This window comes from Rhinatrema bivittatum, chromosome 4 (genome assembly GCF_901001135.1).
Source record: "Rhinatrema bivittatum chromosome 4, aRhiBiv1.1, whole genome shotgun sequence".
NCBI classification, from domain to species: domain Eukaryota; kingdom Metazoa; phylum Chordata; class Amphibia; order Gymnophiona; family Rhinatrematidae; genus Rhinatrema; species Rhinatrema bivittatum.
In genome coordinates this window covers 407,009,955-407,133,769 of record NC_042618.1, presented here as the reverse complement: position 1 = coordinate 407,133,769, position 123,815 = coordinate 407,009,955, and the positions used below count along the sequence as shown (strand labels likewise).

Below are 123,815 nucleotides of genomic sequence, written 5' to 3'. Positions count from 1 at the left end.
CTAGTCCAATTTTAAATTATCTTCCCCATCTTTTCCTTAGTGTATCAATGTTATCCTTTTGGGCATTTTCACTTTGAATGCATATACAGCGTTGCTCTCTGCTTCAACGGCAGGGGGAAATGTGGAAAACAGGATTTACATTCAGACTATCCAATAAGGCATTGATCTGTGCAGTCTGGGTAAACAAGCATCGGGGTAACTTGCTTGATGCGGCGATTACTACCCTTAACAATTAAGCCTTATGCTCACCTTTAATGCAACTCCAACATTACTCTCTGCATCAATGACGGGATGGCAGGAAATTTGAATCAAGCAGTTACCAACAAGGGCCCTGAACTTGGTGGTTGGTGAAACAGATAAGTATGGGAAAATAAGTGTGGGAGCTTGCTGGGCAGACTGGATGGGTCAATTGGTCTTTTTCTGCCGTCATTTCTATGTTTCAGTAGCAGAAGATAAGCATCAGAAGATGTCTGATTTTTTAAAACATAAAATTATTTTTATTTGCCAAATCTGCCCAATACCTTTTTTCTGGAAATATTTCCCAAGTCCAGAGTTTGGGCAAATCAATCTCATAGTACTGCAAATGGCATTAAATGTGAATTAAAGGCAAGGGAAGGGGGTGAGTTTATATCTTTGAGGTGAACCAGGGACAGACCGTAAATAAATACAGTGAATCTACACACTTTGAATTGAGCACTACTCTACATTAGGCACTGAAAAGGCAACAAGTATTGGTTAATAAATAGCACTTCTTGTCAACTTTTGGAGTGCCTGGTCCTATCCTCGTTCACTCTACTCCCTCTATGCCTTTGTGAGCCTTGACTTTTATTGGACTGGGTGTACCTACTTTCTCAAATTATTTTCTCCTGGCTTTGTTTTGATGAATGGACTGATTTCTTGCTCTGGCTTGCTTCCCTTTCAGGAGCATACCAGGCTCATTCTTTTTGGACATGAGGAAGGGACTGTTAAGTCCCACAAACTAGTCAAGACATTTATTAAGTTAGTCCAATAATAAAGTATTACCTTTTATATGTATTTCTTTGTTTGTAATCTTTATTTCTGTGCATTCAAGTGGACTAACACATTGAACATCTTTTATAACATAAGAACATAACAAATGTCATGCTCGATCAGTCAAAGTTCCATTAAGACCAGCATCCTATCTCTGACAGTCACAAGTACTCAGCAGATCCCCAATAGTTGATATATTTCTTATGCACATAGTAGAAAGATCAAGACTATTGTTAGCTCCCAATGATATTCGAACAGTAGTACGGATGACTGATTACTGGTCTAGACTACTGCAACTCAGCTTTTTTGGGTCTTCCAATCTCTACATTGTAGGCATTGCCCATAACCCAAAATACTCAAAGAAACAACTCGTCTACATATGCCTTCGCAAAGATCTCTTCACTTATTTGGCTCTAATACTGTTGCGGTCCGCTCCGCGACCCTAACGTCCCGGCCCTCACCTCAAAGTTCCAGCTGGGCCACTCGATGCTCGAACCAGCTCCATGAACGTCTCCGCGGGGGAGACGCCATTACCCTGGGCTCCTTAGGTGCGCGCGCGCGCAGTCACCATGCAGATATAGCCCATTTCCTGCCAGAGCGCGCTCCACCCCCGTTCCTGACGTCAGACGCCCACAGTCCTACTTAAACTCCCCGCGGACCCCGCTACGATGCCTTGCAACCGGTTCCCTTGCGGTGCCCTGTTGCTCAGAGCCCTGGCGTGTGACTCCCTTGCACGCCGTTCCTGCCTGCCTGCCTGCTTGGTCTACTTCGTGACTTGCTCGCACTACTAACCTTTGGTTCTTGCCTGCTTTAGTACCTGTTCAGGTTCCTGCCTGGTTTCGCTCTGCCTGTCTTCAGCCTGCTACAGGTCCTGCCTGGTCCCGCTCTGCCTGTCTTTAGCCTGCTACAGGTCCTGCCTGGTTCCGCTCTGCCTGCCTACAGCTTACTGCAGTCCTTGCCTGGTTTCTCGCCGCCTGACTTCGGCCCGCCGCAGCTCCTGCCAGGTCTCCTTCATCTGCTTCAACACCAGTCTACTCAAGAACCGGACCAGAGATCGCCTAAGTCCCAGCGGCCGGGTCCCCACGGGCTCCTCCCGGGGGGACGCCGGCTTCTAGGGTGAACCTCCTGAGTCCCAAGTGGCTGGACTCCCAAGGGCTTCTCCCGGGGGAGTACCAGCTTTCGGGTGAAGTCTACTGTCTGCATCAGCCTGGTCTGCCTACCGGCCTGCTGCCCTGAGACCATAGTCCAACTACCCCAGGTCTCCCGCAGGCCGGCCTAAGGGTCCACTGTCTAGCTAGTCCCCCAACAAATACAGTATAAATCCATCACTCATTATAATGAATTCTAGCAAGAGCTGGGGCCATTTGCCCGGCCCTGGCAGTGTTTCGACAAGAACTGTCTACTTCAGGGACGAGGAGAGTTGTGTAGAGTCATGGTTTCTTCTAAATGCCGTTCAAATCAGCATGTGACACTAATTCTACAATCTTTAAATTAGCTCCCCACTGTTTGGTGGATTAAGTTCAAAATTCTGCTTTTAATCTTCAAGGTATTAAACTGTATAGTCCCTCTCTGCACTGGTGCTGCCTTGAAGGTTTATGTTTCTACCCATTTACTAAAATTACAAGACAGAAATTTATTAGAAGCACCATTGGTCAAACATGCACAAAAGAACATGTTTGCTGTTGCAGGACCATTGTTCTGGAATTCTTCACCTAAGGACATTTAATCTGAAGAATGAATAAAATATTTCAGGAAAAAAGTTAAAGGTTTCCTATTTAACAGGCCTTTAGAGGTTGAGTTGCTCACTTGATTGTTAGTGCAGTCGTGATTGGCAGTATTTTTTGTTTTGTAGTCTTTTAATGTGTCTTTTAGCAATAGTGTCTTATTTTGGTTTTAATTGCATACGTGTTTTTATTCCCCACCTAGGAATTATTGATAAGTGGGTTAAAAATATTATCTGATCATGAGAGTTCCTGATGTATATGTCTGTTACATGAGAATTACCGAAATTCAAGCAACTTTGTGAAAATATACAATTTTTGCATTCTTATATATCTGTGTGAATATTGTAATATAGTTCTTATTGCAACATGTTTATAGTGGTAAAACAAGTACCACTTCCCCCTGAAGAAGTCAACAGCAGCGAAACAATCATGCCCTTGGGGTAAGAAGAACTATTGGGGTTCTTGGTTTAAAACAAGATACACACCCTTGTTAATTTGTCACACAATTTGAACTTTGTGCAAAAATACTTCTACAAGCCATGCAAGCTAAATTTGCCAAGCTTGTGAAGCTTGGCGGATAATGAGTGGAGTGCTTACAAGCAATAAGCTATGCGGTGACATCATCAACACATGAACACAGCCAGAAAAACTCAGTAAACTTTCATTTGTCTTCAGTATTCTGAGATATTCAAGACACTTTTTAAACTTTAAAAAAAAAAATTACATTACTATGATATGTAAGGAAATTGTATTTTTACATAGGTAGTTGAAGAAAACGTTTTGGTTCTTATTCTTAAACAACTAAATAAGAGCTAATAAATATTGTATGCAATTGGATATATATTTAAAAATATTGTGTTGTTCCTTTGTATATATTATCTGATATATCTTTATCTCTCTCTCTATACACATATATATATATAGATAGATAGATAAAGAGGAAAGTTGTCCTGCACCAACATCGCCATTATGCAAATGAGCATACTGTCTCACTGTACTCTCTGTCCACTGAAAGTGCTGTGAAAAAGAGAGAGACCTGTGGCAAAGAGGCCCCCACACCCCATCAGTAGAGGAGAGAAAGAAACTCCCATGGCTGCCCAAGAGAGAACCACCCAAGTATGGGGAGGGAAGAGGAGGAAGGGGAAAGAAGACTGTAGGAAAGTGGAGGGGAAAAAAGGGAAAGGGAAGGTGAGATAAGCCAGAAGGGAAGCATAGAGGGAGGGCAATGACTCTTACAATGTATTCGGTCACTTCACTCTGCCCCTTCAACATCTGGTCTGCAACTGGAGTGCTTGATCTCATGGTATTGCCCCATCCAGGTTTAGATACTAGTAAATATATAAATAACATGTAACCAAACTACTTTATCCAGGAGCTCACCAGCATCTTCCAGCCTGCAAGCTTCAATATCCTTAGGCTTGGTAACAAAGTAAAGAATGCTACAGCAGCACTTTAGGCTAAACACTACTGAAGCTGGCTATATTGAAGTGCTCCACAGTGGGTATGTAGTATTAATTTCTAAAATAAAATATAATGATTTACTTCTGTAATTGTTTGACTTGTGGCACCTGAACAATGCTGGAGACCCTCTGACACTTCAGCAGAACAATATCAGGAGGGGTGTGGCCAAGATGGCGGCGGTGTAGCAGCTCCAATCAGACGCTCTCCGTTTTCCAACAATTTCTTTGCTGGAGAATATCCGAATATGCCCCCGAAAAGGAAAGGTCGGGTTCGCGTGTATCCTGCAGCGCCATCCCTTCCACCCGGACAGCGAACGATAGCGGAGCTAACTGCGAACTATTCAAGATTGGAGGGGACACGCTCCGCGGAGGTAACCACGGGAGGAGTCGTGGTTGACCCTGGAGAAACCACCTTGAGCCCTCCAGACCCCAGGACACCTCCAGTGCCGGTCCCCAGAGACTCCTCGAGCCCGGTGAGTGCTATATTAGCCCCCAACGGGGGACTGGGTACAGCAGCAGGAACCACCGCGGGGAGCGGGAGAGAAAATGCAGGCCTGGAGGAGAGAGGAGAAGGGACGGCAGGGCTGCAGGCGGCAAGCTTGAATTTTGACCCTGTTTCCACTATGAATGCCTTTAATGGCGAAGATTTCTTTAAGTTTGAGCCCGAAGCAGGGAATGCTTTATTCCCTAAACCGAAGGTTGTATCCATGGACGCTCTCTGGGAGCTGATAACCAAAATGGGGATGGCACTATATAAAGTTGCTCAACAGCAAACAAATGTGACTCAGAAAATTGGAGGTTTTACTCATGAATATAATGCAAAATATTTAGAACACCAACAAAAGATTTTGAGGTTGGAAGAGCAAGTAAAGAAGTCCCAGGATATGCAAGCAGCTATGCTGAAAGATCGTATCGCCATTAATAGGAAATTGGAACAGCTTGAAAATAAATCAAGGAATTTAAACCTTAGATTTATAAATTTCCCAAAGGTTATGGGCGAACAACCGAGAGTAACTTTGAGGAAATACATGGTGGAAATTTTGAAGATTGCACCTGAAAATATTCCAGCTTTGAATAAGGTGTATTTCATGCCTCATGTAAGGCCTAGAGGAGAAGAAGCTGCTCCAGAGCTTGATCTTGCTAACTTAACAACTTTTCTAGAGACTTCAATGCCGGAAGTAATAGAGAGATCTACTCTCTTGGTTTCTTTTATCTATTCACAAGACCTCAGTCTAGTAATGAGGAATTATTTCTTAAATATGAGAGCAGAATTCATGGGTAAAGCAGTGCAGGTTTTCCCAGATTTGGCACAGGTTACCCAGGAGAGAAGGCGGGGGTTTCTGTCAATGAGACAGGACGCCCGGTTGTTGGGGGCAAGCTTTGTACTCAGGTATCCCTGTCGTTGTATATTAAAGCTAGACAATGTTACTTACGTTTTCTTTGTACCTGAACAAATGAAAGAATTAATAGAGAATAGGAAAAGATTACTTCCTAACCCCCCAGCCCAGGATGCTTCAGATGTGGAGTCATAGAAAAGGTAGAATAGTTGTTATTAACCGTTAAAGCTTTTCTTAAGTAAGAGGTTTTTCTTAAGAATTCTCCTCATTTATTTCTGGCTGTAACACCCTCTGCTTATATTTGGGGTCAAATTTATTTGAAAATGTTATTCTTCTTATTGTAACTGTAAAAGTTGTAAAATGGAAATAGATTGTTTCTCATGTTTCTGTACAAAGTGATAATCCTTTGTAAAATTTGTTTAAATTAATAAAAATAAAATAAAAAAAGAACAATATCAGAAAGTGCTCCCTTATAAAGGGACTCTTCAATATTGTCTAATATTTATGTATTTCAACTTCCAGATCACAGGATTACCGTATATAATCTTCTCCCATTAACAAAGACACCCACCATATTAGATCCACAATTCCAAAACAAAACCAACCAATGCAAAATAAACAACCAGGTTGATGATACAGTTCTAAATACTGAACATAAAATATACTAGCATTCAACAAAAAAGTCAACATTGAATTCATTGCTTTCAAATGCCATGAAGCCAAATTTCAGCATCTATGCCAGGATTCTTTAGAGAACAAACCCAGCAACAAACTTCAATAGGTTGGTGAGGAAGTTGCAGTTAATCCAGAATAATGCAGCATGGCTGGTATGTGAGAAGACCAGGAGAGATAGGGTTTCATTTCTGTTAGCTTTGTTGCACTGGCTTCCATCGGTTGAGAGGGCAAAATTCAAGTTGATTATATTAATTTTCTGTTGTCTTCGTTTAAATGGCCCTCAGTATTTGTCATCTAAGCTGTCATGGCAACTTCTAGGCAGCCTATTTATGTTTCACAGACTGCACAGTTAAAGGAGTCACATGGTGTTTAGATTTAGAACTAGTACAGGTCTAAAACGTTCTTTCACTGCTATTGCTCCTCAGATATGAAATGATTTGCCTGTGATGATAAAAAATTAATGTAATTATTTGAAATTTCAAAAACTGCTTAAGTTACATTTGTTCCCTCATTTTGAGTAGTGAATGGGTGCAGATAGAATTGGAAGAGGTGAGAGTGAGGCTGACCATTCATTGGCAGGATTGAGGGGGGCTGAGTGTAGCAGGCTTTATTAATATTTTTATTTCTTTATTTGTTTATCTATTTGTTTGTCTAGTTTATTTGTTCATTTTATTTGTTTTTATTTTATTTTTATTTATTAGATTATATTTGTGTTTGTTTGTTATGGTAATTATAGTTTTATGAGATTTTAATTATGTATGTACTTGATTTATTTAACAATTTATAGTCCACCTATCTATAATTCTTTTATTGTGGAATAAGTGATGTAGTATATGTTTTATAAATAAAAAAAACCTTTTTATTCCTTATCATTCATGCCAGACCACTTGAAACAAGTGGGTTATGTCCCCCCTGCCAGCAGATGAGATAGAGAAAAAAAGCTCAAAGCTGACTTCACTCCCATAATAGAGGTCTGGTGCTGCCTTCAACTCTTCAGTATTTCTCTTCCTGAAGAAGGTGCAGATGTGTGGACTGATGCTGCAGCTACATGTAGACTGTTCCCAGAAAGACTTTTTAGGGCCAGGTTCTCAGTGGAGCATAGACCGCTCTCTGGAAGGCTTTAGACCCAGGTTCCCAGTGGAGCGAAGGTCGAGTCTTGGGGGCGCTCTGGGTGATGGTCCTGGTGGAACTCATTTGGGGGTCTGAGTTTCCTTACCCATGGGCCAAGCACTGGCTGGTCCGGGGTGACTTTGTTCTTTTGGTGGGTCCAACAGCAGGAGCAATTGACAGCGCACTTCGCCTGTAGTCTGGAAAAGCAACAGGGAGGCAGTAGTTTAAAAAAAAAAAAAGGTTTGAAGCAGAACCTTTTCCCTGGACTGCCTCCCAATCGCCAATGGTGCTGTGCCTCATTTGGACTTGATCAGAGGATCTGAGATGACCGGTCTCCCCTCTCTCTACCTCTGCTGCCTATATGCTAGATGGGGCAGCACTGGTCTCGGCCTCCCCGCTCTGGAAGTGAGGGGACTCTATCCTGCTTGACCTCCAATGGAACAATTCCATTCCATCTTTGAAGAGCAAGGTCGAGCAGCCTTGATAGCCTCTGATCTGCTTCATCTTTGTCAGGGTTCCCACACCTTAGGCGAGTACACTGTGGAGCTTAGAACCTGGCCTCTAAACTTAACTGGTGGGATGATAGTGTGGTTGCCATCTTTCTAGAAGGCCTCTTGGGGAAGATTAAAGATGAGCTTACCGCCCGGAGCTTTCCTTCTCACTGGAGACTCTCATTTCCCTAACTGTCAAGATAGACCCATCTGACATAGAGAAGTGTCATCTTGGCACCACACTTCCAACGCCTACTCTTGCCTGCCACTGCCGCACCCTTGGCCTCTCCAGCAATTGGGCCATTACTGCCTGGTCCCTGAAGAGAGGCTCCGTCACAGGTAACAGGGTCTCTGCCTGTACTATGTGGCCTGGGGTTATCTCCTGGCTTACTGTCCCAAGAGGCCGGGAAACTTAAATGCCTAGGATCACTTGTACAGATGACCCTTGATCTTACTGTCTCTGCTCCCCAACTCCTACTGCCGGTTATACTAGAACTGGGCTGGACTCGTTTCTCCACCAAAGCCTTCATGGATTCCGGGTCTGGGGGGAACATCATTTTGCAGGACCTGGTCCACCAGCTACAAATACCCACCATCCAGACGTCTCTGCTGCTCATTATATCCTTGGTTTATGGGGATTCACTCCTGGGACAAGTTACCCAGACCACTGTGCCTCTGACATTACACATGGGCCTCTTACACAGGGAGAAAATCAGCTTCTATGTCATTCCCAGAGTCTGCATAGCTCCTGTTCTCTACTGAGTTATTTCAGCAGGTGACCTCACATGCATATTGGAGCTCCTCTCTCCTGCCTTCTCTAATAGCTGAATGATAGAGGTGTTCATTTGTGGACCCTTGGACTGAGGCAGGATTGGCGCAACCCACAGGGAGAAGCTCTGCAGGTTCCCACTGTCAGCAGGTGGACCCAGATGAAGCAGAGACCCAGCTATGGCTTTGCCCTATACCAGCCTTGTTCCCCTCAGGTTTTCTTGGCTTTCTGGTGGTAGTTTTCTCAACCAAACAATTGGGTTTTTTCCCCATAGTTCATACAATACCTGGGATGAAAGTTGAACCACAAGCAAAGGGACGGTTTCTCTCGGGCTGTTTTGGCGGAGGACAGTTCCTATCATGATAAGGGGAATGGAACAACTCCCATATGAGGAAAGACTAAAGAGGTTAGGACTTTTCAGCTTGGAGAAGAGACGACTGAGGGGGGATATGATAGAGGTGTTTAAAATCATGAGAGGTCTAGAACGGGTAGATGTGAATCGGTTATTTACTCTTTCGGATAGTAGAAAGACTAGGGGGCACTCCATGAAGTTAGCATGGGGCACATTTAAAACTAATCGGAGAAAGTTCTTTTTTACTCAATGCACAATTAGACTCTGGAATTTGTTGCCGGAGGATGTGGTTAGTGCAGTTAATATAGCTGTGTTTAAAAAAGGATTGGATAAGTTCTTGGAGGAGAAGTCCATTACCTGCTATTAAGTTCACTTAGAGAATAGCCACTGCCATTAGCAATGGTTACATGGAATAGACTTAGTTTTTGGGTACTTGCCAGGTTCTTATGGCCTGGATTGGCCACTGTTGGAAACAGGATGCTGGGCTTGATGGACCCTTGGTCTGACCCAGTATGGCATTTTCTTATGTTCTTATGTTCTTAGGGTAAAGACATCTATCTCATTTTCAAGGTCTTGATTGATAGAACTAGACAGGACCCTGTCACTCTCTCTCTCTTCCTTCTATTTTCTTTATGAAGTTGGGTACCTCCCTGCTGAATTCCATGGCATACTCCGCTAAGATTTGGGGGGATCCCTTATTTCTAGGTGCTCATAGGCCCTGCTCTCCAAGAGTTTCCTGCTACTTCTGATTGTTGGAGGTGGGATCTCCTCAGTATGAGACACCTGGTTTCAGCCTTAAGGAGGCCAAGATGGTAAGGAATCTGTATCCCTTTCCAGGGAAGAGAAAAATATGGTATTAGATCACTTAGGGGTGTTTTCTTCATCTTTTAAGACCACAATAAGTGGATGGAAACACAATATTCAGGGTTTCCCATGATAGAAAGATTCAGTCTTTGCTTAAACAATCTTTTTTTTTTTCTATAGTCTCTTTCCCAAGGTAGCTATTTGAAAATATTTTGTGACTCAAGTCCTCCTGTATTGGGTCCAGCATCTGTCTGAAGCAACCAATGTGACCTTTCCTGCAAGTAACAGTATGCTGAGGAGAGAGGTTGTGAACCTGTAGCTCATGGATGAGGTCCAGTCTGGTGAATCTTACACAGTGGAGGTAAGTGATGCTAGGAGCTTCTTTGGTCAGATCTTCTCTGTGGTCTGTCCCAGGCTAGTTCAAGATAGGGCTGCAGTATTTATAACTGTGCTTCTCTGGAGCTTCTCCACAGAGTGATGGTCACTGCAATCTCAAACTTTTCAACAGTTTTACCTTCTGCAAGAGATTATCTGTCCTTTGGACTAGTCCTGGAAGTTTAGGGACCAAAATTCAGAGGCCAGCTAAGGGTTCTTATCAGAAGCCTCTTCAGCCCCTCAATATCAGTCTTGGTCAGGGGCCATTTCAGAGGTTACAAGCAATCTGCTCAATCAAATGTGTCCCTTCCTCAGGGAGGTATTCCAAGACAGAGAGTTCAGCTGCCATGTACTTGGCATACTACCTCACAGTAACTCTTCTGCTCTAGATGGTCGGATACCACTCAGGGGGATTTCCTTGTCACCCTCAGTGTAGGTTTTGGGGGTTATGGTATTAGGTTGGTTTGATCAGCCACATGTTTTGGAGGCTCTGTTTCTCCCTTGAAAATAGGTCAGGGGCATTGCATTATTTATTTTAGGTCTCCCAGAAAGGACTGTGATTTCTCCTGTTCTTTGAGTCCCCATGTAAAATTTCAGAACTCTTCTTAGGCAGTTCCCCACATGGAATCACAGGGGCATTCCTCCTTATCTCATTTAGGGATTACTACCAGATATTTCTCACATGCATCATCCTGGATCTATTACCCTTGTGCTAACCAAGATCCTGGGTACCTATTGGTCAAGGCATACTAAAGGCCTTCCTATGCAGGGAAGGACTCTGGTTCCTCCTTTTGTCAAACATCCGACCACTTAGGCTGAGACAGAACAGAAAAGCCATTCAGCTGCAGGTGTAGAGCCCCTAGGCTGACTGATGATTATCCTGAACAGCAATTAGTTCTTCCTAGTCTCTGGCATAGAGAGAAGCCATCTCATATCCAAAGAAGTAAGTGGTCTTATGGCCTTTCTTACTTGTATAAAACTGAAAACCAATACATTCAGAGATTGAAAAGTCATGCTTTAAATTGACCCATTTTTTTAATCAAGTGAAATTTTTTAAAGCTTGTTCAACAGCAGACATTACTTTTACATCTCACACATCTATTTCATATACCTATTTAAATCTTCCCCCCCCCAAAAAAAAAAAACAAAAAAAAAAACCTTTAAACAACATCTAAAATCAGGCTCGGTACAACCGGGTGTGCATACTGTGCATTTGCATGGGGCGGCACACCCAGGAGGCGGGGCCGCCGGCAGAGCCTAACCCGCCAGTGGCCATAGAAGGAAAGATGCTGCAGGCCGCCAGTGCTCAATCTGCCGGCGGCTGAAAATGAGAACCCGTCTTCTGTTTCTGTGCACACGTACCTGTGCACCGCTTCCGCTCCCTCCTCCCCCCCAAGTAGGAAGTTCAGTAGGCCATGGTGGAGCTCATGCCACCATAGCCTGATAACAACAGGAGGCCCGCGGGGCCATGGTGGAGCTCATCCCACCACGGCCCGATGACATTAGGAGGCCATGTGTGTGTGTGAGTGATAGCCTGTATGTGTCTGAGAGCCTGTGTGCGTATATATGTGTGGGTCTGTGTGAGAGCCTATGTCTGTGTGTCTATGTGAGAGCTATGTGTGGGTGTGTGTCTGTGTGAGAGCCTGTGTGCTTGTGTGTTTATGTATGTTTGTGTGCCTGTGAGAGCCCATGTATCATATAAAGGCTCTCACAGGTGCACGCACACACACACACATCAACCTAATAAATGAAGCTTGACCGACGTGCCGCAAATGCGCAATAGAGAGCAGCTCTACTGCGCGTGCGGGAGAGCACGTCGGTCAGAGGGGAGCCCAGCGGACGGCTGTCTTGGAAGCGGCGAGGAGGAGCAGCGGCGGCAGCACAGAAGGTCTCCGGGGGGGTGGGGGGGTCTCTCTCTCGCGCACGCAGGGAGAAGCAGCGACGGTGGCACAGATACAGAAATGGGAGGTCGCCAGGAGTCTCTCTCTCGCGCGCGCGCCTCATCACCGAGCCTGGTGGAGCGGCGCGCGTGCGAGAGAGAGATCCCCGGAGACCTCCCATTTCTGTGTCTGTGCCGCCGCCGCTGCTTCTCCCCGCGCGCGAGAGAGAGAGACCCCCCGGAGACCTCCAATGGAGGAGCAGCGGCGGCGGTTAAGTGTCAAGCGGGCCAGAGAGAAGAAGAGGGAGTGGAGGAGGGCTGAGGGAGAGGGACAGGGTTGTGGAGGAAGTGGGAGGGGAAGGAAGAGGATGTAAGTGGGGAGGGTAAAGTTGTGGAATACAGAAAAAGGGAGTGGAGGAGGGCTGAGGGAGAGGGAATGGGTTGTGGAGGAGGTGGGAGGGATAGGGAAGATGAGAAGGGATGGAAGGAAGAGGATGTAAGTGGGAAGGGTAAAGTGGAGTAGAGAAAAAGAGGGAGTGGAGGAGGGCTGAGGGAGAGGGAAGGGGTTGTGGAGGAGGTGGGAGGGAAAGGAAGAGGATGTGAGTAAATGGGGAGGGTAAAGTGAAGTACAGAAAAAGGGAGTGGAGGAGGGCTGAGGGAGAGGGAAGGGGTTGAGATGGGAGGGGAAGGAAAGGGAAGATGAGAAGGGATGGAAGGAAGAGGATGTGAGTAAGTGGGAAGGGTAAGTGGAGTAGAGAAAAAGAGGGCGTGGAGGAGGGCTGAGGGAGAGGGGAGAAGGGGAAGGAAAGGGAAGGTGAGTGGGGAAGGAAAAGGGAAGAGGATATGACTGAACAAGTGGGAAGGGTAAGAAGTTCTAAAGAAGAGAAAAAAGAGTGGAGGAGGGCTGGGAGAGGGAAGGGGTTGTGGAGGAGGTGGGAGGGGATGGAAGGAAAAGGGAAGTTGTGGAGAACAGAGCGGCTCTAACCGTGCCGGTCTGAACGATGGAATCTCGCCCGTTTTAACGGGCTTAACGGCTAGTATATATATATATAATGTATCTGTCAGGAAGAGGGTGCCTGTGTATGTCAGAGATAGAGAATGTATGAGAGGGAGAGGGTACCTGTGTATATTAGAGAGAGGAAATATATGAGAGAATGAATGTGTTATTGTGTATGTGTGTGTGAGAGAGAAGATAACATTTGTGCAGCCCTACCTCTCCAAATCCACAACAATCTCAGGGTGATTGGAAATCAGAAAATCACAGGTATGGAGAGTAAAAGATTTTTTAATCCTTATTAGTTTTAATTATTGGGTGTAATTTGATGATTCTGCTCTTCTGAAATATTTAATTTTTGGGGGACAGAATATTTTTTAATTATTGGATTTTTTATTCATCAGATGTTTTGAAATATTTTATTGGTGTTTGGCAAATTTTGAGCATAAGAACATAAGAAGTTGCCATACTGAATCAGACCAAGGGACCATCAAGCCCAGCATCCTGTTTCCAACAGAGGCCAATCCAGGTTACAAGTACCTGGCAAGTACCCAAACATTAAGTAGATCCCATGTTACTAATGCCAATTATAGCAGTGGCTATTCCCTAAGTCAGCTGGATAAATAACAGTTAATAGACTTCTCCTCCAAGAACTTATCCAAATCTATTTTAAACCCAGCTATACTACCTGCCCTAACCACATCCTCTAGCAACAAATTCCAGAGCTTAAGTTGAGTGAAAAATAATTTTCTCCAATTAGTTTTAAATGTGCTACTTGCTAATTTCATGGAGTGCCCCTTAGTCCTTCTATTATTAGAAAGAGTAAATAACCAATTCACATTTACCCATTCTAGACATCTTATGATTTTTTAGACCTCTATCATATCCCCCTTAGCCATCTCTTCTCCAGGCTGTAGCCCTAACCTCTTCAGCCTTTCCTCATAGGAGAGCAATTCCATCCCCTTTATTATTTTGGTTGCCCTTCTCTGTACCTTCTCCAGTGCAACTATATATTTTTTGAGATGCGAAGACTAGAATTGTACACAGTACTCAAGGTGTGGTCTCACCATGGAGTGATAGAGAGGCATTAAGACATTTTACGTTTTATTCACCATTCCCTTCCTAATATTTCCTAACATTCTGTTTGCTTTTTGAACTGCCACAGCACACTGAGCCAACAATTTCAATGTATTATCCACTATGATGCCTAGATCTTTTTCTTGGGTGGTAGCTCCTAATATAACAAGATAAGAAAATGCCATACTGGGTCAGACCAAGGGTCCATCAAGCCCAGCATCCTGTTTCCAACAGTGGCCAATCCAGACTATAAGAACCTGGCAAGTACCCAAAAACTAAGTCTATTCCATGTAACCATTGCTAATGGCAGTGGCTATTCTCTAAGTGAACTTAATAGCAGGTAATGGACTTCTCCTCCAAGAACTTATCCAATCTTTTTTTAAACACAGCTATACACAGCTATACTAACTGCACTAACCACATCCTCTGGCAACAAATTCCAGAGTTTAATTGTGCGTTGAGTAAAAAAGAACTTTCTCCGATTAGTTTTAAATGTGCCCCATGCTAACTTGATGGAGTGCCCCCTAGTCTTTCTACTATCTGAAAGAGTAAATAACCGATTCACATCTACCTCATGAACTGCCCTAACCTCTTTAGCCTTTCCTCACAGGGGAGCAGTTCCATCCCCTTTATCATTTTGGTCTCCCTTCTCTGTACCTTCTCCATCGCAGCTATATCTTTCTTGAGATGTGGCGACCAGAATTGTACACAGTACTCAAGGTGCGGTCTCACCATGGAGCGATGCAGAGGCATTATGACATCCTCTATTTTATTCACCATTCCCTTCCTAATAATTCCTAACATTCTGTTTGCTTTTATGACTGCCACAGCACACTGAGCCAAAGCTTTCAAAGTATTATCCACTATGACGCCTAGATCTTTTTCTTGAGTGGTAGTGCCTAATATGGAACCTAACATCATGTAACTACAGCATGGGTTATTTTTCCTATATGTAGCATCCTGCACTTATCCACATTAAATTTCATCTGCTATTTGGATGCCCAATTTTCCAGTCTCACAAGGTCCTCCTGCAATTTATCACAATCTGCTTGTGATTTAACTACTCTGAATAATTTTGTGTCATCTGCAAATTTGATTATCTCACTCGTCGTATTTCTTTCCAGATCATTTATAAATATATTGAAAAGCATGGGTCCTAGTACAGCTCCCTGAGGCACTCCACTGCCCACTCCCCTCCACTGAGATAATTGTCCATTTAATCCTACTCTCTGTTTCCTGTCTTTTAACCAGTTTTTAATCCACAAAGGACATCGCCACCAATCCCAAGACTTTTTACTTTTCTTAGAAGCCTCTCATGAGGGACTTTGTCAAACGCCTTCTGAAAATCCAAGTATACTACATCTACCGGTTCACCTTTATCCACATGTTTATTAACTCCTTCAAAAAAGTGAAGCAGATTTGTGAGGCAAGACTTGCCTTGGGTAAAGCCATGCTGACTTTTAGGGAGTCAAGAACACAGGTCATCTGCTGTGAAATGGTCTACTCAACTTGGAAACAGAGTTTAGTTTTGAAGGAAGCTGGCCTCTCAGGCCTCATAGAGCATCTCTTTCTATCTTGTTGTTCAAGTCAGTTACTTTGGTAATTACAACAGAAAAGTAATCTCTGAGCCCAATATCCCCTTTCTAAGGATAGTGTTTCACTTCTGTTGGATCAGGTTTTCTCACTTATGAAGGCCAACTTTGAGATAGGTGATAATTTTTTTCTTGGATAGGTCTTTGATGTGCCTATTAAAGTACAGTAGTGCATTGATTTCAGGAGGAATCAAGTTTAGAAAACTAGCAGCGAGTATGTTGTTTCCCACTCTGAAGATAGTTGGCCTAATTATGACCTTGGTGAAGTGATTATTTTAATTCCTGGGTTAATAACCATGGAGTGGTTTCTTGGCTGCATCAGGTTTTGGTTCTGGTGGTGATTTGGAAACCAAAACAATTGACTTCAGTTGTCTTAGCTTTGACATAGGATACTGAAGAGTTGAAGGCAGCATCAGACCCTTATAGGGGAAGTGAAATCAGCTTCGAGCTTTTTTTCTCTGTCTCCATCTGCTGTCAGGAAGCGGCATAACCCACTTGTTTAGACTGGTCTAGCAGGATTAAAGGAAAGAAAATGAACAGGTAAGCTTAAATTTCATCTTCTTGATTGACTTATGTTTGCAGTTTGGGTTCGGCATCCCTTCTTCCAGAATACTGGAGTGTTAACTTTTTGCTCTTATTTTATCTGGGACACAGTATAAGGCTATTTAGGGCTATCATAATCTCACTGTGAAGCCTTTTTTAACTCTTTGCATGTTCTCATGATCCACTACTGTTTGAAAGCTCAAGTTATTCTTTATTTAATTTTTATATCAAAATCCCATTCTAAATGGGTCATCCACTGTGGTTTACAGTTTATAACAATAGTCTTGCTAAACAATTTGAGTTACATGGAAGGTGCTAGGAGAAAAAGAAAGGCAGTTTATGGCCAGTGATTGGGGAAGGCTGTAGAGAGACCTCCTGGTGTATCATCAGTGTTTACAGATAGGTTTTGGAATGCTGACAGAAACCTGGGATTAGTAGCAATATGTTCAAACATTGTAGACATTCCTGTCCAGTCTCTTGCCCAAATAATGTTTTTCTTTTGTCATCATATGCTAGTTTTCTGGCCAAGCTTCCAGTTGTATTATAGCACTTGTGTATCCTGTGAAGAGAAAAAAAAAAAGTAAATGTGCAATGTAGGAGGGTGAAAAAAACCCAACAACTTAAGATGCACATATTGTAGAACAAAATGACGCCAAGCACAACATTTGGCCATCTTTACTGTTACCATTCAACAAAGTCAACAAGAAACTGATCAACAAAACACTAACAGAATCCAATGACTGTCAAATTAAATTGGTTAAAGAGAAACCAGAAACTACAAATCACAAACAGAAGCTTTTAATTAAGAGGCTGTTTTCTCTCACACATTCAGTTCGCTGACAAAGCAAACTGTAGTACAAGAAAGGCTAATTTTAGGCGCATTTCAAAACAAAGGAAATATGCCTAGTCATTGTGTCTGACTGTACACAAGTGATTTGTTTATTTATATATATATATATATATATATATATTTTTTTTTTTTTTTTGCATTTCAATTATAAATCAAGTACATCATGCAGAGCAGAAAAAGCACAGTGGTAACAATTACATCCATCCCATAAATCATGAAGTAAGGAAATATTACAAACACTGGCTACTAAAGAGATATGCAAAAAGGAGAAGAAACCTAGGGACAAAGGTATAGTAAGAAAATAAAAGAAAAAGAAAACTTTTCACTGGAGAGCTTAATACCCTATTCAGTAATGAACTGCAGGACATATCATAGGGCTTCTTATCAGGAAGAAACTAACACACTAATCCAGCTTATTATCCAAGAAAACCTCACTTGAGAGGGCTCAAAGAATATGCACTTAGTACCAGAGCAGAACAAAATACATTTGCAAGGAAATTTAATAGTAAGTCATGCCTCAAGTTACTGCTTCTTGGCGTATAGCCAGAATTTTTTTCCTTCTTCTCTGTTTCTCATGACTCGGAGCTGGAAAAATCCATATCTTCGCACCCATAAACAAAACCTGACAATTCTGAAAGTGCAATCTCAATATAATATTCCGATCCAGAGGAAAAATAAATATTACAAGAAGGGTAATTCTATTCATTTAATCCTCCTTGGATTTTTCAAGGAAATTGGCCAAATCCAGGCTGTCAGCTAAAAGATTCACCATAGCATCTTCCACTTGTCCTACCCTCAACTTATCCTACACACTTTTTAAAAAATGATAAGAAAATTTTACTCAACAAAAGAACACTTCTATTAGAAATTTTCAAAACTTCTTTCAAATATTCAATAAACAATTCTCAAGGGGAAAGAAGAGATTTAGGAAAATTCATCAATTAACCATGTCATTCATCAAGCTGTGTTATGCCATTATGGCCTGTTAAATGGGGTCTGTCTCGCGATAAAGTGGTACTAATGCACGATGCTTATCGCAACCTGCATTAGTATTAAAATATGATAATGAGTATGCAAAATGAAGAAAATCATACAAATAAAGGACTCCTACCGCATGGGGCGATAAAATATCACATACTAATGCCAGATTTAACGTGGGAAATACTGTAACAAAACCTTTTTTATTTGCAGCAGAGGTGCAAAAAGTTTTTATCGCACCATAGCGGCCGTTATCGCGGAATAGCGGTAATTATCGCTTGCGATAAAATGAGGCCTTCTCTCTGACACACCTACATAGCCCTGGTGAACCAATAAAAACACCTTTTGTTACCTTCCCTGTCTTCCTAAAGCCAGAATATTAGGTGGAAGTGTACTAGTAGTGGGACACTGGATGCTTCAGGCTGCTCAACAACAAAAACAACAACAACAACAGGGAAGGGAGGTTCAAATGCCTGCTAGAGAAGTACCCGCACCAGAGCCAGAGCTGCAAGCCACACTGGTGGAGTGCGATGGCCCACGTCAGGGCTTGCCATGCAGGAGGGTAGGCAGATGCTACAGAAAGCGCATTGCTCATCCCCACACCATATTGCTGGGGATGCCGGAAGAACACATGGTTAAGAGGTATCGCCTGAGCTCTCAGGCTGTCGTGGAATTACATCAAGAACTCTGAGGGGAGCTGGATCCAGTCACAGAAAGGTCCCTCGCTATACCAGACCTTACCAAATTATTGTATTTTATGGCATCTGCTCATTCCAAACAACGGTTGGGGTCCTTGGGGGAATGACCTAAACATCATTTTCCAGCCGTCTAGGCCAGGTGCTAAGAGCTGTACACAGCCGCGTTCATTATTACATAGCTTTCCCTTGTGAAAGACTAGGACGTGCTGGACTTGAAGAGAGGTTTTTATGTCATAGCGAACTTTCCACATGTTCTGGGAGCTATTGACTGCACTCACATAGCCATCATCCCACCCCGTCACAGGGAGGAGATCTACCGCAACAGGAAGCTCTTCCACTCCATCAATGTGCACGTGGTCTGTGATGCTCGACTGCAATTCCTTAGTGTGGTTGCCAGGTTCCTTGGAGCTGCACAGATTTCTTTATACTTAGTGTTGCAGTCCTGCCCGCGAGGAGCACGGGCAGGCTCCTTACCTCATGCGGCCAGTCGGGCCAATGGCACTACCTCCTCCGCGGCAGGCGTGCCGCCGTCACCAGACTCCCCCCCCCCCCCGGCTGCCTCCGGTCCTGCGTGGCCGGGTCGGGCCGCCGGGAGCTCGCCCATGCGGCTGGGATCTCTGCTGCCGGCCCTGCTCTCCCCGACTCTGCTGAGGCCGTCCCGGCGGCTGTCCCCATGATGCCGGGGTCTTCAGCCGGCAGGGAGGCCATCCCTGAGGTGCCTGCTGCTGCTCGGGTCCTTGCCCGGCAGGGAGGTCGTCCCTGTCGGTGCCTGCAGCTCACTGTTCTTCCTGCTACCGGCCTTCTCTCTCTGCCTGACTTCTTTGCGGCTGGAAGCCGCTTCTACGACCTGCCTTGTTTCCTTCAGGTCTTCCACGTGGCAGGGACACCACCAACGACCCTGCTCTCTCTTCCAGCTCCCTATGGCGCGGGCGAGCGCCTCTCTCCTATTTTTCCAGGGCCAGCCAGGTGTGGCCCCCTGCTGACCCCTCCCTGGGCGTTGTCCACTTCAGCCCTACAAAAGGGCTCAGCGTCCATTCCAGCTTTGCCTTCGCAAGGAGTTAGATGCTCCTGGGATCCCGCTGTCCTTCGCTCCAGGAGTCGTCCTTGTTCCAGCTCTTCTTCAAGGTCCTGTGTTTCCTGTTCTTCGTTGGAGCTCCTCGTCTTGTCCTGATGTCCATGTTCCAGTCCAGATGCCTGCCTGCTGTTACTGATGTCTGTGATCCAGCCCTGAGGTCTGTCTCCTGATCCTGTACTCTATGTTCCAGTCCAGATGTTTGTTCTCTGTACCTGATGTCCGTGATCCAGTCCAGATGTTTCTCCTGATCTTGATGTCCGTGATCCTGTCCAGTTGTCCAGAACCCCTGGTTCCTCATGCCACTCTTCCTGGCGTGCCATGTCGTGGTCCGTGACTAGCCCGTGCCAAAGACTCTGCCAGACCCTGTACCGTCAGCGTGGTCCGCGACCAGCCACTGGCGGCTGAGTAGGGCACGCCTCAGTGCAGGCCTCTACAGCTTCTGAGACATGTTACTACTATTACTATTATCTTCGGTATATAAAAGCTTTTAAATAAAAAAAATAAATAAATAAAATAAATAAATAAATGTTCTTTTTCATTGCTCCACATCTCGTCTAGAGGCTCTTCGAGTCCTGCATGGTCTGTGACCAGCCCCACGGGTGGACTGTGTAGGGCACGCTGCGTCGCAGTCACAACCCAGTACTTGCCTGAGTCTTCTGAATGCCTTGTATCTCGTTCCTGAGTCTCGTCTGTGCATCCAAGTACCTCGTTCCTGAGTCTCATCTGTGCATCCAAGTACCTTGTTCCTGAGTCTTTGAATCTCCATGTTCCAGTCTTTGCTGCCCTGGCCTCCATCCGGCCTGCCACTTCTTGCCGTACCCTGCAGCAGGTCCGAAAGTGCTTGGAACGGTCGGAGGACTATACATAAGACCATCATTGCGTTGTTGGTCTTCTGAAGCGTGCAGGTCCGGAGGAGGGTTGGTATCTCCAGTCATCTGTCTTCAGTTCAGCCTCGCTCCTGTCCAGCCCATGCTTTGGAATGCCTCGCCTGTCGCAGCACCTCTTCGGAGTTCCTCTGGGGTCGAGCCGTGGTCCAAGAACACACATCTGGTAAGCGGTCCGCTCTCCTGGCACTCTGTAACACTTAGGCAATCTGGACTGTTTGAACAATTTGAAGATGGCTCCTATGGTGATGGTTGGCTAATAGGTAAGAGCAGTGTTTCTTTCTATCATCCCTCTCCAGCTTTCAGGTGAATTTTAAAAGCCTGGCACACACAAAAACTGGGAGATGCCCAGCCGACGCAAACCGTGCAGATTTTAAAAGGAGCCTGAGTATGCTCGTATCTCCCGGGACGTACACGAATAAGAAGTTGCAAAAACAAAAAGGGGCAGGGTGTGGGGGTGGTCTGGGCAGGACATGGGTTTTCCAGGACTTTAACATGAAATATGCGTGCTCGGGTCCCCTGCCGTGTATCTTTACTACTGCTCTGGATGGCGTTTAAGTAAGAATATTAATTCTAGGCTAGTCAGCGAGGTTTTAAGCATTGGTGCTAACAGGGTAAAAGGGAGGCTGTTTAACTAAGGGGGTTAGGGAGTCCTATCCCTTACCTGGGTGAAATGGGAACAAACTGGGGAAACTGGTATTTGCATCGGCGCACGTGTCTCCTAAAATCCCTCCATGCACATGCCATTCCATTCGTGTAGGTCTGCCAAAACAGAGTCCATAGCATGGCATAGATAGCATCTTCTTGCTAGCCTTGGCTACATCATTTGACCATGTCCTAGCCCTCATATGTTGGCAAGATAGTTGCATATGTATGATGGAAGTTCAGCAGGGCTAGGACATGTAGTTCAGTTGCTTAAAGACAAAGCCTGAAGCTAGAAGATGACAGCTACACTCATCAATCATTGACTCGGTTTCTGAGGCAGTGCTGACATCTGAGTGCACACATAGCAGGCCTTCACTTATAGCCTTTGGAAGCATATGTCCAATATCGGGGCAATCCCAAATTTCTCACAGGTCATTACAAGCTTACATATTTCATAGGAATTGCTTACAACCATGAACAGCTGGACCTGCTACACTGATATAAGTAAACCATCAACTCTCATGTACAAATGGTGTGGGCCTTGGCCTTTGCTCTGTCATTTTGGTAATGTTAGCTGTACAGAGGGCTATTGAAGGATGCTGGTCTGACTAATGAAAGGTTGAATTGGGACTAGGATCGTGTCATGTCTTCACATGGTGTAAATAGGAACCTCTGAAATGCATAGGCCGTAGTTTTTTTTGTGATAACACAAACAGAATACACATGTGACATAATAAAAGGTTAACCTCATTGAAGTAAAGGCAAAGCTATGTTAGGAGCTAAAAGCCTACCCTGACATGTCACAGGTAGCCATAGGGAAATTTTGAGATATCAGGGACCAGCAAGGACTTTTGCCTGTCCAGCTCTGGGCTATTCATATTGTCCTGCTTTATGTAGGTCAATGGAAAATCTGTAGAGTAGCTTGCTCTGATTGCTAGTATCAATTGCAGTCCTTATCCTATATGTGGTCACCCTTAAAATAAATAGACTGAGGACTCCAGGGGAGACATGCTATCATAATTGTCATCTTCCAAGCAGAGACAACCTCTCAGGTGTATACAGGTTTCAGATCCTTGCTTTTCCACCTGGCTGCTATGCAGGAGTTGGAAAAGGTCATGTTCTGACAAAACTTGTGGCCAACATTGCAAAGTTGCAATCCTATTGGATGTGTCTCCTGTGGTGATAGTGTTTTTTTTAATGTTGTGGATACCTAGACCAAGGCAGGGGTGCTGATAGTCTCAACATCAACAGCTCTATGTAAAGCATTAAGGCAAGAGAAAGTGTTGTCAGTTGATGATCTCATGAGCCTACAACAAGACTCTTGCTGAAGACTGCCACAGTGAAAACAACATAGCCAACCTGCTCCCAGAGGTATCTTGTGAAAGGTATGTTGTTCTCTGCACTTTCATTGATGATTTGTTGAACTACATGCATCTTCTTGCACCAGAGGCCTGGAGGTGGCTATGCCTGGAAGCATATATGCTTCATGCAGATGTCAGTCAGGCTGCCTGCTATAGCCAATCTTCTATGAATAGTAATGACTCTGACTATCTCATTAGCAGGTAGGGACAAGCTTGGCACAGACATCATTAGTGTTTGATGGTAAACAGACCAGGAACAGCAATTTAGTACCTCTGTAGGTTACCAAAGTGCTGGAGAGAGTCTGTAAACAATTTCCGTGTGTGTGTGTGTGTGTGTGTGTGTGTGATGTGCTATGTAAGCCTCTGTCTACATCTGTGTCTGGGGTTGTAGGCCTCATAGTTTTCTTCCTTACCACACCAATGCATACACTAGAGCATGCACAGTGTGTGCACCCAATTAGCACATACTTGCTTTAGCCACAAGCAATCCTGTGCATCCACTCTTTAGGATGGAAGGTACAGTGCTGTGTAGGCAGTTAGAAAATAGCCTCACACATTGTAACCTAACATTCTACTTTGGCCTGACCCTGTTTAATCATTCAGCCGAAAGAGGGGTTGATAACATTGGCAGCATAAGAGCTCAGATATCCAGCGTCATTTTGCCGGATGAGTATGAAATTATATTTATTTTGGGCAATGTATATTAGGTTTTTAAATTTTGTTTTAATTTTTTGAAGAATGTTTTTGATTATTTATGTATTGTCTTTTAAAGAATTCTGTAAACCAGCTTGAAGTTATTTATGAAAGTTTCGGTATATAAAAGGATCAAATAAAAATAAATAAAATAAAAATGAAATAGTGTTATCCGGCTGTAGTTGCCCCTATGTGGCCACATCTTGACAACTCCCACAACATAGCTTGGGCACTGTGCCATATGGGCAGAGACCAACACACTTATGATGCAAAGTGGCAGCTGAATGTGTAATGTAGTGGTCAGGAAGGTTATCAGTGGCCTTACAACTGTGCTTCCTAAGTAAACCATATCTTGCTCCCAGATTTTCAGTCTCTCATAAAATGAATGTGTGTGCATCCACCGCTGCTCACTGGGTTACAGTGTGAAATGTAATGGCCTCATGAGCATAGAGTTCACAGGTTAGGGCTCTAAGAACTTATATTACAGTCCTTTTTGATTTTATAGGGATGTTTGCTGCATCAGCAGTTAAGGATTGGATCACAATATTGAGGGTAGAAGACCTGCTCCACCTGTGTCTTGGGTTAACAGCACCTCTCTGTACCAGCCTGTATGTGTGGTACTATGTTCTAGTCACTCTTCGTGTCTGCCTGTGGGCTTTGTGGCTTTCTATGGTTTATGAGGGTCTGGTTGTTGGGTGTGTTTGTCTCTCAGTTACTGTCAGAGTGAGGGTCTCACTGTAAGTATGTCTGGGTGTCTGTCTCACTCTCGGGCAATCAGGATATGGGGGGGGGGGGGGGGGGGGGGGAGAATATGTTCCCTGAGAGACTACTTGCAGCCTGTAGGCCCATGTGTATGTGTCAGTGGCATCTTGTATACAAAATTAAAATATAGCCAAAGGGTCCTTTCCACCAATGTGAAGCGACTGTGAAGGAGTGGAGGAGTAGCCTAGTGGTTAGAGCAGCGGGCTATGACCCATGGAAAGCAGCGTTCAAATCCCGCTGTTACTCCTTGTGACTCTCCGTTGCCTCAGGAACAAAATTAGATTGTAAGCCCTGTAGGGACAGGCAAATACCTACAGTAGTACCTGAATGTAATCTGCTTTGATGTACACTCTGAAGTGCCGAAAAGTGGAATATAAAACATCTAAATAAATAAAGCCATTTAGCTGCATTATCATTAGCTGGCATGTATTAATGATAAGCACAAAAACATACACACATATGTTCATGAAGCATTTTGAGAATGAAGACACATACTGCCTGTAAGGGCCCATTTTGATGATTCAGAAGGTACCCAAAGGAATCTATTAGCATATATGCATTTCTGTACACACTGACACCACATACCCTGAGTGGCAGAGAGCTAGACAGGAAGACAGCTAGTCAGGAAGGTCTCGGGCGGCTAGCTCATCTTGGAGACGGGGAGACAGCCCCTCCAGGAATATTCCGTGCAAGCTGTCAGCCCCCCAAGCCAATTCGGTGGCCAAGGTCTGGAACTCCATGGCGTATTCCTCCAGGGCCCGGTTTCCCTGTCTTAGCTGGAGTAGCTCGGAGGCTGCAGTAGAGGCACGAGATGGTTCATCGAAGACTCTCCGGAAGGATTTGATGAACTGCACCAGGTTGTTCAGTCGGAAATCTTGACGTTCCCAGAGGGCCGAAGCCCAGGCCAGGGGTCTCCCATCCAAAAGGGAGATGATGTAAGTCGTCTTGACCCGATTGAAAGGGAACTGCGCTGGCAGTAAATCGAAGTGAATGTAACATTGGATGAGGAAACCCCGACATGCTTTTGGGTCTCCTGAATACCGGGATGGAGCCGGCAACTGTACTGGAGCGGAGGGTCCGGTGCTGGCCTGGGAAGTAGATGCCGCGGTACTGGTGAGAGAAGTCCCTTCTACGCGATCAGCTAGCCGCTGCACCGTCGACATCAGAGAGTCGAGACAAATTTGTTGCTGCTGGAGCTTCTGGGCTATACCCGGGATAGCCTTCAGACCGGCAAGGTCCGCCGGGTCCATGGCCTTGCAATCTGTTAAGCTTCGTGGACCCTTGGGCCGATCAGGCCAGGAGATGGAACGCTGTGAACGATCACAACAGGCGTCCTGACCGGGAGGCGGCCAGACGGACTGCGGGACCAAGGACTCAGCGGCGAGACGGAGAGAGGTAGATGCTGGGCCCAGAACTAGGAGAACTAGGAGAACTAGGAGACCTTCACCCTGGAAGCCGGTACCCCCCCGAGAGGAGCTCGTAGGGGTCCGACCGCTGGGACTTTTGGAGTCTTCGCCCTGGAAGCCGAAGCCCCCCCAGGAGGAGCCCGTAGGGGCCCGGCTGCTGGGACTTAGGAGATCTTCGGGGCCGCAGAGCGATGAACCAAGGAACAGCGAAGATCTGAAGCGGATCCAGAAGCCAAGCCGAGTCGAAGAGCAGAAGGCCGCAGGAGAAGCCAAAGCCGAGGATGCAGACGGAAGCGTAGGTCAGGATACAAGCCGGGTCGAAGCCAAAGGTCAGATGAGACGCCGAAGCCAAGGGAGCAGACGGAAGCGTAGGTCAGGATACAAGCCGGGTCGAAGCCAAAGGACAAACGGAGCAGGAACAGCAGGATGCAGCAACTAGAGACAGGAAAAACCTGAGAACCTCGTTGCAAGGCAGGGATGAGCAGCAACTGCAGGGCTTAAGTAGCCCTGCAGCGTCTGACGTCATTGGGGGCAGTTCCAGGCTTTCCCGCGCTGGCCCCTTTAAGAAGAGAGCCCAGACGCGTGCGCGCGCGTCTAAGGGGCGGGGCCAGCCGCAGCGGAACGCCGTCTGCTCCTGCGGAGCAGGAGCGCGGCGTCTGAGGCCCGTGCAGGGCTGAGCGAGGTGGGGACGGGTCTGGGCCGCGCCGCGGGTAAGTGCCGACCCCGGGGCCGACCCGGGGTCGCAACACTGCCTGATAAGGCCAAAAAAAGACTTTACAATGGCTCAAGACAAAGGACTGGAATTCCTGTCTGCAACTTATTGGGTCCATCCTGGCACATTTGCTTGTGCTTCAGCCTGCCAAGTTCTTGGATCATTCCTGTCTCCCTGTCTGTCTCAAACTTGTTAAGAACAGTTTGTAACCTGTCAATTCTAGACTGCATGGATGTTGGGTAGATGTAGTGTATTTGGATTTTCAGAAGGCATTTGACAAAGTCCCTCATGAGAGGCTTCTACGAAAACTAAAAAGTCATGGGATAGGAGGCGATGTCCTTTCGTGGATTACAAGCTGATTAAAAGACAGGAAACAGAGAGCAGGATTAAATGGTCAATTTTTCTCAGTGGAAAAGGGTAAACAGTGGAGTGCCTCAGGAATCTGTACTTGGACTTGTGCTTTTCAATATATATATAAATGATCTGGAAAGGAATACGATGAGTGAGGTTATCAAATTTGATACAAAATTATTCAGAGTAGTTAAATCACAAGCGGATTGTGATACATTACAGGAGGACCTTGCAAGACTGGAAGATTGGGCATCCAAATGGCAGATGAAATTTAATGTGGACAAGTGCAAGGTGTTGCATATAGGGAAAAATAACCCTTGCTGTAGTTACACGATGTTAGGTTCCATATTAGGAGCTACCACCCAGGAAAAAGATTTAGGCATCATAGTGGATAATACTTTAAAATCGTCGGCTCAGTGTGCTGCAGCAGTCAAAAAAGCAAATAGAATGTTAGGAATTATTAGGAAGGGAATGGTTAATAGAACGGAAAATGTCATAATGCCTCTGTATCGCTCCATGGTGAGACCGCACCTTGAATACTGTGTACAATTCTGGTCGCCGCATCTCAAGAAAGATATAGTTGCGATGGAGAAGGTACAGAGAAGGGCAACCAAAATGATAAAGGGGATGTAACAGCTCCCCTATGAGGAAAGGCTGAAGAGGTTAGGGCTGTTCAGCTTGGAGAGGAGACGGCTGAGGGGGGATATGATAAGATAAGATAAGATCATGAGAGGTCTTGAATGAGTAGATGTGACTCGGTTATTTACACTTTCGAATAGTGGAAGGACTAGGGGGCATTCCATGAAGTTAGCAAGTAACACATTTAAGACTAATCGGAGAAAATTCTTTTTCACTCAACGCACAATAAAGCTCTGGAATTTGTTGCCAGAGGAGGTGGTTAGTGCAGTTAGTGTAGCTGGGTTCAAAAAAGGTTTGGATAAGTTTTTGGAGGAGAAGTCCATTAATGGCTATTAATCAATTATACTTAGGGAATAGCCACTGCTATTAATTGCATCAGTAGCATGGGTTCTTCTTAGTGTTTGGGTAATTGCCAGGTTCTTGTGGCCTGGTTTTGGCCTCTGTTGGAAACAGGATGCTGGGCTTGATGGACCCTTGGTCTGACCCAGCATGGCAATTTCTTATGTTCTTATGTTCTTAAGCTGTGGATGTAATGACCTTGGATCAGACACACCCGGACCACTTCAGAAAGAGGTAAGCTGCTCTGACATCTTCACATTCCTGTCCACCATATGTAAGACCAGGCTGGTTACTCTCTTTTATGTTCGGTATTTAGATTACAGTACACCCATAATGTGCAAGCTGAGATCAAGTTGACACAGGGTGTTTAATGATTTTCCTTTGCTAGCAAGTTAAAATGTCTAATGTAACAAACGTTATGCAGCTAGTCTCCAATGATTTTTATTTTAATATCTAAGCAGTTTCAGATAATCTGTAGACTTATCTTCATTACAGTACACACATTTTCAGGTTTGTGCGCTTTTAACTACCAATGCATTAGCATATTACTAGTTAACTGAATCAGAAGTTAACTCCCTTTTTAGCAAAGAAAACATGCACTGAAGTTTAGCACACTTTCACATTTTTTACTCAAGTCTTATTATATCAGGGCCTAAGTGGTCTGGTCTTATGTAATTTACTCCACAGCAGCAGAGGGGCTTCAGGAAGGATGACACTGCCCCATAGAACTGGGTGTGGCAACAGAGTTTCAGGTAAGGTCAATAGGGTGGCATTACATTTACAAATCATTTCTTGTATGCATGGTTAAAGACAAAATGTAATGTAATCATCCATCAATGGTGGATTTAGCCGTGCAAAATTATTCTAATGCCAAATTAATGCATTCTACTGAAATTCATCGTAAGGAAATTGGTGGAAATGTTCAACTCTACTGTCATTATGCTACAGGGAATGGGTTGCATCTGCTTCACCTTATGCCTATCTAGGCTCAGGGGACAAGACCATCTGGCTGTAGCCCATTTCCCTTATGGTTCTATTAAAGCATTTATCTAGAAAAACAACCTGATCTTCAGCAAAACATTTTCATGAACAATGCAGCTGTAGGAGGAGGTTGAGTCTTCCAGAGCCATCTTTAGTGCTGCCCTTTAGCTGCACACTCAGTATTGCTGTAAGAGCAGGGTGGGGCTCTCCCTTCTTACAGAATGTGTGGGCACACCTCAGAGTTAGAATTCTCTCTAGCCAGTGCATTTTGGCTCATACATCATAGCATGTTTTTTCTGTGGGTGTCAAGGCAGGTGGCATTTCTTATCAACAGAGTTGCAGTTTATAGATTATGGCTCTCGTTCTTACTATTAGTATTTCATGAATATTAAAAGCACATCCAATATTTGCAGTTTTAAGCATTGTGACCATTTTCTTTCATTGCAGCCTGGTTGGTTTTGCTGAGCTATGAGGCAGAAATTAATCAATAAAAACTGCATTTACATTTCTCTTTCATAAAATGTGAAATGATGCTGTACAGTAGTATACCTTTTTTTTTTTGCATTTCATTGGAGAAATTACTTAGCTGATAATTTAATTTTCCTTAGTGTAAACAGATGGATCCAGGACCAGTGGGTTATGCTCCCCTGCCAGGAGATGGAGGAAGCTGACGTCACAGTATCTATACTCCTGCAGTGACCCCAGCCTGCCAGTATTCTCTTCAAAAGCAACTGGGGACAGACTAGCAAAACACTTGATGAAAAACAGGCTACCATAACTGAACTCAACCAACAATAAAAACTGAACTCAAGTAAGAACATAGGTACCCCAAGCTAGGGACTGGATGAACACTTACCAGAAATCCCTCGGGATCTGTATCTCCACAGGAGGACAATTGATTAGGGATGTGAATCGTTTTAGGACGATTAAAATTATCGTCCGATAATTTTAATATCGTCTTAAACCGTTATGGAACACAATACAATACAGATTCTAACGATTTATCGTTATAAATCGTTAGAATCGTGAGCCGGCACACTAAAACCCCCTAAAACCCACCCCCGACCCTTTAAATTAAATCCCCCACCCTCCCGAACCCCCCCCAAATAACTTAAATAACCTGCGGGTCCAGCGGCGGTCCGGAACGGCAGCGGTCCGGAACGGGCTCCTGCTCCTGCATCTTGTCGTCTTCGGCCGGCGCCATTTTCCAAAATGGCGCCGAAAAATGGCGGCGGCCATAGACGAAAAAGATTGGACGGCAGGAGGTCCTTCCGGACCCCCGCTGGACTTTTGGCAAGTCTCGTGGGGGTCAGGAGGCCCCCCACAAGCTGGCCAAAAGTTCCTGGACGTCCAGCGGGGGTCAGGGAGCGATTTCCCGCCGCGAATCGTTTTCGTACGGAAAATGGCGCCGGCAGGAGATCGACTGCAGGAGGTCGTTCAGCGAGGGTTCCGGCGCCTCGCTGAACAACCTCCTGCAGTCGATCTCCTGCCGGCGCCATTTTCCGTACGGAAAATGGCGCCGGCCATACGCGTATGGCCGGCGCCATTTTCCGTACGAAAACGATTCGCGGCGGGAAATCGCTCCCTGACCCCCGCTGGACCTCCAGGAACTTTTGGCCAGCTTGTGGGGGGCCTCCTGACCCCCACGAGACTTGCCAAAAGTCCAGCGGGGGTCCGGAAGGACCTCCTGCCGTCCAATCTTTTTCGTCTATGGCCGCCGCCATTTTTCGGCGCCATTTTGGAAAATGGCGCCGGCCGAAGACGACAAGATGCAGGAGCAGGAGCCCGTTCCGGACCGCTGCCGTTCCGGACCGCCGCTGGACCCGCAGGTTATTTAAGTTATTTGGGGGTGGGGGATTTAATTTAAAGGGTCGGGGGTGGGTTTTAGGGGGTTTTAATGTGCCGGTTTTTCGATTTTTCGATTTTTCGATTTTTTAACGATTTTTCACGATTTTTCACGATATTTTACCCCCCCAAACGGCAACAATACGATTCCCTCCCCCTCCCAGCCGAAATCGATCGTTAAGACGATCGAGGACACGATTCACATCCCTACAATTGATACAATCAATTGGCAGTCAAGAGTGGGAAGCTGAGTTTAGCTGTCTATACTAAGGAAAATGAAATTATCAAGTAAGTAATTTCTCCATTTCCTAATGTGTGGTCAGATGGACTCAGGACCAGTGGGATGTACCAAAGCTACTCCTGAACAGGGTGAGAGGTTGCCCGCGGTTCAATCAACACCACACATGCAAAGACTATGTCCTCCCAGGCCTGCACATCCAGACGATAAAACCTGGAAAAGGTGTGTAAGGAGGACCATGTCACAGCTCGGCAAATGCCAAAGAAGACAACAAACTAAACTCCGCCTATGACACTGCCTGAGCTCTAGTGGAATGGGCCCTGAGTAGGCAATGACTTCTCACCATCCACATATGTGGCCATGACCACCTCTTTAGTCCAGCGAGCTATCGTAGCCCGCAAAGCTGGTTCACCCTGCTTCCTTCCACCATGAAGGACAAACAGACAATTCGCCTTTTGGAAAGGTTCAGAAACCTCCAGATACCGCACAACAAGTCTCTTGCCATCCAAAGAACACAGAGGTGATTCACCTCCGCATCCCTGACCTTATTTATTTATTTATCGAGTTTTAAATTCCGTCGTTCGGTTTCGCCATCACAACGGTTTACAAAGGATGGCAAGGAAATGGACTGATTCAAATGAAACTTTGAAACCACCTTAGGCAAAAAGGATGGAACAATATGCAACTGCAACACCCTTGCAGTCACCTGAAGGAATGGCTCCCGGCAGACAAGGCCTGCAACTCAGAAATGCGACACTCAGAATATATAGCCACCAGGAACACAGTGTTCAGGTTCAATAACTGCAAGGAAAGGCTGCGTAGTGGTTGAAACGTAGGGCCTGCTATAAAATGCAGCACCAGGTTAAAATTCCACAAAGGAATCGGTAACTGCTAGGGAGGACGAAGATGCTTCACTCCCTTCAAGAAACAGGCCACATCAGGATGGGATGATAAGGAGACACCATTTACAATGCCTCTGAAACAGGTAAGAGCCACAACCTGAACCTCCAAGGAATTAAGGGCCAACCTTTATTCAACTCATCCTGCAAAAAATCCAGAATAAGCGGGATCTTAACCGAATGAGGCCTCAAACACTCTCCAAACCTGTACATACGCTAGAGAAGTGGAGAACTTCCGAGTGCGGACCAAGGTAGCAATCACTGCAGAAGAATATCTACACTTGAACAGGCGAGCCCTCTCAAGAGCCAAACCATAAGACAGAACAGAGCCAGATCCTTGTGAAGAACTGGCCCCTGCTGCAACAGATCCATGAGCAGTGGAAGATGAAGGGGTCCTCCACCAGGAGTCTCTGTAAATCCTCATACCATGGACGCCAGGGCCAATCTGGAGCCACCAGGAGTACTAGCCCCCTGTGGAATTCAATTCTGTGAATGACCCTGCCCAGTAAGGGCCACGGAGGAAAGGCATAAAGCAACTCGTCTTCCCGCCAGACCTGTATGAGAGCATCGATGCCCCGGAACAACAGATCTCTCCTGCAACTGAAGAATTGAGGAACCTTCGCATTACGAGAAGTTGCTAGCAGGTCCAGGAATGGAAGGCCCCAGCGATCCACTATCAGCTGAAACACCTCGGTGGACAACACCCATTCTCCGTGGTCCAGACTCCCCCTGCTCATATTTTGCCTTTTCCTGAGACGTGAGAGGCCAAGATCATCTGAAGATGTTCTTCCGCCCATTCCATAAGTTGGTCTACTTCCTGTAACACGTGCTGGCTCTTGGTTCCTCCTTGCCGATTGATGTAGGCCACTGTTGTGTTGTTGTCCGACATCACATGGACTACTTGACTCAGTAGTCTGTGGCTGAACTGCAAGCATGCCAACCTGTCCGCCTGAGCTTCCAGGCGATTGATATTCCAGAGAGCCTCTTTGACTTTCCAATTCCCCTAGGCCAGCAGTTCCTGACAGTGAGCTCCCCAACTCTGGAGATTCACATCGGTTGTTGAGCACCAATCAGTTTGGGGAGGACAAGGAAATTCCCTGTCTCAGATGATCCTCCTGCAACCACCACTGGAGGCGAGAGCAGATTTCCATTGGCAAGTGGAGCTGAACCGAATAGTCCTGGGACTGCAGGTTCCAACAAGACAGCAATGAGCGCTGAAGAGGACGCATATGCACCCTCACCCACGGCACCACTTCCAGGGTTGCTGCCATCAAACCAAGCACCTGTAAATAGTTCCACACCATCGGACCGATCGTGCTCACCAACTGACGCACCTGAGACATCAACTTTTGGATCTGTGCATCCAATAGAAAAACCTTGCTCAGCCTCATGTCGAAATGAACTCCCAGATACTCCATTGACTGAGAAGGCCGAAGACTGCTCTTGGCCAGGTTTACCACCCAAGCAAGCTGCAACAAGGAATTCACCTTGTTGGACACTAGATTGCTCTCTGCCAAAGACTTGACCCAAATCAGCCAATCGTCCAAGTACCAGGATTCTATCTTTTCTCAATGCTGCTGCTACGACCACCATAACCTTGGAAAATGTTCTGGAGGTGTTGGCCAGACCAAAGGGCAGCACCCGAAACTGATAATAGCGACTCAGCACAGCAAAGTGTAGAAAATGTTGGTGTTCCAAATGGACCAGAATATGAAGGCAAGCCTATGACAGAACCAGGGAGATCAGAAAGTCTCCCAATTATACGGCCATTATCACAGATCGTAAGGTTTCCATGTGAAAATTAGACACCCACATTCCAGCACATAGCCTTCCCCTATCACTTCCAAGACCCATTGATCCGATGGGATCTTGACCCACCTCTGATACAAGAGAGATAGGCATCCTCCTATCTCCTCCATCTGAAGGTGGATTTGCAAACCTTCATTGAGAAACTTGGGATGGTCCACTGCCCAAGCCGGCTACTCTCTTGGACTGTCTGCGACAAAAGGATTTAGACCCACCAAATGGCCAATTCCTCTGAAAGATCGGGTTTCTGTAGAGATGAAAACGCTTGGAACCTTTGAGACAACCCCTCAAAGAAAAGGGGCACTGCAATTGCTTCTTATCCTCTGGTAACCAAGGAACTGGAGATTCGCCCCACTTACTGACCAGCTTTTCCAACCTGCTTCCAAACAAAAGTGAGCCTTTAAAGGGCATTTTTGTAAGATTAGCCTTGGAGGCTGCATCAGCTGACCAATTCTGCAACAATAGCTGACGCCTGGCCACCACTACTGAAGTCACTCCTCTGGCTGAGGAACGGACCAAATCAAATCCCAGGTCTGCCAAAAAGGTGGCAGCAGGTTCCATAACTGCTCTGGAATTCACCCTGGAATCATCTACCTCCTGAGAGAGAAGCAGACAAGAATGCGCCACAAGAGTACAAAAGGAAGCAATCTGCAAGGTCATTGCCACTGTGTCAAAGGTCTGCTTAAGGATAGATTCAATCTGCCTCTCATGTACATCCTTCAAGGCTGCTCCTCCTTCCATGAGTATAGCATCCACTTAGATACGGTGCAGACAAGCGCATCTACCTTGGGAAAATGCAAACACTCTCTCACAGCTGGATCCAGAATGTATAGGCCTTCCAATGCCTGAACCCCTTTGAAATTTGCCTCCTGCGAATCTCATTCAAGATTAATCAATTCTTGAATGGCATCCATAACAGGAAAAAAGCAAGAGGCTTTATGCAAGTAGACCAAAATGGGATTCTTTCTCGGCTCAGACATAGAATCCGCCCTAGGCACTCCCAGCATCTTCATTGTCTGGGAAATCAGAGCCAGTAGTTCATCTCTATGAAAGAACCGTAACATAGTTTGGTATGGTTCCAAACCAGGAGGAATTTCACCATCTTCCAAAGAATAAGGATCTGCCTCATCATCCGTGCCATCCGGGTCCCCACCAGGAACACCTATGGCAAACCGAGGTGCGCCACGGTGCTTAACTGTAGGGATAGAAGAGGGAGGGGCCATTGGCTGAGGGTCTGACCTGACCAGAGTTGGTAAAGTGGAGGACTGCACCTGAATAAAGGCTTGTAAACCTTGAAAAAACTCCACCCAAGAAAAAGCAGCTGGATCCAGACCAAGCCCAGAAGGTACTGGAGCGGGCCTATCTGAACTAACATCTCTTGTGGAGGAGCCAGTCAAGACAGTACAAGATCTGGCGCACTTCCAGCCAAAACCATAACCAGACCATCATCAGAATGAGAGGATCTAGGCTTGGGAAAATCCGAGGAAGACAACTTTCCCTGAGCATCTGAACAGTGCTGACACATCTTGGAAGACAGATCAGGCTGAGAAACCCTAATATGACAGGCAACACTAAGACAGGCATGTAGGCTTCTTGTTTACCAGTACCATGAGCGGCAGTAACTGTTTATTCAAACAGTTCGCACTTAAAAATGTTGCACGCACAAAGTATTGATGCCTCAGCAATACACGCGACAAGGTGCACTCACTACCAGTCCGCCCCGCTAGAGTTTATTACCATGCTCAAAAAAAGTTATGCACATGAAAGTCACACTTAATGCAATGCGCACACCAACCTCCCGAAGAGGGCAGTAAAGCACTCACAAGACCGCGTGAATACACCACTGCGACCTACCACACAGTGCGCAGGAGAAAAGCCTATCGTGGGGCATAGCCCACCAGGGCCACTCAACCTGCCAGACTGCTCAGTTCCCTTAACCCCAATGGGAGCAGAAACCGAAGGAGCATGGAGACCGAAGGCCTAAAAAACCCCGTAACTGTCTCTGTAGGTAAAACTTCTTTTTTTTTTTTTTTTTTAAACTTACTGGAGCTCAGCGCTTACCAGCTGAACACAGAGATGGTCTCCGGCTGCAGGGGGAGAGGGCACCTGCTGTCACCCGCTGCCTTTCAGATGTAAAAGCAGCCAAGGTCATGCTGGGAACCGGCTATGGGACCAAGGCAAACCTCTGAGGGACCATGGAAATCCCCTCAAATTCTCACCTGGGGGAGGGACCTTTAGGTATCACCATAGGAGAGCGGGGCTTTCGTTTCTCAATATAAAATTCTCCTTTCGGGGGCTTCTGGTTATGGCGCCAAGCTGAACGGAGGCTGGGAGCGTGAGCTCCAGGACTCCCCTCCTATACATTGCTGTTTAATGCCCTAAATAACTTCAGATATGCTCCTTCTGCACATGAATCACATTGTTAAGAGCTTGGCCTCGTTTGCTGCATTTTGTGAGGAGCGGTGGCCAGGCTATGAGCAGCAGGAGTGTTTGCAGCGGGAGAGAGAGGAGAGCAGGCTATTTGAAAATGGCTGCAGCGACTAAGGGCACTAAAACTTTGGCAGCAATTTCGGCAGAGGTCCTATTGCAGATCTCTGATAGTGTCTCTGCAGCAGTGGACGAACGTCTGATCAAAATTCAAACCTCTATAGATGATATAAAGGGAAGCCTGGAAGGGCCGTCAAAGCAGATTGATATAGCGGAGTAGCGCATTTCCGACCAGCTGGTGGATGCTGAGTGCTATATTGTGAACTTGAAAGCACAGAATATGGTGTTGATAGACCGGCTGGAAGATCAGGAAAAAAGTAACTGGCGAAATAATGTCAAAATCATTGGTCTCCCAGAGTCAATGTGGGAGGAGGAACTTTATGACTTTCTGGGGAAATGGTTTCCTGATCGAGTGGGCCTGTTGTTTGAGGGAGAACTTCTCTGCAGTGAGCGGATTCACTGTATTGGCCCACCATGTGCATCGGAAAGTAAGCTTCTGCCGGTTATGGCGCGCATCCTCAACTGGTCTTATAAGGTTGGATTGTTACGAGCAGCACGCCAGCACCCTACTCTTGAATTTATGAGACACAGAATCTTGTTCTTCAACGATTTTTCTGTCCATGTTGCTGCGCAGAGAAAGGAGATGTCGCCGGCCTGTTCGTAGTTGCACCGGAAAGGAGTCCGTTCTGCCTTACTGTTCCCTGCTAAATTGAGTGTCCACCATGATACTAAAGTTCTGTTTTTTAATACTAAGTAAGAGGCTGCTGCATACTCTGCCTTCTGGGACAGAGGACTAATCGTCATATCTGACAAGCAATGTTTTCGTCTTGGTTATGGCTGCAGCTTTCCTGACAGGGTTCTTGCTTTTCTGCAACCTATAAAGTTTTGTTTTCTGACATTTTGACACAATATGGTCCACATGGAGTGGAGGCGATGGACTCGGCTACACTTTTCTTTATATGCTTGCTGCGGTAGCCTAGACAGCTTGCAAAGTGCTCAACTGCGAGTGCAGTCCTGCTGATGTCTCTCTACTAAGCCCTCTATGGTTAACTTGCTTGTCTGTACCCGTGATTTTTTTTTTCTGGGTCTACCATTATTATCTAATTTCTGGTTTGGTTTCTTACAATTTATGCAACTTTGGGACCTTCACATTTCTATTGGGTCTTATACTTCTGTATTTTTAGAGGGAGGGGGGGGGGGGGAATCCATGAGACGCCCCTTGGTGATAGTATAGTTTTTCGCAGCGGGACGCTGAGTCTCTTGGCGCATCAGGAGAGGTTGTGGTGGCCTGGTGTGTTTTGAGTGAATGGTTGGTTTGCTTGTGGAGGAGGGATAAGTGTGACATGGGGGAATGGTTTTTCTTTCCGCGTAGTGTGGGGATTAGTCACTGGAGACTTTTGGAAACTTGGTTGATCTGGAGGCTTAGGCTGGGAAGCTTTGAGGTCATTATGTTCTATTTGCTTGACCCCATGAGGGTCGTGTACAGTCTATCCTCTTTTCTGCTCTGACATGAATGTAGCAGGGATTCACTCTTCGATTAAACACAAAAAGTTATTGTCTGTGTTTCAAAGATTACACTCCCAGGTAGTGTTTTTGCAAGAGACCCATTTGTCAGATTTAGAACACAAGAAACTAAAATGTGAATGGGTGGGGCAATGTGTTTACTCTTCTTTTACTACCAGGAAGAGAGGTGTAGCAATACTCTTTCATAAACATTTACCTTTTCAGATTGAGCGTCAGTTACAAGACACGGAAGGGCGTTTTGTTATTGTAGCAGGCATGCTTCACCTTCAGAAAATTGTTTTTTTGTAATCTTTATACACCTAACACTTACTCTCATGTATTTTTTACTATGTTAGTGGCTACCTCCTTAATTTTCCTGATTATAAATTAGTAGTAGGGGGCGATTTCAATGTTGTGGCAGACAGCACAATTGATTGTCAACCTGCAAAGGCTGCTGATAAGAAAGCAGAAGGTCTGGGGTGAATTTTCTTTGGAAGGAGTTGGGGTTACTTGATATTTGGTGTGTCCTACATCCAGGGGAGCAGGATTTCACTTTCTATTCTAATCCACATAAATCCTACTCTTGCTTGGATTACTTGCTATTTTCTGATAGCCATGTTCCCGGGGTGAGAGATGCTACTATAGACACTATTTCTATTTCTGATCATTCGATGGTGTCTGTGGGAGTGGAGCTCAGGTGTTTCCATGTCCTTCTTTCTCTTGGCGGATGAGTCCTGAGCTCTACTTGGACAAAGGATTTCATGACTACCTTAAGAAGTGTTGGGAGGATTATCTGCTCTTTAACAATGCATCTGATATTGCTTTGGGAAGCTGGCAAAGCGGTCCTGCGGGGCCATATAATTGCGTATGTGACAAAAACTAAGTGAAAGTGTAATGCGGAGATTTTTGCTTTAACTAAAGCATTGAAAACCGTGCAATCTCAGCATATGGCTGAAATGTCTCCCTCTTCTAAATTCACTGGCTTTGCATCATTTACTCGGGCGGCTTTGCATCATTTACTGCAACAGAGGGCTTCCAAGTCCCTATGATTTTTTCAATACGTTTGGTAATAAACCTAGCAAACTACTTGCAAATCTTGTGAGGGTAAGGGGCCAGAAATCATGCATTGAAGGGATTCGGGATAGTTCAGGTGTTCCCTGGCATTCCCTTTCTGACATTACAGTGCTCTTTATAGTGCTAAAAGCATGAATATGGAGATTTGTGACTTTTTTTTTTTCGTGACTTTCCATGGCCTTCTGTCTCACTGAAGACACCGTCAAGACTCAGTGCCCCAATTTGAGATGGTGAAATTTTTTCCAAGAAGCTCGGGAAGGCATCTAGGATGGATGGCCTGGGCACAGAATTTTATAAAATTCTAAGATTACTGGTACTTCCTGTGTTATCACAGTTTTATAATGCTCTTATAGAGACAGGTTCCCTTTCCTCTGATATGAACCAGTCGGTAATAGTTGTGTTGCCTAAAAAGAGTAAGGATCCCCTGGCGGTGGGCTCCTACCACCCTATTTCTTTGATGAATGTTAATATGAAAATCTTGGCAGCTGTTCTGGCTAATAGATTATACAGTATCCTTCCCCCTCGGCTCTATTGTTTATCTTGGCGATAGAACCCTTGGCATCTAAATTGAAGCAGCAGACAGGGTTTCAGGGTATACTTATTGGCAAACTTCTACTTAAAATTGCTATGTTTGCCGATGATATCTTACTGTTTGTAGACTGCCCCAGGCAGAGTGTACTCTTCATGATACGTATTTTTTTCACAATTTAATCAGATAGCGGGTCTCAAAATAAATTTCTTTAAGTCCAAGGCTTTGGTGCTGGGCCTGAAGCTGGAAGAAACTTGGGTGGGTCTGATTCCTCTTGCTTGCACGTCGCCTAAAATTAAATACCTGGGAATGTGGATTCCTAGGGATTTAGGCTTATTGTATGAGTTGAACATTACTGATACTATTACCCAGCCACAGTCTCAGTTGCGGGCTTGACAGTTTCTCCCTCTATCTTTGTTTGGCAGATGTGCGCTTCTAAAAATGGTACTTATCCCTAAGATTTTATACAAACTACATATCTTTAGCTGACGTTATCCTTTCCTTTTATTTTCTCTCTTCGCCCAGTTCAATCATCCTTGTTATTTGTAACTGATTTTTTCCGCACTACAGTTCCAGTTTGAAGTTTATTATGCACCCCTGTTCAACTGTAAACCAGCATGATGTGATTGTATCATGAATGCCAGTGTATATAAAAAACCTAAATAAAATAAAAAAAATATGCTTCCTTGCTGTCTTACTGCACGGGACCTTCATAAGTTACGCTCTACTTTTCTCACTTTTATTTAGAATGGTAAGGGCGCGTAGATAAGTCTTGCTAAACTTGAATGTTCGGAGGCAGGAGGCGTGGCCTTTCCCGACCCGAGACTCTATAATGCAGCGTATCAATTGCGATTTGCGGGTGAATGGATTACTGGTAAATACATGTTTTGTGAAGATGGCTTACTTGACAACATAGTCACCCCCTGGTCCCCTTTATATTTAGTACAAGCCCTGCCAGGAGACCTTCGATGCCAGCCTTTTTCTAAGATTCTGCTCTATCCTTATACAGCCGACTCTGGCCGAGTTTCGCTCTTTGCACAGAGCTGCCTCAGGGGCAATTAATGAAACCAGGACTTGGGATTGTCAATGTAGAAAGTAGCACATAAGTTGTCAGCATGGATGAGTTCATGCAAAAACAATTGATTTTTCTTATCCACATAGCAGAGCTACAAAATAGCAACTGTAATGTCAAACACATTCGATGTGTGTAAGAGCCAAACTGACGAGCAATGTCACAAATTGTCAAGCCTGCTGGGTAAATTGGGTTTTTTGCCTGGTAGGGAATATGCTGCTATTTTTAATGGTTGGCTAAGTTAGACATTAGGCTTATTTTGCACTTATATGACTCTAGTGCACCTGTTATTCTCTCCTTTTGCTGAGTTGGGTCAGTCTTTCCAAGTCCCCTCTAAGCATTATTTTGCATACCTCCAGTCATGGCATTATTTGGGTACTTTTACTTGGGACGCTGCATCTTTTTCCCAAGAAGTCTCTTTTGCTCAGGAGCTCCAAGATGTGTCACTTTTGAAAAAATCCATTGCAAGTTGGCATAGATTGTGTAAAAAGCGGTTGCAGCCCTCCCCCCTTGACTTTCTTGCCACCTATTGGTCCTCGGTCTTGGGAGAGACTATTCCTAAGGAGTCTTTAACATATTGTTTTACATCTTTGCATCACCTCACTGCTGATTCCAGTTTGCGGGAATTGCAATACAAGTTGTTCCACCATGCCTATATTGATGATGTGTGGAGACATCATATGGGTGTGGCTCCCACTATCTTGTATGTCAAGTGTGGGGTGGAGAAGGGATCTCTTATTCACAGATTTATTTCCTGTCCTTGCTTAGATGGGTTTTGGACTGCAGTGTTAAATACTATGTGCCAGTGTACAGGACTTGAGATTACGAGGCATGGTTTAACTCTCTTACTGGGTGTAGAGGGGGAGTCATCAGGCAAGTGCACAGTCAAGGTGAAATTTATCTGGTTGGCCCTCCTGATTGTCTGTAAATGCATGTTGGCGGTGTGGATAGAAGAGGTGCACCCACCGCTAATTCTTGATTTCAGAAAATGGTTTCACTTATGCAAATGGAGTGGCTTCACTACAAACTGGGTGGACGCAAGCCTAATGAACACTATTGCATAATGTGGGAAGCTTTCTACAATCTCCTGCCCCTAGATATTCAATCTGGGCTGTTACATATGGGTTATGAAACACGATGGCCTGACGCTACAAGGGAGCCGTCCCATGAAAGGAGGAACTCCATGGCTTAAGGTTGTCTTAAGCACCAAATGCAGGGACTTGGGTGGTTCCAGTTGTTTTCTGTGTTTTGGTTTCTCTTTATGGAGTAGACCATTTTGTTTTGTTTGGTCCGGTTCTTATTTATTCCAGTGCTCTTTCCCTGATAGGTAATTATGTTCTATATTGGGGAGGGGGAGGGTTTAGATATTTGTTATCTTAGGTCTGGTATGTATGAGTGGGTGTGAGTGTAGTGTGAATGTGGCAATATGCACAGGTTTGTTTGTAGGTCTACTGTGGTAGGACTTTATAAGGGTAAAGGGAAGGAGATGTACTTCATACAGCTTAAAATTATAGATTGCAGCTTTAAGGTCTCATGGGTTATGTTTGTTTGCACCCATTACTGATGCTATTCTCTGGCATAACTTATCAGGCTAAGACTGGTAATCTGGATTGTTTGTTTTATTTTTGTATTATTCTCTCTCTTCTTGGGCCTCTGCTCATGTTCTTGTACTTACTTCTCTCTATCCATGTTAATAAAAATAATTTTGACAAAAAAAATTCTCCTTTCAAAATTCACAGCAATCCCCATAGGGAGATGCATATCCGCCATCTGCTGGAGACTGGAGGGCTGGGGTCACTGCAGGAGTATATATACTATGATCAGTTTGCTCCATCTCCATTTGCTGGCAAGGGAGCATAACCCACTGGTCCTGAGTCCATCTGTCTACATGCTAGGAAAATGCCTATTAGATCAGAATTCAAGATGGTAGCTTTCATGAATTTACAGCCTTCAACGTAAAAAGAAGCACTGCTAGAATATGACAGAACCAACCGGGTAAGTCTGTGCTGCACATATCTGGGGTGACTAAACTCCCAATCATCCTCATTGCTTAACTGGTATTTAGAGAGGGGGGGATATGGATTTTTTTTTTTAACCTCACTTTGGAATAGTTCCACAGCAGAGGAACAAAAACAGGCTCTGGATGGGTCAGGCTAGAAGAAATGCTGCTGTGCTTCCCAAGGAGCACCTGAGATTAACTTGGTAAATGAAGGACAAAACGATCCCTTTCAAGAAAGATTATCGTCCCGAGGTACTGATGGAATAAGCTGTACGTTAAAACTGAGTGCTGAACTTCAACACACAGTTTAACATGCACACCAAAAAAAAATAATTTAACTCTTGATGCAGTAAGCTAACAGTATGCAGCAGAAGTTTAAAAGCATGCTACTCCAAAAATGTGCACTGAAGACATGCTTAGTGTGCATAAATATGCATAAATATGCACAGTAAACATATTTTGTATGCACAAAGGATCAGTATTCGGCAGTGCAGCAAGTGAACAATTTATCTGGCTAAAGTCAGTCAGACAAATTGTCAGAGATATTCAGTGAAGTGTTACCCATTAAGCACTCTGCTAAATATAGCCGGATAAAGTCCTAGATAGCTGGATAATCTCTTCCAGCTAACTTTAGGACTATGCTGTGACATGACAAGTCTTTGCCAGATAATTTATCTGGCTCACTCTAAATATCAAAGTTACTTGGTTAAATTATCCAGATATTATAACTCCAGCCCAGAATGCCTCCAACTTATCTAGCTAACTTTTATGAAGCTAAACAGCTGGATAAATTACAGCTGTTCAGAGCAGTGGGAAATTTAAAACCCATGGTTTATCCAGCCAAGTTTTGAATTTATTTATTGAAAAGATTTCTAGCCTGCTTTAGTCACAGAATTCAAGGTGGGAAAAAACAGTAACAATCATAAAATCAAAAAACATAAGATGAGATAAATAGATGACATGAGCTATTCCTGCTACACAGGGGTTAACTTATATACCAGCTGAAAGCATTGACATTTTAGCATTGCAAATAATTAGAGTCAGCAACAAAAAAAATCACAAAATAGAAGAATCAATATCATCAATGGATTGAAAAGCCTGCCTGACTAAAAATGTTTTAAGCTGCTTTCGAAGTTTTGGGTACATGTTAACGTGCATAACTTCTCCGGAAGTGTTCCAGAAGATTGAACTAGCAACCGAAAATGTTCTTTCCCTGGTCTCGGCTAAATGAGCTGACTGAACAGAAGATTTCAAAGTACATGAGGAGTTGTAAATATGTAGCCTAAGAGGTTTTTTTCCAGGGAAATGCTGCAATTAAGTAGTGCATGTATGGATATAGCAATTTTATAATTTTACTTTTCATGCTATTGGAATCAAAGAAGGTTATACAAGATGGGTGTGATGTGCTCACAGAGGCTTTGGCCTCTTAAAATACATGTAGCAGCATTTTGGACAATTTGGAGTTATCCTAGCATGTTGGCTGGAACTCTGATATAGAGAATTGACGTAATCTAACCCAGAAAATAAAGCATTGAGTACTAACTGAAATTCACAGCCATTTGAAAGTGGTTTCAGTCGTCATAGAATGCGAAGTTTAAAAAATGTTGCTTTGACAAAAACCATTTTGACTTCAGCATGCATTGACAAACTTGAATACAAAAGCACCCCAACCCTCTTCACCTGGGATTCAGTAGGCATCTGGCATTCATCAAAGCTGAAATAGGAAAGACTGTCTTTGATGGAAATCTTTCAGGAATCATAACTTCTATTTTTTTCAACATTGAGGGCCAGCTTACTATGAAGAAGCCATTGGTTTACTGATGAAAGATAAATAAGAGACCATTTCAAACGTTTCAGCCCAGAAGGCCATTGCAAGAATAAAAAACGGTATATCATCATTGTATAACCTATAATGCACACTTAGCCCAGCAAGCAGCTTACATAATAGGGCCAGGTAGATGTTAAAAAGTGTGGCAGAGAGCGTCAATCCCTGTGAGACACCAGTTAATTATTGAATACCAGGTGGACACATGGGAGTCAATTCTAATCTGTTGCTGATGACCAGAGAGGTATAATGTAAACCATTTTAATACTGTCCCAGAAATGCTACCCTCCCTCAGATAATTGACCAATATCTGATTATAAAGGGTATTGAAGGTGGCAGAGATATAAAACAGAACCAAAACATACCTTAGGCCACAACTGAAACCCTTCTAAATTTATCAAGACTGAAGAGTAGAAGTGTCTCAGTATTAAATGACCTGCAAAGCCCCTCAATAAAATCATTATGCTGTTTTAGCACAACATTTTCACAAAATGCACACAAGCACCCTCGGTAGATGGCACAGTCAGGCTTAGAGCGTGATGGGATGGGGCTGTAGCTTGCAAAGCTTGAGGTGATCTAAAGATGGCTTTTTTAATGAGGGATGTACAGATGCTTGCTTAAGACTGGTCCTCAATTGCCGATTGGACAGAAAATGATTAACAATATTTGCTATTGCACAGCTAATCTCATCAAGAAATGCCCTCAAGATCACCAGGGGCAGGACAAGAGGGGTTCAACACTGCAATAGTCTAAGCAATCTCACATCAGGAAACAAGACTAATATGGTCATAATCTCATCTCAGAATATTCCAATGAAGTTAAAGACCAGTTTGTGCAGCAGAAAACTTGGTACAGATATTTGCTATTTTATCCAGGAAATATTGTGCAAAGTCCTTACAGTATGTCAGGTCTAATAGCAATCTATTCCCTACCAGTGTATTATTTGCCAATCAGTGAAATAGCCCACCATACAATGTGGGCTATTGCCTGCTTGCCAAAACTTGATGGAAAACTACAATTTCTTGGCCTTAGCTTTTGCAGTCCTGTATCTCCCAAGTTGCATGAGACCAAGAACCACTTGGTCCTACCCAAGTGTAGCCATGGCATTCAGAAGCCATTTATAGGGAGGGACTGGTGGATGAGGATCAACATACAAATTAAAATCACCCAAAATGATCCTTGAATTTAACTGCACTTTGCTGACATCAAAAGCTTAATAATAGGAGAAGCCTAGGAGGGAAATACTCTATTCTGGGTAAATACTGACAACAGCTGATAAGACATGCATTTCATAGGTGGTGTAGTGCCAATATTGATATAAGCCATGTTTACTGCACTTTTAAAGGTGATCAAAAGTCCACTGTCAAGCTTCACTAACCATGGCTGAGAAATAATACTGTATCTGGGCAGACAAATGTGATTAACCAGGGCTGTATCTATATCAGACAACCAGGTTTCAGTTACACACAGAAAATTCGATGCTTGATCTCGCTTTATATCAAACATCAAAGGAATCTTTCTCCATATTGATTGAGCACTGATCAATACAATTTTATACCTGAATAACTGCAGCTGGTGTCTCTCGTGATTCAAAGGTAATGAACACAGCCAAGAAGGGACTCGCTGACACACAGCATATTTGTAGTACAAAAACTCACCGTATCGGCCGTGTCCAATGATGGTGAGGATTCCTTGGCGAACACCCAGAACGGCTACTGGAGAAACCATGGGGATTATTAAAATAGAATAAAAAATTATACTGGCACTTGTGCAGTCACTTGCGCACAAAAGAGCAGCTCCTTTGTTGTGCTCCTGGCATCTCCAACGTCACTTCAGGACCTTTAACCGAGTGCCGATGATGCCAGTGAGGAGGTGGGGTTTAGGCAGCTCGGCTCCAGGGGCATTCAGAATAGGCAAGAGGCACTTGCGGGAACATGGCAGTTCCAAGGTAACACAAGCAACCCCGGTGGATGGCACAGTCAGGCTTGTAGCAGGGGAGAAGTTAGAGCTCCAGCATCACCCCTGGCTTTTTAACCAGGTGCAATTGATGTCAGCGAGGAGGCAGGGTTTAGACTGCTCAGCTCCATTAATGCTTAGCCAGCAAACCATTTGAATACTGACCCTCAAGTGTCTTCTGTGCATAAAACAATTTATGTGCACAAAGCAGTTTGAGTACATAGTTCATGAACTAAACTTTTTCTCTGTGCATAAAACATGCTTTTATAAACAGAGAACTTGATTTGTGCACAAATTGTGTTTTTTGCACACAAATTACAAGTACAGGACCCCCACACCACAAACGCAAGAGTTCAGCCCCAGAGACTATCATTAGCCCAAATCAGGAGTAAAGTCTGAGCACAAAATAAATTGTGCGCGAATTTGTGGGAAAAATTGTGCACACAGCCCAGCACACCTTATTACAACAGGCCCCAATTTAGCTGCTTGAAGCAGACTTCAAAACCACTGAAACACATGTGAACCAATTCAAACCTTTTACACTGTCAACATGCACAAACTGTTCAATTGGACCTTGTGAGGACTTGAATTAGACAAAATAACTGTATTCCCAACTTTCATTTTAAAAACACACACCACAAAACTTGCAGTTTTCTTCAAAGTTCATTTAATCATACAGGAAACGTTAAAACCATGCGACCTGTAGCTGCACGACAAAGGTCTCCTTGGGAGCCGTAAGCAATCAACATAGTTTTTCAATTATAAAAATACAAAATGCATTTTAACTATACAGAAATTGTCTCCGTGACTGTTTTCATCCCAGTTGGGATAAAAACATTTCCAGTTTCTAGTTGTTATGAAACAGAAAACTTAATTGAAAATATCTCTCTCACCTTCTTTGAAAAAATATATCATAAAAGACCTTGAAAAATAGTTTTGTATCATAAAATGTAGTGCTTAAGACCTGCATGCTTTCAGAAGGCAGTTATGACTGCTCGTCACCTTTCTGCTGTGTCATGCTTTCCTAAATACAAGGGATCGCTCATGTTTCATGACGGTTTATACACTGTAGATTGCTAATCCTCCTGCAGCAGAAATAGTTATGTTCTCAGTTAGGTTGTTTCACTAGGTATAAAGAATAAACACTGGTATTATTGAAAATCAGGATAAAGCAGATCACTGTTAAAATGTATACAAAAGTCTTTTTGGAATCAAATATATATGGATCCCTTGAATTTTACAGAAAATTAACTAAAAAGAACCGAGAATTATAATGGCATACTTTCAAAGTACAGATACAATATGGAAACAATTATATTTGCAGTGTAAGCATGTGCAAAGACCACAGTGCCTGGTGAAGGGTACTGACGTAACAACAAGGCAGACATTTCATGTGTCCATTACAAAAGCAAATGTGCTTATATTACATTAACAGAGAGTACCAATTATTTTGTTTTAATTCACAATAATTCTGTAAACTATAAAATCAACACTTCAATGTTTAAGTTATCAAAGAATGATGACTATTGGCAAAGGATTGTTTAATTTACCACATAATATTTGATTCTGTACAATTTTCAGGCATTAATAAATGAACCACTTTGAAGCTCTCTCTTTTTTTGCGTATATAAGGACTTGTTGGCCCCAGCGTCCAGTTTGTTCTGCCTTTCTCACGCTTCAATCTGTGGGGCCTGATCCTGCTCCAGGAATCAAATTAGTTGGTTTTCCTTGACAGAAGAGCAAAAAAAAAAAAATTCCAGTCCTGCTTTTAATTACCACTCAGACTTGGGCCAAGGAAGAAAACACTAGGACCAAATATCAGGATGACAGCAGAAGGATTAAACCAAGTAGGAGAGAGTACTTTCCAAGGCCGACAACAATCTAGCCAGTGCCCCTAGTCTCCCCACCACATATCTGACAACCTGTCACAGAATCAACCTTTCTGAAAGCTTTCACACCTCTTAATTCAATTTTTTGAAGAAAGTTGCAGGGTGCCTGCCTTCCCTTCCTCTACTCTTCCAGCCCCCCTTCCCTCTCGCAAACAGCCTACAGGAAACCCTTTCCTCCATTGTTCCCTCATCCCCTTTCCTTGTTTCCTGAAGTGAAGGGGGGGGGGGGGGGGAAGGGAGGTGAAGTTGGAGTGGACAGAGAAAACAGTCAGAATGCTTGAAACCTCAAAGATCTCTTAAATCCTTATCAAGCCAAAGATGATTTTGATATAATTCCTGGATGGAAGGATGTCCCTTTAGAAAACTTTCATGTTTATACAAAGGTTCTTGTGCCTGCTTATTTCTCCAATCATACACCATTTACAAAGACCTCAGTGTGTTTTTGGAAGTCTGCAGCTTCTGGTGTCTGACAGCTGGTAGAGAGGGCATTCATTTCGATTCACTGACGCATTGATGACTAACACTACTACTGACAAGTTTCAAACTTGTACTTTTGCATCTACCATGTATCCAATATATGTGCATGTATCTGCTGATGCTGAGGGCATTAGCGTATATGGTAGAAGCTCATATATTTGGAAAGATGACAAGGACTTTCAAGAAAATATAAACAGGATGGTTGCACTATTTCAATTCAAAACAAAAGTGGCATTTCACAGTTAAAACTTTTGTAATATATATCTTGATAAAATTGTAGATTTTTCTACGCTGTACATTTTTTATTTGTATATAGTTTAAATATTGTTTATAAACAGCGAATGCTTTTCAATAAAAAAATGAAATTTTTGCATAGTAAGAAGTGTGAATATTTTGCAAAATTAAGCAAATCTGCCACATAGTTGCCACAGAATCTTTAAAAATCTGCTGCAAGAAACCAGAGGCTTAGAATATAGCTCCATCATTTCCTATTCATGGGAAACAGGATCCTCTCCTTTATAAATGCTGCAAATGAATGTCTGGATTCTATGAGGCACGTCCAGAGGCTGGGCTCAGAAAAAAAGTGGCACACTGCACTCTCTGAAAATATTCTCAACTGGCGACAGAGGAAGATTTGCAGCGGTAACAATGCTTTAAATAAAAAAAAAGAAAAAAAAGTGGTGTAATACATTTTATTGGACTAACATAATTATCACTATCAACTGATTTATTCACCACAGTGTGAAAGGTGGCCCAGACTACAGGTGGAAGATAACCTAAATGACTGCATGAACTTATAACTCATGCAAGCACCTTTTCATTGTTTTTTGAACAGGCATCAACTAAGCAGTATGGATGCTATCACTGCCTTACCTGCCTAGGACTCAGACCAAGTGCACAACTTATGGTTTTAGTTTCACCACTGCGGCTGAACTACCCAATGACCCAATTGATCATATTTTGTTCATGCACTGGTGCCACCTTAAGCCAGGTCACATATTTTGAAGCTCCTGGTATTATTACGGATATATGGTAAGAAAATCTCTGTCAGTTTTCTATACCCAGAGTCAACCCCCATATCTTCCTATTTTCCTTTGCAAACTTTCAAGTATTTCATTCTGGCACAGAAGTGGTAAATGGTATCCTAAGGCCTATTGAGTCTTATGGCACTCTCAAGGGGGACAAAGCTTTCCACAGATGAGATGACATTAGCAGCATCACGAAGGCTGCACATCAAAATGTATCTTTTTGGCATCAGTGCCATACTGAAACTGGCATGCAACTGTTTGTGCTGACCGAATGCCATTCTAACTGCGAGCACTTGTTGATTCTGTATGCTCTTCATTTTTGTTATTAAAGGGAAGGAGTCTTGGGGCCATTGATTGTGCTGGTAGTAGTGGGAGATGGCAGGAAAGTTGGAAATCTTAGGGCAGATATGCAGCTGCACAAGTCCGTCCTGTGCTTTGAACTTTTGGCCCAGGACATGTCATGCTGTCAAGACAGCTAAGAACCAACATTCATTTATGCACAGGGATGGTAACTTTTTCAAACCTGCGCGTGGGCACATATATGTGCACACATGCCGGCACGTGCAGAGATACGAGGTCGTTTTATAACATACACACGCATATGCGCACGTTACAAAATAGCCTGGCCGTGCGCATAAGCGTGCCGAATTTTAAGTGAATGGTGCACAGGTGGGCAAATCCCACTTCTACCACATATGTCAGGAAATTTTAAAAAGGGCGTGCATCCACGCCATTGCCAGTTTAACCAGTTCGTTCACTAGTTCGCCCAGTTAACAGCTAGTTCCTCCAAACCTCTGGTTATCCCATTCCCTTTAAATCCCTTAGAAATGGTGCGATCATTTTATTTTTTAACTTCAACCTTGCCTCTAGCAAAAGTAAACTTATGCGGCAGGGAATCTGGGTGTGCGCCCAGGCAAGTTAGTAAACGCGGCATCTCTTGGCCAGGCACTGAAATGCCATGCCGCACTCGTGCCCTGCCCTTTTTCAGAAACTTTTCAGATGTGTACGCAGCAGGTTTTAAACGCGTATCCGAGCGCTTTTAAAAATAAGGTCGGTGCGTGCCAGCCCGACTTGTATGCATATCCCCCAATCGATATGCGCGCTGGGCTTTTAAAATTCATCTGTAAGTGAATAGGTCCCACGTTATGGCAAGATGGTGGCCGGTGAATCGGGGAAGTGTACTGTAAGGGAGGGGAAAAGTTTCAGTCAAGTTGGCCAAAATATGGTTCTCTGACTTGGAAGTTGTTCATTCCCTGAGAAAAGCCTGTTTCTTGAGCTTCCATAGGATAAATGTCACATAATACATCCGCTGCATAACAACTTTAGGACTCTTTCACCTTAATAAAAAGTTGACTTCCAGCGAACCAACTGGTCCTCCTGAGCAGCTCTTAACTGTTGCATACCTGTGCTAGTTCAAGTGTGTTGTTTTCTGAAACCTTGAATGTATGACTTGTTAGAGAACAGGAAGAGTTTTGAAACCAGTTTCAAACAAATCCTATATTTTAAATAAGGTTGAAATAAAAGCTCCTCTGAAAGCACTGGCTCCAGTCTGGAACAAAGCTTTCACTTCCACATGGGGGTGGATTTTGCAATCCCTAAGGATCAGAATAGCTGAGGTGTCAGAGCAGTGGGCTATGAACCAGGGGAGCCAGGATTCAAATCCCACTGTCGCTCCTTGTGACTTTGTTGGGCAAGACCCTTCACCCTCTAGTGCCTCAGGTACAAACCTGCAGTACCTGAATGTAACCTGCTTTGAAGTGCCTGGAAAAAAGATGCAGAATACAAATAAATAAAATAAAAAATATGCAGTGACACTTTGGGCAGCACCATGAAGCTTTGAAGGCTAGAGGCGGCTACCGCAAGGAAAGAGCATGGGAGAAAACCATGGAAATGCTGGGGGCAGGGCACAATAAACTGAGACAGGAAGGGATAATAAGTAAGTCTTGTGAATAAACAAAGAAATAGTTATTGCTTTTCAGAATTCCTTCATATGGCTGTTCAATTGCTTCTTTCACCATGACTCATTAAACAGGTGACATACATTATTGCTAAAAGAAAAAACAGAAGGTTAAAAACCATCCCAAGACTTTGCCGTGGCTGCTCTCTCTGCAGTTCTGAGTGCTACTATCTGATATCACTAATCCTCCTTTAGGGGGTAAGAGGATCCAGCTTTATTTCATGCAGTGTTCCTTGGGCACGGTCTTCAAAACACTCGGGCTGCAGGGGACGCAAAGTAACGCATCGGATACCGAAGCGGGATTAGTGTCCATTAGGCGGGCCCATGTGGACAAACACACGCTGCTCATAGACCTTCTTTATTGTTTTTTCAATCTGCTTTAGAAAAACCTGGGGAATCCTGCCGCACAAAGTATGCACAGTTTCCAGAAACTTCGACTGGAGAGGGAAGTACATGGACTGAAAGAGATTGTCTTCAAAAGGAAACTAGAAAGGAAACATAAAATGGTTATTTTCAGTGGTTCCAATGAATTGCCTTTAACATTAAAAATGACTGGCCTTGGAAATTAATATTTCTAACAAGTTAGCTGCAGAAATACGAGACTGAATAAGTTATACTGTCACGCAGCCTGGGAGAAGTTCATCTGCTGCGCTCTATCATTGTGCCAGGTACTTAAAAGTCCTTTTTTATGCTCAACTAAATATTTCCTACTCAAAGAAGACTTCAGTCCAGATGACACAATGCACCAACTAGGCTGACATGCTATCTATGAGCGAACAGTGCTAAAATATAGTGCTAGACACCCACATAAAGAAAAAAATACATTTTGTAAGGAAAAGTAATTCTCTGGAATTTGGAGCACTGCGTTTCCCTGGAGGACACCTTGTTCTTTCCCTACAAACATCCCAATCCTCTGCAGAGTTTATTGGTACATGGTGCACATCTGCATCAGCTCCCTGTCGGATCCTGTAAGGCTTAAATGGCAAATCAGTGTGCGGCACTATGGAGAAAGCCCTAAAACACTGGGGAAAATAACTTTTATATGAATTTTCCATGGGTGGGCGTAGCACTGCCCATGTCCATCCCATACACCCGCAGGCAGCATTCAACCTACCCAGCAACTAAAGTCTCTTAGATGACTTGAATGTATACAGCAAGCTGTAAAGGTACAATCTCAACACAAAAAATGAAGGTGTAGAGCACACTTCGCTTATTCAAAGAACTTAAAACTAATCCACCTGATTTCCAATTCATGGTGTTTGTGCAAAATAGGTAGTGCACATCAATATTGGTGGGTGGGTCAGGCCCTGTCTACTGTATATAAAATTATCAAAACTATGTTGCTAAAGTTTACTTAAATTTGCATCATCCCTTCTATTGCTGTACTCTGCTTTCCTCTGCAGGGTTGCTCTCAAGGCTTAGCTCCATGTAAAGATGGTTCTCTGTGTTCACCAGCAATAACAGTGAAAGCATGAGAGTGGTGTGGCTACAATCTTACTTTAAAAACGCCTTCATGTGTATATTCTAAACTACTGATGTGCTCCATGGAACATGTCAAACACTAAGCACTTACATCCTGTATCACTTTGTACACTGCCTTGAAGGTCGGCTGTTTCTCATCGTGATAGACGCCTCGATTACCGTGGAGAATGGATACGCCTTCTTCCTCTGCCCCTTTACAGTTACTCCCGTACATACAGTGGTCAGGCCTGTAGTTCCACTGGCATGGAAACACATACAGACTCTCTGATGATGCAAACAGAAACATTCCAAACTTTACTTTAAACGGTAAAGCTATGGCAGCACGGGTTCACAGAGGCGTAAGAAATGTTCTGATTTTCATTCATCCATGACTAATGCAGAAGCAATTTTCCATAACAGACAGAATATTTATCAGACTCCACTGGCAAGAGCAGTTGCCATAAAAAAAAAATCCTTGTAGTTAGACTAATAAAAATGTCTCGTTTGTTGACTTTTATTTCTAAGCATATAAGACAGGGGCGGATTGGCCTATCGGGGGATCGGGCATTCCCCCGGTGGGCCGGTCGCGCTAGTCACGTGGTCTGCTGAGCGCGGCCGTGACAGAGCCGCGCTCGGCCAACCACGTGGTATCTCCTGGGTTGGCCTGGGCGGCGAATCCCCGGGCCGGTCTTCATCGGGAATCCGCCACTGCAAGTGGACTAATGAGACAACCAGACAACCATAATTAAAGATGGAATTCAGAACTTTCTATATCAGTCAGGGCTGAAATTAGTGAGATTTTCAGTTTGTGAATGCTGGGGGTACAATTATTAAGCCGTTCACCTTGGGATAGAGACCAAGAGTATGTTTTTCTTTTTACCTGTGGGTTTTGCGCCAGTTCTCACAAGGATCCTTTTGAAACTCGCCATGAGATCAAAGCTTGTATGGTCACTTGCGCCGGCTTTTCATGCCAGTAGAATTTTGCGCACAGAGTTGTGTGCAAAGATTTGAAAATGCTATCTACGTGCGTCCTTTTCATCCCGGAGTCCTTACAACCACTCCCCTCTCCCCCACCTGGAACGCACTGTACTGTATCTGCCTGTTACAAAGCAGGTTTATGGCCAAAATGCTATGCAATACATAATTAGCAACATACAGCAGGAAAGCTGCAGGCTGATTGCTCACATCCTAGCCTACGATACATGTCTAAAAGACCTCAGAGGTACCTTAAGCCAACAGAAGAAACCCTGGAGTTGACCGGACAGCCTAGACACAGCGAGGAAGCCGATTCCTCAGACTGAGTGCAAGTGAAAAGCGCGTACGGCATTCAGGGACCTCAAAAGGACAGTCCAGGGCAGTCCTGAAGGTGAAGTGCATCAGGCAGGGCATCCTGAGAAATCTGAGGCTGCAAGCATGAAGATGGTGTGCCATCACGGGCAAATGCCAAGATGCGCTTTTGAGTTTCCATATTGTGTGGATCTTGACTCTGTATATCAGTTTGGGCAGTTAATATGTGATTGGGGAAGTGATTTATACAATCAATAAATTTGAAAAAAGTAATAATAAAAATACGAGTATTCATCAAGCTTGCTAGGGCTGAAACATTCCCAGAGGGTATACAGCACAAAGTCACAGAAGAGCCTCAAATGGAGAAAACCAAACTTTTTCTACTGCACGCTCTTTTCTCTGTGATTTCGTGGCTTGGTGCTGCGGGCTGTGTACTCAGCTGCTCTCTCATCCTTCATGGAGCACCTTCAGAGGTGCAGTGGGAGTGGGCAGAGCTTGGAGCAGCAATGGGGAAGTACCAGCTGATTAGGTCCACACTAAGCCCTAAATCATGGAGAAAATAACTTTTAAATTTGAGGGTTTACAGTATGTATAAGAGCACTACGCATCTTCGGGATTAATTTCATCCCTGCAATGTTGAGTCACAGTAGTTGAAGTGCTTAACAGTCAGGCGGCAATGAACCCAAGCTTTGACTTGCCCAGAACGGTGTAGGAGAATCAATCTTAGAAAAAACTAAATTAATCTCTGTTCCCTTGCTCACTAGTGCTCCCAGATGCCTGCCCTCTGGAGAGTTCATTCTGATTCATTTTGCTGTTACTAAACAGGCTGCTGTGCAACAGTAATTTTAAATAATCCTTTACACTCCTTGTGCAAATCCTTTGGTGCTTTATCGTTGGAAAGAGTCTCTAAGGCCACATTTTCACTGCTTGCAGCCTTTGCAGATCCTTAGGGATCTGTGATATTTCCAGTACTGAGCAAACCAACAGGCCGATGCAATAAGACGCGCGCAAAAGACGTGCGTCCAAAGTGGGCGCCCGTATTCTCAAAACGCACACATCCACCTCTCCTGGGCGCGCAATGCTATATTTTAATGAGCTGCCGAGTTAAAACGCATCGGGCGCCCAGGGGAGCTGTGCCTGTGCTCGTATTTTGCATCGGAGTGCGCATTTCCTCTCAGCAATCCTTTGACAGCTCTTTGGGACAGTGGGGGAACAACCGAGACTGCCAGCACGCAACACCTCCAACACACTGCCACTCATGCTGGGTAAGAATAACTTAAAAAACGACCCTCTCGATAACTTAGATCTCCTAGAAGATGGATGCTGAGAACTCTGGTACGGTTGCACTTGGCTGCAGAGACGTAGGGAGGCTGCCCACCAGTGTACTTGTTAGTTATGGGAGTACTGGAATTTCATTAAGGCACTTTCTCACCTTCTCTGCTACTAGGATTGGATCAGAACTGCTGCTAGGCTAAATCGCGCCTCCAGGTGGTTAGGGGACAGTGATCGCTCTGCCACTCGGCGATCCAGGAAGGCATCTGGCTTACCCGTCCCCTACAAGGGGTCTTTTCCCTAGGAGATCCTGGCTACTGATATCGGGCTGATGCAATCTTTCTCCTACCTGCCGATCAGGGAAGCAGCGGGGTGGCCCTGGCCTCTAGTTTGGCGCCGGGGGTGGGTGGGGGTGATGAGGCCGTGTCAGGGAGAGAAGCGGCAGCATCATGATCAGCTCTTGGTAGCCTCCTGTGTAGGAGGATCCATACAAAAATTTGTTTTTTCATGCGCCCTTGATGAATGCAAGTCTTAACACCAGCTCTGGGCTGGCGTTAATTCTTGCATGTGAAAACGTGCATGTTGAGCGCATGGTTATTTTTTTTGCATTGGGTGCAATAGCTAATAGCCTCATCTACATGCTATTTGCATGTGATGAGTGCTATTAGTTACAAGCGTGTTTGGATGCGCACTTTGGATGCACTGATCCCCTTTTTTTGAATGGGATTGCCTAGCACGTCCAAAACGCGCGTCCAACCACGAGCTAACACGTGTGCTAGGCTGAGAGCACAATATTGCATCAGCTTGCAAGTGATAAGTGGTTACATTTCATTACATTACCTGGGTTAAAGTAAAAGATGATGTTTAATAGATCCTGGTCGCCCCATGTAATGTAGTTTTTATACTTTTGGTATAAAGGATACAGCATTTCTTCCCACGTCAAGCCTGTTGGTATCATGCTGTTCTAGGAGAGATGCATCAGGACATCACATTAAACAATGCAACATGTTAAACAGATGCAACAGTCACCAATCACTGCTCCTCATCTCCAGCTTGGTGCCATGCCTCCAATTTCAGAATTGATCAATTCCATTCTTCTTGTGCACAGGATTGCATACAGTATGGATTAAACTTTTAAAAAGGCACCTAATAGTAAAATTAAGGGCAAACCAACCTGACATTCAAACACCAAGTACCCAGTTTGTGTTGGAAGATCAGGTGATTAAGCAGATAAAAAAATACAATGTAGGGATACACTAGTTTAATGAAGGCTCAGCTTTCTGCTTGCCCTGTGCTTCACAAATCTGACCTCGATGCTCACAAGCGGGTCTTGAGAGCAAGATCTCCATAATGAATATGCATGAGATACATCTGGTCTAAGATGCTGGTTAATCAGGGCTGGTTTTAGGGGGAACAAGCAGGGCAATTATCCGGGGCCCCAGTACCACAAGGGACACTCTTGGCAGTGCTGAGTGATGACACTGAGGCAGAGCTTGAGGGCACCTGGCTCTGGCTGGGCCCGCTCTTTAGTTTCTACCCTGGGAACTTGTATGTCTAATACTGGTTCTGCAGTTAATTTGCATATTTTGGTTCCCTTGAAATCTGGCCTTATCTGGAAATAATAAGGACTGGATTTTGCAGCTGCTACATTTGCTAGACGGGACGTTTTAGCCTTTGAAATGCTTCCCCTTTAAACATTGTGGCATATGCACTGGGACTGAAAAACACGTTCACCTAAATCAGTGGTGCACATCTCGAGGGTCACAAACAGGTTTGTTTTTCAGGAGGTGACAGTGTATCACTCCCAGCTGAAACTTGCATTTAATCCAAAACACCACCTGATCCCACCCTCCCCTCAAGACTATCCAGCTGTAAAAAAAAAACCAAGATCCAGAACTTTCAAGGGTGTGGCACCACAACTATGGAACTCACTTCCTCCCTTCCTTGCAAGCCACTATTGATTATTTGGCTTTTCAGCATCAATTGAAGACCTGGCTCTTCAGCCAGCAGAGCCAACAGACCTCAGGCCAACAGACAACTTCTTTGTAAATCACCCACATTAAACAAGCAATTTGCTTCACAATTCAAAGGACATTGTATGTAAAAACAGAGAAAATGACAGCAGAAAGAGACCATAAGGCCCATTCTTCCAATTAATTTAGCATCACTTCCTTAGAGATCCCCTGTATTTATCCCAACCTTTCTTGAATTCAAATACCATTTTTGTCTCTACCACTTCTACTGGAAGGCTGTTCCATGCAACTATCACCCTCTGTGTAAAGAAATATTTTCTAAGATTACTCATGAAACCACCCCCTTTTACCCTCATCTCATGACCCCTCATTCTAGAGCCTCCTTGCCATTGAAAAAGGCTACCTCCTGTGCATGGAAACCTTAGAGGTATTTAAATGCCTCCATCATATCTCCCCTATCTTGTCTTTCCTCTAGTGTATACATATTTAGATCTTTAAGTCTATCCCATATGCTTTAGAATGAAGACCATTGACCATTTTAGTAGCCATGCTCTGGACCAACTCCATCCTGTTTATATCCTTTTGAAGGTGCGGTCTCCAGAATTTACACAGTATTCCAAGTGAGATCTCACTAGGAATCTGTCAGGGGCAATATCACCTCCCTCTTTCTGCTGACCATTCCTTTCCCTATGCAGCCAAGCATCCTTCTGGCTTTTACTGGCACTTTATCCACCTGCTTGGCCACCTTAAGATCATCAGATACTATTACCTCCAGATCCCACTATTTCATTATGCGTAGAAGAATGTCAATTCCTAAAGTGTACCTTTCCCTTGGGTTTTTGCATCCTAAATGCATTACTCTGTATTTTTAGCATTAAATCTTAGCTGCCAGACCTCAGACCATTCCTCAAGCTTCGCCAGATCCCTCCTTATGTTTTCCACTCCTTCCTGGCAGTCCTGTTACAGATTTTGGTATCACTGGTAAAAAGACAAACCTTCCCCAACAACCCTTCCGTTATGTGGAGCTCTAGCATTTACTCTGATTATGAGCCTTTTAGTTTTAGAGAGATGTTGTATGCCAAATCTTCAACTTTTACTACGTATTTTGTTGTGATCCAGAATGTAAGGCCTTTTACCCTTTAATTTTATTGTGATTCACTTTGAAAATGGAATAAAAATCCAAAATTAAATAAAATAAAATATTCACGAGATGCATTTTCTTACATTTGATTTAGAAAACAGATTTATATGTACAGTTGGTTACTGGAAAGCTGAACTTGTTCGTGCCCTCCCCCCACCCTAGGACATGAATCATACACTCCCTACCTAAATAATCCAAGCAGTTCAGTTTGATGTGGTTGAATTAACAGTTGACATTTCCTTAAATGTTACAACTGGTTTTACTGTATTAAACAAATGCTGTGCTTGTCACTTGATCAAAATGTAAGGCCATCACGAAAAGACTAAATGAATTATTTGATTCGGTGTTTACTAATGAGGATATTGGAGAGATACTCGTTCCGGAGACAGTTTCAAGGATGATGAATTTGGAAGATGTAGTAGGCCAGATTGACAAACTAAAGAATAGAAAATCACCTGAACCAGACAGTAAACACTCCAGAATTCTGACAGAACTCAAAAATGAAATTTCAGACCTATTACTAGTAATTTGTAACATATCGTTAAAACTGTCCATTGTACCTGAAGACTGGAGGGTAGCCAATATAACCCTGCTATTTAAAAAGAGTTCCGGGGCGATCCAAGAAACTATAGTCTGGTGAGCCGAACTTCAGTGCCAGGAAAAATCATGGAAACTATTCTAAGGAACAAAATCACAGAACATATAGATAGACATGGTTTAATGGGACACAGCCAGCATGGATTTACACAAGGGAAGTCTTGCCTCATGATTATGCTACACGTTTTTGAAAGGGTTAATAAACATGCGAATAAAAGTGAACTGGTAGATGTAGTATATTTGGATTTTCAGAAGGCGTTGGACAAAGTGCTTCATGAGAGGCTTCTAAGAAAACTGAAAAAAAGTCATGGTATAGGAGGCAATGTCCTTTTGTGGATTGCAAATTGGTTAAAAGACAGGAAACAGAGTAGGATTAAATGGCCAGTTTTCTCAGTGGAAAACTATAAACAGTGGAATGCCTCCGGGATCTGTACTTGGATTGGTGCTTTTTAATATATTTATAAATGATCTGGAAAGGGGTACGACGAGTGAGGTGTTCAAATCTGCAGATGACACAAAATTATTCAGAGTAGTTAAACCACAAGCAGATTGTGATAAATTGTAGGAGGACCTTTCAAGACTGGAAGATTGGGTATCCAAATGGCAGATGAAATTTAATGTTGCCAAATGATTCATATAGGGAAAAATAACCCATGCTGTACTTACACAATGATGGGTTCCATGTTAGGAGTTATAACCCAGGAAAAAGATCTAGGCGTCATAGTGGATAATACATTAAAGTTGTCAGCTCAGTGTGCCACGGTGGTCCAAAAATCAAACAGAATATTAGGAATTATTAGTAAGTGAATGGTGAATAAAATAGAGAATGCCATAATGCCACTTCACTGCATCTTGAATACAGTGTGAAATTCTGGTTTCCGCATCTCACAAAAGATAAAGTTGCACTTAAGAAGGTACAGAGAAGGGTGACCAAAATGACAGAGGGGAAGGAATGGCTCCCATATGAGAAAAGGCTAAACAGGTTAGGACTTTTCAGCTTGGAGAAGAGATGGCAGAGGGGGGATATGATAGAAATCTATAAAATCATGAAAGGACTTGAATGGGTAAATATGAATCAGTTATTTATTCTTTCTGATAATACAAGGACTAGAGGGCATTCCATGATGTTAGCAAGTAGCATCATTAAAACAAATCGAAGAAAATTCTTTTTCACTCAATGCACAATTAAGCTCTGGAATTTGTTGCCAGAGGATGTGGTTAAGGCAGTTAGTGTAGCTGGGTTTAAAAAAAGTTTGGATAAGTTCCTGGAAGAGAAGTCCATAAACTGCTCATTACATTTGGTGGCTCGTTACATTTGGCATACTCACTCCAGTGCTAACAGCAGGAAGGGCTCGCCCCGGGAGCAGACACCATCAATATCCACCTACACAGCAGGATGCCATCAACTCACCGACCCCACTGCCCCAACATGTCAGGACTTAAAGGGCCTGTAGGGGAAACAGGCCATGGCATCCTTGGATAACATCACAGGCTTCAGCCCTTAAAAAGACAATTTTGGACATCCAGACCTTGTCTCAGCAACAGGTCCCCCAAATTCCTGTGCAGTGCATGTTGCTTCCTGGATTCCAGGTTCCTGTCTTGCCTCATCTCTCCAGCCCAGCCTTGCCTCGTCTCTCAGGTTCCCCTTGCCTTGTCCTATCTAGCTCCTCCTGCCTCCGTCTCGTCCTGCTGTGTCAGTACTCCTATTTTCCTTGTCTTCCCTTCAGACTGATTCTTGGATTGACGTTTGCCTGGATTCTGGCCATTCTTGCCTGCTACTTGCCACCTATCTTTACCTGGGCCCTGGTCAGCCTCGCTTTCTGCCTGCCTCTGATCATTGCCTGGCCTTGGATCTATGTACACCATCCTCTCAGAGACTCTCACCTAAGCCCTGCTGGTCCCCTGAACCCAAGGGCTCAACCTGTGGGGAAAGAGGTTGATACAGGTGAAGCCCATGTCCAGCCTTAGCCAGCAAGCCTCCACCAGCTATCGGAGAGGACCTTTTCTTGGTCTTTTGCCAATTCATTTTACAGGGTCTTTTATTTTTCTGTTTCTTCTCTCTCCAACTGTCTTCTACCCTTCCTCTCTCAAACACACACTCAGGCTCTCATTCTCACACACTCTCACTCACACTCGGGCACTCAATCTCACACACTCTCACTCACACTCAGGCTCTCTCTCACACATTTACACTCAGGCTCTCTTTCTCACATACTGACTCTCTTTCACACACAAACACATAGGCTCTCTCACTCTCAAATGCTGTCTCACACAAACACACAGGCTCTTACTTTCATATGCTGTCTCTCATACACACAAAGAGGCTCTCACATACTGTCTCTTTGAACATATAGGCTCTCACTCCCTCTCGCCTCTGGGCCTCCACAGTTCGCTGTGGGATAGGCTCCGTGGTTGCCCTGATCTTCTCGGGCCGCCGCAAGGTGGGATCCACAGCGGACTTGCCACAAATGTTCCTCTTCTGCATGAGGGCCGATGCTCCTCCTCCTTTCTGCCTGCGTGGCTCTGGCAATGTTTTTCTTCCGGGGCCGTGCAGGCAGGAAGGAGAAGGATCACCTGGAGGTTTGGAGGGGACTTGTTTTCTTTGGGCAATGGTGGGCTGAGCTCCATCATGGCCCCGCCAATCTTCTGTTGTGTGCAGCCGCAAGAAAATTTTGTGTGTGGCTACTCGCAGCTTGGAGGGAACAGTGGCTGGCACACAGCATGGGAACAGCACACTTCCCTGCTCAGCCACCGGTGGGATCAGGTCCAACTGGTGGCCACACGGCCAGTTTTCCTGTTTTTCGGCTGCCAGTGAAATGGGATCTACCACATGGGCCTCCCTATGTTAGCCATCAGCGCCCCCTATGGCCTTGCGCCTGGGGGCATTGGCCTCCCCCCACCCCCCCACCCCGCCTCCATCCTCGGTTCGCCACTGCTAGAAAGGCTATGGATTGGAAGAAAATGTTTGGGAGCCAGCCGCCAACCTTCAGGCCTCACCGTTAAGAGAATTCCACCTGCGCTAGCCCCAGAAGCCTGAGGAGGGGACTTGGAGAGGTATTGTTAGGTTGGGTAGCTTGCAGGAAGTCCGCGCAAGCCGCCATACTCACCCCAATGCTGACAGTAAGAACGGCTTGCTCTGGGGGGCAGACACCACCGGATCCACCCACGTGGCAGGATGCAGCCGACTTGCCGTCCCCTGTGCCTCCCCTAGGAACGCTGCCCCAACTCATTGGGCTTAAAGGGGCCCACAGCGGGAAACAGGCTACAGCGCCCTTCACCGACATCACAGGCTTCAGCCCTTTTGGATGTCTTGACCTCTCCACAGCAGCAAGGGTCCACATCACTTACACTGCTATTAATCAAGTTGATTTAGGGAATAGCCACTGTTTATTACCAGTTCTAGTAGCATGGGATCTATTTAATGTCCGATTGCTTGTGTCCTGGATTGGCCACTGTTGAAAACAGGTTGCTGGGCTTGCTGGACCCTCAGTCTGATCTGGTATGACAACTTCTTATGTTCTTAATCTGCCTTGTGTTTGCTGACATGTTGAAATCTGTCTCCCAAATAAAGGACTAATATTTTGACTTTATATTACTATCTGCGTTTTTTTTATTCGCTAAAGAATTTTAGATGTTTAGTTAAATTTGTAATAATTCATTATCATGACCTAATTTCAAAATTCATATTTGTGACCATGAACATTGTACATATTGAATACTGGAGGCAATTTAGTGAATGGTGCTACAATACATGATCTCCAAAACAATGCCAGCATTCAGCAATACTGAACCATCTTACTTTGAACTGGGTTTTTCGTATGCGAGTTAAATTCATCAGCATGACTCCTGAATTGATTCCAGTTAGCCCATAGTAAGGGTGCCGAGCGAAGCGGCTGTACCAGCCGATCTTTGGTATTTCATGCTCCGGTGCCATAGCTGCCAGCTGCGTGGTGTTGAATTGCTTCAGGAAGGCCCAGATGTCATCTATTGACCTTAGGAAGAGAACGTCAGTGTCCACATAAAGAAGCGAGTCCACATCCTTCAAAATAACCTGTTCAGAGAATGTGAAAAAAAATGTAATGTGACCCAAGAGAAAACACGTAAGGGCCCAATGAATAAATGGATCAATTCTACAGAACCAGTATCAGAATTGTTTGGTTGGATTATCCAATAATTTTGATTAGTATGGCCTGATTAACTGGGTGGAGGGATGGTATTTACTTTGCTACTTTTCAAGACTCTACCAAAATAGATGAATACATACTTTTGAAAAACAACAGCATAAAAATAGTCATCCATCCCATACTGCAAAATAACCCTATCAAAAAGTGAGCCAAATCTACCACTCAGTTTATCCAACAGCTGCCTCAGCTGTTAGACAAATTGAGTGGTAGATTTTAATTTGGGCCACTTTTTATGTTTAAATTTTTATTGATTTTCCAAAAGCATTAGAACACAACTTCTGAACAGTAGCAGGGGTCATTAGTGTGGTCCTCCTAATGGCCCCACATATAACAAAGAATCATATATCCCCCACCCTACTTCACCCCTCCTTCGCACACTCATAAGAAAACAAAATTCACATTTAGCCAGAATATATCTAGATCCCAATTTTTCTTGCAGGATTATTAACCCAGCCATCTAATAGTCACTGAGTATTTGGCTCCTAGTTCGATGATCCCATATACATTGAAATGTTCTGTTCTTTTTAGTCATATCCAGATTCTCAGCATACTTTTCGTAAATACATAAACTATGCAGCAAAATCCGAAATTGTGTTAAAGTAGGGTCATCATTCCCTATCTAACATTGTAAAAACACCTTTTTTGCCACCAGAAGGGCTTTATGTATCCATAGTAGGGATGTGAATCGTTTTTCTGACGAATTAAAATTTCGTATGATATTTCTTAATTCGTCAAAAATTCGCGAATGATGAGAAACAATTGCATTTCCCCCGAATTTGTCAAAAATCGTTTTTCCGATTAGTGCGCACTAACAAAAATAGCAAAAAAATAACAAAAAGTAACAAAAATTAACGGTTTTCATTAGTGCGCGCTAACTCCCCATTAGCGCGCACTAACAAAACCCATGAATTTTTGTTACTTTTTGTTATTTTTTGCTATTTTTGTTAGTGCGCACTAACAGAAGTTAGTGCACGCTGACTCCCGTTAGCGCGCACTAATCCAAAAAAACGATTTTTCACTAAAAAAAAAAAAATGCCGATCCGCAGGAAACAGAGATTTTCCCGCGGCCACACGAACCCGATAGCAGAAACGATAGGGCACCCGATTCACATCCCTAATCCATAGTCTACTAAATTTCTGACCCAAAGCCACTCCCTGCAATAGATCAAACAGCAGTACATACATATAGGTCAAGTGGTAAGATCATTGTTGTCACATAATGAATACACTGAATGACAGACTTCCAGTATAGTTCTATTTTAGGACATTCCCAAAATTGATGGCTTAAAGTCCCCACCCCCTTCTTTACATTTACCACAAATATCAGACGTTGCTATTTTCTTTTGAGAATAATAGTCTCTCATCAGGAATTTATATTGCATTTCCCACAGCTCCATTCTGCTCGTTATTGAGCATATGCGCTTAAAACAAGACTCATATTCATCTTCTGTTAATGTTAGATTCATCTCAGAGTTCCAACTTCTCAGAAGATGCCCCACATCCATGCGTGGCTTATTCATTAACAATCTCCGGTAAAATAGTGGGATGGAATGGCGAATCGGGTCCTCCCTGTCCTCGCTATCCCAATCAAATATCCTGCGAGAATTAATATAATGCCTGGTTTGTAAATATGCCAAAAAAATGCTTTTCCTCTAACTTGTGCTCATTCCTCATTTCTAAGAATGTTTTTATCTTACCTCTTTCATTCAAAATTTGTGCTATCGTTCTTACCCCTATATTTTCCCATGAGGCATAGACTTGAGCGGAGTGTCCCTGGGTAAAAAAAAACCTCTATTCCTCCTCAGTGTTATGAATTGAGAGACCTTGTTCTTTTAACTGCAACGAAGAGCAGTTGTTGCTACGCCCATACCAATGGGACTAATAAAAGGACTATTCACAAGGTGGTCGGGGATGCCTACTCTCGGGAAGTGCAACATGTTTCCCAGGCTAGTGTGAGAGAATAGTTCCTTCTCCATCTGTACAGGCGTATAAAAATTAGTGAACAACAACTAATCCGCTACGTGATGCAAATTACACGCCATATTATAATATTTTAGGACGGCCAATCCTAAGCCTCCTTTATTCCACTTACACATTAATATTGTCAGCACGATACAGGGCTTTTATTTTATTTATTGTTTTTCTGTACCGACGTTCGTTTGCACATCACATCGGTTTACAGAGAACTACATGTGAACAGATAGATAACATCAGATATGAAAGTAAATCTCAAATTTCAAACCTTTCAAATTTAATAGACTGCAGGATATTGATATATCTGATGTGATCTCGTGGAAGCTACGCACTAACTTATACAACTGGTCGAAATCAGGTTTCACAAGGATGCATGGTACCATCTGCAGTATTATATAGCCAGATAGGCAATATAATCATTTGGAAAAGACTGAATGACAAAGGAAAGTCTCTCCATCTATGCAATAGCGACTTTATTCATTTATTTATTTAAATGTTTTATATACCATCATTCCATGTGAGAATCACTAGTTCATAATGGTTTACATGTAAGGCATTCATAAATAAAAGGAGTGTTATAAAGAGGACAGATATTCATAGAAACGGAAGAAATACAAAGGTAGACTTCTAACATAGAAATAGAGCTGAAATAAAGGACCAGCGAAGGGGGATACTGTTAAAGAATTATTAATGTTGTCTGAGTCATGAGGAACTGGGTGTATCAGTCAAGTAGAAGTTTTTAAGTCGCTTTTGAACTTCTTTTTATCTGTTAGTGTTCAAAGTTCTTCTGGCATGGAATTCCACAGTTTTGGGCCAGCGATTGAGATCACTCTATCTCCAGTAAGTGTTAGATGACAGCCTCTTAAGTTCGGAATTTCTGGGAGGCCTTTGTTCTGTGACGTAGTTGATTCAAACAGTTTCTGAAAATTGACTCTGTATAGAGGTACCGGATCTTTACAAAATGATTCCCAGATATAAAAAAGAATCCAACACCCAGCAAATTAGGAACTTCCCCCTCCGATTTGGCCTTATTTGATAATCTGTTGGTAGAGGCTCACATTTATCTACATTCAGTCTCAACCCTGCTACTTTACCATATGCCTCTACCTCACAGAACAGAGCTTGTAAAGAAATTAGTGGGAAGGCTAAATGTAGGAGGATATCATCTGCAAAAACAGCTAATTTAAAAATGATTAGCTCTACCCTGATGTGGACTCCCTTACGGGCCAATACAGTAAAGGTCGCGGGAGAGCGGGCGAATGCCCGCTCTCCAGGCGCGCGCACAGGCCACTCTCCTATTACCCCTTACTGAATAAGAGGTACCCCTTACGCGTCAAAAACATGCGTCCAACCCCTCCGAACCTAATAGTGCCCGCAACATGCAAATGCATTTTGATGACCCTATTAGGTATTCCCGCGTGATTCAGAAAGTAAAATGTGCAGCCAAACCGCACATTTTACTTTAAGAAATTAGCGCCTACCCAAAGGTAGGCGTTAATTTCTGCCGGCACCAGGGAGGTGCACAGAAAAGCAGTAAAAACTGCTTTTCTGTGCACCCTCCGACTTAATATCATGGTGATATTAAGTTGGAGGCCCCAAAAGTTAAAAAGTAAAAAAAAAAAGTTTAAAATGGGCCCGCGGCTCGAAAACCGGACACTCAGTTTTGCTGGCGACCGGTTTCCGAGCCCATGGCTGTCAGCGGGCTCGAGAACAGACACTGGCAAAATTGAGCATCGGCTGTCAAATCCACTGACAGTCGCCGCTCCTGTCCAAAAAGAGGCGCTAGGGACGCGCTAGTGTCCCTTTTTGCCGCGGGCCCTAATTTACTGAATAAGGGGTAAAGCTAGTGCGTCAAAAACGCGCGTCCAATCACGGGTTAACAGTGCGCTCTGCCGGAGCTACGGCTACACGCGTATCTATTAAAATCCGGTGTACTTTTGTTTGCGCCGGTCGCGCGAACAAAAGTACGCGGGGTGCAGTTTTTTAAAATCTACCCCACTGGTGCATGGTCAGAGATGAGGGAACCAATTTGTACCTCTAAAATCTTAGAAAGGTTTCCCGATCTGTAAGGAGGTAACCTATCCTAGATTGAGTATTGTACACATGAAAAATGTGAGTATATTCTCTTTCTGAAGGATGGAAAGTTTGCCACGCGTCCACCAAGACCAAACCCTGACATAGATATCCCACTCTCTTCTGTAATGTCCCCATAGCTAATATTAGCCGCGAGGATCGATCAAGTTGACTATTTATGACATAATGAAATCTCCTCCCACCACCAATCGGGACATTGGCGTAATCCAACAGCAATTTAGCAAGACCCACAAAAAAATTATGGTCATATTTATTAGGTGCATACACTTTACACAGTACTATTGGTTTACCGTATAACGTTCCTTCCACAATCAAGTATCTCCCCCTATTATCTTCGCATCGGAAAAGGAGATCGCCTTCCCCATTAGAATCGCCACGCCTGCTCTCCTAGTCCCAGACTGAGCCAAATAAACTTGTCCTACCCCTTGTCTTTAACTTTTGATGTTCCGCTGTATCTAGGTGGGTTTCTTTGATAAATGCCACCTGTGCCCCCCATCTTTGTAAAGCCTTCAGGGTTTTATACCTCTTAGTAACTGATCCAATGCCTCCCACATTATACAACGGATCTTTCTTGATATCATCACTTATTGATCATAACTAATCGTCTCTTATCCCAATTTACCATTAATAGCTCACCTGGGCCCCCCAGCCTAGACCCCAACTCGCTCTCTGCTCTGGCCATAAAGCCCACACAATCTTACTGTCCCCTTTCCACCTCCCCTTGTCCACCATCCTTCTTCCCCCCTACCCCATTCCCTCCTGACCCCGCCTCCCCTAATAAGTTTTTGTGTACGTTTCCCCTGCAATCTCCCAAAACCCCATTTACTGTAAACCCTCTGAACCCAGAAAAAAGGAACCATTATTGATGTGCGCCTTCTCCCACCCATCACTCAAATAACCAACTTTATAATTACCTCCATATCAAGCCCAGTATCAGTACAAGCAAAAATAGTGACCAACATACATCCATATTTCTCAATGAAATTCAAAATATGTGAGCATTCTCCTAAGTAAACTAACATCCTATCCATATTAGGCATGTGACCTCATCTTTATAGTCAGCAGTGAAACTTGAGCTGACCCTGACCTTGCAGGCGAATGGTTCGGATTCTTGAAAGCTCGTCTGCTTTTGTCCGGGGTCATAACTGCACTATAGAAAGATATAATCATATTATATTCCTTTGCATAACGTTTCCTCTCTGACACTTTGATGTTTGTCTGTCTGTGGATCTCCATCTCATATTGAGTTAAAGCTGCTGCATCTTTTGCATATCCACTTGCATTATAGATGCACAGCTTCAACCAGCCGGGAACAAAGCAGCAAGCAGAAACAAAGTAAAACTATAGGTCGGATCTCACTTGCCGGGGAACTCCACTGAGAATTATTAGGTCCACACTTGCTATCACCGGCAGATCACAAATTTCCTCATGAGATCTGCAGCTTTGCAATCCCGCGAGCTATAAAACAGTTAGTCAATGTTGCTGCCTCATATACTTCACATTCTATATCCCAGATGCTCAATTTCCACTACTGGAAACAGAGCAGTAGACAAATCATAAAATTATAAAACAAGTCTTTCCCACAAAAAACTTTAACGGAGTAATGAACTGGGTCCAAACGTGCCGTCTCCGGCAGAACGCCATTAGGAGCGTGAAACCTGCAGTTCTTTCCTAGGCAATTGCTCGACTATTAAACTTATCCATCGCTTCCACATACATATAGGTGGTCTTAATTTATGTTCATATATACCATTTTCTCCTATGAGAACAATATAAAACTTTGCACAGAGCCAACAGCATGAACTTCTCATTCTGTCTGCTGTGGCAGAGACTGCAGAAACGTTTTAACCGTCGCCACAGTATCACACAAATGTGAGCCATTATTATACCGTATTCTCAGTTTGGTGGGATATAGTAGAGCAAAACAAATCTGCCACTTTATAATTACATGCATACTGACGAATCACCTTCCTCTGAGATGACACCTTCTGAGAAAAGTCATGAAAAATCAGCAACCTCTGCCCCTGATAATGCATCTCTCTTTTTTATGGTAGGCCTGCAGTAGTAGGACCTTGTGAGCAAAATTCAGAATTTTTACAATAACCCCTCGCAGTTCACCTTGGCCTGCTACCTGGTTACCCAGCCGGTGGGCCCTTTCCACTTTCAGTTTTCCAATCAAATCTGAGAGGCCTAATTCTGTGGGCAGAAATTGCTCCAAAATCTCCACAATTTTGGGGTCTGTGATGCTTTCCGCAAAACCTAAAAAACATCAATTCATTCAATGAGATCTATTCTCTATTTTCTCATCTTGGGCTCCCACCAATTTTTCTAATTTAGTGAGCTTCACGTCTAAAGTCAGGGTGTCATCTTCGCCTAGCCCCACTCTGCCTTCTACTGCAGATTTCTACTGTAGTGAAATCTGCAATGGAGGCCTTAACCTCTGCAATCTGTGCCAACATTTCTTCAAATTTAGAGTTCAGTGCTGCTACACTGCAGCTGTAAGTTCTGAAACCACTGCATCGTTTAGTGTCACAGATGGTATTGCATCTCTGTGGCAGCATTTTTCGCAGCAAACATTTTCTTTATCTCTTGAATGCATGTCTTTTCTTTTCTTTCCTCGTCAATCTTGTGGACACGACCTTGGAGTTGCAGTGATAAACAGCAACTGAATCTCTGGAATCACAGCAGTGAGTTTGTCAGTTTCATTTTGAGATTTCTCAGCGAGATGGGGATAGATGGAGGGAGAAGGCATCCAGAGCAAATGTGAAACACATCTTTCCCAGCTCACCACATCACGTGATCTCACTTCATTGGGCCACTTTTTAATTGGGTTATGTAATTTTGAAGCCACATTTTAATAGATATATCGTAGCTACTGTATTTCTATGAAAATCAAATTTATATCAAGATATCTTAATATCTGGCCTCTAAAAAGCAAGGCAAAGCTGGAAATCAAGTGGGATATTTGGTAATGCAACAGGGAAATTTAGCAGACTAGACAGGTCTTCTGGTCCTTCTCTGCAATCATATTCTATTTCCACATTTCTACTATGCACTAATGGAAAGCATTTTTCCACAGGCCACTGTGACACCACCTCCTGTCTGCTGACACCACCTCCTCTCTGCTGTCGCTTAAGTGACATCTCTGCAAGATGTCACTTAAGCGACCCCCTACTGCGGGTTGATACCGATGGGGTGAACCTAAGGGTGGGTGGGAAGGAGGTCACCTCTTTGGGAATGACTGGGAGGGTCAGGGGATTGGGATTTGATAGCCTTTAAGGGTATCAGTTGGGTTTGGATAGATAGTTTCTTAATTGCTATTATATGCAAAAAAGGGATGTCAACCCATGGACATCTTTCACCGAAATATCTGAAATGGAAGTAGAACGGATGCTAAAAAATGTAAACACCACTCCACACAAAATTGACACAATACCTACAATTGAACTGAAGAAGTCAGCTAACATAGTCGCCCATACGCTGACTAAAATCATAAACCTATCCCTAGAAGAAGGAACAATGCCAGACTCACTGAAAGGAGCAATTATAAAACCGATAATTAAGAAAAAAAACAGTGATCCCCTTATCCTAAACAACTACAGACCAGTATCAAATCTTCCTTTAATAGCTAAACTAATCGAAAAAACAGTACAGAAACAGCTAGCTGAACACCTGGATAACAACAACATACTGTACCCATCTCAACACGGATTTTGAAAACACTACAGCACTGAGACTCTGCTACTCTCTCTAACAGATAACATTCTGAGAGGCTTTGATAGTGGTAAACACTATATTCTACTAATGCTTGACCTATCGGCAGCCTTTGATACAGTAAACCATAAAATACTACTAAATAGACTGGAAGAAATCGAATTACAAGGCCTAACATTAAAATGGTTCAGTTCATATCTAAAAAACAGGTTTTTCCAAGTTCAGATCAACAACACATTATCAGAAAAAATTGATCTCAAAACAGGAGTTCCACAGGGATCAGCCCTGTCTGCGACCCTTTTTAACATATACATGCTGCCATTATGCCACCTACTTGCAGGACTAGGAATAAAAACTACATGTACGCTGATGACATCCAACTAATTCTACCCATAGAGGACACTTTAGAGAAAACATTAAACCTAGCCAACATGTCCCAAAGCATTATAAAACAACTACTGACACAAATGGAACTTGTAATTAATATTGATAAAACAGAATTTCTACACTTGGAATGAAAAAATTCTGAAACCAATCAAACCTCATTAATAATCAAAGACAACCAGAAAATTGAACTAACTGGGAAAGTACGTAATCTGGGAATAATTATAGATCCTGAAATTAATCTGAAACAACACATATCACTAAAAGTAAAGGAAGGTTATGCAAAACTCATGGTACTTAGAAAACTTAAACCACTCCTAACTCAAAATGACTTCCGAACAATTCTACAGGCACTAATCTTCTCCAGCACGGACTACTGCAATGCCCTTATGCTAGGACTACCTAATACGACATTAAGACCTCTGCAAATTCTTCAGAACACAGCAGCTAGAATACTAACCGGAAAAAGAAGGAGAGACCATATAACTGAAACCCTAGCAGAGTTACATTGGCTACCAATTGAACACAGAATTAAATACAAAACCCTATGTATCATTCACAAACTAATTTATGATGAGAAAGCAGATTGGCTAAACACAGCATTACGGGTACACACTCCACACAGGAACCTCCGATCAGCTAATAAAGCACCCCTAACCATCCCAACAGTTAAAACAGCAAGGCTGACACAAGTGAGAGAAAGAGCCCTGTCACTAGCAGGACCAATAATCTGGAACACAATGCCTCCAGAGACCAGGCTTCAAAGTGATCTCAAGGCATTCAAGGAAAGTTTAAAAACTTGGCTTTTTAAACAAGCATTTTACAAAGAGACGAGAGAATAGAGAGAAATAATTCAGGAAAAGACAGAAAGGCACCGACCCAGGGTACTTAGAACTTTACAGTAGATTAGTCTCTGAACTCTACACCACAATAAGCTTAACTATAAATCTATGTGTGATAAAACTACCCGTGTAAGTACCTTGGTACAATTGATCATGAACTACTTTGCTAAATAACTATGTCTATTGATATATTGTAACCGAACCTTTGACGGCACCTGTTAGAATGTACTATAGTACACTTACCTACATTAAATATGTGCCTACATGTAAACCGTTGTGATGGTATTTAAACTTAGCAACGGTATAGGAAAGTTTTTAAATAAATAAATAAATAAAATATGAATTTGAACAGTCAGATTGGCAGCTCTACTTTCCTGGTGAGAGTGGAATGGGCTCGAGTTATATTTCTGTGTGGAATTTCATTCAAGAAAGGCAGCATATAAATGTAACATAACAAAATTTTGTCCATCCTGGGCACAATGCTTAGTCAATACCTCTCATATATGGAACAAACACTGTAATGGCACTTCAGTACCACTCTCAAACACATGAAATTTCATAGCATGGCAGAGAAACTTTAAAATAGTAAATCCCTAGATACTCTGAAATCAGCATCTGGAAGGCAGCAATACCAACCTTGTAATAATTACAAATTTTATCGGGAAGTCACTGGTTTAGATGTTTCACAATTTTCTGAAATCCTTGCCATATTAGCGAGCAAGTCACAAATTGCTCCATGCTTATAGGAACCAACTTGTCTATACTGGCTGTGATGACATCACACAAGCACAGCATGAAGGGATCAAAATCTACTCCAAGGGAGGTAATTCCAGGATGTAAAAAGAGACACAAGAAATAAAATCCCTGAAAGGAAAAGCAATAAAAAAAAGTTGGGTAGAGAGGATACTGTTCCAGCAGTTCAGGAAAATTTCAAGTGACTGGTCCAAAGATTTCTCAAAACTACTGACTCTATAGGTAATGTCTGTAATTGATAGAACCCGATATTCAAGATTTAGGCGTTAGATCTGGCTTATGAAAATCACCCCTTGCAGGGTGTCTAGATGCCTTAAAAGTGGGCGTGACCAGGGACAGGGGTCAGGTCAGGGAAAGGAAGCTAGGTCCCCGCTACTTTACTTTTAAATCTGGCGGGTGGAAGGGAGGTTCCAGAGGCTTCCCTCTGATTCTTGTTTCATTCAGCTGCAGAGAACTTAGCCACCTAAATTCAGGCGTGCAGACTTCTTTCAGTATCAGACTCATACAACATAATTAGTAGTGCATGGATTGTGCACAATTTAAATATTACACAGAAGAGACCTTTCTCTTTTAAAGATATTAAAAGGACAGTCAATATTGCAAAAAATAAGCTGGAGAAACATTTTTATGGACTTTATTGTGTTAGAACACCATGAAAAAGGAAGAATCTTACCCAACACTGGTCACAACTCAACGACTGCAGTATAAACTCTTAGGAGGAGATGGTCTTGGTTTAAGACCTCACTGGAAAGATCTAGGCAGAGACCAACAATACCAGTGAGGTGGAACTTACTGTATAAATAACATTTTTCTTGAAAAGCACCATCTGCTGAGGATTCCTACCATATACAAGCTCTTATTGAATACGGCCAGAGGCTGAAGACAGAGAATTGACTGCCTCGGAATCAGTGCCATCAAGGAGACATGAAGGTGAGCAGCTGTTGTCAGAGCAACAGAACTAGGAAAACTCTGGGCAATCCAGCTGGCAGTTTAAAGCCAGAGATCCCTGCATCGTGTGCAGCCTGATAAAATATCATCCCTGGAAGGTGGCCAATGTAACCCTGATATTTAAAAAGGGCTCTGGGGTAATCCTGGAAACTACAGACAGGTGAGCCTGACTTCAGTGCCAAGAAAAATCTGTTATAAAGAATAAAATCCCAAAACATTTAGATAGGCATGGTTTAATGGGACACAGCCAGCATGGATTTACCTAAGAGAAGTCTTGCCTCACAAATCTCCCTTTGGCATTCCAACACCCTTGGGCTGTTAGTTCCTGACAATGAGCTCCCCAACCTTGGAGGCTCGCATCTATCGTGAATACCAACCTCTCTGGCGATGTTCAGGGAGACTCCCTTTCTCAGATGATCCACTTGCAACCACCACTGGAAGTGAGAGCAGATTTCCATTGGCAGGTGGAGCTAAATCAAATAATCCTGAGACTACGGGTTTCATCGAGATAGTGGGAACGCTGAAGTCGACGCGTATGCGCCCTTGCCCATGGTACTACTTTCAGGGTTGCTGCCATCAACCCGAATACCTGCAGAAAGGACCACACTGTCAGGCGTATAGGGCTCACCAAGAGATGCACATGTGCCATCAACATTTGAATACGAGCTTCTGGAAGAAAAATTTTGCCCTGCTTCATGTCGAACCGCACATCCAGATACTCAAACGACTGAGATGGCTGAAGACAGCTCTTGGCTAGGTTCACCCCCCAACTGAGTGCCTGTAACAAGGAGACCTTCCAGAGACTTGGTCCAAATCAACCAGTCTAAATATGGGTATACAAGGATCCCATCCTTTCTCAGCTCTGCCACCACAACCACCATAACTTTGGAAAATGTTCTGGGAGTAGTGGCTAAACCAAAAGGCAGCGCCCAAAAAATGATAATGGCACCCCAACACCGCAAAATGAAGAAAATGTTCGTGCTCCAATCAGATAGGAATATGGAGGTACACCTCGGAAAGATCCAAGGAAGTCAGAAATTCCCCCAACTGTATGGCCATTATCACTGAGTGCAATGTTTCCAAATGAAAATGAGTCACCTGCAAATGACAGTTGACCCCCTTTGAGATCCAGAATGGGCGAAAGGAGCCCTCCTTCTTGGGCACAATGAAACAGATGGAATATTGACCCATATTTTCTTGATATGTGGGTACTGGAATCACACCCCTCAAACTGAAGAGCCTTTTCAGAGTACACTCCATCGCCTGTTTCTTCTACAAGGAGTGGCAGAGAGACACCATGAACATGTCCCTAGGAACACTGAAACTCCAGCGCATATCCTTCTCATATCACTTCCAGGACCCACTGATCTAATGTGATCTCAACCCACCTCTCATAAAGAGAGAGGGGCATCCTCCTATCTCTTCTTCCTGGGGGTAGGTCAGCATTCATTGGGAGGGTCGGGAGGCTGCAGTACCCGAGCCCCTGATTCGCCTGGGCTGTCTGGGACGAAAGAACTGAGACCTGCCAAAAAGGCAGAGTTGTCTGAAAGGGCGGCCGTCTGCAGGGACGAAAACGCTTGGAACCTCTGAGACAACCCCTCATACGAAAAGGGCGTGGCAACTGCTTCTTATCCTCCGGCAACCGAGGAACCGGAGATTCACCCCACTTACTGGCCAGCTTCTCCAATTCGCTGCCAAACAAGAGCGACCCTTTAAAAGGCAATTTTGTAAGGTTAGCCTTGGATGTCGCATTGGCCAACCAATTTCTCAGCCATAACTGGCATCTGACCGCTATTACTGAAGCACTCCTCTGGCTGAGGTGCGGACCAAATCGCAGCATGCATCTGCTAAGAAGGTGGTTGCAGGTTCCATAACTGCCCTAGAAGTCACACCAGAGTCATCAACCTCCTAAGAGAGAAGCAAATAAGAGCGAGCCACCATGGGACAACAGGAAGCTATCTGCAAGGTCACTGCCACTGCTTCAAATGCTTGTTTAAGGATGGCCTCAATTCTCCTATCATGCACATCCTTCAAGGCCGTTCCTCCCTCTAAAGGGATAGTCATCCTCTTAAGAGACAGCACAGACAAGCGCATCCACTTTCGGGAAACACAGACACACTCTTCCCACTGGATCCAGAGGTATAGGCCTTCTAAGGTCTGACTCCCTTTAAAATTTGCCTCCGGGACGTCCCATTCAAGATTAATCAATTCCTGAATGGCCTTCATAATCAGGAAAAAAAACAAGAGGCTTTACGCAAAGAAACCAAAATGGGATTTTTCTTTGACTCTGACATGGTATCTGCCCCAGAACTCCCAGCATCTTCAACGTCTGGGAAATCAGGGCCGGCAATTCATCTCTAGGAAAGAACCGCAACATAGTCCTATACGTTTCTAATCCCAGAGGAATTTCACCATCCTCTAGAGAGTCAGGATCTGCCTCATCATCAGTGCCCACTGGATTCCTGTCAGGGACACCTGCTGCTTGAGAAGTACCTCGGCCCATAAATGCAGTATCAGAAGAGGGAGAGGCCACCACCTGAGGAACTGAGCTGACAGGATTGGGCGGGACTGAGGACTGTGCCTGACGAAAGGATTGTAATCCCTGAAAAAATTCTACCAAGAAAAGGCAGAAGGATCTATGCCAAAACAGGATGCACTTGAAGAGTGCCCACTAATCCACCATCCCCTGCTGAGGAACCAGACAAATGAGCTCCAACATTAGGCGTTTCTCCTGACACATCTTTACCCATAACCTCATCAGGCTAGGAAGAGGAGAAATTACTTACCTGATAATTTTGTTTTCCTTAGTGTAGACAGATGGACTCAAGACCAGTGGTTTATGATCTCCCGCCAGCAGATGGAGACTGAGCAAGCTGATGTCACAGAATATATAACCCTGCAGTGACCCCAGTCTGCAGTATTCTCTTCAAAAGCAACTGTGGACAGACTAGCAAAAAACTCAATTAAAGACATGATTAAAAACAGGTAACCAAAATTGTACTCAACCGACCATAAACACTGAACTCATGTAAGATTCTAGGTACCTCAAGCTAGGGACTGAACAGTTACCAGTAATCCCTTGGGACCCAGAGCCCCACCGGAGGACTTGAAACACTCATGCGGCAGCTATAGCTAAGAAGCCTAGTGCCTTGCCTTGTGACCCACCTGTCATATTTGGGCGTCTCAGCCTGGTGTGCCCTCTAACTTGGGCCAGCACTGTTTTGAGGCTAAGGGAGAATTGTTTTCCTCTGATTTTATTAAGCCTGGTTTTGATAAGCATGTAGACAGATGGCCTCAGGACCAGTGGTTTATGCTCCCCTGCCAGCAGGTGCAGACGGAGCAAGCTGACGTCACAGTATATATAACACTGCAGTGACCCCAGCCTGCCAGTATTCTCTGTCTCCAGCAGATGGTGGATGTGCATCTCTGTATGGGGATTGCTTTGAGATTTTTGCAAGGAGAAATTTGAAATTCTAAATTCAGGAAAAGAAAGCCCCGCTCTACTGTGGTGATACCTAAAGGTCCCTCCCCTAGTTGAGAATTCCTGAGGCGATTCCCATGGTCCCTCAGAGCTGTGCCTTGGTCTGGTTGCTGGGTTTCCTGGTGTGGATTTAGCTGCTAGTTCAGCTGAAAGGCAGCGGGTGCAGGAGGCTGAGTGCGGTGGTGACAGCAGATGCCCTCTACCCACACAGCCGGAGACTGTCTCTGTACCCAGCCAGTAAGCACTGAGCTCAGGTATGGTTTAAAAAAAAAAAAAAAAAAAAGAGGAGAAAGTTTTACCTGAATCAAAGACAGTTAGAGGGGTTTCAGGATTTCCTCTGATCTCCGTTCTCAGCACGCCATGCCGACGTCTGTTCCTGCTCCCGTTGGGGTTGGGGAACTGGGCAGTCTGGCGGGTTGAGCGACCCTTGGTGGCATAGGCCCTGCACTTAGTCTTTTTCTTGTATGCCGCGTGGTAGGCCACGGTGGCCATTTTTGTGCATGTTCTGTTGACCTCTATAGGCCGTCGGTGTGCACAGTGTGTTGGCTCTGCGCACGCATTGAGCACTCGTTTTTTGGGCGTACTTTTTACGCGCACAAACTCTTTTTACGCACTTAACTTGGCGCACCGGTTGTGTGTGCAGGGCCAGCTCAACTCACTGTGCAAGCCATGCACTTGCACAGAGTGGCGGCTCTGAGGAGGCGGCGACCTGGGTCCACTAGTGACCAAATTGAAAGGAGGCTGTGGGGCTACCCGATGGACTCCACCACGCGGGCAGCTGAAGGTAAAAAAAAAAAAAGCCGCAGGACACAAGGGTGGCTTGCCAAATCTCTGCCTGATCCGATGTAGGGGGAAAAAACCCCATATCTTCTGCACTAGCTTGAGTGACATCGTCTCCTGCTGCTGCGAGCGCTCATAATTTTGCTGGAAAAAAAGTGCCTGCATGAATAGCAGGTGCACGTCTGTGCATGTACTTTTTCCGACTCAGATTTCAAAGGAAACTTTTCCCCTTTGAAAACGGATGCAAATTCTTCAGGTAAAAGGTATCAGCAGACATTACCCTTCTGTGCACAATTTAAAAGTTATCCTATTTATATTTTTCCTAAGGTCGCTGATGATCAGGACCATTCTTCTGAGGGGGGGTGTGGTGTGGAGAAACAGAGTGACTGCCCCAGGCCTTGTGGAGCCCCACACTGTGGCAGTAAGCATTCCCCCCCCCCCCCCGTGTCACATCCTTTTAAACTGCACCCTTTCCCTGTTGCTGTTCTTCCTCCTCCCCCAACCCCTGGGGCAAAGATCTCCTTTCTGCACCACCCTGGAGCCAGGACGTGAGAAGTATCTCCTTCTGCATCCCAGCTAGTAGATCAGGGCTGGCAGGTCCAGCGTTTCTGACCCACTCCTCTACTTGTTCCTTCTCTCTCCCATTGCTCAATCAGCTAATCTGACTGGCATGGGAGGTGCAAGAGGCAGCAGGAGTGGATTAGAAGCATCGGATCTACCAGCCGCTCTCCCCCTGGTCTGGCTGGCAATAGCGAGCAGGGAGGGGGGTGGGAGGAGGGATGGAGAGGTCCCCGGGAGGAAGAGGCATACATAGGGATTATTTATTTTATTTATTAGTTTTTGTATACCATCACTCGTGTTCCACCGACACGGTTCACAATAAATAATAATACACAATAAATATACTAAAATCAACTTCCTAGGCCTAAAAATTAAAACAAATTACAATCATTCAGATAAAAACAACTCATAAAACAATTAAATAAACTTATCCTACGGCTGTGTGTGTGTGTGTGTGTGCAAAGGGGAGACTCAGGATTAGATTAAGGGGCAGGGCTGTCCTGGGGTGGGGGGGGGGTGTGAGAAGGTGGGGAAACTTGGCCATCCCTAACATCATTTTTGGCAGGCCAGGAGGTACTGTAGGTATGAAGGTGGGAGGAAGGAATTCCATCTCCCCTGGCTCTTCAACCTCATGGCCAATTTGCTCTAGACCCCACACTTCCCCAGCGTCAGTCCTGCTCATGATCCTTTGTCTGCAAAAGTATGGAAACCACATCTATTCTACAACAACCTAACTGGAAGATGTGTACATAAAACAGATTATAAAATAACTCAGGACCACAAGCTGGAGAGGGGCCAAGGGCTCCAGGCCTCATTCATCACAGTTATCCCTCAATGTCAGGAAACCACCGGGCACTCAATTTAATGCGGTGTGCATTATGTATTTTTAGACTCTCTGCTCTTGCTTATTTCCACTGCCGTAAAACTTGATTCATCCCTACAGTGATGGATTTCAGAAACGTTGCTGTGCACGTGACTTCCCGTTTCCTAAGCGATCTTTTTCATCGTAGCTGTTTTCTAAGCTTTTCCTTTTCATCGTAGCCATAAGAACCGTGAGCTAAATCTCTGGCATGACCGTGGAAGCCCCCTAAGAAGAGTGGATTCATCTCTTTCTTGCGGGGCAGGAGGAAGAGACAGAGGATACTGCTACACAGGTGAGCCCCTGGGACCGCTCAGCCTTCGCTGCACTGGAGGAGGCGAAACACGATCGGTGTTTGAAAACTTAAAATCTTTGTACTGGCCTGATGCAGAGGGAAGAAGATGGTGTCTACTGACGGTTCTTAAAAGCGAAGTAGCCTCATGAATTCCCTGGTTTACCCTTTCCTTTGAAGTTTCATCCATTTTAAAACCTCCCCTCTCTTGTTTTTAGAGCTTTTCAGACAGGTGTAAAGAGCGCTTAGGGGCTGGTTCAATCCGTCCACGTGTTCAAAGAGGGGGCCGAGTGTAACTCCACCGTGGTCCTATATGGTGCACTAGTGAAAGTGACCAGAATCGGATGCAGTACAAAAATGTTGAAAAGCACGACGACAAAAAAAAAAAAAATCTCTGTCATTGCAATGTTTTTTGCTTCCTTCCTTTTTAAATTGCTAAATCCTCTCTCGGAAAATGGCAGGCTGGGGTCCCCATTGCTTGACCGTAGCAGTGTGTGCTGCAGTTTGATTGGTGAGAGAGGGTGGGGGATGGACGAGGGGGCAGGGGAGGTCAGCAGGGCTCAGATGTGTCACAGACGGCGATGCACTCAGCTCTGGGAGAGAAGGAAAGAGGCAGCTGCTACAGGAGCAACCCTTGCCGTTAATCTGAAATTTCTCCACCTGCACTGGATTGGCGGGGAAGGGGGGAGGAAAGGGTATGTAATGATAAAAAATTGGCAGGGGGGAAGAGATTGTGGAAACAAGCGGTGGTGCCCAACAGGCCTGGAGACAAACTAGACTGACTCAAGCTTTCTTAAAACAGTAACTCTTTATTATAAGGTCACACATGCACAACCATAGATTGTTTTCTCTTCAGTGTACGCTCTTTTCTTACAGTGTGTTGCTTCCTCTCAGCTCAGGGTTTGGACAATACTGCACACAGGAGTTGCCTTCCTCCTGGAGACCTGGGCCTGATCTGGATATCACCACCTGGATCCCAGCTCTTATTCTCCAGTCTCTGGTTACACCCTCGAAGCCCCACCTGCCCATAGAGCATACTCTCCTTAGGAAATTTAAGGTGGACCAGGCATCTAGCCTGGTTCTGCACCAGTAAATAGGGGAACACTAGGGGCACTGCCTCATATAAGCTCCCCTCAGCTTGGACCTGTCGAGCCAAGCATACCTACTCCCTCCTGGATCCCATCTAGAGAGTCCCAGATTTCCCAGTACCCTTCTCTTAGGGTTACCCTCAACCGCATCATAACCACCACCCTGTGTGCCATTTATTTATTTATTTATTTATTTAACAACTTTTTAATATACCGACGTTCGTATGGCACATCACGCCGGTTTACAATTAACTCAAAAGGAGGAAATTACAATGAACAAGGGAAGGGGGGTGGGAGCAGGCGAGAAAGAGGAGAGGGGTGAGGGAGACAGGAGAGGAGGGAAAAGATAGGTAGCATGGAATGGAGAATAAAAGAACAACTGTTAAAATAGCAGGAACTTATTTACAGAAGGATCTATTTACAGTGGTTGCAACTAAAGTAAGATTGTTTACCTCAGTTTAACTGTATAATTTTGTAAATTGCAGTACGATAAAGGGAGGGGCGGAGGGGGGATGGCAATGAGATATTGCCTTAGGATAAGGGGGGAGGGGGGGAGTAGACAAGGAGAGGGGTACTAGGGGTGCATCTAGGTTTGGTTGGTTTCAGGATAGGCCTTTCTGAAAAGCCAAGTTTTTATACCTTTTTTGAAGGTGGCCAGGTGGTGGTATGCACATCCCCAGTCCTTTAACTAAGTCCTTTCCTGACTGGATTTCAATTCCACCCCAATGGAACTTCATGGACTGACTGGGGAACCACCAGTGTTGGTTCTTCTGTATCCTCAGTTGCTGGAGTTTCCACAGTGCCTCCCTCTGGGCTATCCGTGGACTCTTCCTCCAGATTCTCCACAGCACCTCCTTCTAGACTCTCCATGGTTTCCTCCTCTGTACACTCCGCAGCTCCTCCCTCTGGGTTCTCCGCAGTTTCCTCCTCTGTACACTCTGGCCACTCACCCACGCCGGTCACTGGCTCCTTCGCAGCCTCACTCACTGGGGTCTCTGCAGCACCACCCTCTGGGCTCCCCATGGCATCTTTTGCTTGCCTTTCCATGCCCTCTCTCTCTGGGCTTCTCACAGGAGGTGTTTTGGGGCTTCTGGTAGTGTTTGGGCACCCTACAAGGTCTTCATCCAGACCACCCATAGCGCCAGCTTCCAACTTCTCAACAGTGCTTCCTCATGGGCAGTCTATGTCGCTTTCCTTAGGGCTCTCTGTGACTCCTTACTCAGGATTCTTCACAGCCCTCTTCTCTGCACTTCTCAGGGAAGCAATCTCTGGACTCCCAATAGTGTTTGGGCATCCTACAGGGTCTTCTTCAAGACCACATTTAGCGCCAATCTCAGACTGTTGCCTCTGCTCAGTCTGCTCATTGGACACCTCTGCCAACCACTCATCCAATTCCTCCATGAACTGCTGGTATTCCTTGTCCAAGCAGTGCCACTCTGTAGTGCCCCCTTCCTGGGCATTCCGTGTCGCCACTTTTTGACAAGGCCATGAAGCTTCACTCCACATAGAAGTTGACAATGGCCCAGCACGATTCCTGGTTCCGTGTTTGCTCAGCCCAGGCCCACTGACTCCTTGCCAGGCTTTCTTGTAATTTCCTATCTCCCTCCTGGAGTTTCTGGATCAGGGCCTGCCATCTTCCTTCAGTCATGCTTTCAGACTGTTGCATTCTGAGGCTGCAATACCCTGGCTGCTCCACTCCAGGTTTTCTCATGGCTGCACATCTCCCTTACAGAGTGGCTTGCTTGCTGAAAGAGGGTCCTGCCCAGCTTCCATTCACAGCATTCAAAGCCCACTCTGGCCGCTAGCCCAGGCCATACCCTGCTCAGCACAGCCCTGCTGCACTGGTGTTCCTTTCACTTTTCCTTTCAAGGCAAAAAAGTAAAACAAAAAAACATAAAAAAAACTGTTTGATCAGTGATAACTTGCTCATTGTTAAATCCTTGTCTGTCTCCCAGCAGGGCTTCTCCCTTTAGCAGGTTCAACCCTAAAACTTTCTTGCTGCCCCTGCAACCAGGCCCACATACTGTTTCCTCTCTACCTGAAACTTTAAAATTTGGTGGTTTTTTTCTTCAGTGCAACTTCTGCCAAACCACTTCACAAAACACTGCACTCTTGCACTCCCCAAGCTCTGCACCCAGCTCCAGATCCACATGCTCCTTGGGTTCTGCACAGCATTTAGATCCACAGATCTTTCACAACTCTCTGCATCCATACAAACACTTTCTTGGATGCTGGGGGTCTTTTGTGCAAAGCTTAGAAAAATCCTATGCATGACACCATATGTGGGAACGAGCGGTGATTCCCGCAGGCCTGGAGACAAAATAAACTGACTCCAGCCTTCTTAAAACAGTAACTCTTTATTATAACTTCACACACGCTCGACCATAGACTGTCTTCTCCTCAGACAGTGTACGCTCTTTACTTCCAGTGAGTTGCTTCATCTCAGCTCAGGGTTTGGACAATATTGCATACAGGAGCTGCCTTTCTCCCAGAGACCTGGGCCTGGTCTGATTATCCCCACCAGGATCCCAGCTCTTATTCCCCAGTCTCTGGGTACGCCCTCTGAGCCCCACCTGCCCCTCAGGATCCTGCCCACAGAGCATACTTTCCTTAAGGAATTTAAGGTAGACCAGGCATCTAAGTCTGGGTCTGCACCAGTAAATAGGGGAAGACTAGGGGCACTGTCTTGAAGGGATAAAGAAATAAAAGTGATATTCTGCATCACTTTCGGTTCTCTTATGGGGGATTAAGGCGCTATATAAGCCCAAGACAATAAGAGAATTGTCTTCCATCCCCTGAACATGTTAGGGGATCAGACGTCATTTTCAGAGTGGAGCGCTGCCACTACAGAAAAGAGTCCACTGGAATAAATCTAGCAGCGGTACTACTCAGTCTGTCCTTTTCTAACAGAGGATCGCATCAGCCAGCCTCTCAGTCACAGTCCAGCAGCCTTCTGGGCAGGTGGTAAGAGGAACAGAGAAGGAAAAAAAAGTCCGTTCTAGCCATCGGGCATGAAGTACTGGAAGAAGAGCAGCAATCTGCGGAGCCAAGAGGCAGGGATGAGCTCTGGAAGCAAAACAAAGCCTAGCGTGGCAATTCTGAACCAGGGCTGGTTTTAAGATTCTGGTGCCCAAGGTCAGTGCCATGGCGATGGGGGACCCTTGGATGCTGTGATGGCACATGGCACTACAGCAAGCAGAAGCTAGCTTCTCTTTGGGTTGGATATTTGGTACCCTAGGTGCTACCTATGCCTAAATCCAGGCCTGTACTGAACCACAGGGTAGATGTGCCCAAGAAAAGAACTGAAAAGCAAATCTCCCAAAAAAACATCTTGAGGAACAATAAATTAAACAAAACTGAAAATAAAAGCAGACAGTTGGGAAGAGAGCAGCTAGCCAGAAAAGAAAAAAAAGCTTTTCGGATTCTGGCACGCTACACGTATCTAGAAAAAGAGCAATACAACGCGAGTCATTTCTGTTGCTCCAGGAATGGTGTCTGCATGGTTTCATTTAACGAGGGAAAAGCTCATGAGGCGTATTACATCCTAAAGCCTTGGGATGGGCTACTCACCTAGCCAACATGACCCCTACCACTTATTCAGTGCACATACACATACACATAGAGGGGATGGCAGCTCCATAATTCCGACGGGTGCCACAGAAAAAGGAGGGAGATTGTTCCTCCAAAGGCTCTGCACATTTGAAAACAGAACTTAAAAACAGACTGAAAATGCTTTTTAGTAAGTTAATGCGTTTGTGTGGGGTTCCTCTTATGCTGTAAGATATGTGCAACTTTGTGCAGTTCAGAGATATTAACAGTATCACCAAATTTTTTTTGTTTTAGGGTTTTTTGTTTCATTTTATGTCGTTTTGTTTTTGTGTGCATAAAAAAACAAAAACATTCAGTGCTCACTAAATCATTTTAATGTGCACTAAATGTTTTTTATATGCACATTAAATTGCGTAGGTGCATGACTGATCACATACGTGCGCATTAAAAAAACTGTAGGCACAGAAAATAAAAGAAGAAACAGCACGTCCTAATAAAAAGGTTTGGCATGCAAAAGCCCTCTCCACTCAGAGTAACATTATCACACACTGTACCGAGAGATTAACGACATCTGGAATAGCTCCTTCAAGGAGCCTGGGTTAGAGGGAGACTATCTTTGCTTCAGAAAAGGTGTTTCCATGGAAAGGAATTTGGTTGAAATATCTGCTGGGGTGTTGAGCTTCTGGTAGAAATTACTGTTATTGTAAATAATTTATTAATGAGCAATATTTACATGACACTGCTATATATCTCTGTAAACTGTAGTGTATGTGTAAATTTTTTTTATTGTATTTTAATTAGTTAAGGCTATTGTAGGATATAGTGGTAAAACCATCCATATATACTTTGTCGTAAACTGATGGATATTTGTAAAATCACTGAGCATTTTTGATGGAATGATTAATAAAAGTAATAATGAATAAATAAAATATTAAGACTGTACCATTTTTAACTGTGTGCTGCAGTACTCTTATAATTCACTGACAATTTCCGGGGGTCAGGAAAATGGAGTAACTTGGAATGAATGGGCATTGAAATGCTCTCATGAGATGTGCTGCTCATGTGCACCCCCTAGTGGCTTACTGTGGGGAAATTCTATCCAGATTTCTCAGAGGAAGGGATCCTGTGCACAGTAAAACCAAAGAAATAAGCATCTTTAATACTTCTGGGGTAGGTATTTCCCCATGTGACCGAGTTGTAGCTTTCAGAAGATGCTATTAGATGTAAAAACTAAACTAAAGTTAGAGCCTTGGGTTCCTGGGAGGGTGGATGATTTCCTTCCACTTACATCTAGCCTGCGTCTATCCATCCTAGAGACTGCGCCTATAATTTTATCCTGGCTTGCGTCAGCTCCCCTTAAAGTCATCACTGTTTCCAGTCCTGCTTACGAGCGTTCCTATTCTCCAAATCCAGCAGGGCACAGTTTGCTCTGACCTAATGAAAGGAGCACAGTCCCCCTGAAAGCTAGTCAGAAAAGTAGAAGTCAATCCAGTAGAAAAGGGATTGCCTACACTTTGTTGACCATTATTTCTAAGTATTCTTCAAAGAAATGGCATCCGCTAGAATGGATTCTCACATACCTTATAGGAATAATGAAGCCTATACTGGTACTGTTTGTGCTTTTCACGGTACAATGTTTGCCATCTTAGTCCACTTGAATGGACAGAAATTAAGGTTAACAAACAAAAAATAATACAAGCTGATGCCTTTTTATTGGTCTAACTTAAGTTTCTTGACTAGCTTTCTGGAGTGAACACTCCCTTCTTTAGGTCCAAGCAGAGCAGCATTTCTTTTCACTGTAAAACCGAAGCTCACTGGTTCCCTGAGATGTGACACAAGCCACCTACCAGAAGCTGCCAGTCGGAGCACTAACACCATGCAGACAGGGACATCTTCAGGGAAAATAATTCTGAGCATACAGAAGGAAGAGCTGTGCCCTGCTCAGGAAGCCAAGTTCCTGCCTCCTGCATGACAAGCTGCTAGCCTTTGCCTCTGTCCTTTAGAATGGTCTTGCATTTATCCCACGACCTCAAGGTAAACAGCGTGAATCAGATACTACATCTGCAAGGAAGCCACACTAATGCTTGAACAGGCAGTCCTCACAATCTTCTGCTCCATAAAGGCCCACTGCTTATCTGCTATCCCCCTAGGCCAATCCGCTACCACTCTAAGCTGGGAGGCAAGATAATACTTTTTAATGTTAGGAACACCCAACCCACCAGAGGCCTTTGGTTGATAAAGAACCGATTAACGACCCTAGGGGAGTCTATGCCTCCAAATGTATCAGAACAGCTTCCTCTGCAAACCCTGCAATACTGCATCTGGGACTAATATTGGTAATGTCTGGAAAATATAGCAAAGACGGGGGAAAATATTAATTTTAAGTGATGCAATTCTGGCCAACCAAGAGAGATTGAGCCGCTCCCATTTCTCCAAATCTCAGAAATCAAAGGTACTAATGTACCCCCAACAGAAACCCTAAAAAATATTTCAGGGTTTTTTTTCCCCCATTTAAAAGGAAATTGAGGTTTCAGTAATTAAATTGTGTTCTCTGGAATGGAAATATTAAGTATCTCAGATTTTCCCCTTTGGATTTAAAAAGCAGAGAGAGGAAAATGTTCAGAAAGTAACGCCACAGGGGCCACTGGAATCCTGTATCCCAGCACTTTGGAAACATAACGAGCCAATTTGGTCCAAAAATCCCGAGACTGTGTGCAGAACGAAAGCCTATGAATCAGGATACCAACCTTCATCTGACATTTACTGCACATTGCTGGGGTAGATATTCCTGCCCTAAATGCCTGGGCTTGGGATATATATATATGCTCAATGAATAAATTTATATTGTAATTCCTGAATACATATATTTCCTGAAATTCTCGTTTACATGCTTGAAGCAAAACTTCAAAGTCCGATCTGTAACTGCAAATCCACTTCCGTGGGTCCAACAATGCACTATGGTGTCCAGCCCCTAATCCATTTACCAGGAAGGACTGTGTGCTGGCTAAAAAGGCGATTCCAGTGTATTGGAGAGAAGACAGGGGACCTTTACTTTTTACACGACATGATGCAAATGGACAATAGGGCATCAGATGAAACCTTTAAAAGACAGAGACATTTTCTTGCGATTCGGGAGAAATGTATTCCAACTATTTCCCCTAAAATGCGAAGTTTTATCTTGAATCGAACTCCTTAAGTTTAGTTTTCTCATGGGGTCCTGTGTCATCTGTGGTGTCTTCATTGTGGTTTAGGTAGGGGAAGACAGGTGGGGCTGAGATTTACCTAGTAGGTTTGGGTTGTGTGAGGGAGGGGTCGGGAGGATTAGATGGGGATTGCTTTTGAAGTGCATAAGGAAAAACCTGCATGTGAGGCAGTGCCCTAGTGTTCCCCTATCTACCACTGCAGGACCCACCTTAAATACCCTAAGGAGAGTATGCTCTATGGGCAGGTTCCTGCAGGGCAGGTGGGGCTCAGATGGTGTAACTAGAGCCTGGAGAATAAGAGCTGGGATCCAGGTGGGGATAACCAGACCAGGCCCAGGTCTCCAGGAGGAAGGCAGCTCCTTTGTGAAACACTGTCTAAACCTTGAGCTGAGATGAAGCAACCCACTGTAAGTAAAGAGTGTACCCTGTCTGAGGAGAAGACAGTCTATGGTTGTGCATGTGTGAAGTTATAATAAAGAGTTACTATTTTAAGAAGACTGGAGGCCTGTCTAGTTTGTCTCCAGGCCTGTGGGAATCACCATTCATTCCCACACTGCACTTTGAAGGTATATGTATCTGATTGTTTTCTAATAAAACAAATTGAACGAAAGAATCTCAGATTTTTCTGTATTTATTTTAAATCCTGATACTCTCCCAAATCTCTCACGTTCAGAAACCAAAACACCTAGAGAGGATTTAGGTGTGCTCAATGTAAATATAAGATTGTCAGCAAAAAGCAAAATATTGTAAGATGTATCCTCCAACTGTATCCCCCGTATTTCTGAACTCTTTCTGACCCAATCGGCATGTTAACAGCAAATAAAAGAGGGGATGGAGGTCATCCCTGTCGTCTTACCTTAAAGTTATCAGAATAACCCCTACAGATTTTAAACCAGGCCTCTGGATTAGCATAGAGTTTCCAAATCTACAACAAGAAATTACCCTCAAGATCCATTTTCTCTAATACTTTAAATAACTGCCACTAGATGCCCAGGGCTGAATCCTAATTGAACCTTATGTATCATCATGTGAACGACATTGTTGAGGCGAGAGGCCAAGACTTTAAACAAAATCTTTAGGTCAGTATGTATCAGGGAAATCAAATGGTAGGTACCACACAATGTGGCGTCCCTACCCTCTTTTGCCAACAATGCAATACTAGCCATGTTGGAAGAAGATGCCAAAACCTTTCCCCCCCAGACAGTTAAACATATAAATTGCTAAATTGACAGAAAAGGCGGTTCTGAAACAACTAAATGAACACCTGGACGACCACAAAATTCTATTTCCCACACAACACGGTTTTAGAAAAAACCTCAGTACAGAAACCCTACTACTCAATCTTTCTGACACCTTATTAAGAGGCTTCGATAACAAACTAGATCACCTTCTGATCCTCCTCGATTTGTCAGCAGCCTTTGACACTGTGGACCACAAAAGGCTTATTTTTAGCCTGGAATCCATCGGGCTCGCTGGAAAAACCCTCAACTGGTTTTCCTCTTTCCTTAAAAACAGATTTTTCAAAGTTTCCTACAACAACTTTTCATCTGAGGCCATCCCTCTGGATACTGGAGTTCCTCAAGGGTCGGCTTTATCACCTATTCTCTTTAATATCTACCTTCTTCCTTTATGCCATCTTTTAACAAGCCTTAACATCATTTTCTACATGTATGCTGATGACATACAACTACTCATTCCCATTACTTCGTCTTTAGAAGAAACAATGTCAAAAGCAGCCTCACACCTAAAAGCAATACAAAATCTGCTGAACAATCTAAAATTATGCTTAAATATGAGCAAAACAGAATGTATACTAATTACAAGAAAAAACTTTGGTATAACTTCCACCCCACCCTTCCAATTTGACAACATTCAAATTCAACTCAAAGACAACGTTAAAGACCTGGGTTTCTGGCTAGATAATGAGCTAAATTTTAAAAAGCACATCACAACAAAAACAAGAGAAGGCTTCTACAAAATTCAAATACTCAAACACCTAAAACCGCTGCTTCATCCCCAGGATTTCAGAACCGTTCTTCAAGCCCTCATCTTCTCCAGTTTGGACTACTGCAACTCCCTTCTGATAGGCCTCCCTAATTCAACCTTAAGACCACTGCAGTTACTCCAAAATGCAGCTGCCAGAGTCCTGTCTGGTAAAAGAAAAGCCGACCATATATCCCCAGTACTCCACAACTTACAATGGCTACCAGTTAAAAAAAGAATAGAGTACAAAGTACTCACAATCCTACACAAATCAATTCACAAAGCTGACTACTCTGCCTTGGACAATATTATACACCTACATAAATCTTCACGGACAACAAGATCTACATATAAAGTTCAGCTGGATGTCCCTTCATTACCTCAAGCCAAATTATCCTCCACTAGAAATAGAGCCATCTCTATCGCAGGCCCAAAATTATGGAATTCACTACCTCAACACCTCAATTCGCAAGAAAACTTTAAATCTTTTAAAAAAGATCTTAAAGATTGGCTACTTTCACAGTCTTACAATGGCTGCTCACCCAATGACAACAGAACATAAATCTTTTTCATATCCACCTTCACGTTCTTTTTATGCCAGCAATCCCCTCCTTCTGTCTTTCGTCCTATCTTGCAGAAACCTTTTCTTCTCATTAACGGTATCAACCGTCAACTTCAAGTGTTGCTTACACTCATATCTATTGTTCAATGTTTTGTTCAATGTATTTATTGTCTTTTATTAAGTTAATGTTCTGATTCATTCTCTGTCACACTGTTATGAATTTAAATGTAACTGCTTTGTTATAATGTAAACCGGAGTGAAGGCTATGTCAGCTGTACCTCGGTATATAAACAAATGCTAAATAAATAAATAAACTAAGGATTCCAACAAAACCTCATTAAAAACTTACAAAATTTAACAGAGAATCCATTCAACCCAGGGGCTTTCCCAGAGTGCAGTTCCTTAATAGCCAAAAAAAACCTCACATGCTACAATTTCCTTATTTAAATGTTGCTGTGCAAGAGCACAGGAATAGTGACACCATCCAAACAGCAATCAATATCCCCATCATCTATCGAAGCTTCCTCCTCATAAAGCTCTTCATAGAACTGAGTGAACCTCCTTCTAATACTATCACTATCTGTCACAAAGGCCCAGTTCCTCTTTTAATTTTAACTATTTGATTTTGGGTATATTTGTTCCTCAATGTCTGTGCCAGAAGCTTACCTGCTTTATTACCCAACTCAAAGAACCTCTGCCTTAAAAAATCTAAATAATGAGTGGTTTCCTCAGCAATAAGTAAACGTAAATAATTTCTAGCAATTTTCAGATCACACAAAACTCTGGGATTGGGTTAAACAGTAGGGGTGTGCATTCGTATTGAACATAAATGTAAAACGCTACTTATTTTTTTTTTTTAACTTAAAAAAGTGATAAGACATAAACGATCGGATTTCCAACTTATTCAACATAGCTATGTTGAATAAGTTGGAAATCGCGATTGTTGATCCAAAATAAAAATTTAAACCCCTCACCTTCCTTAATCCCCCCCCAAAGACTTAACACAACTCCCTGGTGATCCAGCGAGGAGTGAGGACGCCATTTCTGAAAGCCTTTCCGAGGAGCACGTGACGTCGGCGCCACGTCGGAGTGACGCGGCGTCACGTGATTCCCCGTGATTTCGCGCCGGAACGCTCGTTCGGCCCAAAAGGAACTTTTGGCCAGCTTGGGTTCCCCGCGGGTTCGCGCCGGAACAAGTGTTCCGGCGCGAACCCGCGGGGAATCACGTGACGCCGCGTCACTCCGACGTGACGCCGACGTCACGTGCTCCTTGCAAAGTTGGTCAGAAATGGCGTCCTGACCCCGCTGGACCACCAGGGAGTTGTGGTAAGTCTGGGGGGGGGGGATTAAGGCGGGTGAGGGGTTTAAATTTTTATTTGCACATATGGACATATACTCAACTCATTGAATTCTGTTTATGTCCATATTGACCGCAAATGGGACCCCCTTTGGACATATGGACATATGAACTTAAACTTTTGCTCTGCACATCCCTATTAAAAACAGTATAAGAAGGTTTTAACTAGAGGGCGTGTGTTTTATTATCTGGCCCCTAAAGAATGGAACAAACTCCCAATTGTTCTGAGGTTGCAGCAAGATTACAAAGTATTTAGGAAAAAAAATTTAAGGCAGTCTATTTTCTGGAAGCTTTTGGGGGTAGAGAGCAGATTCAATGATATCAGTCAGGGGAATATAGAACAGAATATTTTTAATTGTGTGTAGTATTGGCATTGAATGTATATGTTTAGTATGTATTATTTTATGAATGTATTTATTGTAATCCGTGCCAAACTGATCTCTGGAGGTAGCGGAATATAAGGAATTTTAAATAAATAAATAAACACACAATGCTGTGTAGATGTACTAATTTCAGTTCTGTATGCTTTGTTATTTGTTTGGATTATTGTACTGCTACCACTGTGTATGTCCAGTTGTTACCTGCTGAGCTCTGTGGATCAGCAGATTAGAAATCTTTTAAATAAACAAATGGCTTACCCAGGTCAAAGCATGTCATCTGCCTCCCCCACCTCCAACTTCCCCTTCCCCCCATCCCCCCAGTTGCCTTCAATCACCACCACTCTGAGCCTCCATGGTACTTGCTCTACAACCACAGGCCTGAAAAGTTAATTCATCTGTTATTATAAAAAGTCTGCAGAATACAATTTCAATCATATAACCAATGAAGCAGTTATTTTGGTGCTGGGTGAAAACCAAGGAGCTTATTGCGAAGTGTCACTTGGAAAAACTTCTTTCCTGTCTGTCCACCCATTTTCCCCCCCCCCCCCCCCCCCCCCACCTCCAGCTATGCTTTTCACCAGTGTCCCCATCAGACCCAGCACTGGTTACAACTGGAAGGAACTGTCGCAGAGAATACATGGAGTAAAGCATAAAAGGAAACAGTGCCAGGAAGAAAAACTAAAGATTCCTTTCCAGGAAGAGATAAGAAGAGCTGCTTTTTACCAAGTCCAGCAAAACTACCAAAGCCCATGAGCCTGGCAGGACTCTGGCAAGCAGAGCAGCACTTCCGCAGTCACACAAGAGTATCTCACAGCAGCTGGCACGTTGTGAAAAGCAGGCTTCATACCGGAAGAAAGAGTCTCTGGGCTGCGCAAGGCTTGAACAATTTCTTCCACTCCTGTGCGTTTCCGATTGAAAAGGTGATGGGGTAGACGGTGAACTCAAATGCTACTTTGCCCGAACTTTGCCATTCTTCCAACTGGAAAACAGATTTAAAAGCATTCATTAAAAGTGAACTTCAACGGCATGAACTTGGGCTCACAGAAATCTACACATTCAATTGTCTTCTAAGGTCCAGTGATTTGCATTACCAGTGCTTCTTCGGGAGCTGATCTATTTATTTATTTATTTAAAGGCTCTTCTATACCGTCGTTAAGTTAATTCACCATCACAACGGTTTACAGAAAGGCACAATAAGGGAAAACTATAATTGGTATAGATTACAAATTATACATGTGCCAACAAAGAACGGTAACATATTTTAATAAGAAAGGACTGTGTGTTAATTAAGGCTTATATGTCGGTTGAAAAACTGTCAAGCGGTTCAAATCTAGCGTTAATATGCAATTGGAGATATTTAGAGGAAAAAAAACTGATTACTTGGTGTGTCCTTATCTTTCAACTGTTTTCCTCCTTCTCTTTGTAAAAAGCTTGTTTAAAAAGCCAGGTTTTCAGACTAGTTTTAAATAGTTTCAAATTTCTCTGCAGCCTTATTTCGAGTGGCATGGAGGAGTTCCATAGAACAGGTCCAGCCAGCGACAGTGTACTATGTTATCTCAGCCTAGTTTGATGGTATCCTGTTATAGAGTCCATCAAGCTAAGGTGAGAGAACACAGTAGAAATTTCATGTTTTTGAGACTTTCCTCACTCCAAATGACATATGTCTCACTCTACGTATGAAACTGGCCCCTAAGCCCTAAACCACCACTAACACCTCACCTTGACCTAATAGGCGGCCCTCCTATAGAGATATAAATACTTAACTACTATGTGGGCCTTGAAAATAGTCTCTCTCTCTCTCTAAACACGTCCCTTTTCCTTATCGCAGGTGTTATCAATGCATTACTAACACTTTTTTGATGAATGATGGTGTTAGTTGTTTAGCTACTTCTTTAGAAAGTCATAGTAGCTTCTTTTTCCTCTTTCCTTTATTTATTTTCCTAACAAAAAGGTTAGTTGCCCTTATAATATCTCCTTTTAGTTTTGCCCACTGTTCTTATACTTTTGGATTTAGAAGAGCAAAGGGCAAAACTAAAAGGCATTATTATAAGGGCAACTAACCTTTTTGTAAGAAAGATAGCTTAGAAGGGGTGTGGGATGTCAGATGCTGCAAGACTGGGACGGCAGGGCCATAAATTTCTAGCATAGGTAGCCAGGGGGCTGTGAATGGGCAACTAGATCTGTGGCGACTCTTTCTGTTATTTTACACTTGCAGCTCAACACTTAACTGACTATATTTTTTAGCATACAGCCGGTTAAGGCTACAGTTATCCAGCCACACATGACTGCATAATTTTAGACCTGCTTGCAAGCATGTCTTGAGCTAGCCAAATGACTCCAAATATCAGAGTTAGCCAGCTATGTTATTCAGCTAACTCAACCTTGTCCTGGAATGCCTCCAACATGCCCTTGCCTTATTCGGCTAAATCTTAGTCAAATGACAACTTATCCAGCTAACATTTAGTCAGATAAACAAGGAGGATATTCAAACTTGCCATTTAGATGGATAACTTGTGAGTTATCTGTCTAAATGGCTTTGAATACTGACCTCATAGTTTTACTCATGCCTTATTACATCTGGGCCTCTGGGGGTTTTAGGAAGTATTTTGCATTGAAATAATGAAGCTGAGAATTAACAAGATTGTCACTAGCAAACATTCCCTAGCTGTAAAACCCAATTAGAAGTGCTGTCTATGCTGAGGCAGGCATGATGGGCTCGGAAAGCCACATGCTTACCTTCTTCTGAAACTCTGGCTTCAGGGAATCGTCAGCAAAGATGTGAAAGCGGAGGCTTTTCTTACTGAAGAGCAGAGCAGATTTAAGCATGGTCAGAGTCTCTTCCAGACGCTCCCCGCACGCTACTACTGCCAAATGCATCCAGTCCTCAGAAGGCACCAGTTCCACATATTCTGAATCCCCATGTCTTCTAGAATGAAAATAAAAAGAAATGGTGTAAAAAAGAAAGATAGTTTCCTGAATTGCAATACGACTTGAGGAATTAAAAAGCCAAGTCTGTAGCTGTGCATGTAACTATGTGTTTATTTTATATTTTGTGTACATTTGCATTACTTTTTATAACTCTTCCTGTTTATATATGCATGCTTTGATAGAACAAAGCTTAGACCACATTCACAGTGCATGAAATCATTGCTACAACTGAAAAAATAAAGCAGGAACTTGAATTTAAGCTGGAGGAGATAAAGATATTTTGCTACATTTATTTTCCAATTTTGTTTGGCCTTTCCTTCCAATTCTTTTGGAGTTCAGCTCAATCAGAACCAATCTCTACTGGCACTGTAGCATAATGAAATTACTACTTACCTGATAATTTAATTTTCCTTAGTGTAGACAGATGGATTCAGGACCAATGGGTTATGCTCCCCTGCCAGCAGATGGAGACAGAGCAAGCTGATGTCACAGTATATATAGCTCTGCAGTGACCTCAGCCTGCCAGTATTCTCTTCAAAAGAACTGTGGACAGACTAGCAAAAAACTTCATTAAAAACAGATAACCAGAAATGTACTCAACCAACAAGAAACACTGAACTCAAGCAAGGAACGTATGTACCCCAATCTAGGGACTGGGTGAACACTTACTAGTAATCCCCTGGAACACGAAGCCCTTCCGGAGGACCATTGACACAATCATTCAGCAGCTGAGGGCGAGAAGCTTAGTCCATCTGTCTACACTAAGGAAAATGAAATTATCAGGTAAGAGTGATTTCTCCCTTTCCAAGTGTGTAAACAGATTGATTCAGGGACCAATAGGATGTACCAAAGCTACTCCTGTGTAAAGATGTGCTTTTGTTTATTACGAATTAGGCAATATCAACGAAATTGCCTAATTCATTATGGTTTGGGGGGACCTGAACCACGAAACGGATTTTCCCCGAGCTTCGGGGAAAATTCGTTTTTCGGGTTAGTGCGGGGGGAGGGGCACAATTATTAAAAAAAACCCAAAAAACCCCACCCCAACCCTTAAATTTTACTTTCTTACACGCCCCCCCCCCCCCCCCCCCACCATCTCCAATCCCTCTCCAAGACTTACTAAAAGTCCCTGGTGGTCCAGCGGGGTCCCGCGAGCGATCTCTCCCTCCATGCTGTCGGGCCTGCTATGACTCAAAATGGTGCCAATAGCCTTGCCCTTACGATGTCACAGGGGCTACCGGTGGCATTGGTGCCATTGGTCAGCCCCTGTCACATGGTAGGAGTCCCCCCCAAGATTTGCCAAAAGTCCCTGGAGGTCCAGCGGAGGTCCAGAGCAATCGCCTGCACTAGGGCCGTCGGCTGCCAGTATTCAAAATGGCGCCGATAGCCTTGCCCTTACGATGGACCCCGCTGGTGGTCCAGCGGGATCCAGCTAGCGATCTCTTCCTCCATGCCGTCGGGCTGTCGGGCCTGCTATGACTCAAAATGGCGCCGACAGCCTTGCCCTTACGATGTCACAGGGGCTACTGGTGCCATTGGTCAGTCCCTGTCACATGCTCCTACCATGTGACAGAGGCTGACCAATGGCACCAGTAGCCCCCGTGACATCTTAAGGGCAAGGCTATCGGCGCCATTTTGAGTCATAGTAGGCCCGACGGCATGGAGGAAGAGATCGCTCGCTGGACCACCAGGGACTTTTAGTAAGTCTTGGGGAGGGATCGGGATGGTGGGGGTGTAAGAAAGTAAAATTTAAGGGTTGGGGTGGGTTTTTTTCCCCGATTCGCGGTTTTTTTCCCGATTCGTGTTTTTTGTTTTTTTATTCGTTTTTCTGGTTTCGGGTTCCAGTTTCGTTTTTGGCAAAAAACGATCCGTGGGAAAACGAGTTTTCCCACGAAGCACCTGAACCAAAACCCGACCTGAGCCAGAAAAACGAAGCTCATCTCTACTCCTGTGTAGGCGGGCGGCTGCCCACGGTCCATTCAACATAGCACTTGCAAAGGCTGCATCCTCCCAGGCCTGCAAATCCAGACATTTAAACCTGGAAAAAGTATGTAAGGACCATGTTGCAGCTCGGCAAATGTCAACGGGAGACAGCAATCTAACCTCCGCCCATGAGACTGCCTGAGCCCTAGTGGAATGAGCCTTAACCTGAGAAGGCAATGGCTTTTCAGCATCCATGTATGTGGCCATGACTACCTCCTTAATCCAGCGAGCTATAGTAGCCCACGAAGCTGGTTCGCCCTGCTTCCTTCCACATGAAGGCCAAACAGGTGATCTATCTTTCAGAAAGGTTCAGAAACCCACAGATACCGCACAACAAGTATCTTGACATCCAAGGGATTAGTCCTGGGGGAATTCTGTGCTACTACGTAATGTAGAATTTGTGCAGAGTTCTCCCTTCCCGCAGAATTCCTTCCTCGCCTCGTAGATTCCACCGCAGCCTCTACCTTCACGCAAATTGCTTCCCTCACCTTTCAGAATCCACTGCAGACAAATGCTTCTCCCTTCCGAATGTTCTGCCGGAAGAGGAAGCAAAACCGGAAGCATTGCGGCACGAGCGAGTTCGCCACACACGGAGAGCGGAACCATCGCATCACGGGCACACGCAAGGAGAGCGGAGGCAGCACAGCACAGGTGAGGTTAGCAAGCTGCACTGTGCAAAGGCCAGGACCCTACAATCGGAGAGGGGGGAGGGATAGAGGTGGAGGTGGGGAGAGAGGGGAGGGAGATAGAGGGGAGAGAGAATGAGAAGGGGGAGGGGAGGGATGAAGAGAGGGGAGGGAGAGAGAGAGGGGAGGGGGAGAGACAGGAGAGAGGGGAGGGGGAGAGAAAGAAGGGGGGGGGGGAAAGAGTGTTTCTAGTGGGGGCTCGAGGTATGAGGGAAAAGCAGGTGAATGGCGACGGGGCGGAGCCAAGGGGGATTCATATTTCCATTTGTTCTGAACCAGAGGTCTCAAGCCTTTGACATGTGTGCCCTGGCACTGGACAGCTGAGTGGACTCTGACTTCTGCCGCAGAGATTGCGTTTAACCAAACATTTTCTACTGCTGCGCGAGACCGGCCCCCACAGCAGCGGGAGATATTTGGTTAAATGCGACTCCTGCTGCTGCATGTGAGGCTTGGAGCTAGCTTTCTGATTCAGGTAGTGGCAGTGGGGTAGTGCCGTGGGTTGCTGCCCCTGATCTAGAGCAGGTGGAGATGCGAATCCTCCTTTGACCTCTGCTTCTGTTCCTGTTTACCTCCTCTTATGAAAATACTGGATTGCACTGAAATGCAGAATAATTTGCAAAAAATATTATGTTATTTTGACAAATAAATGTGCAGAATTTTGCAGAATTTAGAAAGTGTGTGCGCAGAATTTTCAATTTTTTTGTGCAGAATTCCCCCAGGAATAAATGGATGCAGAAGGTGATACTTCTCTGCGTCCCTGACCTTATCCAGAGACGGCAAGGAAATTGACTGATTCAAATTAAATTCTGACACCACTTTGGGCAAAAAGGATGGAACAGTATGCAGCTATAACACCCCTGGAGACACCCAAATGAATGGATCCCGGCAAGACAAGGCCTGCAGCTTGGAAACTTGATGCACAGAACAGATAGCCACCAGTAACACTGTCTTCAAGGTCAATAGCCACAAGGAAAAGCTATGCAGCGGTCAGAACGTAGGGCCTGCCAAGAATTCCAACTTCAAATTAAGAGTCCACAAAGGGACCGGTAACCTCAAGGAAGGCCAAAGATGCTTAACTCCCTTCAAAAAACGGACCACATCAGGAAAAGACGATAAGGAATCACCATTCACCGGACCCTGGAAACAGGCAACAACCGCAACCTGTACCTTCAAAGAATTAAGGGCCAATCCTTTATTTAATCAATCTGCAAAAATTCCAGAATAAGTGGGATCTTGACCGAATGAGGAAGAATTCCCCGATCTTCACACCAGGCCTCAAACGCTCTCCAAACCTGCACCTAGGCCAAGGAAGTGGAGAACTTCTGAGCGTGGAGCAAGGTAGCAATCACCCTAGAAGAATATCCCCACTTCAACAAGTGAGCTCTCTCAAGATCCAAACTGTAAGACAAAACTGAGTCGGATCTTCGTGAAGGATGGGTCCCTGCTTCAACAGATTCTTGCACGACGGAAGACAAAGGGGGATCTCCACCAGTAGTCTTTGCAGATCTGCATACCACGGTTGCCGTGGCCAATCCAGTGCCACCAGCAGTACCATTCCCCTGTGGCCTTCGATCCTGCAAACCATCCTGCCCAACAAGGCCCATGGAGGAAAGGCATAAAGCAACTTGTCTTCTGGCCAGACCTGTACGAGAGCATCTATGCTTAGGGACCACAGATCTCTTCTGCAGCTAAAGAATTGAAGAACCTTCGCATTGCGAGAAGTCGCCAGCAGATCTAAGAACGAAAAGCCCCAGCAATCCACTATCAGCTGAAATGCCTCACTCAACAACACCCATTCTCCTGGGTCCAGACTCTCCCTGCTGAGAAATTCTGCCCTTACTTATGGTTTATGGTTTATTTGGTTTTCTAGACCGTCACATCACTAATAAAATCTTCACAATGGTTTACAAATGATTATAGCAGGGAAATACAATACATAAAACCAAAAGAACATAACAGCTAAAATTACAAAGTAAAAGTAGAATCAAAGCTTTAGCTGTTAAAATCAGTCTAAAATATAAAATAATAATAATAAAAAATGTAAACATCTCACTAAAATTAAGGAAGCACAATAATAAGCAATAAATAAATAAATAGTAAAAAGTAAAAATGTAAAAAACATGCTGTAATATTACCCACTCTCTACGTAAACGCATGTAAAGAGCCATGTTTTTAAATCAACATTAAATTTCTTAATGTCTGTTTGTAACCATAATTGTGGTGGCAAAGTATTCCAGAGCTTGGGACCTGCGATAGAAATTGCCCTCTCTCGTACTTCGCATAGTCTTGCTGTTTTTATTGTAGGTATTGTTAATAAGCCTTTGTTGGCGGATCTTAGATTTTTTTGTGGTACATGTACTCTAATTGCTGTATTGAGCCATTCTGTATTGTTCCCATAAATTATCTTGTGAAGAATACAAGCCGTTTTGTAATGTATTCATGATGTTATAGGGAGCCAATGTAACAAGATTAAAATAGGAGTAATATGATTGCATTTTCTTACCCCTGACAACACTCTTGCGGCAGCATTTTGTAAGACTTTAAGTGGCCTTATAGCGCACAAAAATGCCGCTGCCTACCACACAGCGCGCAGGCAAAAAGCCTAACTGTAGGGCATAGCCCACTGGAGCCATTCAACCCCGCCAGGCTGCCCAGTTCCCCTAACCCCCTTGGGAGCGGGAACAAACATCGGAACAGCGTGCCAAGCAAGGAGACCGGAAGTAGTCCTGCAAACCCCTCTATACTGTCACTGTCTTTACAAACTTTCTTTTTTTTCTTTTTTATTAAAACTTACCCAAGCTCAGACCTTATTGGCTGAGTACAGAGATGGTCTCTGGCTGTGGGGGGGAGAGGGCATGTGCTGTTACCACCGCACTCGGCCTCCTGCACCCGCTGCCTCTAAGCTGTACAATTAGCTAAGTCCACGCCAGGCACACATCTAAGGGACAACGGAAATCCCCTCAGGAATTCTCAACTGGGAGAGGGACCATCTGGTATCACCACAGGAGAGCGGGGCTTTTCTTTTTCTATTTTAAATTCTACTTCCAAAATCTGAAGCAGTCCCCATAAGGAGATGCACGTCCACCATCTGCTGGAGATGGAGAATACTGGCAGGCTGGGGGTCACTGCAGGAGTATATATACTATGACGTCAGCTTGCTCTGTCTCCATCCCCTGGCAGGGCAGTATAACCTACTGGTCCTGAGTCCATCTGTCTACACGCTAGGAAAGCTTTAATTCACAACTACCCGGATGTTTTCCCCACATTTTTAACTCTCTTCCTCTCTCCTACCCCACCATCCATTAAGTCTAGCCATCAAAGCACCAGTAATCAGCCAGAGGCCACAGACGGCAGTTCCCTCCACAATCCACCCTGAAAGCAGCCAGCAGGTGCCACAGCTGGGCAATGGCCAAGGAATGTACAATGAAACTGATATAGAGTCCGATATTCAAATTTACTGTTACGCCCCTGCCCGCGGCTGCTCCGCAGACAGGGCCTCACCTTCCTCTGTGGCCCAGTCTGCCACCAAGCCGCGCTGCCTCCTTCTTTGTGGCCTGCTGCTGCTGCTGGCCGACCCTCCTCTCCTGCACGGCTAGAGCCGCGCCGCTGACGCCTCTTCGGGGAAATCCCCCCCGCCGGGAATCTCTTCTTTTCACGGCCTGTGCTGCCGCCGGAGCCCTCCGCTTCGGGGGAATCCCCTCACAGGGATTCTCCTTCACCGTGGCCCGAGTGCTGCCGCTAACTCCTCTTTACAGCAGGGAGCTGCCAACGCCGTCTCATCTTCCTCGGGACTGGTCCAGCCCCAGCGCTGCTTCTCTTCAGCGGCAGGAGCCGCCTCTGGCCTTCTCTCTCATCTCCGATGCTGCTGCAGGCTTGGCTCCGCCCCCTGTGATCCAGGGCTCCCTCTAGGGGCTGGCCGCGCAGCTCTTCTCTCCATTTAAAGGGACAAAGCAGGAAGTTCCTCTTCAGCCCTCCCAGATGACGTCTTCAGGACTCTTCCTGCTCCTGCCCTATAAAAGGGCACTGCTCCATTCCTTCAATGCCTTCGGATGGAGTAACATCCTCCAGAGACTCCATCTTCGGAGTTCCATCATCTCCAGCTTCCATCCTCGGAGTTCCACTGTTCCAACGTGGTTATCTTCAAGCTCCTGTCCAGAAGTGTTGCGTTCGTGCCTCTTCTTGCCCCCTCACTCCACCCTCTTACCTTGGGAGCGACTCCCTTTGGCTCTGATGGACAGTTGCAGCCGTGGCTTCTCTCTGCCTCTTGGTCCCAGTGTCCCCGGGCTGGCTTGACGCTATGGATCCGCCATGTTCCTGATGACGTAAGGGCGCGCGTGTGCATGCGCTCCAGACTTGTACCAGCAAGGGCGTGAACCTCGGGGGCGTCCCCCCGTAGTGACGTCATCCATTTCCACTTTAAAAGGTCTTTGTTTGCTAACCTCTAACAAGTTAGCAAACAAAGGACTTGCTTCGGCAGTCTACGATACTTACAACAACGATCCGAATCAGCTCGGGGAATCCGTCCCCACTGCTTGGCCTCTTCAAACTTACCAGGAGTACCCGCTCCACAGGGGCTCCTCTCTCTATTCTTGATTTCAGATTGCCGGAATACTCAGAAGACTCCTAATTGCCTGGAGGCGATCGCGGACGTGAACATGGTGAGTTCTATTGTACATAGGAATCGGTACTCGCTCCATGAGGGCCTACATTCCTATAGCTCTGAAGACTCCCTTCCGTCCAAGACGTTATCGCAGGTACGGAGATCGAGAGTTAGATTGGCAAGATTGCAGAAAGGAACTGGTACTCGCTCCTCGAGGGCCTATGTTCCTAGAATTCTTTACAGATTCTCTTCTACGCTAGAAGCCATTTCATATACAGCTATTGTGAGTTCTTATTACAGACTGTGTACAGGAACCAGTGCTCGCCTACGGCTCCTGAATATACTGAAGACTCTCTGTGGCATAGAGACCATTGCAGACATCTACTATTGTGAGTGTACCATCTTGTATCCAATATACCCCGTCTACTCACTCCTTCTAGTCTCTCTCTACAGTTCAGCGACCCAGAGATTACATTCCAGTATCAGAAGGACTTCAGCCCTACTGGACACCTCGACTCTCTACTGCCACCTCTGGTGGTCCAGCATCCAGCTTAATAAAGAACTATTTGTTTTTACTTCATATTCTAGCCTAGCCGGTGGTTCCTCTTAGGATCTCCTCCTGGGGGCGCTGTTATCTGCCATCGGCCCAAGGATTCACCATTTCCTCCTAGTGGTCATTCCATTACACTATCATCACTCTGTGGGAGCCAATCACTACAGACCACTAACACTGCTCACGGAAGTATTATATAGACAACTACCTTCTCTTTCTTTGGGACTTGCCAGCAGCCTATATATAACAGATTGCTACTCCGTAGCAGTACAATATCCTATTGTTAGATCCTCTCCTCAGAAGAATATCATAGAAAGATTGCCAACTCCTCTTCCCTGGGGAGTTGGTCCATAACAGCTTGCTACCTTCCTTTCTTTCAGGAAAATCTAACAGTAGTTCGCTACCGATTACTAACTGCCCTCCTGGTGGGGTCAGCACTACAGATAGTTAACTCCTCCCATCTGGAGGCGCAGATCATGACAGATTGCTACTCCTCCTCCTTTCAAGAGAAAAGCAGAACAGTTTCTACTCCGTCCTCCTGGCGGAGTGAGAGACAGCAGATTGCTGACTCCTCCCCCCTGGAGGAGGAGAGCACTAACAGATTGCTACACTTTCCCACTGGAGGAGGAGAGCGCTAACAAGAAGACTTAGTGTTCAAGTCTTCTCTCTTCGTGATGTCTTCTTTGTGATGTCTTCGTCCAATTTCCAGGTCTTTCCTGTCGTCAACCTTCCTTGTGGTATGTTCCAGTCTCAGGCTTTCCTTCCTCAAGCCTCGGGATCCCTCGTCTATTCGTAGATGTCCCTGAAGCTCCGATGTCTCGATGTCCTGATGTCCAGAAGTCCACCTGTTCTGAGTCCCAGATGTCCTGGTGTCCCGACGTCCTCCATCCAGATGTTCATCCGTCTTTTTCTATCAAAGACTTCCAGATCCTACCCTAAGCAGAGACCCATTCCTGCTGTTGTCCATCTCTTCAGATGTCCAGGTTTCCTGATGTCAAGATGGCTTCTCTGAGGTACTGCCCTCTACGTACCTCTCTTTTCACTATACCTCTTTATCCTGAAGAACATGTCAGCAGATCTTGGCGTTCCCTGGACTCTCCAATCAGTCTACGCTTGATAGATTGGAATCTCTTCATTGGACTTCATCGAGTGCTGCCCGACTCCTCTCCGTCTGGTGCTCCTCCCGTTCCTAGTGTGGTCCGCGACCAACCTCTGGGTTGTGTAGGGCGCACAGCGGACAAGGTGGTCCGCGACCAGTCCTTGGGCTGTGTAGGGCGCCTTAAGGAATAGCACTCCCTAACTTCAAGAGCCTCGTCTCTTCATACGCAAGAGTGTTCCTCTTCATCCTCTCCAAGAATCTAATCTCATCTTCGTCTTCAAGAGTACACCTCTTCTTCATTCATGTCCAGGAGTCCTCATCTAGTCCAAGTTCCAGGAATCCTCCTCCTTCTATGAACTCTGACTCTTAGCTCTTCGGACCAGGAGTTCCCTGTTACGGTTCCATTTTTCAGGAGTTCGAACTGTGTCCAAGCTCGCACTTGCTTTCCTATCCTCGGGGTTTCCTATCTTGGGGCTCCTCTCTGAGTTATCTCGTAGACCAGGGACTCACACTCAACACAGGAGCAAGCGATCACACCTCTACGCCCCTTCCCAAGGCTTTCCCACACGCATTCACCACGGAATACGTAGCCACAAGGCGTGTCCGCAACAGTTACATAGCTGGATAAAAAGGAACTTATCCTGCTATGTAGCAATCACATTCAGCAGTCACCACTTAGCCAGATAAGTGACTTATCTGGCTAAGTAGATAACCAGATAAGTCAAGGGTAGGCAATTGATGTAATGAGGAGCTACTTATCTGGCCAACTTAGCCAGATAAGTGACAATATTTGGACTAATCCAGTTAACTTAACTGGATAAGCTAGACCTCTTCTATGCTATAACTTATCCAGTTAAGTAGTGCCAAATACAGGGATATTCAGCAGCATAGTCATGCTGCTGAATATCCCATATAAGCCCGTAAGTTTTATCCGGCTAACTACATAAATGTTTAATTTTGAATATCTACCTCATAATTTTCATCTACCCAAAGTGACAGACAATTAAAGTAAGAATCTCAACTAGGCAGAATGGACTGGCCAGCAGGACTTGACATCAGGTAATTTACAATATTACCACATTGGCAGATAAGGTCTTTAAGGCCCATCTAGTCTTTCCCAATTTGGCTAAAGATGTGAGCCTCTCTTTTCCCATTAAATCAAACAATCATAAATCATCCTTAAAGAGTCCTGGAAGTCTAAACTTTTAGCATGATTTTGACTGTCCAAGAAGCCTGATCCACACATCTCTTAGCTCAGGCTATATTTTGGGCCAGATGTATTTAGGCAGCACTTCCAAAACTTGTCGGACGACCCCATAGCCAGTCGTGTTTTCAAAATACCCACAATGAATATGCATCAGAAAATTTGAATATACTTGGTCTCCAAGGTATGCAAATTGATCTCCTGCATCTGACTGGCTGTGGGGTCACTAGAACAGGCTTAGGAAGCCCTGCACTAAGGGTTTTCTCCCCCGTCTGTCAGTAGAGAATCTGCTTAGCACACATGGCCCACAACTGGATGTCTTTGTTAAACTTGCTTATTTACTGTTAATTTATATTAAATTTATTATTTTTGAGTTATTTCTATTATATTTTACTATGTTATGTAACTCTGCTTTATCCCTATTGAGAGTGGGGATTTTATTTATTTTTATCATGTGTGTTATATTGTATTTTATATTATACATTGTCGGGCCGATACAGTAAAGCGTGGCCGCGTTTGCCCGTTTTTTAACCCACTTTGGACGCGCGATTTGAGCGCATAACGCAGACCCGCGATTCAGTATCGGCTTTTATGCGTCCTTTTCGCATGCAGAAAAAGACGCGTATCCCTTTCCGCCCGCCGCATGTATATGATATGTTAATGGTCGGATTAGCTATTCCCTCCGATACAGTAACGTGCGCCCAAATTATCGCCTTTTTAACCCGCTTATTTACCGCGTCTTTAACCTGCATATTTACCGCCTACCCTGACCCTGGCGTTAGTGTGGTGTTCAGTCAGCTTCGTACCGGACAGCGCCATGGAAAACATGTATATTATTGCTCTGGCGCTATTTTTCATTCGGTTGAGAAGCAGAGTGAGAAATGCTCGGCAGATTGTAGAACCCAGCCAACCAGAGAACCCAGCAGCAAGACCGGAGGAGATATGTATTCTGTTTGGGTTCAAGTGTACCATCCATCTCTGGGTGTCTCTGAGGCTCCAGACATGGACGCCTCTATGGATACCTATACGGACGCCTCTAAGGATGCTTTCATCCGGCGTCTGCTAGGCGTCCTGAGGTTCCGGGGTCCAGCGGAGGCATGGACGCCTAGACGGATGCCTATACGGACGCCTCCTTCCGTTCATGGACGTCCAAGATCAGGGCTTCCATTCATGGACCTTCCCGCCTGTTATCCGGGCATCCATGAACAGAGGCCTATGACCTTGGACGTCCATGAACGGAAGCCACAACTTTGGACGTCCGGCTTCCATTCATGGACGTCCAAGGTCGGGGCTTCCTTTCATGGACGTCCATTAACAGAAGCCCCGACTTTGGACGGCCGGCCTACGATCATGGACACCCGGATACAGGCGGGAAGGTCCATGAATGGAAGCCTCGACCTTGGACGTCCATGAACGGTGCTCAAGGCAGCGGGGCCTCCGATCATGTAGAAAAGAACCATCCACCTACCTGGTGGAATGGCATTTCAAATGACATTTCAAATTTATTTCAGAACTTTTATATACCGATGTTTAGCAATTAGCCTTCACCCCGGTTTATGACAGGTACCAGCGCACCCTGGATACTGTAAAGGTACTGTATACCGCTCTATACAGTAAAATGGACTGCGAACGCCTACCGCTTCATTAATGCACTTTGGACACTTGTTTACCACTGCTTGGATTTGCGTCTAATTTGAATACTGAATCGAGCGGCTTGTGAACCAAAATGTGCACGCGTCAAACGAGCGGGCGCCCGGCACTGCCGTACTTTTTCTTATGCGTCCTTACTGTATCGGCCCGTGTATTTGCTGTTATATTTTTACTAATTTACTGTAAACCGCTTTGAGTCATACTTTTTGCGAACAAGGAAGTATACAAATGTTAAAAAAAAAAAAAAAGGAAAGGAAAGGAAATGATAGTCAGATCCCCCAGGAGTAACACTTTTGGGTCAAGAGAAACCCTCTGATTCAGAACTGTATTAAATGATAGTCAGTACTCTGGACCAGTAATCCCTGATTGCCAGACAAGCCCAAAAGGGCTAATGCAAGCCCTACTGCTACAATTTTTAAACAATATTCTACTGTACATGGTAGCAAAATTCAGTTTTTCTGTATCTATAGTAAAAAAAAATTTTTTTAAATAAATCTGTAGGCCTAATTATAGTTAATTCCAGTTCAATGCATTCAGCTGCGTATCCATTTCAAAGCAGTACACATATTTTTAATGTCCTATTTTTCTTTTCTGTAGGAATAAGGGTCAACAAACAAGCTGTAGGCGAGAGCTCGCTTTCTGATGAAGGAAGCAGGCCTCTCGGAAATCAGTCCTGGATATCCAGAGTTAGTCCAGGGCTTGGCACAAGTCAGTCAGGTTTTCAAGATGTCTATACTGAACAACATTCAGGAGATGTGCTTGCATGCAATACCTCCATTACAAACAAACAGATCTCATGCATATTCATTGCGGGTCTCCCAAAAATCTAACCAGCTTGTAGCACCTGAGGATTGGGAGTTGCCTACCCCCTGAATTAAGTCCATTAAAAAAGGTTTCATCTACAACTTATAATTTATTTTGCTGTGATTGTTGTTCTTGGCTCTGGACTGATTGATGGAAAGGTAGAATATAAGTACGAGTACAATAAATTAATTAGTTAAAAAGGTATAACTTGTTTACTGACCCTTATTTCTATGTATTAAGTGGACTAAAGCAGCAACCACAATATAATTTTTTCTGCATGCCTAAACCATTTCTTTCAAGTGTATATACAAACTGTACTGCTGCATGGCCTACGGCATCCCTACTAATGCTAACGGCCGCTTTATGGCATCACTGGACCTGATTTATCAAAAGAAATTTTCCTCTGGGCACAAACTGGCAGAAACTCTGATAAATTAGGCCTTTTGTCACTTTCCCAGCAGGGTCAAAACAATTTATGGATCATCTTTAAAACACACTTGCAGGTCAGGATAGGCAGTAAAGAAAGACTGAACAACCTATGTTTCACAATACAACCCCAAACTGAATGCTGAGGTTATAGCATTTTAAAAGGGTATGTATGCAAGAGAAATCCACTGTCTCTACCAGCAAAAACCATTACCCTTATCAGAAGGCTTGAAAGTATTCTGCACGGAGTGGCAGTTGCTACTACCCAAAAAAAACCCCTTGCTGGGCAGATTAGGTGGACTGTATTGGTCTTTCACAGCTGTCTTTCACACAGACTGATGCAATACTGTATGCCGGCTGCAGTGCACGGCTCAATCCATGACTGGACGCACGTCCATAACCCCCGATGCAAAACAGGGGTTAGCACGTCCAAAATGTGCTGTAGTTAATAGCGCTCATCACATGCAAATGCATGTTGACGAGTCCATTATCTATTCCCACCGATGCAGAAAAAAAAAGTGTGTGCCTGATGTGCACATTTTTACTCGCCAAAATTAATGTCTGCCCCGAACAGATGTTAATTTTGGAGGAGTTCAAAAAGCGTACAGAAAAGTAGAAAATACTGCGGGAGAGGTGGATTGGCACGCGTTAAAGGAGCAGGCGCTCAATCATGAGCTCCCGTTTAACATGCGTCAATATTGAGTCGGCCTATGTTTTTATGGCTTTTTAGTGAAGGAGTAGCCTGAGAACCACGGAAGCTGGGGTTCAAATCCTACTGACACTTCTTGTGACCTTGGGCAAATCCTTTCACCTTCTATTGCCTGAAGTACAAATTTAGATTATAAGCCTTTTGGGGATATACCCACAGTAGTATCTGAGCATAATTTACTTTGAAGTGGCTGATTAGATGTTGGGAGCCTGAAAACGTCTTGGGAAGTGTTTATACTAATCCGAGCCCCTCATGTAGCCTTCAGGAATGAAAAGGGCCACCCGGCCTCCACCCTCTCCCCTGTACTCCTCCCTCCCCCTACTCCCATAGTTTCCCATTATTTAAGTTATATCCTAGTGAATACCGCCGCCCAATCAATACGGCCGGATGTCCAATACTTCCGTAGTACTACTTGAGTTAATAGTACCTGTACATTTTCCCACTGTACATAGTCTCCCTCTATTCTATTTTATCTTTGTTTATATATTCATCTAGATATGCTCTTGCCCCTCCCGCTCCCCAGCCCCCCTTTCCCACTCCCCCCTATCCTCCTTCCCTCCCTACGGCCTTCCTCCCCCTTTTGTTATTGCTCCATTTTGGTTCATTTTGTATTTCTGACTCCTGTTTCTGCTATCAATGTTATTTTTTTATCTTGTTATATTATATTATTATATTGTTTATATTGTTTTATTGTATTTCCCGCCTGAGTTCTTTGTAAACCGGCATGATGTGTTTCACGAATGTCGGTAAATAAAAGTTAATAAATAAATAAATAAATAAATAATTATTAAAATGTGTCAATCACTTGTGCCTAGGCCCTAAGCAATATACATAACAGATACTGAAAAATTCAAACTTTAGACAGACTTAAACATAGAAATAAGACAAGTTACAATCTAAGGTGAAAGCAGCCATTACGAAGATTGTAATCAAATAATCTGCAAGCTTGGAAATGCTCTAAATCAGTGGCTCTCAACAGGTGCGCCGGGACACACTAGTGCGAAGTCCCGGGAGGTGTGTCGCAGAGCCAGCAGAAGTCTGCTCTTTCCTCATCAGTCTGGGCAGGAGTTGGCTGACTTCTCTTTTACTGGGTGTGACAGGAAGCTGCTCTTGCTTCCTTCTCTTCCTGGCCAGTGGGAGGTTGTTCCTTCTGCCTTCAACTAGATCAGAGCGAGATACCACCAACTCCTGTTCATATGGGCCTGGCAGGACACCAACTTTATCTTCCTCTGCCTGGCCTGGCTGTGAGGCTGCCGATGCTCTCTTCACCCCATGGGGCCTGGACGTGAAAGCAGGAGCATAAGGGAGGAAGGTGCGTGCTCTGTAGATCCGCTGCTGCTGCCTTATCTTCTTCCTCTCCTCAATGCTTCTTGCCCTCATCTGCTGCTGATAAAGAGGGAGGGAGACTCTGGATTGGACAAGCCTTTTCTGAGAGCCAGGAGGACGGGGAAATGAACTAGGCAGGAAGGTGTGGGAAGACTGGGAGTCAGGGATGGGGGAAAGGAGGTTGGAGTTGCTGGGTAGGGAGAGGCAGAGGAGGGAGGGTTGGGGGATGCTGAGTAGGAAAGAGGTGGTCAGCGGTATTCTGGATAGGGAAGGGGAGAGGGAAGGGCAGAAATAGCTGAACGGGGAGAGAGGGAGCTCGGGGAAGAGGATGTGGGGGTGGGGTGTCGGGGATGTTGGACAGGGTTATGAGGATGTGAAGGCATGACTGAGTAGTTGGGAGAAATGAGAGGTAATGGGGCATGGAGGGGAGGGACTGGGTACAAGGGCCATACTATGTCAGTTTTGAGAGTATGCATTTCTTCTCTCTTTGAACTTTGCTTAATGTAGGAGGAAATATATTTCTGTTTCTAGTCTCCAGTTTTGCGCTGCATACAGAAGGTGGTCTTGGGGTTTTCATTCCAGGTTCTGTTTCCACATTTGTAATTTTCACATTTGTAATTCTGTATTAGGTGAAGGCAGGTCTGTCTGGGTTCTGTATGTGTATGACTGAGATGTAGCATGTAGGGATTTGTATCAGTCTTACTTGTTCTACTCTCTCAATATGATATTGCACTGGTGGGGAACTGCTGCCTTTTCATTTCTTGGAGTTAGTGCTGCTGAGGTATGGCAGGTTTGACAGACCTGTACAGAGTGGGGTTTGTTTGTATTATTTCACAATGTACCTGGTAGTAGAGGGAGTTTGTGATGCTGTTATTAAGATGCTCCCAGAATCAGAATATCTTTTTGTATGGTGAGTTCTAAAGGGAAATGTCTTAGTTCTGGGGGACTCCTGTGGATACAGAGCATATGCTTATATTTAGTCCCATGACGGTCATGTGTTCAGTGTGACACGCATGTGAGCATCATCACTCAGGTATGTCCTGATAGAAAAAAGGTTGAGAACCACTGCTCTAAATACACAAAATCAAGCAAAAGCCAGTCCCAGCAAAAAATATTTCTGGTTTGCATTCCATGCCCAGACTCTCCACTATCATCTGTCCTCCGATTCCACGTGTTCTCCGATAGCTAGTGATGCCCTCCGGCACTTGGTATGCACCTCTTTTTCCCGAATTTAAAATCTCGAATCCACAACAGTTATTGGCATCAGCAAGATCTGAAAACACAAGCAGGAAGAGGCAGACCTCAAAGGAAAATGTTTAAAAAATGCAACCAACTGGTTTTCTTACCTGCAGAAAAATCCATACTCAGTAGTAATTTTCTTTAAAAAAAAAAAAGAGGTTTTTAGGTTGGGTTCATCAGCAACCTCCAACTTCCACTTTTTCCCCAATAGGGAAAAGGAAGCCAGTTCAAAAGCTGTGCCAGTTTGGTAGCCTGGCAGAAAAGCACCATTTGCCATAGTGGCAAATGGCAGGGCAGTACAAGGAATGCTGCTCACAGATAGGAAATTTAAAAACATAATTTTTCTTGCTTTGTGAGGAGCATCAGCCATCAATACTCTGCAGCCAGTGTGAGATGACAAGTTTCATTAATGGCTAAAAAGTCTAGGGCTAAAGGCTTAATTAAGCCTCAAATTTCAACAGCGTATAAATAATGCAACACTGCATTTATGTGAAGTAGTATTTACTTTCCAGCCTATTAGTGTAACAAACACTGAATTATTAAAAGGAAGAAATTAGTTTCTTCCATAGATCCTGCTTTCCTTTTCTCTCTAGCAGACTCCTATACAATTCCTTCCTGACTGTGCAGAGTCAGATTTATAACTTAGGCACCTATAGACACTGAGGAGGAATGGTGAACAAAATGGAAAATGTCATAATGCCTCTGTATCGCTCCATGGTGAGACCACACCTTGAATACTGTGTACAATTCTGGTCGCCACATCTCAAAAAAGATATAATTGCGATGGAGAAGGTACAGAAAAGGGCGACCAAAATGATAAAGGGGATGGAACAGCTCCCCTATGAGGAAAGGCTGAAGAGGTTAGGGCTTTTCAGCTTGGAGAAGAGACGGCTGAGGGGGGATATGATAGAGGTGTTTAAAATCATGAGAAGACTAGAACGGGTTAATGTGAATCAGTTATTTACTCTTTCGGATAATAGAAAGACTAGGGGGCACTCCATGAAGTTAGCATGTGGCACATTTAAAACTAATCGGAGAAAGTTTTTTTTTACTCAACGCACAATTAAACTCTGGAATTTGTTGCCAGAGGATGTGGTTAGTGCAGTTAATATAGCGGTGTTTAAAAAGGATTGGATAAGTTCTTGGAGGAGAAGTCCATTACCTGCTATTAAGTTCACTTAGAAAATAGCCACTGCTATTACTAGCAACGGTAACATGGAATAGACTTAGTTTTTGGGAACTTGCCAGGTTCTTATGGCCTGGATTGGCCACTGTTGGAAACAGGATGCTGGGCTTGATGGACCCTTGGTCTGACCCAGTATGGCATGTTCTTATGTGTCCCCCCCTCCCCCTGAAATCATGGATAGTGCACATGGAGGTGGGAGAGAGTACCCTCCTGCCTCCCCGAAATCAGAGGGTGAGGTATGCTGACCCAGATCTTCTCCTCTACTCTTGCCATCCCATGGCGGGACTTCCCTCAACTCAAGGCCTGAGGATCCTCTTCTTCTTCTTCCAGGTCTGCAGCAAACACTACCCGCATACTGATCAGGGGGCATGCAAGCCGGTGCCTGCGCTCACAGACCCTGCAGCACCTCAGCCCCCTGCTCCAGCACGGGCTTGCTACTAACAGGGAAATCCATGTTAGGGGTGAAGCACCACAGGGCCTGGGGTCGGCAATGCTCCGGCACCTATCAAAATTTGGTGCCGGAGGAAGTTGTCTATGGTGCCTATGCCTAATCTGGGCTTCTGAAGGGTGAGACTTCGATACTGTCCTGATATTACAGGAGTTTCGTTTTTTAGGATCCAAATTCCAAAATGGTTTCTCGTTTTGAGAAAACAGAGCACTGTACAGTAGTCAAATAAAATGCAATCCTCAAATGTTACAAAGCACAGTACGGATGCTCTGCAGCTCTAGAGAAAGTTACAGCCAGCCCCCTATTTCCAGGACAGTGACATCAGTCTAGCTTCTAACCCACCAGCTTACAGACCGGCTCTTCTTAGGGAAATTGGAGCTATGGCAAGGCTGAGATGCAGCCACTAATCCATCCTCTTTCTTTAATACTGAAAAATGCTTGAATCAGACAGGCTGGCTTTAATTAAAGTTTAGTTTAATAAATCTAATATACTGCCTTTCCATTGGCAAATCAAAGCATCAAAATAAAATACAATCATTGACATGCAACCAGACACACAAAAAATAAACATGCCACATAAATCAATCACAAAATTAAATAATAAAAGCACAGCTAAATCATCGCCTTAAAAGCACATCCCATAAAAACACAATGTCACATAATGAACCAGAATGTTTTATATACGCAGAGCCCCGGGACGCGCGTAAGTCCCGGGGCTTCGTAAAGGGGCGTGTCCGGGGCATGTCGGGGGCATTGCGTAAATGACGCGGCGTTTCGGGGGCGTGACGCGGAGTTTCGGGGGCGGGTCTGGGGGCATGTCACCGGCCCGGGGGCGTGGTCGAGGCCTCCAGACCAGCCCCCGGGTCGGGTGATGGCGCGCCAGCAGCCTGCTAGCGTGCGCAGATTTACGTCTGCTTTCAGCAGGCGTAAATCTGCCAACAAAGGTAAGGGGGGGTTAGATAGGGCTGGGGGGGTGGGTTAGGTAGGGGAAGGGAGGAGAAGTTGGGGGGAGGGCGAAGGAAAGTTCCCTCCGAGGCCGCTCCGAAATTGGAGCGGCCTCGGAGGGAACAGGCAGCGCGTGCTGGGCTCGGCACGCGCAGGTTGCACAAATGTGCACCCCCTTGCGCGCGCCGACCCCGGATTTTATAAGATACGCGCATATCTTATAAGATCCAGCATACTTTTGTTAGCGCCTGGTGGGCGAACAAAAGTACGCGCTCGTGCAAAATTATAAAATCTACCCCTAAGTAAACTTGATTAATAGCAGTTATTGGACTTCTTCTCCAAGAACTTATCCAAACCTTTTTTGAACCCAGCTACACTAACTGCACTAACCACATCCTCTGGCAACAAATTCCAGAGCTTTATTGTGCATTGAGTGAAAAAGAATTTTCTCCGATTAGTCTTAAATGTGCTACTTGCTAACTTCATGGAATGCCCCCTAGTCCTTCTATTATTCGAAAGTGTAAATAACTGATTCACATTTACTTCTTCAAGACCTTTCATGATCTTAAACACCTCTATCATATCCCCCCTCAGCCGTCTCTTCTCCAAGCTGAACAGCCCTAACCTCTTCAGCCTTTCCTCATAGGGGAGCTGTTCCACCCCCTTTATCATTTTGGTGGCCCTTCTCTGTTCCTTCTCCATCGCAGCTATATCTTTTTTGAGATGCAGCGACCAGAATTGTACACAGAATTCAAGGTGCGGTCTCACCATGGAGCGAAATAGAGGCATTATGACATTTTCCGTTCTATTAACCATTCCCTTTCTAATAATTCCTAACATTCTGTTTGCTTTTTTGACTGCTGCAGCACACTGAGCTGACGATTTTAAAGTATTATCCACTATGATGCCTAGATCTTTTTCCTGGGTGGTAGCTTCTAATATGGAACCTAACATCGTGTAACTACAGCAAGGGTTATTTTTTCCCTATATGCAACACCTTGCACTTGTCCACATTAAATTTCATCTGGTATTTGGATGCCCAATCTTCCAGCCTTGCAAGGTCCTCCTGTAATGTATCATAATCCACTTGTGATTTAACTACTCTGAATAATTTTGTATCATCTGCAAATTTGATTACCTCACTCATCCTATTCCTTTCCAGATCATTTATAAATATATTGAAAAGCACCGGTCCAAGTACAGATCCCTGAGGCACTCCACTGTTTACCCTTTTCCACTGAGAAAATTGACCATTTAATCCTACTCTCTGTTTCCTGTCTTTTAACCAGCTTGTAATCCACAAAAGGACATCGCCTCCTATCCCATGACTTTTTAGTTTTCTTAGAAGCCTCTCATGAGGGACTTTGTCAAACGTCTTCTGAAAATCCAAATACACTACATCTACCAGTTCACCTTTATCCACATGTTTATTAACCCCTTCAAAAAAATGAAGCAGATTTGTTAGGCAAGACTTCCCTTGGGTAAATCCATGTTGACTGTGTTCCATTAAATCATGTCTTTCTATATGCTCTACGATTTTGATCTTGAGAATAGTTTCCACTATTTTTCCCACCGCTGAAGTCAGGCTCACTGGTCTATAGTTACCCGGATCGCCCCTGGAGCCTTTTTTAAATATTGGGGTTACATTGGCCACCCAAAAAAGCTTGCATACAAGCTAGAAAAGAACCATTTGAGCACCTGGAGAGATGGAGGCATCTTGCTGCTTCCCATAGATGCAGAGTTGTCTGACGCTGAATCAGCTTTTAACTGAATGACAGATACACAGGGCTCCAGCTGAGGCATTATAGGTCGCTGGAATATACTGGCAAGTTTTTTTAAGTGACTTTCCTGTATTTCCTACTTCAACCAGAATTTCCCCTGAAGTTCTGACAGCAGCAGGTCACAGATCTGGGCTACTTCTTTGCCTGAACCGCTGGAAACCTTGACTTTTCTACCCAAATGGGGGAAGGGGTCTAGCCCATGGTGGCCTGGAATGGCCAAGAACTGGTCACAATGACGAGCAGAGACCCAGGGGCTGGTCTGAGTTGCACCAGTGCTGCTGGAGTTGGGGTTGGGGGAAGGGAGAACGGCCATCTCAGACCGAAGGGCTGCTCTTGTGCTATCACCTTCTCCTGCCAGGTTACTTCCTGATCGTACTGTTAGCCTTGCCCCTGGCTATAAACTGCTGGTTGCCCTGTTGGCTTCTTTTCTATGCCAAGCACCCCAAATCACCTAATTTTCAGCATCCCACACCTTAATCTCTTCTTATGTAACTTTCCAAGCAATGTTTCGGTATTGGCTATGAATGCGCTGAATACTCCTTACAGAATAAGAGAAAATAACCTTCTTTAAATTTTTTAAAAAGTAACTTTTTCAGGCCTCATTTAAGTACTGTGCTGAATGATTCTATTAGGTCCTGGAAGGCAGAGGCTCAGCAGAACATTTGGCAGCCACCCAGTAAGAGAAATAAGACTATTGCACAAGCAAAATTACATAGGAATACATTTATTTGCAAACAGTTGTTTTAATCTCCAGCTGGGGTACAACACTGCGTAACGTTAAACACACTTGTTGATTCCAACTCACAACACAGTCCTTCTGGAACTCATCAGTCCCAACAGCGCTCATGAGCCAGTCACCGCACATAGGTTGAAAACAAAGCTATACATTTATTTATTTATTTATTTTTTTTAAAGTAAAGCACAAATACACATTATGATAAATCTCATAAAGTGGAAGGGTCTTTTAACCTGAACAGTTCTCATCTCTTGAGAGTGGGAAAATATTCAAGGCACTGCAGAAGTAAACCGAAGAGAAATAAACAACCCTGGTTTTCTGCTTGCAGGAATCCAATCCCAAATTTTCCTCTTTTTTTTTTTTTTAACTTTGCTCCAACATCGCTCTAAATAAATCATTGTGAAAGCGTTTGTACTGCTTTAATGTGGGTGCCCGGTTATGAAGGCTCTAGGCTTTCAATTCATGAGGCCCTGATGGGATTTAGGGAGCAGGCAGGATCCAATGCTTAGAGGAGGAAACTGGAGACCCGGAAAATTCCTCCTCTTGTGTCCTAATTCTGGCTCCAGAATGGGCTCTCCACGTCCCTCCCACCCCACCTCCTTGGACAAGTTGCTGTTCTCTCTCTCTCTGCCTCATTCTGACAGAGACCAAGATATACAATTTCCTACTGATTCTCTATAGATGACAAAACATTTTAAGGAGTGCCATCACTGATTTTTCAGTACAGATATTAAATACCACCAAGATATTAGTGCACAGAAGGCAGGCCTTTTTCAACCGAAAGGAGGATCTGGAATAAGGGGCCATAGGATGAGGATGAAAAAAAAAAAAAAAGAGAGGTCAAAAAAGCAAACAGAATGTTAGGAATTATTAGGAAGGGATTGGCAAATAAAACAGAGGATGCCATAATGCCTCTGTATCGCTCCATGGTGAAACTGCGCCTTGGATACTGTGTGCAATTCTGGTCGCCGCATCTCAAAAAAGATAAGTGTTGCACTGCAGAAAATATAGAGAAGGGCAACCAAAATGATAAAGGGCATGAAATGGCTCCCCATGAGGAAAGGCTAAAGATGTTAGGGCTGTTCAGCTAGGAGAAGAGATGGCTGAGGAGGGCTATGATAGAGGTCTACAAAATCATGAAAGGTAAATATGAATCGGTTATTTACTCTTTTGGATAATACAAGGAGTAAGGGACACTCCATGAAGTTAACAAGTAGCACATTTAAAACAAATCGTAGAAAATTCTTGTTCTCTCAATGACAATTAAGCTCTGGAATTCATTGCCAGAGGATGTAGTTAAGACAGTTAATGTAGCTGGGTTTAAAAAAGGTTTGGATAAGTTCCTGGAGAAGTCCATAAACTGCAATTAAACAACATGCTTGTTAATTGAGCGTCCCTTTTCCTAATCTGACCTCCAGCACCCTTTTTTTTTTCCGGGTCATTCTAATTTTATTGTATTTTTTTAAAATTCTTTATTTATCAGTTTTTTTAACAAAACCATTACAAGAAACTCTTGTACAAAATAGAAAAAATAATTTACAAATCAGTATTTGCAATTCTTATATTATATACATCTATAACCTTCTTCTTTTTCCAGGTAGTCCACAATACTAATCTAAGATTGAGAAAAATATACTAACGAAAACATTATCATCTTACAATTAGTAATTGTTAAAGCAGTAATTACAGCGGTTTACAATGTATATCAGGGTTGCCTAATCATATATAGGATAATATGGACTCCACAACACATTTATTCCAAAGGTGGTTTAACACTTAAGAGAAGGATAACTGAAAAGGAGTAAAAAACACGTACGATTCACCTTTATATTTTTGCGAACATTTACATGGGTATCTCAACAAAAAGATTCCCCCTAACTGAGTAACCTTTGGTCTTAATATCTTAATATCTTTTTTGTGTCTGTTTTGACACATCTGAGTACACTCTAACTTTTAAATTAAAGAATTCTATAAGGCGATATTTAAAGAATAACCTGCGTACCCAGGGGACATTCTAATTTTTTAGATCCTCAGACTTAATATCGCCACGATATTACGTCGGAGGAAGAACGGTACAGAAAAGCAGTATTTTTTGCTTTTCTGTACACTTTTTGGGCTCCTCCAAAATTAATGCATTGGGGGTTATGGACGCATGTCCAAATTGCAGGTTGAGCCATGCGCTGTAGCCAGCGCACGGTATTGCATCAGTCTGAGTGAAAGATAGCAGAGAAAGACCAATAGTCCATCTAGTCTGCCCAGCAAGTTTGGTTTTTTTTTTGGGTAGTAGCAACTGCCACTCTGTGCAGAATACTTTCAAGCCTTCTGTTAAGGGTAATAGTTTTTGCTGGTAGAGACAGTGGATTTCTCTTGCAAACATACTCTTTTAAAATGGCATACCCTCAGCATTCAGTTTGGGGTTGTATTGTGAATTGTAGGTTGTTCAGTCTTTCTTTACTGTCTATTCTTGTTGCCAGCATTATTTATTTATTTATTATTTTTATATACTGACATTTGATATATCACACTGGTTTACATTCAGGTACTGTAGGTATTTCTCTATCCCCAGAGGGCTTACAATCTAAGTTTTTGTACCTGAGGCAATGGAGAATAAAGTGACTTGCCCAAGGTCACAAGGAGCGACAGCAGGACTCGAACCTCCTCCCCCATTAGTAGCATGGGATCTGTTGAATGTTTGGGTACTTGCCAGGTACTTGTGACTTGGATTGGCCTCTGTTGGAAACAGGATACTGGGCTTGACGGACCCTTGGTCTGACCCGGTATGGCATATCTTATTTTGTTATGAAAGGAGGTAGACTCAGAAGTAATTAAGGAAACATTTATTTACAGGGAGGGTGGAGGATGCCTAGAATAGCATCCAAATTCACGAAAATATAGGATAAGCACAGCAGATCTCTGAGGGAGTGGTAGGGTATGTAGAGCTGATGTGGATGGGCAGATTAGATAAACCGTATGGTCTTTTTCTGCAGTCACATTTCTGTGGACTAAAGCAAGTCCCTAGTATAAAGAATTCCTCCCTTGTTTTAGAATTCTGTTCTTCAGTAATTCTCAGATAATTTAGGGCCACGTTTCCCAACCATGATCTGATCAGGTGTGCCATGGAAAAGTCACCACTGCCTGATGCTCTGATCCAGGCTCGCACCTGGGCTCTGCTCTCAACACCTTGCAGCAACAAAGGACACCAGCAATGACTCGTCAAGGTGCAAGAGCTCCTTTCTGAGCACATGTCTAGTCATGCACGCCTCTCCTTCCTAGCTACAGAATGAGGTACCCAGAGAGGGGGAATTAATGGCAGCATGCAGGGCACAAACAGCCAGGCCCCACTTCCCTCTCCTGAACATCCTCCTTTGAATCCTTCCAGCCTCTCTCTTATCCCTAGGCTGGGTGAGATGGGGAGAGAGTACATTGAGTAATGGATGTCACTCACTGGTGATTTTTTGCCACATCACCAATCTGGCATCTTTTTTTAACTTGTTTCCTTTTCCCCAATGGGGAAAAAGTAGAAGGCAAAGGCCACCACGGACCTTGAGCAGGTACTTTCTTTGTTTTTTTTTTTAAGAGAATTACTTCTGATGTGAATTTTGTCAGCCATATACGGCAGCCAGGGTAACTGAGCCAGCTGCAAACCACAGGCTTTCTTCTGCACATAGAGGGAGATGGAGTCTGGGGTGGGGAAGGTCTGTTCATGGTGAGGAACTGACGTGATGCATAGAGAGGAGCTGAGGGTAGGGAAGGAATAGGACTCTGTAGGCAGAGAGGAATGGAGGAGGCAGGAAGATCTGCAAAATGAGGAGCTAGGACAGGTGGGTGATGTGTCCATCCTCACTGAAAGCTGAGTGAAGAAAGAGTAGTGGTGACATAGGAAGGGGGTCTCCAAGGCAAGACTCTTCTTTGCACAGCAGTGGGGCCAGACAGAGGTTGAAGCCCCAGAAAGTGTTACTGAAAAACATGCTGAATCATGCAACTTGGATTTCATCCGCCAATGCTAGAGTAGCCATGCAGATGGTGGCTGGGGGAAATTTACAGGAAGTACAAATGGAAAAGCATACGAATCCTCTCCACGTCCACAAATCCCACTCTATAGAGGCTGGTGCGCCAAACATTTTTATTAATGCAAGTGGGGAAACCCAGACATCTAGGGGTGGGCAAGCCCTGCATCTGCCAGCCTGTCTAAATAATTCCACGGGCTGACATCCCTAAGTTTTCTTAAATAGCCACATGTCTCCCGGCATCAGGCACATGGCCTATATGGGATTCGATTCAGCCATATTCAGGACTCAGCTTTCCAGCTGAAAGTTATTCACCACCTTCAGCAAATAAAAAAAATAATTACATCCTGAGGTCAAATTTCAGTGTCACTTAGCTGGATAAGTAAGGACTTATCCGACTAAGTGACAGTAGCTGAATAATCTGGTCGCGTTTAGCGGCTGTCACTTATCCAGCTAAGTGGTGGGCGGGGGAAATGAGCATTTCGGAGAGGAGTTACTTATCTGGTTAACTTAGCCGAATAAGTGAAAATATTATGACTTATCCAGTTAAGTTAACCGGATAAGTTAGACCTGCTCAACAGCAGATCTAAAGTTAGATTTATCCAGCTAGCTAGCAACTTATTCAAGGATATGAGGCAGCACAGCCATGCTGCCGAATATCCCTTGTGAGTTAGCCTTATCCAGCTAACTCACTTAAACATTTAATTTTTTAAATATCTGCCCTCCTATGTTTAAAAAGGGCAGCCAGAGGCCCTGAGTATCTCCTAAAAATACATGAATATCTGACTGCCCCCCTGCAACACCTACAACAGTTTTAAGGTCCCCTGCCCCTCGTCTGTCAGCATAAGATGAATGAGGCCCTATTGTATTATCTCCTTTTCCAAAAAGTAGCATCACTCGCAGGACATCACTAACATCTGGAACTGGGTAGAGGAGACAAAATGTGTCATTTCTCTTACTAGCAAATTCCGTTCCATAGCACATTGGTTTAATGCAGAAACAGACATTTGCCGTAAAGAAGTTCCCATCTTGGTGGCATGCAAAAATGACCTCAGATAAACCCAAAATTAATAATAATGCAAATTATAGAGATAGTCTGGGCAGGACTGGATTTAAGATGATGGCACCCATAGGCAGAGAGCTTAAGGCAAGGGTTTCTCTCCCTCCCCTCCCCCTAGAAAGCAGGAGGCAGCAGGAGGCATCCCATTTTTTGGACATCTTCAGAATTTGGCAGCCAAGGCACACATGCCTAGGTTGCCCATGCCTAAATCTGGCCATGAGTCTGAGCCACGCCTGATTCTGCCCTATTGTATCCCTGCATTTCCTAGGGCAACCAAAATCATAAATCATTAAAGGGAAAGCCAGAGATCAGATGGAATCTATGGCATTACAGCAGGAAGGAACTGGACACAGACTAGATGGGTTTTATAGTCCTTATCTGACAGCACATTCTTTGTTTCTATGTTTAAAAAAAACAAAACCCTCAGGACCAGCTTAGTCTGCGTCTATATGATTGAGAGTCATCTTGGTAGGAGATGGATCCCACATAATAAGTCGAGTTGACAAGCACAAATCCAGTTGTCAACAGTTGATAGCTAAAAAGGAGGAAATGAGTAAGAAGGAGGTCATACCTTAATCCACCTTCCCCCAACAATAAAAATGCATTGGCCAGGATCCAAAAATACTTTTGCTACATTTTCAGCCTTTGCTGCAAATTACTCCCAACACCACCACCATACATAAAAGTCTCCAGATTAGCCAGCAACTGAACTTCAGAACAAAACAAATATACTGTGCAACAGTCATTTGATTTCAAATAAAAGAAAAAGAAAACCTCCACCTGAAAAGGAAATGTAAAAGATTAGATTCAAATGACACCCACAGGGTACACTTCAAACACAATGAGTAAAACAGATGAAAGGGAAACAGCTCCACCACAGTTTGCCCAAATAATGCCTGCACTTTTGAAAAGAAAAATGTCTTTTAAAAAGCTCCCAGACTGGTTAGAGAAGTTATTAAAACTGTGATCTAACACGAGGTAAAAATAATTCTTATCCACAGACACAAATGACAACAAATCAGAGGTCAAAGAAGGTGACGTAACATCCATATTCCTGCGCAGATAATGTAAATGTACTATATATTCTCCTTAAGGGCTCCTTTTAATTTTATATTTTGGTAGTTAAAAAAATATATATTTGTATCCATATTTAGAAGTTAAAATAACTGCAAAACTCCAAACCATCTGCGGACATCAGCAATTTCCACCCTATATATTTTGTAAGAACAAACTTTAAAATGTACACATAAAAACAGCAGTAAAGGCGGCAACCAAGTTATGAAACTCTAAGTACCAGCCCCACTACAGCAACACTCATTTCCCCCCACATTGTTTCAGAAGTAGCTTTTGAAGTTGATGCGCTCACCCAAAACACGTCGAATTATGTCTCGAAGGTCCCTCAGTTTAAATTTAAAATTTTACATTATTGCTCTACAATCTGATACTCTTTCCTAATATTTTTGTTTTATTTAAATTTGCTTGGATACTCCTTTATGGCTAATATCCCCGCCTTGAGCATGTTTAAGAGAGCCGGCATACAAAATTCAAGTAAAATATAATATTCAAGCAGATTTTGTTTTCGGGGGGGGGGGAAGGGGACACCAAAAAGACTACTTTGCTGAGTCTTGTTCTACGTATTAGAAAGTAGTTCAGTGTCATTTTTCGAGAGCTGTTAACACTGCGATCGCCAGTCCCTAAAGTTTGGCCACAGCAGAAATTGGTACCAAGGAGGGATTAAAATTCCCAAAATAACCCCCTCCTTGCTGCAGACTTCCTTTCTCTCTCTCTTTTTTTTTTTTTATGCGTGTATGCACACGTTTACCTCCGGTTCTGTGCATCCTTCTTCCGGCCGCTGCTTCTCCTGCTTTTCAGACGCGGCTCTCGCCTGGGTGCTTGAGCTTCCACCGGGAGCCAGTGGCCGCTGATCGGAGAGGAGGAGATGCTGCCTCGGGCCGCTGCGGGAGAGGAAGCAGCACCAGCAGCCGCCCGATCCGTCCCCTTGGCGAGCGGCGGCGGGAGCAGATAGAGCAGCAGGCACAGGACGCAGCCGAGCAACAGCAGCAGCAGCAGCTTCCAGTACAGCTTCATCCTGGTCCCCGGGGAGCGGCCTCATGGCGCAGCGCTGCCCCGAAGCCTCGCAGCGCACGTCCACCCGCTGCTCGCCCCGATCACTGGCATGGTGCAAGGAAGGGAGAGGGTGGAGGGGTGGCTCTGGAGCCTGGAGGAGAGCGGCGGCTCCACGTATCCTACGGGACAGGAGGAGGGTCGGCAGCGGCCCCTACCGTACTCTCTGCAATAGAAGCGCCCCGGGAGCTACCAGGATTCCTTTGGCCGAAGCCTGGATTCTTGTCCTGTTTTCTGCCTTTTAATGTGCTTCATTCATTTCTTGCTTTAGCAATGGCCATAATATTACCATATCCCCGAGTAAAGTAGGCTGACGGGGCATTCCCAGAACCACATGATACAGATTCTTCTTAATCGCGGCCATTTAGAAATAAGGGTCAACAAACAAGTTGTAGGTGAGCCGCTTTTATTGGACAAACAATACATCTGAGACTAGCTTTTAAATGCTATG

General features: G+C 44.2%; 1 protein-coding gene and 1 long non-coding RNA gene across 2 annotated transcripts; both read right to left on the bottom strand.

Moving 5' to 3' along the window:
• Positions 1-16,402: 16,402 nt before the first annotated feature.
• On the bottom strand, positions 16,403-45,856 carry LOC115089548. Its single transcript, XR_003856156.1, has 3 exons — positions 45,503-45,856; positions 43,700-43,836; positions 16,403-16,752 (listed from the first exon to the last, which is right to left on the bottom strand). It is a non-coding gene; the product is annotated as an uncharacterized LOC115089548 (long non-coding RNA).
• A 537-nt stretch (positions 45,857-46,393) lies between these two features.
• On the bottom strand, positions 46,394-123,491 carry GXYLT2 (glucoside xylosyltransferase 2). The gene is made up of 7 exons (XM_029601093.1): positions 123,063-123,491; positions 94,607-94,796; positions 92,718-92,849; positions 62,682-62,933; positions 56,012-56,135; positions 52,725-52,897; positions 46,394-51,636 (listed from the first exon to the last, which is right to left on the bottom strand). Exons 1-7 carry the CDS (start codon positions 123,326-123,328, stop codon positions 51,454-51,456), a joined length of 1,320 nt encoding a protein of 439 aa, XP_029456953.1. The 5' UTR covers positions 123,329-123,491; the 3' UTR covers positions 46,394-51,453.
• Positions 123,492-123,815: the final 324 nt, after the last annotated feature.

Bases quoted from the DNA above. Each gene is read 5' to 3' on its own strand.
- GXYLT2 (XM_029601093.1), bottom strand. From the start codon at position 123,328: ATGAAGCTGTACTGGAAGCTGCTGCTGCTGCTGTTGCTCGGCTGCGTC. The intron at 62,934-92,717 runs GTATGAAGCCTG...TTCTCTGAACAG, and splicing joins CCCAGAGACTCTTTCTTCCG to GTTATTTTGAAGGATGTGGA. The intron at 56,136-62,681 runs GTAAGATGGTTC...CATCTCTCCTAG, and splicing joins TACGAAAAACCCAGTTCAAA to AACAGCATGATACCAACAGG.